This window comes from Malaclemys terrapin, chromosome 7 (assembly GCF_027887155.1).
Source record: "Malaclemys terrapin pileata isolate rMalTer1 chromosome 7, rMalTer1.hap1, whole genome shotgun sequence".
Lineage (NCBI taxonomy): Eukaryota > Metazoa > Chordata > Testudines > Emydidae > Malaclemys > Malaclemys terrapin.
In genome coordinates this window covers 29,857,657-29,994,071 of record NC_071511.1, presented here as the reverse complement: position 1 = coordinate 29,994,071, position 136,415 = coordinate 29,857,657, and the positions used below count along the sequence as shown (strand labels likewise).

General features: G+C 56.7%; 9 protein-coding genes across 20 annotated transcripts in view; 5 read left to right on the top strand and 4 right to left on the bottom strand.

Moving 5' to 3' along the window:
* Window positions 1-40,056, top strand: part of PC (pyruvate carboxylase) — a 261,745-nt gene extending 221,689 nt beyond the window's left edge. For 5 of the 6 annotated variants that reach the window (XM_054033613.1, XM_054033617.1, XM_054033614.1 and 2 more), the window contains 11 exons: window positions 31,544-31,688; window positions 32,250-32,339; window positions 33,305-33,526; window positions 33,935-34,091; window positions 34,361-34,601; window positions 34,967-35,216; window positions 35,520-35,764; window positions 35,939-36,118; window positions 36,318-36,569; window positions 36,982-37,122; window positions 37,747-40,056. In XM_054033613.1, coding sequence (XP_053889588.1) covers window positions 31,544-31,688; window positions 32,250-32,339; window positions 33,305-33,526; window positions 33,935-34,091; window positions 34,361-34,601; window positions 34,967-35,216; window positions 35,520-35,764; window positions 35,939-36,118; window positions 36,318-36,569; window positions 36,982-37,122; window positions 37,747-37,995 — 2,172 coding nt within the window. In that variant the 3' untranslated portion in view covers window positions 37,996-40,056. Of the gene's footprint in view, window positions 1-31,543; window positions 31,689-32,249; window positions 32,340-33,304; window positions 33,527-33,934; window positions 34,092-34,360; window positions 34,602-34,966; window positions 35,217-35,519; window positions 35,765-35,938; window positions 36,119-36,317; window positions 36,570-36,981; window positions 37,134-37,746 lie in introns of all 6 variants that reach the window. The other variant, XM_054033619.1, reaches the window with a different exon arrangement.
* LRFN4 (leucine rich repeat and fibronectin type III domain containing 4) lies at window positions 15,656-26,393 on the bottom strand. The gene is made up of 3 exons (XM_054033620.1): window positions 25,356-26,393; window positions 19,773-21,171; window positions 15,656-17,461 (listed from the first exon to the last, which is right to left on the bottom strand). Exons 2-3 carry the CDS (start codon window positions 21,149-21,151, stop codon window positions 16,759-16,761), a joined length of 2,082 nt encoding a protein of 693 aa, XP_053889595.1. The 5' UTR covers window positions 21,152-21,171; window positions 25,356-26,393; the 3' UTR covers window positions 15,656-16,758.
* A 7,308-nt stretch (window positions 40,057-47,364) lies between the features above and the next one.
* On the bottom strand, window positions 47,365-60,424 carry OVOL1 (ovo like transcriptional repressor 1). Its single transcript, XM_054035417.1, has 4 exons — window positions 59,846-60,424; window positions 50,663-50,838; window positions 50,088-50,274; window positions 47,365-49,529 (listed from the first exon to the last, which is right to left on the bottom strand). Exons 1-4 carry the CDS (start codon window positions 59,943-59,945, stop codon window positions 49,234-49,236), a joined length of 759 nt encoding a protein of 252 aa, XP_053891392.1. The 5' UTR covers window positions 59,946-60,424; the 3' UTR covers window positions 47,365-49,233.
* Window positions 60,425-66,718: 6,294 nt separating this feature from the next.
* Window positions 66,719-71,048, top strand: AP5B1 (adaptor related protein complex 5 subunit beta 1). The gene is made up of 3 exons (XM_054034739.1): window positions 66,719-66,794; window positions 67,633-67,807; window positions 68,209-71,048. The coding sequence occupies exons 2-3, from the start codon at window positions 67,655-67,657 to the stop codon at window positions 70,807-70,809; spliced, it is 2,754 nt and encodes a 917-aa protein (XP_053890714.1). The 5' UTR covers window positions 66,719-66,794; window positions 67,633-67,654; the 3' UTR covers window positions 70,810-71,048.
* A 1,413-nt stretch (window positions 71,049-72,461) lies between these two features.
* Window positions 72,462-75,028, top strand: RNASEH2C (ribonuclease H2 subunit C). The gene is made up of 5 exons (XM_054036043.1): window positions 72,462-72,598; window positions 72,846-73,033; window positions 73,305-73,417; window positions 73,746-73,865; window positions 74,866-75,028. The coding sequence occupies exons 1-5, from the start codon at window positions 72,477-72,479 to the stop codon at window positions 74,896-74,898; spliced, it is 576 nt and encodes a 191-aa protein (XP_053892018.1). The 5' UTR covers window positions 72,462-72,476; the 3' UTR covers window positions 74,899-75,028.
* A 1,237-nt stretch (window positions 75,029-76,265) lies between these two features.
* On the bottom strand, window positions 76,266-88,728 carry KAT5 (lysine acetyltransferase 5). The gene is made up of 14 exons (XM_054036042.1): window positions 88,640-88,728; window positions 88,486-88,552; window positions 84,669-84,737; window positions 83,848-83,984; window positions 83,203-83,382; window positions 82,338-82,418; window positions 81,633-81,707; window positions 80,794-81,042; window positions 80,173-80,262; window positions 78,521-78,661; window positions 77,766-77,859; window positions 77,528-77,687; window positions 77,166-77,247; window positions 76,266-76,824 (listed from the first exon to the last, which is right to left on the bottom strand). The coding sequence occupies exons 1-14, from the start codon at window positions 88,649-88,651 to the stop codon at window positions 76,690-76,692; spliced, it is 1,572 nt and encodes a 523-aa protein (XP_053892017.1). The 5' UTR covers window positions 88,652-88,728; the 3' UTR covers window positions 76,266-76,689.
* Window positions 88,729-88,807: 79 nt separating this feature from the next.
* On the top strand, window positions 88,808-113,118 carry RELA (RELA proto-oncogene, NF-kB subunit). 4 transcript variants are annotated; one of them, XM_054036040.1, is made up of 11 exons: window positions 88,808-89,326; window positions 105,513-105,557; window positions 106,697-106,848; window positions 107,475-107,623; window positions 108,288-108,379; window positions 108,832-108,969; window positions 109,313-109,417; window positions 109,909-110,121; window positions 110,271-110,351; window positions 110,793-110,867; window positions 111,078-113,118. In XM_054036040.1, the coding sequence occupies exons 3-11, from the start codon at window positions 106,756-106,758 to the stop codon at window positions 111,689-111,691; spliced, it is 1,560 nt and encodes a 519-aa protein (XP_053892015.1). In that variant the 5' UTR covers window positions 88,808-89,326; window positions 105,513-105,557; window positions 106,697-106,755; the 3' UTR covers window positions 111,692-113,118. The 4 variants fall into 4 exon arrangements, with proteins under 4 accessions (XP_053892015.1, XP_053892012.1, XP_053892013.1 ...); XM_054036037.1 differs by lacking the exon at window positions 88,808-89,326 and adding an exon at window positions 92,136-92,798; XM_054036038.1 differs by lacking the exon at window positions 88,808-89,326 and adding an exon at window positions 92,138-92,798 and having other exon boundaries at window positions 110,796-110,867.
* A 3,788-nt stretch (window positions 113,119-116,906) lies between these two features.
* Window positions 116,907-119,368, bottom strand: C7H11orf68 (chromosome 7 C11orf68 homolog). Of its 3 annotated transcripts, none has more exons than XM_054033989.1 (3): window positions 119,239-119,368; window positions 118,095-118,713; window positions 116,907-117,780 (listed from the first exon to the last, which is right to left on the bottom strand). In XM_054033989.1, the coding sequence occupies exon 3, from the start codon at window positions 117,750-117,752 to the stop codon at window positions 117,012-117,014; it is 741 nt and encodes a 246-aa protein (XP_053889964.1). In that variant the 5' UTR covers window positions 117,753-117,780; window positions 118,095-118,713; window positions 119,239-119,368; the 3' UTR covers window positions 116,907-117,011. The 3 variants fall into 3 exon arrangements, with proteins under 3 accessions (XP_053889964.1, XP_053889963.1, XP_053889966.1); XM_054033988.1 differs by having other exon boundaries at window positions 118,095-118,285; XM_054033991.1 differs by lacking the exon at window positions 119,239-119,368 and adding an exon at window positions 119,078-119,176 and having other exon boundaries at window positions 118,095-118,285.
* A 1,411-nt stretch (window positions 119,369-120,779) lies between these two features.
* On the top strand, window positions 120,780-130,564 carry DRAP1 (DR1 associated protein 1). Of its 2 annotated transcripts, XM_054035546.1 has the most exons (7): window positions 120,780-120,837; window positions 124,978-125,050; window positions 126,251-126,344; window positions 126,843-126,962; window positions 127,791-127,881; window positions 128,309-128,394; window positions 128,851-130,564. In XM_054035546.1, the coding sequence occupies exons 1-7, from the start codon at window positions 120,796-120,798 to the stop codon at window positions 129,002-129,004; spliced, it is 660 nt and encodes a 219-aa protein (XP_053891521.1). In that variant the 5' UTR covers window positions 120,780-120,795; the 3' UTR covers window positions 129,005-130,564. The 2 variants fall into 2 exon arrangements, with proteins under 2 accessions (XP_053891521.1, XP_053891522.1); XM_054035547.1 differs by lacking the exon at window positions 126,843-126,962.
* The last annotated feature ends 5,851 nt before the right edge of the window (window positions 130,565-136,415 follow it).

The window sequence follows — 136,415 nt, the reverse complement described above, 5'->3', positions numbered from 1 at the left end:
GGGGTGGGAAGTCAGAACTCCTGGATTCTATTCCCAGCACCAGGAGAGTGGTCTAGTGGTTTGAGCTGGGAAGGGCCAGGAATCAGGCCTCCTGGCTATACCACTGACCTGCTGTGTCACCTTGGGCAAGTCCCTTCCCCCATCTGTGCCTCAGTTCCCACCCACCCCCCCCATTTGTCTGTTCAGACTGTGTGTCTGGGCAGTGCCCAGTACAATGAGAGCCCCAATGATGTTGGGGATCCATGCAGCGGCTGATCTCAGGCAGGATCTCTAGATGCTATTAAGATAATCGTCGTAAGAGAGATCATGTTGTCCCATGTGCCTGACCTGCTCAGGGGACTCTGGGGGCTGTTCCGAGCCAGGAAGGTTGTGTTGATGCTTTGTGGCAAGGCGCTGTATTTACACATGCCGCTCTGACAGCTTGTTAATTTCTCCCTCTTGCCTGGTCGCATCTGCTTAGGATTCTAGCATGACTGGGGACACCTCGTGAATATTCAGCGCCCATTTCGGCTTTGGATAAATCCTTAGCTAAAATGATCCCCTGAGAAATCAGCCTTTTCCCTTCCCCCCAGCTAGAGAGGTGCCGTTCTAGGCCCCCCCGCCCCCACCTCCTGCAGCTGACCCTGCTGTTCCAGAGGAAATGGCAGGTGCTTTCTGCTTTTTGGAATACAGTCTTTTTCCCTCTGCAAAGGGCCCAGAGTCCTCCTGGGTTTCTTAGGCTGTGTCAGGCTGTGAGGTGTTGAGGTCCTAGCGTGTAGGGGCCGGACTGGGGCTCAGGACCCCCTGGGTTCTATTCTCAGCTGCAGGAGGAGAGAGAGCCACTAGACTTCACACCCCTCCCAGAGCTAAGAATGGGACCCAGGAGTCCTGACAGTTCTCCCTACTCTAACCCACTAGATCTCCCTCCCCTCCCAGAGCTAGGCTAGAACCCAGATATCTGAACCTCCATTGTGCTCCACCTGTGCTGTAACCATTAGACCCCCCCCCACTCCCCTCCCCAAGAATAGAACCCAGGAGTCCTGACAACGTCCCCCTGCGCTAACGTATCAGAGCTCACATCCCTCCCATACTTGGGAATGGAACCCAGGAGCCCTGGCTCCCAGCCCTCCCCCTGCTCTAACCACTAGCCCCCACTCCCTTCCCAAAGCTGGGAATAGAACCCCCATGTCCTGACTTCTGATCACTAGACCGCACTTCCCCCAAGCTGCCCTGGCGCACCTATCTGACCTTTGAACCCCTGGGGGTCGGTGGGCTCAGTTTGTAACTAGCAGAAGGCAACCTGCAGCCTGGCTCTGGAAAAGGAGGGATCCAGACACTGCGTCAGTTCCCTGGCAAGCTGATAGCACCCGCCTGTGCCCCCAGGCCATGTCGCTATCACGTGGGCAGGGGGATCCGTCACTGGCAGGATAGGATAGGGAGGAAGGGGTTACGCTGCACCCAGGGCTTCTGTGCCTCCAGCCTCAATTACCATGTCCCCTCCCTAAGTCACCAGCTCAGGATTCCCACATCCCCCTCCCCCGTAGGGTTAAGAGGCCTGAGATGCCAGAAGGAACTTGCCCCATCTTCCGCCCACAGCTGGGCAAACTTGGCAGTGCTGCCCGGCTCCCCGCTCCCCCTCCACAAGCCATGGCAGCAGTGGGCTCCTCAGAACAGCCTTCCCCTCCTCCCCTGGGCCTGGTGCCTCCAGAGCATGGCCTCCACTGCTGTGACACACATTTCCCAGGCCCTGGCAGGGGCCCAAATGGCACAGGGGTCAATAGCCTGGCCCAGCTCCCGTGGCTTCCAGGCAAAAGAGTTAGGGGGCGGGAAGGTGCGGGAGAGCATCAGCTGAAATGTGCTCTGCGTGCCAGCCTCTGCTATTGATCTAGACAGCAATAAAGGCAGGAGAGTGGAGCTCAGGGAGCCGGGCACGGCTGGCAGCTTTGCTGAGCCGTGGGCATGGGGACTAGGCTGCCGCAGGTTTCTTCTGGCATCTCAGAGCCCTTAACCCCATGTATCCCGCTCTTTAAGGCAGGACAGGGCCCAAGCAAGCATCCCTGGGTCACCTTGACAATCTTAATTGGGAGGCAGGATTGGCTAATGGATTGGGGGCTGGGCTAGACTGCTGCACACCCCAGGTTCTCTTCCTAGCTCTGGGAGGGGAGTGGGGGCTAGTGGGCTAAACCAGGGGGCCAGGATCAGGATTCCTGGGTTCTCTTCAGCTCTGGGAGAGGATTGTCATCTAGTAATTGGTGGGGGGTTAAGTTATTTAGCCTAGCAGGGCCTCAGTTTCCCAGTCTTTATACTGGGGGTAATACCAACCTCCTAGGGGTGTTGTGACAATAAATACATTGTGGTTACAAGGTGCCCAGATACTGTAATGATGGGGCTGGATAAGGACGATGGATAGATAGATTAGGGTAGGTTGGCTGATTGATTGATTTGGGTGAGAGGGGAAACAGGCACCAAGAGGGACAGAAACTTGCCCAAGGTCAGTGGGAGAGCCCAGAATACCTCCCAGGTGCCCTGAGTCTTGGTGTGCTGCTCTATCTACTAGCCCACACTGCCTGCTTTAAAAGTATGATTGAGAGCCAGGACACCCACCCGGCCCGCCTACCTCAGACACCTTGCTAGAGAACACAGACACACACACCCCCTGGTAGTGAGATCTCTAAGATACGCACATCCACCTTGCTAGAGATTGCTCACACCTCCCCTCCCTCTGCTCCATAACTCACCCTTCTCCTCTCGCCGACAGCCTGTGCCGTTTGTATTGTTTGTTCAGTCCACGCGCTGGCGCGTCCCCCGATCCGTCTTGATCACGGCACGGTTGGCTGGCACCATCTGGCCTGTTAGCACTAAATTACCCCTCCTCGTATACCAATATGTTTAGTTCGGGGCCGTCCCATCCCGTGCGCCCAGTGATTTCTCACTGTCTCACTTTGCAGGCAGTTCGCAATCTCGCCGGGCTGTAGTGACTGCTTTGCCCAGGTGGGTACATAGGCTGGCACTGGCAACTGGGGAAACAGACTCCTCTCTGTACCCATTAAAGCCCACCCCTGGCTTTCTTTGTATCTCCTGAATCTTTCTAGCTTAGGAACTAGACTTCCATAAGGGAACAGGAATCAGGCTTGGGGATGGGTTGAGTGAAAGGTCCTGTGGTCTAGTGGGTAGCATGGTCCAGTGGGAGTCGGGATTCCAAGGTTCCATTCCTGGTGCTGCCTGACCTGTGAGACCTTGGCTAAGTCCCGTCCCCACTCTGTGCCTCAGTTTCCCTTCCTAAACTTTGTTTAGCTATTCAGGACAGGGATTGCCTTTCACTATGTGTCTGTGCAGCACCTAGCACAGCGAGGGCCTCAAGCTCGGTCGAGGTCTGTACAGCACTTGGCCAGAGGCTCATTGCAGATGACCAGAGACACGCAGCCCTTGACCCCCTGTGGTCATAAAAAACATACTGGGGCATTTTTCCCACCACTTGATGATTATAGTAGCTCCTAGGGGCTCCCACTGAGATCAGGAGTCTCAGGTGCTGTACAGACCCTGACTGAGACTGAGGCCCCCATGCTGCACATGGACCCCCATGGACACAGTCACTGTCACTGCCCCCAAGAATGTACATTCTAGACAGACAAGGGGCAGGAGAAGAATCGGAGGCACAAGGTCAATGGCAGAGCTAGGACTAGAACTCAGGTCTATTGCTCAATGCCTAGGGCCCAACCTACTGACTCACTCTGCTCCTTCATAGCCCCTGTTGAGTTTGCAGGCTGGAGTCCTGACAGCTAGTATTCTGAGGCAGTCAGCAGGTGGTGCTGTTGCACATTGTCTCACAAGTTCCCAGCGTGCCAGCGGGGTCCAGTCTTTGAACAAATGCCACGTTGTTGTTAGTTTGATGGTGCTTTTCCTTCTTGTGGGGAGCTACTGCAAGCAGTTGGAGAGTTGCTCCCTGCTTGAATCTCCTTAATGAGATTCAGTCGATCCCTGGGAGTCAGGCACTGGTGTATAGGCAGAGATATCTGAGAGAAGGGATCGTGCATGCCATGTGCAACCACTTCTGTCCCAGGACTGCTGTGTATAGTCTAAATAAACTAGCAACACTAACCGTGTTCCCCCAGACTTCACTGATTGCTCCTTCGATGGGAAACTGACCTGCAGATCCTCTAAATCTGCTACTGCTTGGCCGTGGGGGTGCGAGATGATTGCTGGTATTTCTCTACGTTTTGATGGAAGAAAGGATCAGAGCCCCATTATGCCAGGCACTGCACAGATCTGAGTCCACTCCTGACTAATGGCAGCCCCATGCTGTCTACAAGCTGTTTTACCTCCCCCCAATCAGATGACCATGCAAAGCAAGGTGGAAAATTGGAACATGATGTAACTCAGGGCAAGCATTTATGAGAGAGGTTTGGTGATGGGAAACTGGGCTGAGACCCACATGGAGTGGATGGAATTGATTTTTAGTCACTATATCTCTGAGCCATCTGGTCCCCTGACCTGGATCCAGATAGGAGGGAGCACCCTCTAGAGGGGAGAGGCCCCATGTCTCATTCCCTGCCACCTGAGCCAGCCAGTTCCCCTGCCCTGGGGTTGGAACGGAGCCAATGCCCCCTAGAGGGGGAAGGCCCCCTATCCCATTTCCTATCCCCACTTAACATCACAGCTCTCTTACCCTCTGCCTCTATTTCTGCCTGTCTCCCCCTCTCCTTCAAAGCCAAGGAGTGCTCTGAAGCCATAAGGGGATCTCAGCTATTGAATCTGACAGCTACTGTCAGGCTGCCTACAACCTGCAGTCACTTCCCCTGTAGATATACAACCCATTGCATTGATGGCCTGCGGAGGGGATCCCAGTTCCTGACACCCCATGATCAGCCATGAATTACGTCCACGGGTTGCTGGCGCATCGTGTTTCCAGCCCATAATTCACCTGAGGCACCTGCCAGCAGCGTCAGTTGCAGGGGGATTCCAATCACATGTCAGATCTAGCTGGGATTGCCCTATACAGGGAGTTTATTGTGATCCTGAGGTATTGTTTGTATTGCGGACGTGACACGGACCAGGGCCCCCTTGTGCCAGGCTCTGTACAAACACAGAACAGAAAGACAGCGCCTGCCCTAATGAGCTTCCAATATAAGGCAAAGACAAGAGACGACCGGTGGATACAGACAGACGGGGGAGCCCAAGGAAACAATGGCCCAGCACTGGGCAGCAGGACGGGCAGCGGTCTCTGCATGCCAGCAGCCTAACCACTAATTGTTTGTAGGCTTCACGGCACAGGAGAGTATGAAGGAGGCCAGTGAGGCTGTTTGCAGCTCCTCCCAAGTGTGCAAAGCAGCCTGGGGAAAAGCACAAAGGGGCTTGATTGTAAATCAAGTGGGCGCTGGAGGCCGGCACCTCGGGCTGATCGGAGGTGGGAGCTGACATCTCAGGAGTGAAGGAGAGCTGATGGGTTGGGTGGAGATTGGCCCCTTGAAAGGGAAGAGGAGTGGGTTATGTTTGGTGTGATGGAGAAGGGGGAGCAGTGGAGGGATGCAGGAAGAGGGGGGGACAGGCTCAAAGTGATTGGCTGGGAGGATGATCTTTGCAGCCACCTGCTGAATGGACATGAGCAAGGCAAGTTGGGAACAGCAGGGGTGTTGCAGTAACCGAGATACAAGAGGAGGAGCGTTTACCATGTTCCCTTCAGTCCCCGTCCTCCACCGAGAAAGCAGCTCCACCCCATTCCAGTTCCCTTCTGGGCTCTTTTCCCTGGCACAGGCATGCATGCAAACACACACACACACACACGCTCATTTCAGCCACCTGAGACCACCCCAGGGCCCAGTGTAACTTGGAAAACATTGGAGCTAGAAGCAAATGGGGGTGGAGATCCCAGCAGCATGGAGCTCTAGTAAATGCCTGAGGCATCGTGTATTAAGATCACGTCATTCTGAGTCCCTTCATGTCTCATCTTCCAGTTTAAGAGTCTGCTTGACTCTCGATCCTGACAGTACTTTGGGGATTGTATCTGCTTGTCCTGGAACACTAGGCACACAGCATGCCGCTTGGATGATTATTCCAGTGGCACCTAAAGGCCCCAACCAAGACCGGGCTCCTGTTCTGCCAGGTACCATACAGGTACACAGTGAGAAATAGTCCCTGCTTCAAAGAGCTCGCAGTCTAAACAACTGGTGGGAAAGGAAACTGAGGCACTGATAGGGGAAGTGATTTGCCCAAGGTCGGTGGCAGAGCTGGGAATAGAACCCAGGTGTCCTGACTCCCAGTCTAATGCTCTATCTACTAGATCGCACTCCTTCTCTCATACATAGCCTCTCTGGCTGAGTAATTCTAGATTATATTATTCTAAGAGCAGCTGTGGCTGATCCTGGTGGATTATGTGGTACTTCCTTCCTCCTCTTTATTCTGCAGTTAGTTATCACTAAGGTGTTTCCTTTCTCCCAGGGAGCAAACGGGACAGAGAGATATTCCCCAGGCCGGGGGAGTGAGGGGACTTTAGGGAGTGGGCAGTTTGGCCTCAGATATTATCAGCCACATCAGCTAGGGCTGGGTGTTAATAATTCTTCCTGATTGGTCCTGGGCTGGGCAGCAGAGGGGGAAGGCAAATTGATTGGGCACCTCGGAGTGAATGGCTAGTGAAGTTCTAACCCAGATCCACACAGCTGGGAATTAGTCCTGCAGGGAGGATTTGCCAAGGGAGCAGGGTGTGAACAGATCAGTAGGAGGCGCTCTCCCATCACAGTCAGTGCTATCCCCACTGCCCTAGTGTGGCACCAGGGGGCACTGTGCTGCAGGGAGCAGGGTGGGGGCTCAGTAGGGGGCGCTGTGCTACAGGGAGCAGGGTGGGGGCTCAGTAGGGGGCGCTCTCCCCTTGCAGTGAGTGCTGACCCTGATGCCTCAGGGTAAAGCTAGGGAGCTCTGGGCTGCATGTCAGATAAGATATACATTGAAGTTTTGCCCAGTTGTCGTTATTAATGATCCTTTAGGATTTTTCACAGTGTTTGGGCTGTAAACCCAGGTGCCCAAGCCAAATTCCCACTCTGAAGATCCCACGCTGTCTTCCTAAATCCCCAGGGCATTTTCAACTGGACAAAGGACTCTGCTTCACTTCCTAGGCTAAATTATTGTGCAATGTAACAAGTGTCACAATAAAACAGACTTTCACCCCACCCCAGAGTCAGCTGCATCTCAGACCAGGCAAGGGATCCCTGTATGAACAGCCTCCATGCCCCACCCCAGAGGTGGTGCATCTCAGCTCTGGGCGAGGGATTCTTGGGTAAACAGTTTCTGTGCCCAATCCTAGTTCTATCAGCAGGGAAGTGTGGTCTAGTGGCTAGAGGGGCTGAAGTCAGGGCTCCTGGGTTCTAGCTATGATTCTGGGAGGGGCGTGGGGTCTGATCTTCTGAGTCGGAAGGGACTGGGAGCCAGGACTTCTGGGTTATATCTGTGCTGAGAGTGGTGTCTAGGGGTTAGAGCAAGAAGGGCTGGAAATCAGGATTGCTGGGCTCTGTTCTTGCTTTTGGGAGGGGAGGGGAGGGGGGTCCAGTAGTTAGAGTAGGCAGGGAGAGGTCTGTGAGCAAGGACTCCTGGGTTCTTTCCCCAGCTGTGGGGGGGGAGTGGGGTCTAGTCATTAGAGCAAGGGGCTGGGCATCAGGTCTCCTGGGGTCTGTCCCCAGCTGTGGGAGGGAAGTGGGGCCTGATGGTTGATGTACACATTGTCCCAGCTGTCTAAGCACTATAGGCAGCTTTTCTCCCCCTTTCAATATCCATCCCTTATTCCTGAGGAGCCGCCTTACAAACCCAAACTGGCAGTGAATCAAATCCAACCCTCCTTGACCCCCAAGAGCAACCTCTTCCCCGGGGGCAGTGGAGGAGGGGCTGAACTGTCCGGCAGCGGAGTTAATTAAAACCCAGCCTTTCCCAAAGACCACCTCATTAAACCATGCCATGGGGAGGAGGGCTTAGCCACGGTGCTTCATTAGAGTGGGCTAATTGGGCCTGGAGGGACAGCTAGCCGAGGCACTGCAGAGCTGGGGGTGAAGAAGGGGGTAGGGCTGGCGCCTCCAGCCCCAAAGGATTCTGGGATCAGCTCCTAGGCATGGCCAATTTGGGGTTCCCAGCCCCGCCACCCGAGGGGTGAACTGAGGCGCCGTGCTGTTCTTGGAGTTGAAAGAGTTGATATAAGCAAAAGTCACTGAGTGACATGGAGGAATGGCTGGGGGTGAGTCTCAGGGCTAGGATATCCCAGAGGTTGAGCTGGCTGGATGATCAGAATCCTCAAATCCTACTCTAACCACTAGACACCACTCCCCTCTTAGAGCTGCGGGTAGAACCCAGGAGTCCTGGCTTCCAGCCTCCCTGCTGTAATCACTAGTCACCACTCTCCTTCCAGAGCCACAGAACGGTCCTTTCTGGCCTTGAAATCAATGACTCAAGCTGGAGAGGCAGTGTGGGTAGAGCAGAGGGAGCTGAGATTCAGGACTCCTGGGTTCTATCCTAGCTCAGAGAGAGGAGTGAGGCTAGTGGTTAGAGATGGTGGGTTGTAGGGCGCTGGGAGTCAAGACTCGTGTGTTCTATCCCCAGATCTGGCCTGGTGGGTGATCTTGGTCAAGTCCCACCCCAGCTGTGTGCCTCAGTTTCCCCTCTGCATTAGAGCTCAGAGAGGCGCAGAGCAGACTACTGTCATTCATGGGACCCGCCCACGGTGCTGACAGGCTGGAGAGGGAGCAAAAAGGTGGGAGTGCCCCCTGCAGGGCGCCATGCTGCAGGCCCTCCCACTGGGATTGCAGAGTGAGGGGAGGGGGATAGCTGAGCCCACAGTATCAATGGGCTGGCTGGGATCCCATCCCCCCACACCCTGCAAAGCACAGCCGGCTCTCCCGCCTATCCTGTCCTGGTGCCAGTGGAGTCAGACAGCAGGAGCCTGTCATGGGGAATGGGCCCAGGGAATCGTAACTACATCTCACACGTCACAACCACCTGGGGAAACTGAGGCACAGATGAGAACCCAGGAATCCAGGCTCCCAGCTCCCCCTGTACCAACCACTAGACCCCACTCCTGAGTACCCCCTCCCCGAGGAGGCTGGCTGTGTATTTTGTGGACAGAAGCTCAGGTGAGGATCTGTGTAGTGTCTTGACAGATGAGGCTATTTTTAAACATGTGGGGGGAGCCCCGGGCTTGAATAGCCAGGGGCTGCGGATCAGGATTGAGGGACACCGGCAGAGCTGTGGAGTGGGCCAAGGAAGCCCAGGCTGGGATAGCAGGGACTGCAGGCTTAGCTTGAGGGGCATTGGCAAATCGGGGAGGGGGGACAGAGTTTGAGTGGCAGGGGGGTGCGGGTTGGGATTGAGGGACCTGTAGTTTGTTTAGGCCTGGCACAGTTCTCCCCATGTGACCCCAGCACAACTCACTCCAGATGCTGCCACACGCAGCTGCAATTCCTCTGAGTTTATCCACAGCCCACGGGGCTCCGAGACCTTGTTCCCTGCTGATGATCTGTGCTAGTGATGCATGAGCCAAAGCGAGTGTGTACACGTAGCAGAAAACCGCTCCAGTGGAGCTGAGCTAGCTGGGGGCTGTGGGTCGGGACTGAGGGGCACCAGCAGAGCTGCAGGGGGGATCCCAGGGCTGGGATAGCAGGGGACTGCAGGTCAAGATTGAGGGGCATCAGTGGGACTGAGCAGGGAGCCCAGGCTGGGATAACAGGAGGCTGTGGGTTGGGATTAAGAGGCACTGGCAGAGCTGGGGGGTGGGAGCCCAGGGCTGGGACAGCATGTCACGCCCATATTACAAACTTATGTGGGTTAAAATGCAATTGTCCAGGAGCCCTCCCCTGTCTGTGTGTGGTGATGGCTTACAATGCTCCCCTTGCTGTTGCCCCAAAGAGTTGCCATTGGCTAATCAAAGGGCGGGTGGGGAACAGAGACCCAAAGAAGGGAAGCGACTTGCCCAGGGTCACCCAGCAGGTCTGGGCACTGAACCTGCCCCTGCTTGCCAGGAATAGAACCCAGGAATCCTGACTCCTAACACCCCCATCCTTACCATTAGGCCTCTGTTCCCCTTCTCCTCCCATAGCCAGGAACAGAACCCAGGAGTCCTGACTCTAACCCCTCTCCCCACTGCTCTAACCACTAGATCCCACTCTCCCCTCCCTGAGCCAGGAATAGAATCCAGGATTCCCCCTCCAGCGCCGTTTCCAGCATTCCCTCTTGCTGGGCACCACAGCTAGGCATGGCACATGCCCCTTCTTCGCCATTCCCACAAGTGGGGGCATCTTGACGTCCTCAATGTGCAGAGCCCTGTTCACCTCTGTGCCACCCCAACCCCCCCGAGCCTGCCTGCCAGTCAGGGACTTTGCACCCCCAGTGACCCCGAATGGATTTTGATGTGACTGGCATCTGTGCCAACCAGGGCTTGTCCCCACGCTGCTGTGGTGCTGCATTATTGATCCATGCTGCAGCCTGTTAGAGAGTCTCAGGGGGACATCAGTCCTTTCCACGCAGCCTTCGGTTGAGAGAGATCCATTGGCATCTGGCTTATCCCTGCAGGGCTGGGAAGGGAGAGGACTGGCGTGTGGGGGCTGATTTGTAAGGACGCTGAGCGTCTGGCGACTCCAGATTCTGCTGGAACCTGTTCTCTGCCCCATGCTGTTCAATGACTTTATCGGCAATCTGGAGGTCAGCATAAAACTGCTGCTGATCAGATTGGCGGGTGGCACATCGCTGCAATAAATAACGCAGAGGACAGGGCAGTTCTCCAGGGGTCTCTGGGCTGCTGGGCCATTCGAAACACCATGCGCTTTAATGCCGCCAAAGGCAACAAGGTCAGACATCGAAGGGACGCAAGCTGTGCTGTAGAACGGGGACTGTATCCCAGAGAGCCGTGTCTCCAGGCAGGGTTCAGGGGTCATAGAGGACAAGCTACTGACCGTGAGCTCCCCGTGCGACCCTTGGCTGAGTAGACAGAGGAGTAGGGAGTAGGAGCAGGGAGGGGATTTTACCTCTGCATATGGCACGGGGGAGACCTGTCCTAGGATGGTGCGGCCACTTCTGGGGGCCGGGTGTTAGAAAGGGTGTTGAACAATAGGAGAGGGGGCAGAAAAGAGCCACAAAAATGATTCGAGAGCTGGAAAAAAGCCTGCCAGTGAGAGACAGAGGCCGTTGCCGAGTCGATACTGGCAGAGCCCCCTAGTGCAGACACAGCGTCCGTCGACAGAAGGAGCCCCGCATCCCTGAAGCACTTTTCCATGGCCCCCGCTGCGTCTGCCCTGGAGGTTTTGTCACCACCGCTGTGGGTCAGAGGCGTGGTTTTTTCCCACCCGGCCAACGTAGCTAGACTGATCTAACTTGGAGTTGGCCTACACTTAAATCTGTTTAACTTCCTGTAATAAAGCTCAAGAGGCAGCTTGATTATGGTGTCTAAACACTTAACACTCTTTAATCTAACGGACAGAGGCCGAACATGAACCAGTGGCTAGAGGATAAAGCCAGAGACCTTCCACTGAGGAATAACGCCCCCGTGTTTCAGTGTGGGTGAAGATCCATTGGAACAAAATCCCCAGGGAAGGGGTGGATTCTCCATCTTGATGGCTTCAAACCCCAAGTGGGAGATGCTTTAGTCAAACCCAAGTTATGGGGCTCCATGCAGGGATAACTGGGTGACAATCTCTGGTCTGGGCCATGCAGGACTTCAGCTTAGATGGTCTGAGGGGCCCTTCTGGACTTAAAGTCTGTGAATCTCTGAAATGGATGGGCTGAATGCAAACTCCAAGGAGGGGACTATGTAGCAGGGTGCGCAGTGGGAGTGGAGAAAGGGATGACATGAACAATGGGGAACCTGGCTGGGGAGCATCTCCACCTTGAGACCTGTCCCTGTGGGAAACCAGCTTGTGGGCTGTCTGACGAAAGGGCAGGGTTTTGAAACACCTTGAGATCTCCACACAAGGTCTGATACCCCTGTAAATTGCCATGCAGGACGGGGGGCTGGGGTGGAGTCTGTGGTACAAATGTGGGGCTGTTTGCTCACGGAGTTTCCAGTTTACAGCCCCTCACCAATGATGTGATGTTCAAGTTTGCTGACTTATTTTGCACAGAGCTAGGGTGTTAAATAGAAGCCGGTAGCTACATTTACCCATCTCCTTGGACAGACCTAGAAATCATCTAGTGTCCCAAAGCAGGAAGTAGCCCTGAAACAGACATGATCACAATGGCAAATGGACTGTGGTTTTTGATTGCTGGCTGAGTGGTTTCAGCCACCAGTTTTCCATCTCCGGAAGGGTCCATGTTGCTAATCAGCATCCTCTAGTCCCTTTTAATTCATTTTTTTTATTTATATACTGAAGTATTAGGCCAGGCATAACGCTAATAACTAGGGGACCGTCTCCCACTAGAAGCTAAGAAGCCCAGAATGTAAACAGAACCTGGATGGGTTTTTAATAATGTCACGTGTTTGGTAAGACAATCTTGCGATTTCTCTCAGCCTGATGATTTTTGGAGCATCTGGGACAAGGAAACTGATGATGGCAGCACTGCCTTGCGGTCACTCTAGTGGACTGAGACTCAGGAGACCTGAGTTCTAGTCCTGACTCAACCACTGGCCTGCTGGGTGGCACTGAGCAAGTCACATTCCCTCTCCGTGCCTCAGTTTTCCCACCTGTTCAATGGGAATGATGATTCTGACCTCCTTTGTAAAGCGCTTGGCGATCTAGGGATGAAAAGAGCGAGGGATTGTTATACTAGTAGCTGAAAGCCCAGGCCATCACACAGATATGGTAGCTGGGCCAAGTAATTCACCAGCTGGGCAATCTCCCTCCTTCAATTAGTGAAATTGTTGCATGCAAATTAGCTGTAGAGCAAGGGTGGTGATTGGTTGAGTTACCTCTGATCTCACAATGGTCTAGAACTCTTAGTATGGCGTGGATACATGCCTTATTGTGGCTGTTACACCACATTTGTCACGTCAGAATGGCTGAGAACTTAAAAACTGGATGGTAGCAGGCTGCAAAGCCCGGTGATCATTGAACCTGGTGATATTCTGAAGCAGAAGAGCTCTCAGCCATGCTTGTAGCTGCTTCCATCCCTTCACACTGACTCCACAGACAGTCTAGGCCTCCGACTGACACTCAGACAGGTGACAATCCTGGAATCTTATTGTACAGGAGCACACTTTGTCTAGCTTGGTGTTTGTAGCTCTGTCTTCCCTTGTCTAGAGAAAACCACAATCATTCGTGTCTGGGACAAAGACTCGATTCCCGTGCACATTCTCCCTCACTGGAGTCTCTGTATCAAGATCGGACGTTCCAAAGCTGTGCTGTAGCTCAACCAGCAGATTTGGGCTGGAGGCAGGAATGGCTGTGGGAGATCCTGGGTTATATAGACCAGACAAGATGGGCAAAGGGCACTTCTGGCCTTGAAACCTATGAATTCTGCAGGGAACGCCCATTGGCTTTTTGGGAATCTGCCCATCAGCTTCAGGCTGGGATGTGCAGACCCTTAATGCCTCAAACCCACTGATCTGGGCACCTGCATTCCTGAGCCTTCTTTGACAGCCCAGTCTGAGTCTCTCCCCTAGCCCTGCAGCTTTGCAATCTAACCCCCACCCGTCTGCCAGGCTCCTTCCCCTCCCTCCCCCCGGCCTGGCCGAGCTCACTTGGGCCAAGGCCACAGAATTGGGTTTCATTAAGGACCCCACACCGGCTGGGGAAAGTCAGCACCACACCTGTGAGTCATCCCCAAACACAGCCCTCCATGTCTATGACCCATCCATCCATCCCTCTCCACCTCCCTGCCTTCCATCCATCCATCTCCCTCCCCCTCCTTCCTTTCAACACCCTTCCAGCCAGCCATCCACTTCCGTACCCCCGCACCCCTCGATCCATCCATCCCCCTCCACCTCCCTACCCCTCGATCCAGCCAGCCATCCCCCTCCACCTCCCTGTCCTCCATCCATCTCTCTCTCCCCTCCCTCCTTTCAACACCCCTCCAGCCAGCCATCCTCCTTCACCTCCTTACCTCCCACCCCCAATCCATCCATCCCCCACCTCCCTACCCCCCACACCCCTCAATCCATCCATCCCCCTCCACCTCCCTGCCCTCCATCCATCTCCCTCCCCCTCCCTCCTTTCAACACCCCTCCAGCCAGCCATCCCCCTCCACCTCCTTACTCCCCACCCCTAATTCATCCATCCCCCACCTCCCTACCCCCCACACCCCTCAATCCATCCATCCCCCTCCACCTCCCTGCCCTCCATCCATCTCCCTCCCCCTCCCTCCTTTCAACACCCCTCCAGCAAGCCATCCCCCTCCACCTCCCCACCCCCCACCCCTCAATCCATCCATCCCTCTCCCTCCTTTTAACACCCCTCCAGCCAGCCATCCACCTCCTTACCTCCCCACCCCTCGATCCATCCATCCCCCTCCACCTCCCTACCCCTCACACCCCTCAATCCACCCCTCTATCCATCCATCCTCCCACCTCCCTACACCCCTCTATCTATCCATGCCCATACCTCCCCTACCCCAATTTCTTTACTCCTTCCCTGACCAGCCGTCTCATCCCCAGCTCCCCTTCCATTCTGCTTCCTGCTCCCAATTTCTTACTCAGTCAGATTCCACCCCCTGGCGGAGCCCATTTAACCCTGCTCCCCGCCCCTCCCCTGTTATCATCAGTGCCTGGCTTTTATCTTCCCTTGTGCTCCAAAGAGCACCTGGAAGGTGGGAGAGCCAACGCAGAGGCCTGGCACCCTGGGGATAGGGGTGCTCTGAGTGTGGCGGGTTTCTGAGTGCAGGTGACTGCTATAGGGTCTGAGGGTGTCCCATGCCGGGCACCGCTCCTATGCTGGGCAATGGCACCGGTGCTACAGGCCCAGACCCAAGGCCCGAGCTCCTGGAGTCAGGTGATTGTGGTAGGATCACCGCTCCCAGGCGTTGTTGAGGAGAAGAGGTGACCCAGGTGTGACCAGTGCCTGCCTGAGTCTGCTGAGAGCCTGAGCCAATTGCTCTGAGAGGGGGAGCTACCCCGAGTGTAACCACCACAATGACACCAGCCTGAGTCTGCCGAGAGCCTGAGCTGATCGCTCTGAGGGGAGGGGCACTGTCCCAAGTGCACGTGCACCTTTGGGATCTCACGGGGGAGGGAGGAGTTAATGATCTCTCTAGGGAGGAGGGTGCATCTCTTCCACAGCAAGACGCTCTCACCTTGCCATCCCCAGCTACGCTGCGCCCAGTAAATCTTTCACTTTCAAGGCTACAGGCTCTTTAATGTGGCTGTTGTTGCCGTGGTAATTCTTGTTGTGTAGAAATGTCAAGGTCTGGAGCTGCAGCTCTCAGTCCAGCTCCCCACAGCCCCTCCCCCCATCCCAGCTCCCCACAATCTCATGCCCTTGCCAGGCACCCAGTGCGGGTTGGCGACCCATAACATCACACCACACACACACATGCTCAGGGCAGCTCTCCCTTCTCAGGGCATGGGCTCGGGCTCCTGGCACATCGCCACGTCAGTTACACATGGTTACAGGCAGAGTTGCTGCAGCGGGCTGTTAATCCAGGGATCCCCCACCGGGTGCAGAGATGCAGCAGCCTCTGGAGTGGGGCACAGGGGCTGTTTATACCGGGCTCCCTCGCCCAGTGCTCACAAACCTATCTCGGCTGCTCTCCGTCCATTGCCAGACCTCGACCCCTCAATGACTCAGGTTTACTTATTTATTTAGGCAAATGATTTTAAAAACAAAACCAAAACATAAAATACTTGGTACCGATTCCCCGTCCAGTCTGGCACTGATTTCCTGTCCAGCCCCCAGCCCAGTACCAATTCCCCATCCAGGTGCACACTCTGTGATCCACTTTTTATTCTCCTTCGGGCCCCCTCTCCAATCCAAGGCCCATCCCCCTCTCTGATTCAGGGCCCATCCCCCATCCAGGCCCCTCTCCAATCCAGCGCTCATTCCCCATCCAGGCCCCTCTCCTATCCAGGGCCCATCCCCCTCTTCAATCCAGAGCCCATCCCCCATCCAGGCCCTTCTCCTATCCAGGACCCCTGGCCCATCCCCCATCCAGGCCCCTCTCTCATCCAGGGCCCATCCCCCATCCGGGCCCCTCTTCAATCCAGAGCCTACTCCTTGTCCAGGCACCCCGTCTCGGATCTGGGGCCCATTCCCTGTAAAGGACCCCCCTTCTCCGTTCTAGTAACAGTCTCCCATCCAAGCCCACCCCCTCTCTGATCTGGTACTGATAGCCTGTCCAGGCCCCCCTTCTCTGATCCAGTACCGATTCCCCCCCTAACTCTCCTTTTCCAGTCTGTGTGTCTCACACCATATGCATCAAGGTGGGGGTGCCAGCAGGAAGAGCCAGGGGTTTCCAGACATTCCCTGCCCCTGATGTCGAGTCAAACCAAGTCCAATGGCAAAACCCAAACCCACGCTCAGCCATGTGGGGTTCTGTGTCTCGCCAACTGGGCACTCTCTCTGGGGAAAATCCAGCGTCAGAGAAGGTGCTGCTATGCTGGCCCTGGCCTGGTGGTGTCAGACCTGGGGTCACTGCGTCAGATCAGGGGTCACCGCACTGGCTCAAGTGTTGCCGGGTCGGATGTGAGTTTGCCACATTGGCTGGAGTGTCACCGGCTCAGAGAGGTGGCTGCCGGGGTGGTTTGCGCATTGCCATGTCCAGTCAGCTGTCACCACATCCAGTGGAGTGTCACCGTGTCAGCTCTGAGGCCCTCCTCGCCCGGCTCAGCTGTCCCCTCCCCGGCGTTCAGCCGGCTGCTCCAGTGCGGTGAGCTCCCGCCCACCAGGGTCATACCACGCTCTCCTCCAGCTCCTCCGCGCTGGCGAAAGCCCCGCCCCTCTTGCCCTCCCCCTCAGCCGCGCAGCTGGCCAGCATCCCGTGCACTGACTGGCTGCGCTTAGTCCACATGATGCTCAGGCGCTTGGCATAACCATAGCAGGCGCTGGCGGAGATCTCCCCCATGTCCAACGAGCAGCTCCGCTTGGCTTTGGAGGTCCCCAGGTCCGGCGGGTCCCCCTGGCACGCCACCACCCCCTCTGCCGTCCTGCGCTCTGGTGCCTCCTGCCGGGCGGGCTTGCCCCTCGCCCTCCGGCGCTGCGCCTTCGGCCCACGCCCCCTCTGCAGCAGCATCCCGTTGGGCACCCCCGGCTGCCCGCCGTTGGTCTGTGAGTACATGTTGGAGACTTTGGGCATGCCAGAGTGGACGCTGCCACAGATCTTATACTTCACCATCATGACCACAGTGAAAACCAGCAGGGTCACCACGATAATGCCCCCCACAATGACCGTCAGAGTGCCCCCCAGGAAGTGGGCGTGGAGCGAGTGGCAGTCTGGGTACGCCTCCTGCGTGGAGAACTGGGCACAGCCCAGCAGGCGCGTTGCAGCCAGAGAGGTGGCCACGTCGTCGAAGATGGCCAGGACACACAGATTGTAGTCCACGCCTTGGACCAGGTGCTTCAGCACGAAGTGGTGGCTGCTGGCCGGGATGATCCTGAAAGAGAGAGATATTAGGGAGCAGAAAAGACCACTCTGAGCAGCCCCACTGATCCCCCCAGGCTGGGGAATGTCCCAGCCGTGCCTGCATCCAGCCCCAGATCTGCGGCTCATAAGACCCAGGACTGGAAGGAGCCTCCTGGGTCTCTGAGTCCGGTCTCTGCTATCGCAGCCAACCCAACCCTGCATGGAATCCCAGTCAGAAACATATCCAGCCCCATCTTCAAACGAGTGGGGTGTTTCCCCCCCCCCCCCCACTGCTCCTCCTGGGAGGCTGTTCCAGACCCTCTCTTCTCTGTTGGGCACAAATCTTCTCAGCTCCAGTCTCAGTTGATTCCTGGCCAGTTTGTCCCCATTTGTTCTTTTGCCAACACTGTCTTTTAGCTTCAGTAGCTCTTCTGCCTCCCTGAGGTTAACCCCTCTGGTGTATTTACAGAGAGCAGATCCCCTCTCAGCCTTCGCCTGGCCAGGCTAAACAGGCCCAGCTCTTTCCGTCTCCTCTCCCCTGATCAGCCTGGGAGCCCTTCTCTGCACCGGGCCAGTTTGATTCATCTTTCTAGAACACAGGTGACCAGCACTGCACATGGTGTTCCCACTGAGCTCTTCCCAGTGCCTTGTCCAATGGCATTAATGCGTCCCTACCTCAACTGAAATCACTCGCCTGACCCAGCCTAGGACCGCTTTGGTTTTCATGGTGGCTCACAGTCATCCTGTGATGGACCAACACATTCAGCTCTTTCTCCTGCTCTGTCGTTTCTGGCCAAGCGAGGGTGTCAGGGGCCCTCACCCATGCAGCTTCAACAACAGGCCTCAAGTGACTTGTGATTTGGGGGGGTGCACACTGAGACCCCCAAAAGGGTTTCCAAACATTGCTCAGTACCTACCACTCAGGACCCTTTAAGGTGTTTCAAGATGGGCCCCCCAGAATCATTCATAAGAACACCTAATTCTTATCCAGCACTTTTCATCCCTGGAGCTCAAACACTTTGCAAAGGACTGAGGTGCTGGGGGTGGTCATTGGCCAGGGTCAGTCAGTGGCCAAGCCAAGAATACAATACAGGAGTTCTGGGTCCCAAGTCCAGTGATGTAACCAACAGGCCACACTGCCTCTGGGGTGCAGACCCCACCTCACTTTTGAAGAGGGGACTTAAATTCCTACGGCATGTAGATGTTTTGGAAAAGCTTTCAGGTGCTGGGGAATCCACCCATCTCTGCTGTTCCAGTCATTAATCCCCCTCCTTGTTACAAATTTGGCCTCATTTCTAGCCTCAGTTTGTCAAGATTCAGCTCCCAGCCATTGGGTCTTGATCTGCCTTTGCTGGCTGGTTTAAGAGCCCTCTGCCCTCCAAAGTCTCCTCCCCCATAGGGGCTTCCAGACCTGGTTTGAGTCACCTCTACATACAAAATAGAGGAAGGGCTTACTGTCTAAATAGGCAATGATTGAGAGGGGGAAACTGAAGCACAGAGAAGGGTGCTGTGGTAGAATCCAGGAGTCCTGGCTCCCAGTCCCCTGTCCTAACTACTAGACCACCCCCCCCCCCAGCAGTTCTGAACCCAGGTTCCCTACATCTGGCCCCACCCCCGGCATTGCTGCCCTTTTTTTGCCCCCACCCCCATATGTCTAGCCCCTACTCGCATCTCTAGCCTGAACTTTAATAGTCTCAGCCTAAACCACTGGGATGGCATGGCCTTCTCCACCCCCGACCCCCATCGTCTAGCTCCCAATGGACTTGCCGTTGCCACTCCAACAAGCTCCTGGTGCTGATTTAGATCTCCTCTGGGTTGGGGCGTGGGGGCTGTTTATACAGGGATCCCTCGCCCAACACTGAGATGCAGCCACCTCTGGATTGGGGCACAGAGCTATTTGTACAGGAGTCCCTGGCAGCTGCCTCTGGGCTTGGACACAGCACTCAGAACCCGGCAGGATTAGCAGCTGTGTGCCACACGAGCAGAGAGACTAATTCCCAGCTAAGCCCTCTCTGCTTCCCCGAAGTAGTCAGAACAACCCATAATGCAGTGTGGCCCAGCCATGCCCCCTACACTGCAGAATACCCATAATGCCATGTACTGTGGCCACTCCCCATGTTAGAGAAAATCCATAATGCCATATGTTCCAGGCACACCCTCTTCCCTGGAGAATGCCCATAATGCAATGCACTGCAGCCACACACCCCTACTCAAGACTCTCAGTGGTCCGGTGGTGTGGCTGGGGCATGACCAAGCATGCTCTCTCTTCCTGGAGCCTCCTGTGCCATGGCATCCATCCCCACCCACTCCCCCAATCTCATCCATGCTGCGGCGCCCCCTACCTGTAGATCAGAGTGTCATCCACGGTGCAGTTGTACTGGATCTGGTACATCCAGGCAGTGTGGGCCGACTTGTCTACAGCCCAGCGCACCAAGGCCGAGTCAGCTGTCACATCGGATACCTCCACGCTCCTCTCCTCCACCCCCAAGTCACTGGTGTTGGCCGCTGTCTTGGTGGCAATGTCAGAGGAGCCCGGGTCGTGGTGTGGCACCGGGCCACTGCTCCCATTGCCCCGATGGGGCAAAGGGATAATCTTGAGGTCCACCAGGGCTGTGGACTCACCCGCTGCATTGATGGCGATGCAGGTGTAGGAGCCGTCATCCCGGACTGTGGTTACCAGCACATCTAAGGTGCCATTGCGGAAGGAGATGGTCCGGGAGGAATTGGAGATGATCTTGTCATCCGGTGACACCCAGTGGATCACTGGCTCGGGGTCCCCGATGGCGCGGCACTTCAGGGTGGCCCGCTGGCCCTCCAGCACCCACAGCTTGTGCGTGTGGCGGGTGATGAGGGGCGGCTCGCAGGTGAACTCCTCCTCAGGCACCGACCAGAAGTAGCGGCCGGCCACATGGGGCGGCGAGGCACATGTCTCCATGTCGTCCTCCCGGGCCAGCCGCCGCAGCCACAGCAGCTCACAGTTGCAATGTAGGGGGTTGCCCCCAAAGCTCAGCACAATGGTGGCAGTGTAGGGGGTGGGACTGATGACGCCCATCTGGGAGCGGGCGAAGAGCGGGTCCGGGGGCAGGGTGTACAACCGGTTGGAGGTCATGTCCAAGCGGGACAGCTTGTAGAGCTCGGAGAATGTGCCTTCCATGATGGAGTCGATGAGGTTGTGGTCCAGGTTGAGGGTGTGCAGGTAGATCATGCCTTGGATGCCCTCCCAGGGGACGTGGCGCAGGTTGTTGTAGGACAGGTCCAGGTCCTCCAGCGTCAGCAGGAAGTCATCAAAGGCGGCGGCCGAGATGCTCACCAGCTGGTTGTTGTTGAGGATGAGGTGCTGCAGGTTGAGCATCCCGCGCAGGGCCTCCTCGCCGATCTCCATCAGCCGGTTGCTGTCCAGGTGCAGGGAACGCAGGCTCTCCAGGTCACCAAAGGCGAAGGGCCGGATGCTGTCGATGGTGTTGCGGGAGAGGGTCAAGTCCACCAGGCCGCTCATGTTGAGGAAGTCCTGGGGCTCCAGCACGCGGATGTAGTTGTCGGCCAGGCGCAGCTCCACTGTGCGCCGGTCAATGTTGGCTGGGATGAAGAGCAGGCCCTTGTTGGCACACAGGGTGCTCAGTGACTCAGAGAGGTTCTGGCACACACAGTGGAAGGGGCAGGAGGCAGCCCAGGACATCAGGGTCCCTACCATCAGAAGCAGCACCAGCAGCAGGCAAGCCATGGTTGGTGGGTGGGCAGTGCCTGGCAGGAAAGAGGGGATCAGAGAATGGAGTGAGCCAAGAGCAGGGACATGGGGAAAGGGTGGTCTAGGGGTATAGACAGCTTGGGGCATGGGGCTACACCACTGCCCAGTGCCTCATACCATAGCCCCATCCTGTATGGGAGCCCCACCTCCATGCCATAGCCACACCCCTGCACTGTAGCCCCAACTCCATACCACAGCCATGCCCCGGCATCAGGGCTCCACACCAGGGCGGTACCCTCAGCATCAGATACCTGCCTGCCACACTGTGGCCACACCCCTCTGCTATAGCACCCCCCACATCATAGCCACATCCCTTCACCAGGGCTGTATCCCCTGCACCATAATCCTGCTCCAAACACTGTCTATAGCCCAACCCCCACATACCATGGCCCTCTCCTGCACTGCAGCCCCACCCCCTATGGCCCCCAATCCTGCACTGTAGCTCCTCTCACAAACAGTGGGCCCAACCCTGCAGTGTGGCCTGGCCCCATTTATAGTGACAGCTACACAGAGAGGATGGGTTGTCAGCAGACCCCCTAGTAACTGGGGTGTGGCTGCTTAGGGTGGGCGGAACTGATAGGACTCCCAGAGCAGTGGGGATGGGAGCGAACACCCCACTGAGATCAGGTCTGCTCCCTTGTCTTGGAGACATCGGCTCAGGCTATCTGCAGACTCAGGCAGGTATGGCTGGATCAGCTACACCTGGGTTTTGTTTTCCAATTTTTCTCCCCAACCACAAGGATGAGAAATGGAAGCTTCAATTCTAGTACAGTCCCATGACTCCAGGAGCTGGGGCAATAAGAAGTGCTTAGGAACTAATCCAGGGCCTATGGTCTCTGTTGTGGCCTATAGAGCTCTGTGGTTCTGTTCTCTGCACTCGGAAGGGAGTGAGGTCTGGTGGCTTAGAGCAGGAGGAGCTGGGAGTCATCAGCGCTGAGTTCTATCCCAGACCCGGGAGTGGAGGGGGTCTCCCCCACTGCTGGGAACTCTTCCCCACCTCTAGCCTGCACTCCCCATGCCAGCCGTCTCCCCCACGACTTGGATCCCTCCCAGATTCCCCCCTCCAGCTGTGCTCCCCACGTCACCTCCTTCCCTCGCTGGCAGGGTCCCTCCCCAGTCCCTCCGGGCCTGTGTTCTCTATGCCACTCACCTTCCCCCCCATAATCCTGCTGCCTTCACCACCGCCCAGTGCCGCAGACAGGGAACCAGCCAGGTCGATAGTTCAGCCACTGAATTTTTAAAGAGTTACCTGGTTCCTACATCCGTCCCAGAGCCCAGCATCCTCCCCACTGGACACACTGCTGCATTAGCTCCCCCCCCTCCCCCCCCCGCCTCCGGGCAAGGCAATTGGGAGGGGTGAAGCGAGATGAGGGCTGAAGGGGATGAACTGGTTTTCTGGACAGCAGATATGGCTGCTATTCCTGAAGGGAGCCAGAAATCCTGTCTCCCAGCATTCTCCCCACCCCCTCTAGCCACTAGACAGACACTTCTCCCCTCCCAGATCTGGGGATAGAAGCCAGGAGTCCTAACAGGCCGTGGCCCAAAGAACTTACATTCTACATACAGTGGTTAGATCGGGGGGCTGGGAATCAGCTTTAGGAGGGGCAGTGGGGCATAGGGGGGTAACGCGGAGGTGATTGGGAGCCCGCCAGCACTCCATTTCCTGTGCAACACCCTGCAGGGTAGTGCCAAGGGAAGTTATTGATTTAATAAGCGCCAGCATTCAGGTTGCCCTGATAACGCCAGTGACACGGGCACATGATTGGCAGGGGAGGGGGAGGGGAGTCAGGCAGGATCATCTTTCTCCAGGGCCCTGGTGCATGGATGGAGTCGCTCCAGGCTGCTTGGCTAACTATGGCTGGGGGGGTCTAGGATGCAGCAGTGTGCAGGGAGAACAATCTCCGAGCTGCCTTAGAGGGACATGAAGAGCTCTGTGTAGCTTGAGAGCTTCTCTCTCCCCAACAGAGCTGGCCTAATAAAAGATGTTACCTCACCCACCTTGTCTTTTTAGAGGGATCATGTCAGGGCTTCAGATAACCACTAGGTAAAACAGAAATAGCCATTTTCCCTCCCCTCCCCCTTTCTCTGAGCACCCCTCCCATCACCCCACTTTCTGCCAACTCCACATGCCCCCCCATACCCCTGCATATGCCCCCAGAAACAGATCTCTCAGATAATCAAAGTGGAGTTCCTACCACAGATGCTGGGAAAGGAGGGGCTTGGGGGTCAGGACTCCTGGGCTCCCTCCCCAGCTCTGCGAGGGAGTGTGGTGTAGCTCTAAGAACAGGAGACTGGGAGTCAGGACTCCTGGGTCCCTCCATTTCACTCAGCTCCAACAATGGAAGAGACTAGTCAGTTTCTCTTTGCATTTCTAGTCAATTTCGCTCTCGCCTATGGCCCTGGCTGGATCATAGAGGCTGCAAGGGGAAGGGCTGGATAAACATATTCATAATCCTGTTTCCAATGCATTTGAAGAAAGGCAGGGAAGAGATTTCTGGCACTGTTTGTATTGTGTTTAAGGGGAAATCTGTGGCAAAAGAGACCTGAAAGCGTGTCTAAGGGGCACCCCCATGAAGAGAATTATTGGTGTCAAAGCAGCCACACAAGTGTCACTCCAGAATTTGCTGGGCCGGCAGATCCCTGAGTAATTCCCAAAGCAGGAGTGAGAATTACTCTCCCCATTTTGCAAAGGGGAAACTGAGGCACAGAGAGACAAAGGGACTTGCCCAAGGTCAGTGGCAGAGCCAGGAATAGAACCCAGGAGTCCCGAATCCTAACCTGATTTTGTTCCAAGCGCTATTCCCAGCTCTGGGAGGGGAGTAAGTTCTAGTGGTTAGAGCAGGGAGGGCTGGGAGCCCGGACTCCTCGATTCTATTTGCCCCAGAACCCTCATGGCCCTTCCAAAGGGAGGCACAGTTGTCACCGTCTTTGCTCTCCTGCTGGTACATAGGCTCAGGCAGAGCCAGCAGAAGCATAAGGGGTGGGGAGCTGTACCTGCACCCAGGTCAGAGGGCTCAAAGACCGACTGGAGGCCTGGCTGGGAGAATATACCCAGGGAGCAGGCTTCCGATGGAGGCTAGTGGGTTCCAGTTTGGCAACCAGGACTCCTGAGTTCTATTCCTGGCTCTGGGAATGAGGGAAGGCGAGAAACACTTGCTCTGTCGGTGCCTATTTATTTCTGGGGGTCCTGTGTGTGTGGAGGAGCTGGGGTTTTGGTGTGTGCTCACGACTCTGCACGTGTTGCCAGGTGCACCCTTCTGAGTGTCTGCATGCTTATCTGGGTGCACTTATGCATGTGCGTAGGCGTGGGCACAATTGTGTGTGTGTGTGTGCAAGCCATTGGGGGAGAGTGGTATGTCTGCCCATGTCTCCCCCAGGCACCCACGGCTCTGTGCCGAACTGCTCCTCCCGGTGACGGGTGGGTGAGGGGAGCTGTGCCCAGCTCTGCTATGGGTGGGATGTTGTTCTTTGGAAGGATGGGGTCACTACAACCAGCTGCCCCCTTCCCTGGTGGCCTCTGACTGGGACGGGCGGCAGGAAAATGGCAGGTCACTGCTTCCTTCCACCCCCCTCAGAACTCCTCCCCCATACCCAGCCCACCCACAGGCTCTGTCCTTAGCCAGGAAGGGGCCAGCAGCCCAGAGATTGGGAGTGGATCTCTGCTATTCCTCCCCTCCCCTGCACACACCCCTCTGGTGCCCTTCAACCAGAGCTTTGACAGTTAATGAGACACATTCAGCACCCCAGCTCCTGCCTTGCTCCCCCAGCGCCCCAGCCCCCACCCCCTCCAGCCCCCCAGCTCCTGCCTAGCTCCCCCATCGCCTCCTCCAGCCCCCCAGCTCCTGCCTAGCTCCCGCACAGACCCAGTCCAGCCCCCTATCCCCTGCCTAGCTTCCCTCCTGCTCCCTCGCAGCCTCTCTGCAGACCCCCAGGTTCCCCTCCAGCTCGGATGCAGCCCCTCCAGGTTCCTCCAGTCCAGCCCGCAGCCACTCATCCTCCAGGCCTTTCAGCTCCCCTCTGGCCCCCACGTCCCTGATCCACCCCTCCCTCAGCCCCGTTTCAGGCCCCCACACGCCCTCCCCAAGCCCTGATCCAGACCCCCCCTGCCCCCCATCTCCGATCCAGACCCCCCTCATCAGACGCCTCCGCCCGCCCCATGCGCAGCGGCCGATGCTTTTACCTTGCGCTCTGTCTCTAGGGGGGGCCACGTCTCCCGTCTCCGGGCCCCCCACCCGCGCCCTGGCTCATCCCCGGGACTGCGATTCCCCCCACGCCGCCTCCGCGCGTCCTTGCGGGGCTGCTCACGCCCGGGGACCGGGGTCACCCCGGCCGAAGGGGCCCCCCATCCCAGCCGTCCCCCTGCCCCGGGGGGCCAGCAGGCCCCTCTCTCCCCCGGCGGCTCCTTTCCGCTGCGGCGCGGCTTAACTTGTGCCTGGCTGGCGGTGGCATGAACGGGATACGCGTGTGCGGCTAGATCCGAGCGCCCTCCACGGCTAGCAGCCCCCTGCAGCACCAGCACAGACACCCCCCACCCCCCGCATCGCCGGACGCCTGGGTTCTCTCCGCCGGCGGCGTGGGGGATGCAATCGATATTGTCCAATCCGGTTATATATCGGGGGGGGCGGGCATGTACACTCTGGGGGCACCTCCTGTGCCCCCCGCCCGGACGCCTGGGTTCTATCCACCTGGGGTGCAATCCGTGTTGTCCAGTCCAGTTATCGCTCCAGGCAGGAGGTTACATACACTCCCTAGGGCACCCCCTCCGCTCCCCGGACGCCTGGGTTCTGTTCCCCGTCAAAGGGTGCGGGGGTGCAATCCGTTTTCAATCCAGTATCCGGGCGAGAGCTAGATCCACTCTGGAGGACTCGCCGGATGCCTGGGTTCTATCCGCCGGGGGTTGGGTGCAGTCCGTGCTGTCTAATCAAGTTATACATCCGGGAAGGGGGGATGGTCACCCCCAACACTGAGCCTCCGGTCGCCTGGGTTATCCACGGGGGGTCATCTGACATCTCCAGGCAGTGGGTATGCAGCCTCACGGATGCCTGGGTCCCATCCGCTGTAACATTCAGGGGTGCGATCCCTTTATAGCTCGGTCCCAGGCAGGGGACAGCACCCCCCCTCCCGCGTCTCTGTCTCCCGGACTCCTGGGTTCTATCCCCTGGCCCATCCCCTCCCCACACCTGCGTTCCCTGCCCGCCTTGGGTCCGATTCTGGGGCGCACGGGTCCGCTGGGAGTGGAGGGATATCGGCTGCCCCCCCCCCCGCCCGCCGCTTTCTGGCGCCGAGCCCCAAACCCCAGCGCCGAGGCCCTCCCCCCCGCAGACGGCGGCGGGAGGTGGGAACCGCGCGCGCCCCCCGTCCCTGCCCGGGCGCCGGAGCTGTGCCGCGGGGTGGGGGATGGGAGAGCTGCGCGGAGCCCGCGGCCGCGAAGATCCTGCCTCCCTTCCCCGCGCGGCGCCGGCTCTGCCCTTTCCCGGGTGGGGGGAGAGTGTCGTGCATGGTCCCTCTGCACCGTGCGGGGGGGGGGGTGTCTGGCAGCTGAGGGGGGAGGGGGGATGGTGCCTGGTTCTTTTCCAGCAGGATTGGGGGGGAATCAGCAGGTGGGGAAAAGGGGCTGGGAGCTGGTGGGATAGGGCAGGTAGGGGTGAGCTGGCTCATGCGTGAGCCACATACACCAGGATGGGGAAGGTGGCAGCTGGGGGGGCAAGAGTGGGGGGGGTGGCAGCTGGAGCTAAAGGGGAGGAGGGTGGTGCAAGTTCCCCTTTCACTGGGGAGGTGTCAGGGGATGATGCACGGTCACCGTATACCAGGAGGGGGTCAGAAGGGAGAGGGGGGTGCAAGGCTGGCAGCTGGAGCTGCGGGAAGAGGGGGATGGGGGAGTGGAGGCTGGTGCAGGTTCCCATATATCAGGATGGGGGGGGGTTTCAGCTGGACTTGGGGGGGGGAGATGGTGGTGCATGGTCCTTTTTCGCCAGGTGGGGGGATTAGGGGGCTGGTGCTGGGTCCCAGCTGCAGGTAGGGAGTGGAGTCTAATGGTTAGAGCAGGGACAAAGGGAATCAGAATCACACTTCCAATCACAAAAACAGAACCCAGGAGTCCTGGCTCCCAGCCCCTTCTACTCTAACTATTAGACCCCCCTCCCCTCTCAGAGCTGGCAATGGATGCCTGATTCCTAGCCGTGCAGTGCTCTTACCACTAGACCTTACTGCCCCCCCCCTTCCAATGCCCTGTAATGCCCGGCTGTTTGCAGCCGCCTCAATCCCCAGTACAGGGAGCTGGGATTTCCCTCAAGGTCTGTAGCTTCCTGACTCCTGTCACAATTCACATTTCCAAGGCTGGAGTTTATGCGCTGCAGAGCCCAGGGGACCAGAGAGCCCAGCAGTTCTGTGCTCTGGACAAACTTCACAACTGCCCCCTGCAGACCTTGGGGCTGGGGTGGCAGGTGGTTAGGGGTCAGCACTGAGGGGCATTGGCAGAGCCGGGGGGGTACAAGCCCAGGGCAGGGCATTGCAGTTCAGGACTGAGGGACAACTGTAGAGCTGTGCAGGGGAAGGCACTCTCTGCCAGCCCCCCCGGTGAGCGCTGGCTTATGCCAGCTGGGGCGCTGAGTCTTTCTCCTCTCTGCCAGATGCTGAACAGATGTTCACTTAGGCGAATGGGGGCAAGGTTAAGCCTGGGTGTGATGGGATTTACAGCGGGGGGGCGATGAGGGGGTTTCTGTTTAAGAGGTTTAGGATTGGGTTAGATGATACTGTGGGGGGAGGGGACACACCACTGCTCCCTACTGAGCAGAAGTGCAATCGCTCAAACTTACAGGAGTTGGAGCTAATGCTTAGAGCAGTAGTGACACGGAGTTAAAATTCCCAGGTTTTAGCCCCAGCTCGGGGAGAGGAGGGGAGTCTAATGATTAGAGGGTGGAGCCTTGGAGCTAGGACTCCTGGGTTCCATCCCCAGCTCTGGGGGCTGGTAGTCAGTATCTGCAAGAGGAGGGCTCAGAGCCCCATCGCTGAGGGACATTCACCCCTAGAGCTCTGGGGACCTGATTGAAGGGTACAGCCCTACTATGGGGTGAGGAATTAGATGGGAACTGAGGGGGTAGCTCCCTCTCTGAAACCTCCTTCACCCAAGAGCCTTCTGCTCCAAGGCCCTTCTCCCTGCACCTAGCTTATGTTCTTCCTTCATTAGCTGTTGAGTGCCCTGATTGATTAATTAATGAGGAAATGCAGCAAGAGTAGAGAGTGGGAAGGAACTTAGACTGCTCCTACTGCGGGACTGGCTGGGTAAGGGGCGGGGGGGTGTTAGGAAATTGGGGATGGGCCTTTCCCCTCTAGGGAGTGCTGGCTATGATGCAGCCCCAGAGTGGAGGGATAGGCTGGCTGGGAGGGCAGGGAATGGGGACGGATCCCTGTATAAAGAGCCCCCACATCCTCTGCTTTGGTCCCTTTTGCCCTTCTAACCCAGCTTCACCCCTCTAAGCCCCCCTGTCCTTCCATGAGGCACAGCCTCCTGCTACCCCCCACCAAGAGCTCAGGGGAAGGGAACCGTAGTAAAGCTAATATAGGGCTAGGATTACATTTGCCGAGCTGGGCCCACTCTGGGACTGCTAATGAGCCATTAGCGGGATACAGAATCTCACCCAGGAGCCCTGGGTTTGGCACCTCCTTAACTGACTGGCCGGGGAGGTTATTAACCAGAATCGTGGAAGGGAATGATGTCTGTCCTATCACCGTCTCTGGGAGAGGAGTGGGGTCTAGTGGGTTGGAGGGAGCGGGGGCTGAGAATCCAGGTCTTCTGGGGTCTATCCCCCTGCTCTAGGAGGGAAATGGGTCTCTAGCAGGTTAGAGCGGGGGGGGGGGGGGGGGGGCAGGGCTGGGAGTTTGGACTCCTGGGTTCTATCCCTACTTCCCAGCAGCTCCTAGTGCAGCAGGCATTATTTGAAGTGTGTATTAGCTGTCCTGCTGCCCTCTGCTGGAGTGAATCAGCCCTGCTCTGTGTATGTGACAGAACCCAGCTCTGCTTTTTCGCCTTGGGTTTCTTTTGAGTTCATGGTTTTTCCATCTCCCCGTTGAAAAACTACAGCAAGGTTGCCCTGAGGTAGTGAGTCAGGGAGAGAGTGGGGAACAGAGCCCAGGAGGCTGGTCTCCTGGAAATCAGGTGCTGGGTACAGGTAAGATAGCAGCAGTGGGGGAGCCCAGCTGCAGACAGCATCATTTGGGCCTTAACACACGAGTGAACAGAAGAAGTGCAGCATCTCTCGATGCAGGCAGAGGAGCGGGCATGTGGGTACTGAGAGGAGGGCACAGCGCCCATATCCCCATCCCTGGGTGATGGCACTGAGCAGGGCGATCAGTTCTCAGCAGGATAATTATCCCTGATGAAGGCCTTTCCCCTGGGATCAGGAGCCCTTTAGCTTCTCAACGTACAGTGCCAGGCGCCAGGATTGCTGGCCAAGGCCAGAGGGGGCTGTTTCAGGGCCTCAGCAGCACATTAAATGATGGAGTTGTTAGGGGAGGAGGGGTTTGCTCACAGAGGGCTCGGCGTGGTTTTCGCAGGTCAGGTCAGAGTCGCCATGGCAGAGTGGGAAATGGGAGGTGCAGGGAGAGGACAAGGTGGGCTCAGGGTCATGCAGCAGAGATGGGGATGGAACCCAGGAGTCCTAGTTCCCACCCCCACCCCCTGCTCAACCATTAGACCCTTCTTCTCTTGCAGAGCCAGCGAACCCAGGTGCCCTGATCCCATTCCCTAACCGCATCCCCTGAACTAACCCACTAGACCTCCCCTCCCTTCCAAGAGCTGGGAATAGGACCTCAGTTTCCCCTTCTGTGTAAGGGTGTGTGTGAGAGAGGCACTGCCCTCTTCTGGCTAGATTCGGTCCTGCATCTTTTACTGTTTCCAGCCTATGCTGTGGTTGTGTGCCTGTGAGAGCCAGAGCGCTTTCACCTTGACCTCAAGGCTAGGCTCCTGGGGAGTCTAGCATGCCCTGCCCCAGTGTTTATGGGGTTGGAGAGCCCAGTGTAGCTGCTGACCCCTGAGCCCCACTCTGCAATACCCAGATCCCCCATTGCACCCCTGTACTCTGCCCTTCCCCAAGCAGCAACTGTTCCGTCCAGCCCATGAGACACAGTCCAGCTCCCCAGAGTCTAATCCCTCTTGACAGCTCTGACAACGCTCAGGGGGGCTTAGCTTACTCCAGCCTTTCCCATCCAGCAGCCAGTCCTCATTCTCCCCTTCAATGCACAAGCTGCCTCTCCCCATCCCTTGGACACAAGCAGCTGGACAGCTGTACTGCTGGGAATAGAACCCAGGCATCCTGACTTCCATCACCTATGACCCCCCACCGATCTAACCATTACACACAACTCCTCTCCCAGGGTCAGGGATAGAACCGAGGAGTCCTGGTTCCCTTCCTCCTCTCCCCCCATATTTCTAACCATTAACCTCCCAGAGCAGAGGACAGAACCCAGGAGTCCCGACTCTCAGCACCCTCTGCTCTAACCCACCAGACCATGCTACCATTGTCACATCTTGTACTAGATGGGCCTTGATCTGTCATTCGATTTGTTAGCAGTATTTGCAGCGCGATGAGAGCTGATTGGCTGGGAGCAGAGAGAACTGAATTAAATCATAGGACTGGAAGGGACCTTGAGACGTCATCTAGTCCAGTCCCCTGCACTCAAGGCAGGACTAAGTATTATCTAGACCATCCTTGACAGGTGTTTGTCCAACCTGCTCGTAAAAATCCCCAATGATGGAGATTCCACAACCTCCCTAGGTAGTTTATTCCAATGTTTAACCACCCTGACAGTTAGGAAGTTTTTCCTAATGTCCAACCTAGACCTCCCTTGCTGCAGTTTAAGCCCATTGCTTCTTGTCCTATCTCAGAGGTTAAGGAGAACAATTTTTCTCCCCCCTCCTTGTAACATATTTGATTCAAAGAGAGTAAGAGGCTCTACTAATCAGCTACTTCTCCTCGGAGCGCCTCTCCCGGGGTCCATCACCCTGGCAGCAGGCCAGGACATAATCCCTTGGGGAAGGAAGGCGGCTGACTCGGTAACACTTGGGGCAGCTGTCAGCAATCAACTCAGGCTCCCTGCAGACTCAGGCAGCATCATTATGTCAGTAACAATCGGGGCAAGGAAAACGTAGCTCAACCTAACTCCGTCACTCGCTGGGGGGAGGGGTGACAACATTCACACCCTGGGGCCAACCAAAGCCCCAGCATAGACAGTGCTAGGTCTCATCTTCTCCATCTTAGCATCCAGCTCTGGGCCCGGGCTTGCTGGGGCCAGGAGGGGAAGGGTTAATGCCTGGATTTAACCCACGGGATGCCAGAGCCGTGCTGATAGCCTGTTACTGTTTGTTCCCAGACCAACATCCCCTTCCTGCAAAACGTGCTGAGCAATGACCAGTTCCTGCGGGGCACGGTGGACACACAGTTCATCGACGAGAACCCTGAGCTCTTCAATCTGCGCCCGGTCCAGAACAGGGCCCAGAAGCTGCTACATTATCTGGGTACGGGCCCCGAGCTGGGACCACAGGCTCAGACCAATGGGTGGGCTCCCCAGCCAGACCCGAGCAGGGTCCCTTTCCAGTACTGCGGGGTCAGGCCCAAGGTATGGGGTCCCCATCTTGTACCACAGGGCCATGGGCTAGATCTGTGGGGTCAGAGCCATGGGTGGGATCCCAGGCTGGTACCATGAGGTCTGGCCCCAGGGGCAGGATCCCCAACCAGCACTGCGGGGTAGGCCCAGAAGGCAGAAGCCCCCCAGAAGGCAGGATCCTCAGCTGGTGCTGTGGGTTGGGGCCATCTGTGGGTTGCCAGGGGGCGGAATCCCCATCCAGTACCACGGGTCAGGGCCATGGGTATGATGTCCATCCCGTATCGCAGCATCAGGCTCAGGACAGGGATCACCAGCTGGTTCTGTAGCAGAAGGGCCATGGGTGGGCTCCCTGGCTGGTACGGTGGGGTGGGCCCCGGGTCAGGATCCCCAGCTGGTACAGCGGGAGGCGGGATGCCTGGCCCAGGCTGTGTTCCATGCGCTGTGCCCTCTAACTCTGACATTCTCTCTCCAGGCCACGTGATGGTCAACGGCCCCATCACGCCCATCCCTGTCAAGGCCCGCCCATCTCCCATTGATCCAGTCGTGCCCACTGTGCCTTTGGGTGAGTCCCCTCCTCTCCTGCCCCTCCCACACACTGGGTCTGCTGCCCACGGGCCCCTCCCCCGCACGATGGCCCCATTCCGTTCCCCATGGATGGAGTAAGGGGGAGCAGGATGCCTGGGTTCCCAGTGCCACGTGCCCTCCCTTCCGCCCTTGTGGCTGGACTCCACTTCCTCCCCCGCTCCCAGGAGTCAGGGCCTTTCTCTGCCCTGTTCTTCCCTTCGGAGGGCAGTGGGGCCTAGTCGGTTGGCGGGGGGAGGGCTGGGAGTCAGCGCTCCCAGTTCGGTGACTGCTGTGCTGTATTCTCCAGGCTGCTCCCTGGCCCGGGGAGGGAGCACTTAGGGGTCTATCAGCTCAAAACGGATTTAACAGGCTGCTCGGGAGAACCTTAATGAGATGTAAGCCACCGTTGTTCATTCTCTTAATGCCTGGTTCAGGCTGAGGATTAGCGGCTGACAAAGAAATAAACTGCGCTAATAACCCGACGGGGCTGCCATCCTGGCTAATTAAAGCCAGCCCTGCGCATCGGTCACACACGCGCTGGGAACCTCAGGCCCACAGCTCAGCTGTCCGATCCATTTCATGGAGCTGGTCCCAGGCAAGCTGGAGACAGAAAAGATTTACCAGGCGTCAGCCTCACAGAGCACGTCATATACAGGGATCCCCGTCCCGGTGCTGAGATGCAGCCGCCTCTGGGGTGGGGTGCAAGGGCTGTTTATATAGGGACCCCTCTCCTGGCGCCCTCTAGCATTACGCTGGGGTCAGTCACTGACAGTGAGTAAGGGAGAGCGCCCCCTATTGCGTCCCCACCCCACTGCTTGCAGCACAGCACCCCCTAGTGCCAGCAGTGCTGAGTATAAGTGACTCCTCCCAGGCTAAGTAACGACACCCTGGGGGGCTGCAGGGAGCGGTGTAGGGGGTCTCTCTGGAACCCTACAGCAGTGGAATCTGCCCCCCACTTTTCAGGTGACCCCCCTACTGGCTTCCGAGATATCCTGCTCCGGGAGGGTCCCCAGGGCTTTGCCAAGGCTGTGCGGCAGCACCCGGGGCTGCTGCTCATGGACACGACCTTCCGGGATGCTCACCAGTCCCTGCTAGCCACCCGCGTCCGCACACATGACCTCAAGAAGATCTCGCCCTTCGTGGCCCACAACTTCAACAATCTCTTCAGCATTGAGAACTGGGGCGGTAAGAGCAGGACATGGGGCCTTTCCCCTCTAGGGGCTGCTGGCTCTGATCCGGCCCTAGGGCAGGGGGACTGGTTGGCTCAAGGGCCCAGCAGGGAATTAACATGGGGCCTTTCCCCTCTAGGGGGCGCTGGCTCTGATTGAGCCCTAGGGCAAGGGGACTGGTTGGCTCAAGGGCCCAGCAGGGAATGGACCTGGGACTTTTCCACTCTAGGGGGCACTGGTTCTGATCCAGCCCCAGGGTGGGGAACTGGCTGTCCCCGGGGGGGGAATGGGACACATGCCTTTCCCCTCTAGGGAACACCCACCATGGGATTGGGGTGGGGGGCAGGGCAGAGGGGAGAACTTGTGGGTAACACCGGGGGTGGGGGCAAGTCACACCTACTCACCTCTCTGCCCCGCCCCCTAGGTGCCACATTTGACGTCGCCATGCGCTTCCTGTATGAGTGCCCGTGGCAGCGGCTGCAGGAACTCCGTGAGCTCATCCCCAACATCCCCTTCCAGATGCTGCTGCGGGGGGCCAACGCCGTGGGGTACACCAACTACCCCGACAACTCCGTCTTCAAGTGAGCCGGCGGGGCAGGCTGACAGGGCATCAGCCAGGCTGGGCGGGGGAGCTCAAGCCTGGGATAGGATTGAGGGTCAGGGCTTCAGACCCCCCAGGGGAGGGGGTGAGAAAAGGGGGTGGGATTCCAGAGTCACCTGGCTGACTCACCCTGAGGCCAGACCTGTGGGGTGGGTCAGCAGGGATAACTTTACATGGGGGGGGCCTGGCACCCAGTCCCCATGGGGATCCTTCTCCCCCAGGACTCACCGGGTGACCCTGGTCCCCCAGGTTCTGTGAAGTGGCAAAGGAGAATGGCATGGACATCTTCCGTGTCTTCGACTCCCTCAATTACCTGCCCAACATGCTGCTGGGGATGGAGGCGGCGGGGCAAGCCGGGGGGGTGGTGGAGGCCGCAATCTCCTACACGGGAGACGTGGCCGACCCAACCCGCACCAAATACACGCTGGAATACTACGTCCAGCTGGCCGAGGAGCTGGTGAAAGCGGGGACGCACATCCTTTGCATCAAGGTACCTAGGGGAGCCCAGGACTGGGGTAGCTGGGGGCTGCGGGGTGGGGGCACTGGCAGAACTGGGGAGCAAAGCCTGGGGGGACCCATAGCCCAGGATATCATGGACTGAGATGCCACTCTTTGGGGGGCATCATGGCACGGGGGAGGGTGTCCGGAGCTCACTCACCCTGCCTTACTTGCCTCCTCATCCCCTCCTGCCCCAGCCTTCCCCCCTCCACTCCCACAGCCTCTGCCCACGTCTCTGCCCCCCACACACACCTAGTTCCCCCTGCACCTTCCCTGCTCCCTACCCTGTTCACCCCTCCCCACCCTCCCCCTGTTCCTGCCCCCCACGCCTACACTCAGCCCTCTCCTCCCTTGCAGGACATGGCTGGGCTGCTGAAGCCGCGCGCCTCGGAGCTGCTGGTGGGGGCGCTGCGCCAGCGCTTCCCCGAGGTACCCATCCACATCCACACCCACGACACCTCCGGGGCGGGCGTGGCCTCCATGCTCGCCTGCGCCGCCGGCGGCGCTGACATCGTCGATGTGGCCGTGGACGCCATGTCCGGCATGACCTCGCAGCCCAGCATGGGCGCCTTGGTGGCCTGCACCCGGGGCACCCGCCAGGACACAGGTACTAGTCGCAGGAGCCAGGGCCCCTGGGCTCTACGCCTGGCTCTGGGAGGGGAAGGGGATCTAGTGCTTAGAGCAGGGAGGGCGCAGAGTCAGACAAGGCATCTGTCCCGATCCAGTCTAAGAACAGCATGAGATGGGCTAGGGCAAAGAGCCAGGGCGATGCGTGGCCCAGCTCTGCCCCCATGCTCTGTGGAGCCGTGGATAGTCCCAGAGCCCCGCCTCTGTCCTACCCACCAGGGTGGGCCAAGTCCGACCTCTGCAGCCCGGACGAGCCCCATTTCCTCCCTTTCCCCTGCCTCAGGCATCCAGATGGAGAAGGTGTTTGACTACAGCGAGTACTGGGAGATGGCGCGGGGCCTGTACGCCGCCTTCGACTGCACGGCCACCATGAAGTCGGGCAACGCCGACGTGTACGAGAACGAGATCCCGGGCGGCCAGTACACCAACCTGCACTTCCAGGCCCACAGCATGGGGCTGGGCAACAAGTTCAAGCAGGTCAAGAAGGCCTACGTCGAAGCCAACAAGCTGCTGGGGGATCTCATCAAGGTCAGAGCCGCCCACAGTCCTCTAGAGCCGCCAGCTCTGATCCCACCCAGGGGGCCTGGCTGGCTCGGGAGGATGGGGAATGGGACATGGGGCTTTTCCCCTCTAGGGGGCGCCAGTTCCGACTAGCCCCAGGACAGGGGCCTGCCCGCACTGACCCGTCTCCCGCCCGTGCAGGTGACGCCGTCATCGAAGATCGTGGGGGACCTGGCGCAGTTCATGGTGCAGAACAACCTGTCGCGGCAGGAGGTGGAGGCCATGGCAGACGAGCTCTCCTTCCCGCTCTCCGTGGTGGAGTTCCTGCAGGGCTACATCGGGATCCCCTACGGGGGCTTCCCTGAGCCCTTCCGCTCCAAGGTGGGGCTGGGCAATGGGTGGAGTGGGGCTGCAGGGGAATCCTGGGCACGTAGGGGGCAGGGCTAGATCAGGTTCCTCTCCCTGAGCCCTTTCACTACAAGGTGAGCCATGGGGACCATGAGACTGGGTGGGGTATCCCCTTCCCTGGGCTCCCATTGCTCCAGCCCCCCAGCATGGAATCCCGACGCTCTCCCCCCAGGTGCTGAAGGACCTGCCCCGCATCGAGGGGCGCCCGGGGGCCTCGCTGCCTGCCCTGGACTTCCAGCAGCTGGAGAAGGAACTGCGCATGCGGCACCAGGAGGAGGAGATCACCCCCGAGGACGTGCTCTCGGCCGCCATGTACCCCAAGGTGTTCGACGAGTTCAAGGAGTTCACGGCCACCTTTGGCCCCGTCGAGTGCCTCAACACCCGCCTCTTCCTGGAGGGGCCCAAGATCGCCGAGGAGTTTGAGGTGTGCGAGTCAGGGTGGGAGGGACCAGACCGGGGTGGGGAGACCTGCACCATGGGCTCTATGGTGGGACATAAGGCTCTGAGGGAGCTGGTTGGACCTGGGAGTAGGGGCCAAGGGAGCCTGAGGAGAAGTTTGAAGTGGGAGGGTTGGGGATTGTGGGGTGTAGGGTTAAAGGAGACTATCAAGCCCTATGTTTGGGGGGCCTTTGGGATCAGTGGGACACTGGGAGGAGTTCCAGGTGGGGTGGCTCCCCATTCTTGGAGTGATCAGCTCAGGCTCTCTGCAGACTCAGGAAACATCACCATGTCAGTTACACTCAAGGCAGCGCCCCTCCCCGAGAGTGATTGACTCCCAACTCTGTGCAGGTTCAGGAAGCCCTGTGGGCCTCACCACTCTCTGTCTCCCCCTGCAGGTGGAGCTGGAACGTGGAAAGACCCTGCACATCAAAGCCCTCGCTCTGGGAGACCTGAACCGGGCTGGCCAACGTGAGGTCTTCTTCGAACTCAATGGGCAGCTGCGCTCCATCCTGGTCAAGGACACACAAGCCATGAAGGTGCCAACAGGGTAGATACTGGGCTGGAAGAGCCTCTGGGTCTGATGTTGCAGGCTGAACACACGGGTCTGGCCCGATCTAAGGCCTTGTTGCATGAGATGTGTTCAGAGGTGAAAGTAAGCCAGTACGCCCCGGTATGACATACCAGCAAGAGCCGGTGCGCTGTACCAGGGCGGCCCAGCTTCCCCAGGCGGCAATTTAAAGGGCCTGGGGCGGTAGAAGCAGGGGGGTCCTGGGCCCTTTAAATAGCCCCCAGAGCCCTGGAGTAGCGGCGGAGCTCTGGGGGCTATTCAAAGGACCCGGGGCAGTAGAGGTAGGGGAGCCCCTGGCCCTTTAAATAGCCCCTGGAGCCCTGCTGCTGGAGCCCTGGGGTAGTAGTGGCAGCCGGGGGCTCCGGCAGCAGTTTAAAAGGCCCAGGGCGGTAGCACCGGAGGGGGCGGTAACACTGGGAGAGGGGAGGCACTTACCAGTACAGGGTAGGCTGGGGCTGGCTCTGACCTCCCTATCCCCGCCCCTTCCAGGGTCCAGAGCTGGCCCCAACACAGCCCAGTACCGGTAAGTCCCTATTTCTACTTTTACCCCTGGATGTGTTGACTAACCTTGTCTCTCTGCCTCGCCCCCCAGGAGATGCATTTCCACCCCAAGGCGCTGAAGGACATCAAGGGCCAGATTGGGGCCCCCATGCCTGGCAAGGTCATCGACATCAAGGTGGAGGAGGGGGCAAAGGTCAGCAAGGGTCAGCCCCTCTGTGTGCTCAGCGCCATGAAGATGGAGACCGTAGTCAACTCCCCCGTGGCCGGCACAGTCAAAAAGATCTACGTCAAACCAGACATGAACCTAGAGGGGGATGACCTCATCCTGGAAATCGAATAGGCCCCGCCTCCTCCCCCCCCTGCATTCTGCTTCCCCTCCCCCATTCCGGACAGAGACCTGCCCCCCAATGTGTCGGATGCAGCCGGCACACTGTCACTTTAAGGGCATGCCATGCCCACTTTTAACCCTTTGCTTGCAGGAGACGCACCAGCTTTTTTCTCTCCCCCAACCCAGTCCTGCAATCCCCATTGGAGTCCTGCTTAGCCTCAGAGTCACGCACCTTATGGGGGAAGTGCAGTTCCTTCCACCACCATCAGGGGAGCCTGTGGATCATGCAGCCTGGTGTGCAATTCCTTCTGTCGCCACCAGGGGGATGTATGTGCACCTGTCATGGATTGACAGGGCTGTGTTACGCCCCAGTCTTTACACAGTCTTTTGGCTGAGACCCTGGTGGTGTGCCAGACCCACACTTTCCCCAGGCACCCATGCGGCCTCAGCAACTCCAGGACTGGGCCTTTGGGTGCCAACCCCCCTACTCCCCCCGTGAGCTCCAGACAGTCCAGCTGCCATCAAACTGCTGTAGAGACTCTCCCTTCTCCGGGAGCGACGATGATCTGCAGCGAGGCCGGGCAGCCTGGCCAGGCCGATGGAGCATTGATTAGTCACCTGGGGTCCAGCGTCGCAGGGTCCTCAGGCCAGAGCCTGTGTTGGTGGGAGCCAGGACCCCAGCGTGTCCTGCTGCCCTGAGACCCTGTTTTACTCTCTGTCCCTGCTGCTTACCCCTGTTCTCCCTTTGTTTCCGGCTCCAGGTCTTTGCCCTCTGCCTCCCTGCGGAGTGCTGGAGAGAGTCCCTGCTCTCAGCTGCACTGGCCTTGCAGGGTCCTGTGGGCCCATTGGCAGGCCCTTGCCAATGCAAGGCCTTCCATTTGTGTGTCTATTGCAGTCCGGTCCGGTTCCAGCCCAGGCAGCAGGCATGTCAGACCCCGTCCTTTAGCTCCTGAGCTCATGGACACAATCAGCTCTTCCTTTCCCCCCCGCCCCCCCTCAGAGGGCAGCGATGCAAAGTGGCCAGTCTGGAGTCACCCAGATAGTTCATAACTGTACAAAGAAGTCCCACGTGTATGTCAGCATCATGCCGCCTGGGGTGCAGTTCCCTCTGCCTCCACCAGGGGGTATCTGATCTCAGAGGCTAAGCATTGCCGGGGAGGTGCTGTCCCCTCCCATCCCACTTACTCTGCTGCCAATTGCATTATACCCATCAACTGCCGGGAGGTGCTGCCCCATCCAGCCCAGTTACCCCCCTGCACCATGTGGGGTGCTGTCCCCCTACGCCTCCAGCCCAGGTACCCCCAACTCTGCGGGGCACCTTCCTCACAGGCTGCCACTGCTTTCTATGCCCCCCAATAGCTGCTGCCCCCCACTCCCGGCTCAACCATGACTCCTTTCTCCCTTGGGGCAGAACAGTGCCCCACCTGAGCTCCTGGGTCCTGCCCCCGGCTGCAGGGGGGGAGGGGCTCCTTTCCCCTGCCATGCTGTCTCAGGGGACCCCTCAGCTGAGGGGGCTCCTCTTGCTGCTTGAACCCTGGGTTAGTCTAATGCGTAATCAGGTTTCTTTTCTATTGTCTTAATTGCCAATCCCTGCCCCCAAATACGTACGCCCCTCCCCCCTTCAGAGCGGGGGGGGAATCAGGGGTATCACCAGCCATGGATTGCCCCCATCCCTGCTCCCGGCGACCCCCATCCTCGTGTGGATCTGGATGGGGCACTCCGTGGGGGCACCGCATGGAGAGGTGGTGAGAGGGGGCACCCAGTGGGTAGCGACCAAAGCAATCATGCTGGGTTTTAGGGGGGAGGGGTGTCAGATGTTTACAGGGTTGTTTGCCCAGAGCTGGGGGAGGAGGTGAGATCCCTTCCCCCCTGCCTGAGGGCATGGGAACAAACCTCACATCCGTGAGGACAGTCTGCGGTGCAGGAGCTGCCAAGCGGGATTCCGTTAGGGCCCCTCCCCAGCGCCCCGTTGGGCTGGAAGGGTCAAGGCCGTTTTGGGAAGGACTCAGTGACTCGGGGTCCCTGAGGGTCCGGCCCCAGCTGGCCAATAAAACTCATCTCACTAACCGCTCACTGCTGGCCTGGCTGAGTTTGTGACAAGACCAGAGAATTGGGGGCAGCCTGCCCCCTGCTGGAGAGACTCCGAACTGCCGGTGGTGTGGCTGCCTGTTTGTGGGGTGAACCCAGCTCAACCGAAGCCCATCAGTTCCAACCAGCAGCCTTTTGTTGGGCAGGGCTAAGGGGCACCAGCAGAGCTGGGCGGGGGGTCCAGGGCTGGGATAGCAGGGGCAGCGGGTGCAGATGGCGCAGCATCGCTCTCACTTTGGCTCCAGGCTCCACGTTCAACATTCCCACCCTCCCGGCTGAAAGGCAAATCGTGGCTTACAAGTAGCTGCTATGCAAATCGAACATGCTGCTGTCAGCTCAGGCAGCGCAGCGAGCTAGGGTGAGATTCCATGGAATCGGAATCGGTGGGAATGAGTCATGGGGTCTTTCCCCTCTGGGGGGGCTGGCTCGCCCGGGCTGGCTGACTTAGGGAGGGCAGGGGATTGAATACAGGGCACCATCTCCCAGACAGATCCTGTGGGTACCTGCAGACCAACTGGTACCTGCATCCCCAGGCAGCACTGCTGACACTGACCAGACGGGGGCTCCCTTCACCCGCACACCAACCGACTGGCACTAAGGCTTGTCCCCAGGACCAGGGCGCCTGGCTGCTGCATGAGGTGCCAGGTCTCAGCTCAGCCCTGAGGCAGCTGGCTCCAAACCCAGAGCGGAGCAGTTGCCTGGCGCTGGGCGGAGATGCTTAGTGAAGTGCTGCCCGGGTGTTACTAGCTGGGACGTTCCACAGCAGGCCCCCGGAATAAACAGCCCCCCCCTCCGCACCCCACCCCACAGGAGGCTGTGTCCCAGCACCAGGCAAGAGATCCCTGTGTAAACAGCCCCTGCCCCCCACTCCAGAAGCAGCCACATCTCAGCACCAGGGGAGATGTGTGTTAACGGGCAGAGCGCGGCAGGAGCCCCTGGCTGGGGAGCAGGGGTTGGCGCTAATGTTTGAAGGACATTGCAATCTGGCACGGCAGCTCCTTGAGCCGCTCCCACCAGCTCGTGACGCTGCCGGGGCCGTTAATAATTCAGCTCCCTCTGTGCGGTAAGAGAATTAATACAATACTCTGCAGCTGTGCCTGCCGCATGACTCTCGGCCCTGTCACCCTGGCCTAGGACTAACCCACCCCTGCCTAGGGCCTAGGGGACGGTCTTTGGGCTGGGAGATCATGGGTCTGGTCTCCCCTTTTCAACTCTCTGCGGATAATAGTTCTCTGCGCTTCCGAACCCATGTTAGTGGGAGGCCACTAAACACACACACGTTGTTACCATGTCAGTCACTCCACTCTGCCGCGCTGCCGCTCTCAAGGGCTGTCCCCTATTGACAGGGCGTGTGCTACCCTGGCCTCTCCACCGGCTCGCAGCAGGATCCCCACGCCTCTGCCAAGCCCACCACTTAGGTGCCCACAAGGGTGAGCTCTGCAGCTCTTCAGCTCCACAACCTGGCCTGCTGGCTCCAGCCATGCGCTCGCCACAGCACGCTTCAGGGAGCCACGCACTCCGGGAGGCTTTGCCAGGACACGGCGCAGCCCACTCAGAGCAAGCTGAGGTGTATTAGTCCCTTGGCAAAGCTCCTCAGGGAGCTCTTAGGGCAGCGTGGCGAAGCCAAGCTCAAGTGAGAGGTGAGAGCCCAGGCTGCCAACGGCCCCAGTATGTGTCCAGCTGAGGCTGCAGCGGGGTCAGGGGGGCAGAGGATGTGTCAGACCCCTGAGCAACACAGCTCTGGCAACCTACACTTGAAGGGTCGCCCAGGCTGGCTTGCAGTGCCTGGGTACATCTGCACTTGGAGCTGGGGTGACGTCCCGACTCCTACAGTGGCCACGCACGGTCCTGGAACATGTTGGACCCTGCATCCCACTAACCTGGGGCTGCTCTAACTGCATCCGTCCTGTCCCCCACCCCTGCATGTACATGTTGCTGGAATGGCCTGGACCCACGCACGGGAGGCCACGCCGCAGGAGGAGCGGCGCACTGGTAAAGACAGCGTCCCCCTGGCTGATACCGGACAAAACCACGGCCGGGTTTGGCCCAGTATCAGCTAGGGAGCAACACCCCCCCCCCGACCAGACTGCGGGGAGAGGGGAGCTCGGGGCTTCTGCCCTGTGGCGGGTGGTGGGGGTAGGGGCTTCTGCCAGAGACAACTGCTACCTGCTGAGAGTGGGGGGCACAATTTAAAGGTTCCCCCAACAGCTTGAGTCACATCCCCCCCACACACACTTGCCCTCAGCCCCTCCCTGCAGCTCCCAGGTGTTTGCCGCGGCCACTCCCCATGGCTGCAGTTCCCAGCTTGGTGGCTCCAGTAACTGCCGTGCAGGGAGGGGGCCCAACGGCACCATGTGAGGCCAGCAAATCCTGGCAAAAATTGTGTGTGTGCGCGGGGGGGCACATGACTACACCCCACACACACACAGCGCCTCTGGCTTCAGCCCAGCAGGGAGGGGTTCAGCAGGAGTAGGGCTGGAGCCCCGGCAGGCCCCTCTCGGCTGGCCAAAGCCCCAGCAGGCGCGCCCCAGCTCGGACAGCTGACGATTGTCATACACAGCTCGAAGCCCCCCCCCCCCAATCTAACTCATGGAGCCAGTGCGTGAGACTAGCTGGGGTGGCACGGGCCGTGGCATGGGGCAGCCATGCTGGGTCTGTGGGTGGGGGGAGATGGGTTTGCACGCGGCGCTGCTAGCCCATGCTGCTGCCTGTGCTACCCCGGCTAGCCCACGAGCTCAAGGAGAGCTAGTGCCAGCACGTCTCTGCAAGGTGGAGTGTCACCAGGGCCTGTGTCCCTGGGCGTCCCAGGAGCAACCTTGACAACCACCCTGTTCAACCCACGAGCCTGCCCCTCGCGCCCGCACTGGGCCTTAGTGCTCCAGCCTAGGCTCTTCCAGTCATGGGCGCTGATGGCTGATCAATGCCTGATGGCACATTCAGCCCCAGCCCCTACCCCCTGCACCAGGCCAAGCAATGTAACCCCTAGAGCCAGCCACTCAAAGAGAAACTGAGTCACAAAACCCCTCATGCACCACAGCTGTGCACAAGCCACGCACCTGGCTGTGTGATGTGTAATCACTAGACCCCACAAGTCCTCACTGCCAGTCCGTCCCCTACCCCACTAGACCCACGCCCCTCCTTGAGAAGGAGAGCCCCCAAAAGCCGTGACTCACAGCCCCCCTCCTGCTCTACCCCACTAGACCCCCCACACCCTGAGCTGAGGATAGAAGCCAGGAGTCCAAATGCCCAACCTTGTAGCAAATAGGCGGGTGGGTGAGAGTGAGCTGCCCTCCTTGGGCAGTCTGCGCTATACAGAGGATAACAACCTACTTCTGCGAGTCCTTTAGCTCAAGAGGCCAAGGTCTGGGCTGTGGCTGTGAAGATTTTAGTTCAGTGCCCAGTGATGACCCGGTTGGATAGGAGATCATGGAAAGGACAACTGCCAGGGTCAATATTACAGGTACCCTTTAGCCTGGCATTTCCTCCACCGGGCATGCTTGACGCATTGATTAGCTCACCTCTCCATCCCCATACAGCCTGCTCTTTCTATCCCCATACACACCCTTCTCTATAGCTATCTGCTCCACCCACCCTCTATCCCTACATATACACACCCATCTAGCCTCCCCCATCACCCTCCCCCATATGCCTAGCCCCGTCCCACCCCCGCTGCTCTGCCCCACCCAACATAGGCTCATAGACTTCAAGGCCAGAAGGGACCATCACGCTCATCTGGTCTGATCTGCACATCGCAGGCCACAGAACAGCACCCACCCACTTCCGCAATGGACCCAGCACCTCTGGCTGAGATACTGAAGGCCTCAAATCAGGATTTAAAGCCTTACCCATCCCTCCCATACACAGCCATCCCCGTACACCCCCCACACACACCCGTCCAAGAGCCTTGCCAGCCCTTTGCACTGTTCTGAATGCCACCCGCTGCTCCAGTGGGCTGGTAAATTAAACTCCACTCAAGGGGCCCCCAGCTCTTCATGGGCGGCTGGGCGCCCCTCAGGCTCATGTACGGGGAGGCTGCCAGCCCCCGGGAGCAGCCATCTGTAGAGAGCTCCTGCCTGCCATCGCTACTAGCAACAGAAATTATTCCAGTTGGGAGATGGAGCCTTTCCCCTCTGCGCCAGCCCCAGGGCAGGGTGGACTGCCTGGTTGGCTCAGGGGGGTGGGCACTGGGACAGGAGGGCCTGTCCCCTCTAGAGGGCGCCAGCCCCAGGCCCTGTGCGCAGTTCGCTGGCCCCTAGAATGGCAGCGGGCATAGAGGGGATCGCACAGGCACCGAGCTCTAGTAACGGGGCAGCAGAGCAGGCAGGTTCCCTTGCCGCTCACGCAGGGTTGTGGCTTTGTGGGGGCAGATTCTCTGTCGGTGCTGCCAGCCTGGAGGGTGCCCTGGGTCCGATGGGCACGTGTCCCGCTGGGATTGGCGACCCAGCGAGCTCTCTGCCCGCAGGCCAGCGGGCGAGCTGGATTTCAGGCTGAGAAGCTGCCTTTGCTGAGGATCGCTCAGTACATTGCTGCCCCTCTGGGGAACCGGGCCGGGATGGGCTGTTTGCAGTGACATGGAGCTGAGGCGAGCCTTAGTGCAGTTTGCTTACTCAGCTCCCATCCACCTCAGCACAGGGTGAGTCACCATCGGAACATGCCCCTAAGGGACACGGGAGAGCCTCCAGCTCCTGATGGCTCCAGGCCCAGCCTGGCTGCCCTTCTGGTAGATGCTTTCGTCCATCTCAAGTGCTTGGGCTCCAACAGGGGGAACTGGGTGACAAGCTCTGGCCTGTGCCATCCAGGAGGTCAGCCTTGATGAGCCCAATGGCCCTAAACTGCTACGACTCCATGTGGCCTTGGAAAGCCACCCGTGGGGGCTGTTATCTCAGGCCGAGTGCGGGCCACGGAGCGGGTGGGAGACGCGCAGGGCCTCGCTGTGGTGGGGCAGTCGACAGGTGCACATCCCCGCTCTGTGCCCCCCCCCACCTTGCCCGCTATAACCCTGTGGTCTCTGTGGATCTGACCGCCAAGGTGGGCACGTCGCCAGCGTAGCGAGTCAGAGAAGTTCACAATCCCCAGACTGTTCGATGCCCTGGGCTGGATGATGTGCCCAGCCCAGCCCATCCAACTGGCACCAAGGGGGTCTCTGTGCCCGTCGTTATTCCTTGCTGGCCCTTTGCTTGCCTGGCTCATGAAGCCAGACACTGTTGAGTTGGACAGAAGCAACTCAGGGATTAACTCCCACCTGAGCGAGTGCAGGGTGCTGGGGAGCAGCCTTGGGTGATCAAAGGCTGAGAGGAGGGGCCGCTTGCCAGTCTCAGGGAGGCAAATAGCCAACAGCTGGGGCTTGCTGGGCACTGCAGAATTCCCCGCCCCGACCTGGCTTCGTGCAGCGCCCGGTGCCAGCTCGGTCCCTTCCCGACCAGCGAGTGCCACAGAACGGTGATGCCAGGAAACACGGAGTGCATGGAAACGGCCCTGCAACTTCAACTCGGCCCTTTCTGACCAACGCACCCAGAGACCCCCTCTGTGCTTCTGGCCATCGCGCTGCACTCAGCCCGCGCCTGCTTCCCAGCCTGACCCACCTCCCCCTTCACCCTGAGCCGACTGCTAAAGGCCGGGCCGCCACTCGCCCTTCAGCAGCCGCCCAGAGCAGGCCCAGCACTCACCTGGCCGCTGACAATCCCCGTGCTACGAGACCCCTGGGCCCGGCTAGCAACACCCACAAAACGCAGAGCTGGAGCCGGCCCGCTGGGGCTCCCAAGGGGTGTTGTCACAGACTCGCCAGCCTAGGGCGCCTCCTCCTGGGGAGACCCAGCATCGCAGTCCTTTTGCCTCACTCTCCTCTGGGCTTTGGCCAGCTGGGCCGTGACTCGGCGTCCGGCCAGGCCACATGGAGAGTCCAGACCCATGGCCCAGCTCAATTACTCCCACCCTTCCCACCGCAGACACTGGGCTCTAGCCAGCACACTACTTCCTGGGGCTTGCTCCCTGGCCTCCCTTCAGGGACAGGGCCCAAGCACTGCCTGCAGGCCCCTCTGCGGTGCCTTTCGCAGAGAGGAAACGCCCAGGTGCCCCAGAATGGGCTAATTGGCCTCTCTGGCGCCCCTTAACCCTATCACTGCCATGGTGCGATACACACCCCAGCACAGTGCACGTGCGCCGCTAGCCTTTGATCATACACAAGGGAGGGGAGGCAGAGGCACTCACCCCCTCCCCACGCAGAGCAGCTCATGGGCCAAGTACAGCACTGCCAAGCTGTGCCAACTAACCCCTGCACTGCTCAGTACAGCTCCACCTGGCCCAGGGCCTGCAGCTGGCATGCGTGCAGAGACTCCACAGCGGCGATTGCCCCCTCCACAGCAGGCAGAGTTAAGGCTGAGTGGGCGCTCCCCTCTAATATCCATCAGCGTGGTAGGGGGAGACCCCACTGCTGGAGGGAGGGGTGTGTGGGCACAGGCGTCTGCTGCACTCAAACAACTGGCTAATACAGCCAGTGCCAGAGCTGGGCAGGCTCAGGACACTTTACATTGCCAGTGGGCAGCGGCTCCATCTCTTTGCACACCAGCCAGGCTCTGCAGGGGGCACGCTGGCACAGAGCTGGGATGGGGGGAGCTAAGGGCAATGCTGGGTGTGATGGCACAAAGCCCCTGCTTGCCAGAGCCTGACACAGACGTCCCAGGCCAGCAGGGCCCCCTGCCTCCTTTCTTGTAGGATGGCAGCACGGCTGGCGCTAGGCATTGCTCTGGGAAGGGCGCAGCCCTTGGTTTGCAAACCTGGCCGGGTCCCTGAAAAACCCAGCGTTCCTTGGACTAACCAGCCAGCTGGACAATCAGCAACTGGCCACAATGCGGGCGGCCTTGGAGGGGGAGGGGCTGCCAGGCTGAAGGAGTCCGTGATGGGACCCAACCTGGATGGGCTCATGCAGCTAATCCAGGGAGAGGGGGGCAATACCAGGCTGGCGGGGCCCATGGGTCTGATTCGAATGGGGGGGGGCTGATACCAGTGGGATAGCTGCTATCTCTGCTCTGGCTCCATTACTGCCCCCTAGCCAAGCCATGGTCCTGGCTGCCCCCCTTTCTGTGGGTTCTGGTAGTATCCCCTCCCCCCCAGCTGGGCTATGGGAACACGTAGTTTGTGGCAAGTGGGCAGAGGGGGGGGGGGGGCAGCCATACTCTGCATGTACAGCTAGACAAGCCTTAGCCAGAGGGGACACGCCGTGGGGTGCTCGGAGAGCTGCAGGCAGGGATAGCCAGGGGCCGCTGGACAGGAGTGAGGAGCACTGCTCAGAACTCGTTCAATTCCCTGATTTTACTAGACTCACAAACAGACACAGATACAAACTCACAATTACTAACAAACTGTCTGGCTCGTTTCCCACAGCCAAACTGTAAACACGATCCGGGCCCTGGCACCCCGACACCTCCTACTACACCCCTGCCAGGACCCACTCCCCCACCGCTTACATGCAGGGGGTGGGGGACAGGACGGATGCAGTTAGAGCAATCCCAGCTTAGTGGGATGCAGGGTCCCCTCTGAGGGAAGCTCCCCGCTAAGCTGGGAACAGGTCCCTCTACCCAACCTCTTGGCACTGGGGATTGGCAGAGTCCCCCAATATCTACCCAAGGAGGAGAGGCAGCCACCCCCCACCCCCAGATTTAAAGAGATTGCAGTTAGTATGTGGGGGGGGGATGGGTCTTTGGCATCACCCTGCTGCAGTCACGGTGAGGGTAGGTGAGGGGCGGGGGTAACACAGCCCAGCTGATCATATGTGGGGTGCAGACCATGGCGTGGCCCTACCCCATTCCCCCTGACCTAGGGGCTCTGCTACGACACCTCCCTCGGTGAATGGATGCTCTGGGGCTGGCAATGCAGGTGGAGGGCTGGAATTGCCCTGATCCTGGGGACCCCAATGCCCAGGTGTTCTGTGGTGTGTAAAGGTGGTGTTGGAGGGGAGCAGGCAGGGGGAGGGGGACCTGGTGGATGTGGGGGCGGGGGTCTACCGGTCAGTTGAGCCACAGAAAGGAGGGCAGGGGGAAGATGCAGCCTCCCCCATTAAAGCATTTGTACCTCAGCCCCCCGCCTCAGGACAGCAGCACAAATAAGGCAGAGGATGGGGGGGGGGGTGGAATTCAGATAAATCCTAATTCCTTGATCAACATTCTCCAGTCACCACGATCCCCGTAGTTGTCCAGGTCAGTGACAGCTCTGCAAGTGGGGGGAGGGGAAACGGTGGCATGGAGGGGCCTGGGGAATTGGCGCTATATGGAAGATTCCCCTCCCACCCCGCACTCCTAGATATGTCCGAGGAGGTGTCTCCACCCTGAATCAAAGCCGGTGCCCAGATTTTATGTCATGGATATTTCTCCCGAGTGTGGTTGGGGCCCTGGAGTTGAATGAGCCTTGCCCCCTTCCCAGGCATTCTCAGGCCCCCCAGCACAGGTCTCCTGTCAGCCCCGGAGACTCCCAGAGTGGGGACAGCTGGGATTTGTAATGTAAACACCTTCCCCAAAGCAGCAGCAACAGCCCAGGAGCAAACCTCACTTCATGCAGGAACAGCAGGGGATGGGGCCAAGGGGGACTGGGAAATCCAGAGCAGAATGGTCCTGATGGGATTGGTGGGGGCAGGGAATGGAGCCACCCCTGGCTTCTTCCTGAGTGTGTGTGGCGGGGGGGATGGAGGGGGATGGCACCGAGGTTGAGATGGTGGGGGGGCACATGACTCCTGCTGCCCAGCCCCCTCAGAAAAGCACAATGGTAAAAAATCCTGTCTGCCCAGCCTGTGGGCAGAGCCTACGGGGGACTGGACACGGCCCACAGATGCCCGCATCTCCCCCAAGGCTTCGGGAAAGGAGCAGTGCAAAGTCAGTGCCCTGTGGATAGCTGTCTGCCCCTCGAGGGGGGAGCAGCATTGGGGACTTCTCCACAGGGGGTGGGGGCTTCTTTGGAGCATTTGCCACGTGCTGCCCACGTCCCAGGGCACTGCTGGGAGGGAGCAGGCAGTGTCCAGTCTCCAGGCAGCAGGGCTCAGTCACTGGTCCTGCCCCAGTGTCGGGTGCCCACCAGGGGCACTGTCTCCCAGGGGCTCAGTGCTGGATAGGGCCCTGCCCAGCCCCCAGGGGGCGCTGTCTCCCAGGCACTGGGTGCCCTGCAGGGTGCGACGTCTCACAGACGCGGGCTGCTTTGCAGCAGCGTGGGGAGGGCACTGTGCAGGGAGGCAGCCGTCTTGCGCGAGGCCTTGCGCAGCAAGGGGCTGTCGGGGTGCTGCTCCCGCAGATGGAGCAGGTGGCCCTCCTGGCTGTCGGCCGTGCAGCCGCACTCCTCGCACACGTAGAGCTTGGCCCGCCGCTCCTTGTAGGCGTAGCGCTGCTGCACCCCGTGGATCTTCTTCAGGTGCGACTCCAGCGAGCAGCGCTGCGTGAAGGCCTTGTCGCACAGGTGGCACTTGTACGGGCGCACGCCTGCAGCAGGGGGAGGGGGACAAAGGGTTAGCACTCCCTGTGCACATTCACCCCTCACGTCTCCCTTCGTCCCCGGGGACCTAGCCCCCCTGACTCCCGCCTGCACAGATCCAGCCCCACAAGAGCCCCCACTGCCCAGAAACCCAGTAACCCCCCAGGTGTGTGCACACAGACAGACACAGCAACCCCCAATCCCAGCCCCAGGGGCCCGTTCGTTCTACCAGTGCAGAGAGTGGAGAGGGTTTAAGAAATCCCCCAGAATCCTACATGTAGGGCTAAGGGGTGAGGCCTGTAGCCAGGGCTCACCTGTGCAGGTGCTGGGGCAGGGCTGGGGGGGAGCGTGTCCCAGCAGGGGAGCTCTCACCTGTGCAGGTGCTGGGGCAGGGCTGGGGGGGGTGTCCCAGCAGGGGGGCTCTCACCTGTGCAGGTGCTGGGGCAGGGTGTGTGTGTCCCAGCAGGGGGAATCTCACCTGTGCAGGTGCTTGGGCAGGGCTGGGGGGGGCAGGGCTCTCACCTGTGTGGGCGCGGGGGTGGGGCTGGCGGAGGCAGGGCTCTCACCTGTGTGGGTGCGGACGTGGCGTTTGAGGTCGAAGGTGTCGTTGAAGCCCTTCCCGCAGTAGGGGCACAGGTGGCGCTTGACCTCGCTGTGGCACTTGAGGTGCCGGTTGAGCATGCGCTGGTAGCTGAAGCCCTTCTGGCACACGGGGCAGGAGAACAGCTCGCCCGGCCCCGCGCCCAACGTCACCTGCCGGGGGCGGGGATGGAGCTGTCAGACATGGAACCCAAGGAGGGCGGTGCCCAGTGGTGGGGCTCTGTCTCCTCCCCCAGGCTCAGAGACACCCCACCACCGCCTGCAGCCCTAGGGAGCCATCCTAAGCACCAGATCCTCCAGTCTCCTCCCCAACCCCCCCCCCACAGTCTCTGCCCCCCAGCACCGTGGGACAGGAGGGGAGCTGGGTGTCAGGATTGAGGGGCATCGGCAAAGCTGTGTGGGCGAGGAGCTCAGGACTGGGACAGAAGGAAGCTGAGGTTCCCCTGGGCAACCAACCTGCACAGCCCAGATGGGCCACACGGGGTCCCTATTTACCCTTAGCCTGGAAGAGCCCCCGACTCCCCTGGTCCCCAGTCCATACCTTCATTTTGGGCCGCGGGAACCCATTGTGCTGCCCAGCTGGGGGCACCTCCCCAGGGAGCTGGACAGCCGTGTAGCTTGGATCTCGCAGGGTCAGGTCCAGGGGCATCGGATACGAGGGGGCTTCAGCCACCGAGGGCTCCAAGTCCTTGCCCAGGGCACAGCCCCCCAGGCAGACTAGGAGAAAGCAGAGGGGAGGGTTATGGGGGGACTTTGCTCCCTAAGATCTATGTTGGGGGGTACAGGCAATGGAGGGTGGGAATCAGGTCCGCCCCTCCAGGGCCATATGGGAGATGAGCCACCTGGGCTCCACACGGCCCCATGAGCTTGCAAGCCCCCCAGCGGGCCTCACCCATCATCCACCTGACCCACACTGCATGCAACAGGGGGGTGATGCCCTAGCAGTGGGGAGTTTCCAGGGGATCCCCCTTCCCTGGCAGGCTCGCCACCACCCCCTCACCCCCAGTGTTCACTGTCTTCCCTCTCCCCTCCCCCCACCGATCAGAATGGAACCAGGTGAAAGAGGCGCCAAGTGGAGTCACCCCCTTGGGACAGCCATTGGCTTGTTCACACTCCCCCGCCACCCCGCCACCAGAAACGGAGCAGCCATGGACTGGGGAGGGGTGCACCCTGGCAGCCTGGAGAGAGGGGGAACCGGGCCAGGGCCATGGCAACACAGGAGGAACCCCCCACAGATACCCAGTGCCCACCCCCCAAGCCAGCCAGTCCCCCAGCTCTGTGATGGATCAAAGCCAGCACCCCCCAGAGGAGAAGGGCTCCCATATCCTTTTCCCCACCCAGACTGGAGGCAATGCCCCCCAAAGGGGAACCTCCCTGTACCCCATTGCCTAGCGCTGCAGTAAACAAGCCCCTGGAACCGGTTCCCCGAGATGTTATTGGAAAGTCCGGCCCAGCCCAGGCGGTTAATTGAGCGTTTCCACCTGGGTGTCACCTGCCCCTGGGCCAGCTGGGGAGGCGGGGGGGGGGGGGTAGAACTAGTCCATCTAGCCAGTCACCCCAGCACTCCCCTCCACAGCAGAACAGCCTCAATACCTCTCCCCTGCCTCACAGGGTCCAGCCCCCCACCTGTCCAAGGCTTTTATCTGCAGCCCATCACCATAGCATCCCGGCACCCTCCACAGGAAACCAATAGCAACACAAAGGTCCCTAGTGGACTCCATGGAGTCTCTGGCCCTTCTCCCTTTACAGGGTCAGAACCCTGCATGGGGAAAGGGGTGATCAAATTGTGAGTGTCACTGAGAGCAGAAAGGCTCCATCAAAGAGCCTAGGCTGGATCCGGTGAGGGATTTCCAGTGGCGATAGGGAAGCATTAATGCCCCTGGCCGAGCCAATGGGAAGAGTTCAGTGGGAACACCATGCGCAGTTCTGGTCAAGGAACAAGGGATCCAAACTAGCCCGGTGCAGAGAAGGGCTCCCAGGCTGATCAGGGGAGAGGACACTGAAAGGCTGGGCCTGTTAAGCCTGGCCAGGCAAAGGCTGAGCAGGGATCTGGTTGTGTCTATAAATATGGGGGGAGGGAGAAGGTCTACTGAAGCTAAAGGACAGTGTTGGCACAAGAGCAAATGAGGATAAACTGGGCAGGAATCAGTTGAGGCTGGAGATAAGAAGAAGGTTTCTACCCATCAGAGGCGAGATGTTCTGGAACAGCCTCCCCGTAGGAAGAGTGGAGGCAAAATAAATAACACAAGAATGAGCCACACTGGGTCAGATCATTGGTCCATCTAGCCCTGTATCCTGTCTCTGATAGTGGACCATTCCAGATGCTTCCGTGGGAATGAACAAAACAGGGCAATTTCGAGTGATCCATCCCCTGTCATCCAGTTCCAGCTTCTGGCTGTCAGAGACTAGGGACACCAAGAGCATAGGGCTGCGTCCCTGACCATCTTGGCTGATAGCCATTGATGGACCTGTCCTCCAGGAATTTACCTAATTCTTTTTTGAACCCAGTTATACTTTTGGCCTTCACAACATCCCCTGGCAATGAGTTCCATAGGCTGACTGTACATTGTGTAAAGAAATATGGTCTATTTTTATTTTAAACCTGCTGCCTGATACTTTCATTGGGTGATCCCTGGTCCTTGTGTTATGGGAAGGAGTAAATAATTCATGATTTTATAGACCTCTATCACATCCCCCCTTAGTTATCTCTTTTCTAAAGTGAACAAACACCATCTTTTTAATCTCTCCTCATAGGAAAGCTGCTCTATCCCCCTCATCAGTTTCATTGCCCTTCACTGTACCTTTTTCAATTCCAACATCTCTTTTTTGAGTTGGGGGTGAGCAGAACGGCATACAGGATTCAAGGGGAAGGCGTCCCATGGCTTTCTATAGTGGGATTATGATATTTTCTGTCTTATTACCTCGCCCTTTTCTAATGGGTCCTAACATTCTCTGAGCATTTTTGACTCCCGCTGTCCCTTGAGCAGATGTTTTCAGGGAACTACCCGCAGTGACACCAAGATCTCTTGCCCTGAGTGGTAGCAGCTAATTTAGACCTCATCATTTTGTGTGGATAGTTGGGATTATGTTTTCCAGTGTGCATTGCTTTGCACTTACCAACACTGAGAGCCCAACCCAGCTGAGGATGGAGCTGGATGCATGTCTGTCAAGGGGGTGGGTGGCTGTGATAGCAGGGCCTGGACACAATGGCGCAGGAGGTCCCTTTTATCTGGTGCTGGAGAGGAAGGCTTTACAGGGTTTCCTAGAGCTGGTCAGACTCTGGGCTAGCCTGGTCTCTGAAGGACCGTTGCATGGCTGGGTCCTCTCCCTAGAGAACACTTTGTCCCTAGCTCATCTTCACGCTGGGTGGTGGGATCTGCACATCCCCAAGGAGTGCAGCGCTCACTGCGGTTTATAGATCAAATATGGGCTTTGATGCAGCTGGGGCATGATCCCCTAATTGCTTTGAAAATTAGGACCAAGGCTTTAAACTGACACCAGGAGTGAGCCGGGAGCCGGTGGAGAGACTCAAGCACAGACCTGAGCTATGGAAAAGGGAGGCAGCTGCTTTCTGTACTGGCTGGAGCCTGTGCATCATCTTCACATGCAGCTTCAGTGAATTAATAGATACCAAGGCCAGGAAAGCCCAGTGTGATCATCTAGTCTGACTTACTGTAGTACCCAGGCCATAGAGCTTCCCTGTATTAATTCCTGGCTGAATGAAAGCAGATCTGGTGCTGCTATGGGAGAGAGAGGGGGATTATCTGGACCTCTGCCATGGGAAGTTCTGCATTTTCTCAAGTCGTTCTGCAGTGTTTCCCCACCAGCTCGCAACACAACGGCTTGAAATTCTGACCCCCTCCTCTAAAGTTGCTAGAGCCGGGGGCCGTTCCTGGAGACTTTTGCAGGGGGGTCATATATAAAGCCAGAGGTCTTCCTTCTACGTTTGTCTGCCACTGAACAATTACATCCTACTACGTATGCCCCTGGGGGCAATGACTGTACCGGGTTGTACAGCACCAAGCGCAACAAGGTCCAAATAGCCATCAGAGGACAGCGAAGCACACAAGAAATGTGGGGCTGACCTTGAGGCATCACCTAGTCCATCAGCCCCTGCTGAGGCAGGACCAAGGAAACCCCAACCATCCCAGACAGGTGTTTGTCCAAGCCGGTCTTAAACCCCCCAAGGACAGGGCTGCTCCAACCTCCCTTGGGAGCCTGTTTGCAGGATCAGGGCCTGTGTGTGTAAATAGATTCCAAGGCCCCAAGGAACCACTGGGATCACCTAGTCTGACCTCCTGTGTAGTGTAAGGAAGCCCTAGGACCTGTGTGAAAGCCAGGCTGAACTTGAGCAGATCTAGAAAGCCAGCCAGTCTTGATTTAAAAATGGCCAGTGACGGAGAATCCACCCCAGCCTTTGGTCTGTTGTTCCAACGGTTAATTACCCTCATGGGTACCAATTTGCTCCTTATTTCCCGTCTGAATCTTTCCAGCCTCAATTTCCAGCCATTGGATCTTGTTAGACGATTGCTAGATTGAGGAGACCCTTATTAAATATTTTCTCTTCCCCCGTAGGTAGTTATATACTGGGATCAAGTCATTCCTTAACCTTTACTGTGTTGAGCTAAATAGACTGAGCTCCTTGAGTCTCTCACTACGAGGCATGTTTTCCAATTCGTTAATCATTCTGGTGGCTCTTCTCTGAGCCCTCTCCAATTTATCAACATCCTTCTTGCATTGTGGCCACCAGAACGGGGCACAGGATTCCAGCAGTGGTCACACCAGTGCCACATAGAGAGGTAACAGAACCTGCCTAATCCTATGTGAGCTTCCCTTGTTTATACAGCCAGGGGTTGCATTAGCCCTTTTAGCCCCAGCGTTGCACTGAGAGCTCATGTTCAGCTGATTATCCACCAGGACACCCTTCTCCCAAACCTTTTTCAGAGTCACTGGTCCCCAGCATAGAGTCCCCTCTCCTGTAAGTATGGCTGCAGTCTTGGTTCCTAGCTGTATACGTTTATATTTGGCTCTGTTGAAATGTATATTGTTTACGGGTGCCAGCTTACGAAGTGATCCAGATTGCTCTGTAGCAGTGACTTGTCCTCTTCATTATTCCCCGCTCCCCCTCTCCGTCTGTCATGCGCAAGCATCATTAAGGAATGGTTTTTTGTTTTCTTTGAGGTCCTTGATAAATGTTAAAAAGCACAACACCAAGAACCAATCTTAGTGGGAAACTAGAAACACCTGCTCACTGCTGAGTCCCTCTTTACTGTTACACTTTGGGTCCTATCACTTAACCCATTGTCAATCCATTTCATTGGCCGTATTGATCTGGTATCATTCTAGTTTTTTTTACTCACACTATCATGACACCCAATCAAATGCTTTACAGAAATCTACATCTATTACATCACCACTATGGCCTTTGTCAACCAAACTTTCAATCCCACCAAAAGAGATATCAAGTTCATTTGACAGGATCTATTCTCCATAAACCCAGGTTAATTGGCATTCATTATCTCACCCTCCTTTCATTCTTTATTAATAGAGCACTGTATCAGTCACTCCCTTATCTTGCCCAGGATTGACATCAGGCTGACAGGCCTATAACTGCCTGGGTTGTCCCATTTACCCTTGCAGAATATTAACACAATATTCTACCACTGACTCTGGGAGAGCAGTGGTCACAGAACATCAGAGCTAGAAAGGACCTCGGGAGGTCATCTAGTCCAACCCCCTACTCAAAGCAGGACTAATCCCCAGACAAATTTTTGCCCCAGATCCCTAAATAGCCCCCTCAAGAATTGAACTCACAACCCTGGGTTTAGGAGGCCAACACTCAAACCACTGAGCTATCCCCTGATAGCTAGGCTAGGAGTCAGCAAGGACTCCTGGGTCTCATGTGCTATTTCTGCCTTGGGGTGGGGTGGGATGAGAATCTAGTGCTGTTCACACAGTAACAGTGAGGAGAGGGGACCAGCCCCCTCCCTTGCTGTGACTTGGAAAGCCGTGGCCAGGGCTTAAGACAAGGAGAAGGCCAGAAATATAGGCGGCAGACAACACTGCTCCCCCCAGGAAATTCCCCAGGAACTGATGCTGGGATCCACCTCCCCTGCCCCATAGGAGCATGGACCAAGAGCACCAGGTCAGATATGGGATGCACTTGGCCCCCAGAGCCAGTGACATGCAGGGGCCTCCATGGCCCTGGCTGCCATCTGATCGCTCCCACAGATAGTGAGAGACAGTCCCTGCTCCCAAGAGCTCACAGTGTAAAGAGTCAAAGGGTGGGAGGGAAACTGAGGCCCAGAGAGGGAAAGGCCCATGCTCAGGGTCCGTGACAGAGCTGGGAATAGAACCCAGGTGTCCTTAGTCCCAATGCCAGATCAGCTGGTCCCACACAGCTGCTTTGCTGAGCACATAGGAGATGGGAGGAGTTTCGCATGCAGAGACAGCTTCCAGGAGCAGCACTTCCCCCTACACCTGCTGTGCTAACGGAGTCACTGGGACCCACATTTCTAATGCCCTTCCTTGAGCCTCCCAATCGTATCACAGCCTGATTTAGCCATGCCAGAATTCACAGAGGCAAAGGTAGGACCAGGATTCAGCCCTCCCTCCACTCCCAGAGCTGGGATAGAACCCAGGAGTCCCAGCTCCCAGCCCCCTCTGCAAGTGTCTAACCTGCACTGGTGGATATTTAAGCCATTGGCTCCAAGGGATGGTGCCAATTTGAAGGGAGATCCCAAAGTAGGGCTGGGAGGCTTATCTGATCAGATGGGGCAGCAAAGCTTGACCCATCAGGGGGAGGAGACAGGGTTAAAGGGAACCAGGACCAGCCAATCAGTGAGTTAGTAATCTGTCAGGGGAGAAGTGAACAATACTGAGAGGGAGTAGTGGATAGAGCTGGGACTCAGGACTCCTGGGTTCTATGCCAGCTCTGGAAGAAAGGGTTAATTTATTTCCCCTCATTGGCTCTCCGTTTTCCCTCTGACATGCGACAAAGATCTCACACTGGCCCTGAGGACGGGGCGGGGGGCATCTAACTGAAATCAGGCCTCTTTGGATTAGTTAATGACCCAGACGGACGCCAGGTTCTGCCAGGAATCAGCAGGTTGGAATCCACAGACAGCTACTCATACAGCATCCGGGTATTAATTACCAGCTAATTACAGACTCTAGGGCCAGGCACTCCCAGGCAGGGTGCTAATACACACTCCCTGCGTGCTGCAGGGTGGGTCATGAGCCAGGTACTCAGCGTCCCGTTGATTTCATTGGGGGTCCTTGCTCAGCAGCCCTGATTCCCCTCCCACCATCAGATTTACAGGTCCTCTTACTCTGATCATCTCCAGCAGCCCTCGGGACCTCTATGCCCAGCTCTGGGGAGGGATAGCTCAATGGTTTGAGCATTGGCCTGCTAAAGCTAGGGTTATGAGCTCAATCCTTAAGGGGGACATTTAGAGATCTGGGGCAAAAATCTGTCTGGGGATTGGTCCTGCTTTGAGCAGGGGGCTGAACTAGATGACCTCCTGAGGTCCCGTTGGACCCTGATATTCTATGATTCTACCCTGTGCCTCAGTCCTCTGTCTGTAAAATTGGGATAACCTCAACAGCCATAGATTTAAAGGGACCTTTAGACCATCTAGTCCCCCTGCACTGAGCTCAGTCACTTGTGTTTGACTAAAGCATGTTCCCAAAAGGCATCTAGGCTTCTCCAAGAGATGGAGATGCCACCTCTTACCTTGGCCATTTGTTCCAATGTTAATCACCCTCACACTTAAACAGCTGGGGCCTCCTTTCTCACTTGAATGTGTCTGGCTTTACCCACCCACTGGTTCTTGTTCTGCCTCTTGCAGCTAGATTAAAGGCTCTTCAATACACTATTTGCTCTGTTACCAAGTCACCTCTCAACTTTCTTTTTGAGAAGTTAAACCAGATTACCTTCCAGCCAGAGGCTTGAGCTCATGTTCTCCAGCCTTTGAGTTTAAGGTCTGTCTGGATCCTAGACAGGTTGAACAGTTAGAACAGGCCCAACCTAGGATTTCTTTGCTTGCATAAGATTTTTTTTTTTAAACTCCATTCAGTCAAACTTTGAGACCATTCAATTAAAAAAACATTAAATTAAACTGGTTTCTAAAGCTCCGCTCACTGGCGCATTCGGCCAGTACCCTGCACTCACAGCTCAAAGCTATTTCAATAGCCTCCAGAAGAAAAATGCTCTCCCAGTACCAGTCTGCCCACCAGCACTGAGGTACCTGGGTACCACACTGTCTAGAATCTCCCCCACATGCACCTTAAGTGCTATCGTCCCCATTTTACAGATGGGGAAACAGAGGCACGGGGAATCTAAGTGACTTGCCCAATATCTCAGGGGGAGTCTGGGGCAGAGCAAGGAATTGAATCCACATCTCCCAAGTCCTATTCTAATACCCTAATCACAGCACCAGCCTCGTGCTTTACAATGTAATAGCTGGCAAAACATCCCTTAGAATTAACGCTATGGCAGGGATTGCTAGTGACTTGAGCAGAGTAAACCCAGGAGTCCTGACTTCTAGTCTCATTCCCAGCTCTGTGAAGGAAGTAGGGTCTAGTGTGTGTGTGTGTGGGGGGGGGGGGGGGGGGGGGGGGAGTCCGGACCCCTGGATTCTGTTCTCAGCTCAAAGAGGGGAGTGAGGTCTAGTGGTTAGATGGAGCCCGGACTCAGGATAGGAACACCAGAACTAATTATATCCCAGACTCGCCAGTTTGCAGCACCGCCAGGCCCTCCCCCCTCACCGCTGGGAGCCAGCATCGCCACGCACCTCCCAGCCCCTCCGCTAACAAACAAGCTAATCCCAAGAGGGAGTTTAAACATTAAAAGCCACTTCCCTAGCATGGCCGCTGGAGTTCTGCAGAACTGCGCTTCCCCCACTGCCTGAGCAGCCACCCGGCTGGGGTCCCCCGACTGAATGGCCAGGGAAGAAAATGAAGAAGCTGGAGGCTGGCCTGGCAAAGATTCCCAGGGGAAGAGCAGTGTCCAAAAAACGCTGATTGGAAACCCTGGTGGGTCCCTGTGGGGATCCTGGCTCCGGTCCCTAGACACACACACGGGCTCTCATCCGCAGATCAGTTAAGGAAATGAGCTGAGTCCAAAGGTCACCCTCCTGGAATCCGACTCCCGCCACCAAGAAACCGTTGCAGACCCTTCCGTGCAGAGAGGGAGCACGGACTCCTTGCCCCCCTCCCCCCCCCCCATTCCAGCCGGCCTGGAGCTGTATGTCAGGGCAGTGCCATTGCTTTGTGTGGCGAGCCCCACTCCCTCCAGCCCAAGCCACTTCCCCTCTTTCCCCAGCGCTGCTGTCCCCCAGCCTCCTGTGCGGAGTTTGGAACAGGTGACTTGCCACCCCAGCAGCAGGCACGATTCGGAAATAGGGACCGTGTGCCATCCACAAGCATTAATGGCAATATTTCTAAGAGCTCTAATCTCCAGCAAGGAAGGCTGGTCTAGTGGTTCGGGCTCTTGCCTAGAACTTGGCAGACTTGAGTTAAATTCCCTCTCTGCCACAGACACCCCCCGGTGGGACCATGGGGAGTCACTTAGCCTCTGGGTGCTTCAGTTTCCCTTTCTGAGCAATGGGAATGATTGCCTTGTCCTGTCTCCCTTGAGGGTTGTGAGGTGCTCAGATAGCAGGTGTTGGGGGGCAGATAAGTATCTGCACAGATCTAGCACCCTTCCTTCAGTCAGACTCACCTGGTACATAAATCTCTCCTCTCTCTTCATCAGGCAATTCACTCCAGTTCCTCTTGCCCACAGACACACAGGATTTTTTCACTAAGAAAGCCCGAGGCATCTCTGAGATCAATTAAATTGCCTGGGATTCTTAAACAGATCAATAAATAAATACAAGACTTCTCTCTCTTAGCATAAAAACAGGGGAAAACTTTCCCCCAACTTTTCCTTTCAAATAAAATAAAAATAAAACAATAAATCAGCAGCGAGAGGGATTTCCAGGGAGTATGTGAAGTTGCAAGAAGAGCAGCGAACAAAGTTTCCTCCACGTTCTAAGGATGGAACGTTGCAACAAGCCAGGCCCGCAGCGTTCTGGGGATGGACCGTTGGGTCCTGGTCGGTTTCACCCAGCGCCGTTCGTTCGCGCGCAGACTGCGCTCTGGTCAGTTTCAGCCTCCCAGCAGGTACAGCCGCGGAAGTGGCGGGGGAAGCAACCGGGGCGGGCTAAGGAGCAGGCAGGCTCCCTGGCTTCTCCGATAACTGCCTCCCTGCCGAGAGAGCCAGGACTTTTGCGGGCTCCGATCCGGAGGGACAGATCGGATCGGGAAGGGGAAAGAACTGTACCTGCGCTGAGCTCATTAGCGAGTTTGTTTTTGAAGGAGGGGGTGGGGATGGCGCATGCGTTTGGAAATAACGGTGTCACCCACCTGTGCGCTACCTGCCCAACCGGTTCCCTGCCAGGAGGAGATTGTGTGACACCCACAGCTGGGGGCGCCCCCCCTTGTTTTCTTGAAGGTTCAGCGTTTCCGAAGAGGGAGCCGCTTGGGGCGGCGGGTTGAACAGGGGCGTGAACACACACTCCTGCGGGAGTGCAGCGGTGGGGCGCAGGGGGTGCAGTGAACACGCTGTGCTCCTGAGTGCCGATCCGTCCAACCCAGGTTGACCCAAACTGCTGGATCTTGGCGCCATTGAATTTAACACCAGGAAAGGTATTTTCTTGGTTCAGGTCAGTGATTGGCCATAAGGACTTGGACACACTTCAGTTGTTTTAAACCACTGTCGCTCCTCCCCCACCTGCCCCACTGTATCACCCCCCAATGAACACAACACTGGACTGGTGTGAACAGCAACTTACACTGCATTGGCCTGGTGATGGAGGTACTGCACTAGTGCAACCCTCTAGTGTGCATGTGCCAAGGTGGTTTGCATGAGTGTGGTCTGGTGTAAAAAACACCTGCACTGGTAGGGCTGCATTAATGCACCCACGTAGGTGCAAGGACCCACTGCCCCACTCTGAGATTTTCCATCAACTACCAGGCCCACATCTCGCTGGGTGGTCCCCAGGACCCCAAGCCTATCTCTCAGCGGCTGGCACAGCCCATGCATAGGAGCTGGCAGAATCAAGGAGGAGTCCTGGCTTCATGGCTGCCCGACTGGGGACACCTTGCACCTGTTCACTAGCAGCACCGAGCTCCCATAACTCCACCTTGCTCCCCTCTCCTTTAGGCATGGAACTAAGCTGCTGAGATCTTTCCACAGGGCTCGGCGCCCCCATCTCTTATGACAATCCCCCCAAAATTAGACCTCACGGTGCTATGGATCCCTGTGCAAAATCCACCCCCTCCATTGTGGGGCATTGAGGCCCTGGGAATCAGGCCTCAGCTGTCTCATGATGGGCTCCTGCAGCCAACCGTAGATGTTAGTCCCAAGAGCCCCAGGGGAAGGGGTGGGAAGGAGAAGCTGTGCTGTTTATTCCGGGGTGCAGCTCAGCTCCATCTGGAGGCGTCTGCTCCTGTTTCAAGGGACAAGTCAGCGGGGTGGTACTGGTTGCGTTAGAAGGGAATGTCAGCACGGCGTGGGTTCGCGGGATGGAGGTTAGCCAGGCTGCACTTAGCCAGGCCGGAAAAGCAACTTGGCAGGAATCATAGACTCGTAGGACTGGAAGAGAGGTCATCTAGGCCAGGCCCTGGCACTCACAGCAGGACTAAGTATGAATGAATTCCTTCACTGAGACACACGCATAGCGAGGGCATCTGCAAAGGTCCATGGAGCAAATTTTAACACGCAGGATGTTCAGAGTTCAGATCCCGCACTCGCACCCCCAGCAGTTCTCCCCCTCCCGCGTGGAAATAGAAGCACAGACCCCAGAAACAGGTGCAGCCCAGGTCTCCAAAGCACTGAGTTTGAATGTGTTGGAGGGGGGATTTTGAGGGAAGGGTGTGAGGGGAGGGGTGTTTTGCGGGGGAATATATGGGACTGGGGGATGAGATGCTCTGAGGTGAGTGGTTGTGGTGAGCAAGGGATTGTGGGGGAATTTGGGGTGGCATTTTGAGAGACTTTGGGGGAGAGTTAGAACGGGGAAGGCTGGGAGTCAGGGCTCCTGGGCTCTATCCCTAGCTCTGGGAAGAGAGTGGGGCCCTGTGGTAGAACAGAGGGGGCTGAGGCTCAGGACTCCTGGGTTCTATTCCTTGCCCTAGGAGGGAGTGGGGTTAATTGGGCTAGAACAGGGAGGCTGGGAGCCAGTACCCCTGGGTTCTGATCCCAGCTCTGGGAGGAGAGTGGGAGAAGCAGGGGGTAGTGAGGAGGTTTAGCCATGACCCACCCATCACAGCACTTAATCCCATATAGGCCCTTCTAACCATGTGTCCCCTGCCTCCCCAAGCGGCTGCTTCGTGCAGCCCAGCAGATTCCCCAGCCTGGGAGGGGGAAGGAACTGTTTGTGATTCACCTGCTGCTCAGGAGAGCCGGAGCGTCGGGCGGATGCTGGAAGCCAACGCCTGGCGGGTGCGGGGGGAGCGGGGACGAGAGCCACGGGCCCCGCTAGGCCCAGCTCCAAAGAACCTTAATTGCAGCCGGCTTGGCACCTGTCGGCCAAGATGCTCCTGTCCTGGCACACGCAGCACATTCCTGGGGCCAGGAGTCCCGCAAGCCAGGCCTTGACACACATAAACCTGGGAGCGGAACACAGGAACTTCTTCAAGGGCTGCTGGCTCAAATCCAGGTCCAGGATGTGGGGACTGGTTGGCTCAGAGGGGTGGGGGATGGGACACGGCCTCTCCCTTACCAACTTGGAGCTGGATGGGAACTGGTGTCCCCTAGAGGGGAAAGACCCCATTCTCTCCTCCTCCCAACCTGGATTGGAGCAACAGGCCCAGAATATGTGCCCCTTATCTGGGCGGGGAAGGTATGGACCCATTAATTATCTGTCCAGCCCCGCTCATGACTAGTACCAAGGAAAAACTTGAGGCCTGAAACATATAATTATCCTGCCTATGTTTCCTCTAGTGGCCCTGTCCCATAACACGCCAGAGAGGGGCAGAGATCACCTCACCCACAGCTGCAATGCGGCCAGCCCTGGGGTGGAACGCACTGGAGTGATGGAGTGTAACAGCACACAGCAACGCTACACAGCACTGGCAGCTGGGGGCGGGTCGGGGGAGAGAGGTGGTCCAGGTTCAGTCTGAAATTGGGGCACGGAGAGGCAGAACCAAATCAACAGAGCAGGGGTTTGGCCAGGACACTGGAGTTCACACCCCAGCATGTAGGGAAAATGCCAGGAGTTGATAATTTAACAACCATAAATGGGGCAGGGTCATGGTTTTACATCTCACTCGAATCAGTGAATCACAGTGATAGGAACAGCACAGCAGCCGCCCCCCCCCCATGAAGTGGAGAGCACCCCCTCTACTGAGCTCGCCCCTGGTGCTGCACTGGGGCATTGGGGTCATCACTGGCTGTGAGAGGAGGGTACCCCTAATGAGCCCTCCACCACACTCCCTGCAGCACAGCGCCCCTTCGCACTGCAGTTGACTGAGAAGGGAGAGCACCCGCTACCCACTCCCTGCAGCTCCTTAGTGGTCTCCCCTCCCTTCCCAACTGAAACCAGTCCTGCTTAGCCTGCCATCTCCAGGCATCCCAGCATAGGCAGGGCTCCCGCTGCCTCCTGAGCCCCAGCCCACAGGCAAAGCGGATGTCAGCATGTCTTGGATGTGGGAAACACCCAGGGCCAGGCAGGTGGTGCCAGCCCAACGGGTTCAACCAAATACCCGGGTGAATAACCTCAGGGAGGAGAAGATGACAAACAGGAATTCTGGGATGGCAGCGTATCTAGTGGTTACAGGGGGAGCGAGGCCTCCTGGGGGTTAGCCCTGCTCCTGGCGGGGAGTGAGGTCAGAACAAAGGGGGCGGGGCTGTGAGGCAGAACCCCTGAATTCCATGCCTTGGTTTCCCCTCACTCCATTGAGGGGATTCTCCTGGCTGGGCGGTTTCATTGGCAAATGTGGGCACCTAGCTGTGAGGCTGGTGATGATGAGCTGGGCTGGGCACTGCCCAGGCTCGTGGCACGGGCAGCCCGTGCACTGCAGCACATAGCCTGCGTCTATAACATGCCTTCAAAGAACTTGGCTAATTAATGCACAGGTGAAGCAGCGTCAAAACCACTCACACAGGGAAACTGAGGCACCACCACTTCCTTGGAGCCAGCACTTGGGATACAACCCAGTTCTCACTCCCAGCCCCCATAACCACTAGGCTCCCCTCCCCTCCCACAGCTGCAAATAAAAGAACCCAGGTGTCCTGGCTCCCAGACCACTAGACTTTACTCCCAGAACCAGGGATAGAACCCAGGTGTCCTGGCTCCCAGCCAGGCTCTCTGGGTTGGGGTGCTCCCAAAATCCCAGCTGGAGTTTCGACCTGGCTAGTTCCTGGTTTTGGGACGCGTCCCAGCCTCAGCCCCAGGGGGGAATGAGTCTCGTGGCAGGGATGGGGCAGACGCGGGGGAACCAGTCTGGATGTGGACGGGAGGGGTGCGGCCGGAGCCTGTGGGGGGGGGGGAGGGCTGTCCCTAGCTCTACCACTGACTCACTGGTGATTCTTCCCGCTCCTTGCCTCAATTTCCCCATCTCCTCATGAGAGGCTACCCAGAGACACCGAATAGCACCATGTTTAATATATACCACTAGTGCTTTTCATCCCCTGCCCAGTGCTGAGATGCAGCCACCTCGGGGGTGGGGCACAGGGGCTGTTTAACAAGTCACAGTAACACCACATAACAGTTTTGGACAGGAAGTGAAAAATAATTTTGTATGCGATTGAAACTGCAGGGTTTATTGAGACAAGCTATAAACAGCAGAGGTGGAATTTGTCTGGGCACTGGGGTGAAGTACCCTGCGCTAGCCACTAGCCCCCACTGCCTTCCCAGAGCCATAAAGAGAAACCAGGATTTTTGACTCTGGCCCCCTTCACCCCAGGCCTTGCTGCTCCTCCTGCCGCTGGGTTCCTCCCTTCTCGCCCCCGCGCCTGGCTAGGGGAGCAGGAAGCTCCCGGCTCCACGTGGGGGCCTCTCCCTGTGCCCCAGGCAGGCCCCGTTCCCGCTGCCATACAGTTAAGTTTCGCCGCCCGCCTACACTCCAACCTATCCCAGCCTTCCCGAGCAAGTAACTCCCTCTCCTCATCCCCAAATCCCAGTGTTGGGGGATCTGGACCTGCCCAAGGCTCTGATTACTGGCAGTGCCTGAGCCCCAGGCCAAGAGGGTATCTCCAACCCAGCAGTGCCATGGCTCCTGGCTGAGGGGGGAGGCAGAGGGTAGGAGTTGTATCAGGGCAAGTGCGTGAAATAATGAGGGGGATGGAGGAGTGGGGAGAAGAACAGAAGATACGAGCTGCCCTGTGCCTCTTTGCCCCATCAGCCCAACCCATGTCATGCCCTAGGGTCAGCGGGGCACAATCTGCCTCCATGTGTGTCTTCTTTGGCCCCACAGAGCTATGCATGGGGTCAAGGGGTCCCAGGGACAGTAGGGGGCTTCAGGCCAGGATTTTGGGGCCTTGGCAGAGCTGGGGGGGGGGGGGGGAATCCAGAGCTGGGATAGCAAGAGGCTGTGGGTTGGGATTGAGTGGCATTAGCAGAGATTAGGGGGGCCAGGCTGTGATAGCAGGTTAGGGAGCACCACTCAGCCCCTAGGTACCTGCAACCCTGTTAGCTGAGGTCTCTGGTGTGGCTCAGGTGGGGGTGGTTTAATGAGACTGTTACTCAGAGGTTACACAACGAAACTGAAGCAAGTCAGCACCTGCTTCTGCCCCCTCATCCCAGACCTCCAGGGCAATAGAGCCAGGACTCAGCCATCGCCTCCTCCGTTAGATGCTCTGGAGACAGAGCCCTGCCACTCCTCCCTGCTCCATCCCATAGGCCAGCCCTGCCTGTCACCCTCAACCCCAACCTCCTGCTAACTCAGCCCTGGGCTCCCCAACAGTTCTGCCAGGGCCCTTCAATCCTGACCCCCAGCCCCCTGCTAATCCAGTCCTGGGCTTCCCACCGACCAGCTCTGCCACTGCCAGTGCCCCCCAGCTTGGATTTGCAGCCCCCTGATATCCCTCCACCCAGTGCCCTGAAACTGACGAGGATCCTGAGCGGATGGGGTGATGTGGAGTGATAGTCCTTGAGGGTGAGAGGAATCCCTGGCTGGATGGGCCCATTGGTCGGGGAGGGGGGGCGGAGCAGGCAGCGACAGAGAGGAGAGGGGTTGCTCCGGCTGGGGGACGGCAATGTTGCGGGGCGAAGGGGTATACCCAGAGCAGCGAGGCAGGGGGAGGGGCCGGGCAGTGACTCGGGGGAGGAGGATAAGGGGGTAGTGACGCGGGGGGGGGGGGCAGTAAGGCAGGGGGGATACCCCGGGGGGAGGGGCCAGGCCGTGACGCGGGGAGGGGGATACCCGGGGGAGGGGCCGGACAGTGACTCGGGGGAGGAGGATACAAGGGCTAGTGACGCGGGGGGGGGGGGGGCAGTAAGGCAGGGGGGATACCCCGGGGGGAGGGGCCAGACCGTGACGCGGGGAGGGGGATAGCCGGGGGAGGGGCCGGGCAGTGACGAGAGGACATGCTGGGGAATACCGCCCAGCCGAGCGGTTCTGGCCCTATCTAGCGGCTGACTGGGAAGCAGGAAGGGCGGGGCCCGAGGCGGCTGCTGCGTCGGGCGGTGAGCGGGCCGGGCTGGGACTCAGGGGATGCCCGGGGTTCCCCCGTGGAGGGGGCCGAGTAGGGGGTGCGTCCCGTCCTTCCTTCGGGGCGGGGATTCCCTGGGCCCTCTTGGGGCCATCTCGGGCTGCCGCATTGAGGACCCCCACACACACCATAGCCCGCCAGGAAGTCCCACCCCACCGCCCCCGTTACCCACAACCCCTCCACCCACCTATTGCCCCAACACTCCCCACTCGTATCACCCACAATCCCGTGGGGCTCCGACCCAGCACCGCCATATTCTCTGTTACCCATACTCCCCTGCGTGGGGCCATCATGGACCCCTCCCCCATTGCCCACACTCCCCTGCGTGGGGCCATGGACCCCCCCCCCCATTACCTACACTCCCGTGCGTGGGCCCGTTCCCCAGCCGTAGTCTGTTCTCCAGGACTCTAAATCTTCTGAACACGCTGCCCGCCCCCAGCCCCCGCTCGCTCTTACCGAAACCCCAAGGTCCCCACTCGTCCCTGGCCTCAATCGGTGTTCCACAGGGCCCCTCCAGCCCCTTTTCCTGGGATTGCTACTTGCCCCATTTTCTTGCTGCCTTAATTTCCCCAGGATTAAAACTGGGCTAGTAGCAGCCTGGCCCACAGAGATAGTCCTGATTCTCTATTCAATAATCCCATTACATACAGGCACTGAGATGTCGCCACCACTGAGGTGGGGTGTGGAGGCTGCTTATACAAAGATCCCTGTCCAGTGTTGCCACCTCGGGGGCAGGGCTTGAGCGAGACTAGCAGCTTGTGGCTCTCGTGTGGGACACTCTTTTGCTCTAACAGCTTCTCTCTCCCACCCAGGCGGTCCCTCCCAGGGGTTGCCATGAGTGTGCGGAGTGGGGAGAGCTGGACCCAGCTTATAACAACCTTCCGAGCAGGCCCCACAGCCTTCATTCTGGCCCGCGGGAGTGATGATACCTTCCTGGCTGAGTTGCTGCAGGATCTGAGTAGCGAGAGGATCAGTGAGCAAACCAAGGTACTTGGGGTAGGGCAGGACGCCTGGGTTCTATTCTTGGCTCGGGGAGAGGTGTAATGGGCTAAAGCAAATTTATACAGGAACTCCTGGGTTTTATCTTCAGCTTTGAAGGAGGAATGGAGTGGGGTTTAGTGGTTAAAGCTGTGGGGGACTCCTGGGTTGTCTCTTTGGCTTTGGGAGGTGAGTAGGGTCTAGTACTTAGAGCAGTGGGGCTGGGAGTCAGGACACCTAGCTTCTATCCCTGGCTCTGGCAAGGACTAGAGCAGGGGCATGAGATTTAAGACTCCTGGGTTCTGTCAGTGGCTTTCCTGTTCTATCTCGTGGTGGTGTCTCTGTGCATCGCAGCCCATAGTGGCAGCCCCCTGACTGCACTCCTCTCTCTTTCTCTCTCTCTGTTGCAGGTCTCCATGCTGACCCTTCTGCTGGAGTTCCCCACCCTGCTGTGCCCAGACCCCGAGGTGGGTGAGCAGGTGGCTGGCTCTCTCCTGGCTAACTTTGCCCAGCTGCCCCACTCACCCAAGCTGTCCTGGCTGCGGCGCCACTTGCTGGTGGTGGTGGGGACTGTGTTGATCTCCACTGAGGCCTTTGGGGAGGGCTCCCAGGCCTCCCGTGACTACCTCTCTCTGCTGCTGCACCTGGCCTCGGACCTCAATGACCAGCGGCAGGGGCCGGGTGACCGCGGGGTGCGGGCGGCCGCCTGCGAGAGTCTGAGGGAGCTGGAGTGCTGCTACCCCGGCCTGTTCTCCCGGCGGTTGGACTCGCTGCGCTCCATGCAGCAGCAGGAGCTCACGCCTGTCCACCAGGGCTATACGCTGCTATACAGCCTGGCCCTGCGCAATGCCGTGCTGCTGCTGGCCCGCCGGGGCGAGGGGACTCTCAGTGAATTGCTGGCTGGCAACGAGGGGCTGGCTTGGGAGGCGGTGGGGAATGCCGGGGCAGTCTCTCCAGCCTCCATTGACCGCCTGCTGCTGCTGCCCACCCCGGCCGAGACCAAGGAGCTGAAGTCGGTGCTGTCCCAGCTGCTGGATGACTCCTATCTGCTGACACCACCTGCCCAGGGCCAGCTTCTGTGGCATCTGGCCCAGGTGTTGTGCGTGATCCGCACCCAGTCACCTGCCATCTTCAAGGCGCAGCTGGTGCGGTTGTTTGGCACAGCCCACGTGGCACTGCTGCACGCCAGCCTGCAGCTCAAGGGGCTTTTCACCGATAGCCTCTTCACAGCCGAGGACGAGGCCTTCCTCCTGCGCCGCCTGGTGGGCATGGCCCAGCATCCCTCACTGCCCTCGCCCCTCAAACTCTTCTACCTCGACTGCCTGCTGCACTTCCCCGAGAACCGCCCGCTGGGCTCGGGCTCTGAAGAGGGGCTGCCCGTCCTGCTCACACCCCGCCTGGCCTCCTGCCTCTTCCCCTCACTCTTCAACGACCCGGGCACCATGCTGGCACGCCTCAACCTGCTGAGTCTGGTGTGCCTGGAAAACCAGGGCCCCGAGGCTGAGCGGGGTGTTGGGTATATCTTTGAGCATGTCCTGGCACTGGCAGACACCGTGGCAGGCAAAGGTGGATGTGAGGCCACTGGGCTCTTCTTCCGAGCCGCCTACCTCTTTGCCCGCTACTTTGGCTCAAGGCCACAGCTTATGGCAGAGCTGACGGGCACCCTGGTGGGGCTGTATCGCCAGCGCTGCTCCCTGGCCCCCAACCTCATAAACCTGCTCAATGAGACCCAGGCAGTGCTGGATGACCCAGCCTGGCCCGCATCCTTGAGCAAGGCCCTGCAGGAGCTGACTGTGGGCATGCCGCTGCTGCCACCCTGGGAGCAGGAGCTGGGCTGGCACCTCAAGCTGTTGGCCCGGGTAGCAAAGGAGAGTGGGGTCCCGCAGGGCAGCACACTTGGGTTCCTGCAGCGCCTGGTGCGGCTGGCAGGTGCTGGACAGCTGGGAGATTGGCACATTGGCCAGGCTTTGCTGAGCGTCTGCCGCAACCTGCTGCAGCACCAGCCTCCACCTGCCATGGGGTGCCAGCTGGCTGAGCTGCTCCAAGACGTCTCACTGAGCTACCCGGATGTGGATGTGCAGGATCGGGCTCGCTTCTACTACACACTCCTGTCGTGCCTGTCCGGGGACAAGCTGGGGGCAGTGCTGGCACCTGGGGGGCGCCTCAAAGCCCGGACTCTCTCCTCCTCCATCATGGCAGATAGCGAGAACTTCGCTGCCGCACTAACCGTGCACCCAGCCCCACAACCCCTGCTGCAGCTGCAGCGCGAGGCCCCAGCCAAGCCCACCCTGGTACCAGTGCCAGCCTTCCAGCCATGCCCTGCTGATGCTCAGGAGGTGAAGGACTGCTGCCGACAGCTCCTGGAGCTGCATTCTCCAGCCCGGCTCAGCCTGACGTACCGGCTGCTCCACACAGGGTACTCACCTGAGCGACTCTTCTGCCTCCTGCTGCGCTTCGAGCGCTCTGACAACTTCTATGAGCCAGTGCCTGACGTGTGCGTGCCCTGCCTCTCCACCACCCGCCCATCACCCATCCTCACACTCCACCTGCAGCCCCGCTGCCCCTACCCCACCGAGCTGGCAGTGAGCGCCTTGTACACCACGCAAACCGGCCTCACCTATTGCAGCCAGCTAGAACCACTGCAGGTGGCCTTTCCGGACATCTTCCTGCCTCTGGCACTGCCTGTGAATTGGGATTGTGAGAGCCGGAGCCACCTCTTTGACACCCTCTGGTCCTCCCTGTGCCCAGATGGGTCAGGTGACTGCGCTGAGAGCCTCTTTTGCTGGCCCACCACCCAACAGCCCCTGGGTATCCTGGTGCAGGCTCACTTTGCCAGCTACGTAGTGGCAGAGGAGCCGGGCACCTACAAGATTGCCATAGCCCTGCCACCCCACTACCATGTGCTGCTGCAGGCACAGGAGATCCAGGGGGCAGCACGTGTCACCATTCGCACTGACAACTGGAAGGTGCTCCCCCACCTGAGTGCCTATCTGCGGAAGGTTGTGGAGTGACAAAGCCTCAAATAGGGATTGAGAGGTATCTGTGAGTTGGGCACCCCCCAGGAAGGGGGATCTGTGAGTGGGAGTAAAGGGGACATGTCTCCAGCCACCTGGGGGGGGATCTGAGAGTGCACATAGCGGGACACATCTCCAGTCTCCTGTGGGGCCAATCTCTGAGTGGGGCTGGGAGCCCAAAATGTAAATTTCTGAAGCTCTGTACAAATGCCTTTTGCAAGTAAAATTTGCAGTGAAATGAACAAATTAGTGCATTTGGGGAGGAGTGCATTGGGGTGGGGATTGGGTTGGTGCATTGGGAGCTGTGGGGAAAGATGCAATGGGGTGGAGCTGAAGGAGTGTGGAGGTGGTGCTATGCATTTGTGGGGAGTGCAATGAGGTGGTGCTATGTGCCTGAGCTCCTGTACTGCTCCCAGGTAATGGGGAGGCTCCAGCACTGGTGTTGCTTGGAGCAGCTGAGCTGTAGTGCTGAAAGGACAGTTGGGATGCATTCTCCCCCTCACAAGCTGGAGGACTCCATGCCTGCCCTGTGGGGCCAATGCTGAAAGGAGGGTTTGGTTTCTGAGGCCTATTCGGTCCCTGGCTACTCTGCTGGTATAGGGGTTGGTGAGCAAGGGCTGGCCCTAGGTGTTTTGTCACCCAGGTTGGAAAAGGTTTTTGGTGCCCCATGCCAGGGCTCTGGTGCCCCCAAATGAGGGAAGTTGGTGTCCCTGAATGTTGGGTCCGAGGCTGGCCCCCCTGCTCTCCGGCCCCCCGAAGCCTGGCTCTGCTGGGTCGTGCCTGTGGGGGATGTGCAGGGAGGGGGACCCTGCTTTATTGGGAACACAGCTCGCAATGCAATCAGCCGTCTCCATGGCAACTGCTGAGCAGGGTCTGAATTAGGGTTTTCATAGATTCTAGGACTGGAAGGGACCTCGAGAGATCATCGAGTCCAGTCCCCTGCCCGCATGGCAGGACCAAATACTGTCTAGACCATCCCTGATAGACATTTATCTAACCTACTCTTAAATATCTCCAGAGATGGAGATTCCACAACCTCCCTAGGCAATTTATTCCAGTGTTTAACCACCCTGACAGTTAGGAACTTTTTCCTAATGTCCAACCTAAACCTCCCTTGCTGCAGTTTAAGCCCATTGCTTCTGGTTCTATCCTTAGAGACTAAGGTGAACAAGTTTTCTCCCTCCTCCTTATGACACCCTTTTAAATACCTGAAAACTGCTATTCTGTCCCCTCTCAGTCTTCTCTTTTCCAAACTAAACAAACCCAATTCTTTCAGCCTTCCTTCATCGGTCATGTTCTCAAGACCTTTAATCATTCTTGTTGCTCTTCTCTGGACCCTCTCCAATTTCTCCACATCTTTCTTGAAATGCGGTGCCCAGGTTGATCCCTCTGGTACAAAAACACATGCCAGCCGGCAGCTCCCCCTGCACGGCTCTCTCCAGCGGGCAACCCCGCTCTGAATGCAACCCAGTGTCCTATCCCTGCCCCGAGGATGTGGGTCAGCGCGGGGAAGGGAGGCGCTCGTTCCAGAGACTGCTTCTCCATCTTCCCGCATGATCGGAGGGAGGGGTTTCACTTAGGGTGGAAACTACCGCGCCCATCATGCATCGGGGCGGGACTACCACTCCCATCATGCATCGGGGGCGAGGTTTGCCTCCTGCGGCATGCACTGGCCTCAGGACTACACCCCCCAGCATGCACTGGGAGAGGCGTGCGGCGCGAAGGGATTCCCGTCGGTGTCTTCCTGTTCCCCTGTTGTGCGCGGGACTCTCGGTGAGGGCAGCAGGTGAGCGGGGCTCCAGGCTGGGAGAGCCGGCGGAAGTGGACGCGCCCAGCACGAACCGGGCCCGGAGACCCCCACCCCTTACTACTGCCCCATCCCGGGCAGGGTCCTGCCCACGTGGGGATGCGGATTCCTGACAAGGCTCCTCCCCTGGCGCCCCAGAAACTGCCCCCCCCCCCCGTAAGGGATGAGGCGCCCTGGTCAGGAACTGCCCCCACAACCCTCCCCCTCTCAGTGTCTCTCTCGCCAGGCCCCAGCTGAGCAGTGCCTGCCTCTGGAGCAAGATGTCTGAGAGCAGCAGCCCCATTCGGCTGGACCTGAGCTCCCTGCGGGAGGCGCCCCAAGATGTCTTACACCTGCTGCCCTGCGAGGTGGAGCACAACGGCAGCGCCCCTGTGGCCAGATACTTCACCCCGGCCATCCGCCAAGGCTCGCAGGGTTGGTGACTCCCTCCATACTTGCCAGGGGATGATGTGCTGCAGGGAGCAGGATGGGGGCTCCCACCCCTTAGGCAGTGCTGACCTTAGGAGGCGCTGTGCTGCGGCAGGGATGGGATGGGGCCGCCGTAAGGGGTGCTCTCCCCTCAGTCAGCATAGACCCCAGTACCCCTGCATGGAACTTGGGTTGCTGTGCCCATTTCTCAGTCGAGTGCATCCCCTGGCCAGGTTCCTCTGTCTCCCCAGCTCAGTGTCGGTCTCTCTCCCCACAGAGAAATCTGTATCCTTCCGTGGCAGGAGCCTCAAGGGGCAGGAGGTGATAGTGCCCCAAGGTTATGTAGGGCTGGTTCTGAAGGAGGATCAAAGGCCCTGCACAGAGGAGGAGGTGAGCCCTGTGGCGGTGGAGTGGATAGGGGAGAAGCAGCCCTGTGATGCTAGCACCTGCCTGGGGGAAGGCTGTGGGGCTGGCCCCATGGTCTTGCCTTGGGTTGGGATCCAGCAGGAGGGGGCACTGGTAGCTTCCGGGGATACATGCCCTCTTTGGGGCTGGGTGGGAGGGGTGGTGTTACCCCTTTGGGGACAAGGCCATCAGAGCTGGGAACAGCGTAGTGTTAACCCTCACGCTAAAGGGAGGTGTGCCTTGGAGCTGGCTGGGGGCTCCCTCAGTCCCACTGCCTGTCCCCCTCCCTGACGCCCAGCCTCCCGTGCTGCAGGAGCGGACCGTGCGGCTGAAATCAACCTTTGGGACGCTGACAGTTTGGAACCTGGAGCGGGCTCCAAGTGCGGATGATGGGCTGCTCCTGGCTCTGAGCTGGCCAGAGATCGCCGAGGCCGTAAGTACTGGTGTGCTGCTCTCCTCTCCGTTACCCCCACCCCAGAACGGTGAGGGGGGCTGGTGGTGCGTGTTAGGGCCTGGTCTTGCTGCCACAGCAACTTCAAAGGGATGGGGGGCAAGATCCCCCCCCATTCCACAAAGACTCTTACACTAGCTCTGTGTTTGGTCCATTATAGCAATGAACAGCTATGTTCTCAGCCCTGCCCCATCCAATTATCAGGCTGCTTCTGTGGTTCGCCCAGTATCCCTTGAGTTGCTAGTGGTGAGGCAATCATTACATGCTACAATACCCCTGCATTCACCTACACACTCTGTTAGTGAAGGGGGGCTGGCTGTGTGGATGGGGCCTGGTAAATGCCATAATGATTGGTCCCCTCAGAGTGAGTCAAATACTCTGGGATGAAATAACTATAGCCCATAATATATACCCTCCGTGGACACCCAGCCATGCCCCTGCCCCATAATATATCCCTGGTACCTCAGCAGCTGTGAATAGGGGGAATGCCTCCAGGCCTGGCAGAGTGCTGAGGCTGTCTTGGCCTGCAAGGGGTGGCTGTTTTCGTGGGCCTTGACGTGGGCAAATGGAAAATGCTGTCCAAAACATTTTGCCCAGCCTGGCGGGCACTACGCCGTTGTGGGGAAAGTGGAAAAGGCAAAGTAATTGCCATGCAGGACTGGGGCTCAGAACTCCTGCCCTTGGCCCCATCTGTGCCTCAGTTTCCCCTCCACTCTGTTGATTATGACAGAGCTTCATAAAGCAATGAGTCTCATGGGGTGTTTGTGCAATGCTTGGCCCAACAGGAGCCCCAGTCTCAGTGGGGGGGAGCAGTGTAGTGCCTGGTACAATGGCAGACCTCCCCACTTTGTCAGGGCCTCTAGGCCGTACTGTGCTACACCTAACCGCAGCAGCTGTTCCTGCACTGCTATCCCTTCAGGGCTGGAATCCTATGGGTGCAGGGGGGCAGGTGACTTTTGACAGGTCACCTCTCTCATTGCAGATCCATGCACCAGTGTCGAGGAAGGAACAGTGAGTCCATGGTGGAGGCAGCGGTCCCAGGACTGCTAGCCACTGGCTGCCTCTCGGGTCTGCGCTGGGGGTTTTTTTGGCCCCACCACCCTGCGTGGTAGCTCCATGCTGAGAATACATGGATCTCACAGAGATGCCTGCTTGGTCTGAGTCCTGATTCCAGAGTTCACTGAGCCAGCACCTGGAAACAGGTGGGACAGCATCTCCCCTGGTCCACGGCTGGCTGGCTGCCCTCTGCGCTGGAGATCGGGGATGGGAAGGCTGAGGGCTATGGACCTTATGCTGCAAACACTGATCCCTCAGGTCCCTGGGCCAGGCAGCTTCAACATCCGGCACAGGGCAAAACTGAGGCTTGTTGAAGTCTGGCCTAAGTCCCAGCAGCTGAGTGGGATAGAACCCAGGTGTCCTGACTCCCAACCACTCTTCAAACTACTTGGCCATGATTCTCCCTAGATGTCTCATGCTACCCAGGAAGGACTCTAATGCAGGAGCCAGGGCTCCTGGGTTCTTTTCCCCCTCCTCCCTGCTGTGCCTCCATTTCCTCCTCTGAATAAGGCAGGGAAGAGTGCTAGCACCTTCAAGAGACCCTGACAGGACTGACCACCTAGAGGCAGGACAGGGCAGCAGGGTTGTGCTTGCAGCTTCTTCTCTCTTCCCCTCTCTCCAGGCTGCCACACGCTTTGGCACGAGGCGGGTCCCTGCCCAGAACCATTCTTGCCAAGGGAATATTCAGTATTGTTACTTTGGGGGGGGGGGGAGCACCCTGTTAGCAGGGCCTAACTCCGCTGTGTAGCTGCTGTTTGCAGGTGGGCCTGTGGCCAGACCTGGAGGGGAGTGGAGGGCAGGGCTAGTCAGGCCCAGAGGCTTGGCCGAAGTAGCGGGACAGGGATCAGCACCATGAGTCTGCCAGAGAAGTGTTTAGTGCTTAGCCCTAAGTGTCTTGGCCCAATGGCAATCAGCCCATCACCTGTCCATTGCTCAGTGCTGCCCCGGGCAGTGGGGGACATCTGGTTCCAGATCCTGCTGGAACTGCTGCTCCCAGGGGGAGAGAGATGTGCTGCCGGGGCAGGGGGAGCATAGCAGCTTTGAGGTCCTAAACTTGTGTTTGGCCACAGCTTCGGGCAGCCTGCACCCTTCCAGGGTTCGGGTGTGTTCATTGCACAGGGAGTGCTGCAGCTGGCTCTGGGGTGACACATAGCAGCTGCTGTTGGCAGGGACACTGCTCACTAGTGGAAGAAGTGGCTGCCCCCCAGAATCCCTGGGAGTCGAGGCCTGATGCTGCTCAGGGTATTGCACAGCCCTGGGGAGGATAATGCAGCCTGAGCACCCCTCATCCTTCTCTAGCTGATTAAAAAGGTCCAGGATCAATCATTTTAGTTCCAGGATCTTTATCAAAAACTCAGATCGAGTGACAGAGAAATGCAAATGCTGGCCAGCTGCTGTGGGCCCAGGGCCACCTATTCTCAGCCTTTGGGCTCCTCGGTCACAGCCCCCACTGTACAAGGTGGCCTGGCAAGATGCAAGTCCTACACACAAATGGGGCCCTCACCCTGGCGCTGAGACAAGGAGAGCAGCATGGGGGCCTCTGCCCCTTCCCATGGAGCTCGAGCCATGGCCGGAGAACGATGCAGCCCCAGACTAGCCCTGTGGCAGAGCACATGATCATCCTTGGAGATGCTGTTGCCCAGTCTGTCCCGGCCCTGGGATAAACTCCCAGGAGCTGCACGTTAGCTGGATGTCTGTGAGGCCCCATGCCAGGGCCATGGGGGAGTGGGTGGCAGACAGGCCCTGCCTCTCACCACTTGCCCCTCTTGCTCCAGTCCTTGGGTGTGAAGTGCAGACACTTGGAGTCAATGCGCAGGATCCGCTTCAGCATCGCCCGTTCGTGCCCGTCCACTATGTCCTCTGAGAGCGTCAGAATGTACTGGCCCTTTAAGGGAGACAGCAGGGGCCCAAGTCAGCGATGGGGTTCAAGAGAAATGTCTTGTCAGGGTCCCTGAGAAAATTAGTGAAGGGACCTGAGCCAACCTAGCTGCTAGACTCCATTGATGTGTTTCGGTCCTATGTGGCAGCCCAATCAGCATCCCCTGTCTCCCAGAGCCAGGGACAGACCTCAGGAGTCCTGCCTCCCACCCCCCCTTAATTCAGCTACCCCAATGCCTTGGTATCTCTCCATGCTAGTGACATATACAAGGAAGCCACTTGCCCCTCTTGGGTACCACTAGGAATCTCACTCCAGAGCCTCCAGAGCATTCCCCCCAGGGTGGCTACCTTGTAGTAATTGATGAGGTTCAGGTACTGCAGCGTGGAGATCACATCCTCCTTCTTGATGCTGGTGATCTCACTGATTTCACTGAAAGGGAATGGAAGACATGAAGGGGTAGAAGGCAGTGACCTGGGGGTGGGAGTGCACAGCAGCCAACGGCACCTTCCCCATGTGCTCTGAGGCCATTCTGTCTGCGACCAGCCCTGGAATCACAGTCGAGGGAATGATTTTGAAGCAGCCCTCCATAAAGTGTTAACTCTGACTCCTAATGACAACTGGGTCTGTGTTCCCTGTCACTGATTATTGGTGCAGAATCCTCTGCTCTGGGATTGAGGGTGGAGTTTGGGATTGTGGGCGGGGCACTCACTTGATGGTGATCTGTGGGCGCTCCCCGTTCTCAGACTTCAGGTTCATGAGGATCTCCAAGATGGTCTGGGACCAGTAGCTGCGGTAGGAGAGGAGCCCGAGGTCTGAGAGTGGCTTCTCTGGCGTCCCCGTCTTCCCTTCCACCTTGGAGAGCTCGTAGCCTGCCAGGGGAGTGGGAGGAGATGGGGTGAGGGAGATGGAGATCGGGGAGGGAGCTGGGGTGGGAAGGTGCCACTTACTGAATTCAATGAGCAGCTTGCCATAGCCTCGCCTCTGGTATGGGGGCAGGGTCAAGATGCAGGCCACATTGTAGTCTTCTGTTGACTCCTTCTCCTACGGCAAACAGCAAAGGATTCACACCTCAGCCAGTGGCTGCAGATTGCTTTGATGCTGGGTGTTCCAGTGACTCCCCTACCATCAAGACTGCCACAGATCCCCATGCCTGGTACCATGAGTTCTGGCCTCATCCACTGCAGCCCCTACATGAATTCCCGCTCATGCCCCCTTCCACAAATCCTGACCCTGGCCACAGATTCCTGCTCTCACACACCCTCCCATGGATCCTCTCACAGGCCACGATAGCCCCCTGCCACAGATTGGGGCCATAACCACATTATCTGGGCCTTCAATCCCCACCTATAGCCACAGCCACACCAGTCCCCTCCCTCACCCCAACCACAAGTTCCCATGCATGGTCACAGCAGCCCCTTCCCCCTCATCCCAGATAGCCACAGACAAAGCCTGGTCAATGGGGGAGTGGTTCCCTGACCAACAGCTAGTGTCTCAGATGCTCCCTAGCTTCAATGACCCTTCAGGCATCTCCATGGGGAGGCTCGCATTTCATCAGGCACTGGGGCCAGCCCATGGAATTCCTATTATACCACAGTGACCTGCTCTGGCTGGCCAGAGAATAGTGGGAGAGCAAGGGCCGTGACAGGAGCAGGGATGGAGGGTCCCATCCAGGGAGCGGGGAGCACAGGGCAGTACCCCTCACCTTGGAGAAATAGCCCACGATGTGGAAGCCCTTGCAGTCATACTCTGTCATGACGTAGAAGAGGAAGGGGTCAGTGTCATAGTACAGGGTCTTGTGGTCCAGGAAGCACTTCGCCAGCAGGCAGAGGTTCTGTGAGTAGCTCTGCAGGGACAGCATAAGCTGGAACCGTTAACATCCTCACTCTACTGCCAGGATGTGTGTGTGTGTGTGTGTGTCAGCTAGCTTCAGGGGGCTGCTGGGGAGGGCCCCAGCTCTAGTTACCAGCCCCTGGCCCAACGGGGATCTGCACTCAGACCTTCTCCAGCCCGCTTCATCAGACTGGCTCAGGCCACAGTACTAAAGTCCCACGTTGCCCAGGACGCTGTCATAATCAAACTAGAGAAATGTGACGAGGAGTCCGGTGGCACCTTAAAGACCAACAGATTTATTTAGGCATAAGCTTTCGTGGGTAAAACCCCACACAAAATCTGAAGAAGTGGGGTTTTTTATGCCCAGATAAATCTGTTAGTCTTTAACACAGTTACCCCTCTGATACTAGAGAAATGTGGTCTCAGTGTTTCTCAACCTTTTTGATACCAGGGACCAGCTTGCAGCCTTCCTAACCTGTGTCAGGGAGATCTCAAGGACTGGCTCTGGTCTAGATAAAGTTACTATATGGTGGGTGCACAACTAGTTAAAAGACCGTACTCAAGGGGTAGTTATCAATTGTTCACTGTCAAACTGGGAGGGCGAAGCTAGTAGGATGCCATAGGCATCAGTCCTGGGTCCAGTACTATTCAATATTGTCATTTATGACTTTAGATATTGGAGTGGAGACTAAGCTTATAAAATTTGCAGGTGACAACAAGCTGGGAGAGGTTGCAAGCACTTTGGAGGATAGGTTTAGAATTCAGAATGATCTTGATACATTGGGAGAATTGGTCTGAAATCAACAAAATGAATTTCAATAAAGACAAGTGCAAAGTACCTCACTTAGTGGTAGTCCTGCTGAAAAGAATCGGGGGGTTAGTATGAGTCAACAATGTGATGCAGTTGCAGAAAAGGCTAATGTCATTTTGGGGTGTATTAACCGGAGTGTCGTATGTGAGATGTGGGAGGTCCCGTTCTACTCAGCACTGGTGAGGTCTCAGCTGGAGAACTGTGTCCAGATTTGGATGCCACACTTCTAGTTAAATATTAGAATAGGTTTCCAAGGGAGGTTGTAAAATCCCAGTCACTGGAAGTTTTTAAGACAGGTTGTTAGACAAACACCTGTCAGGGATGATCTAGGTTTATTGGTCCTGCCTTAGCAAAGGGACTGCACTAGATGACCTCTTGAGGCCTCTTTCAGCCCTACATTTCTGATTCTATGGAGGAGGAGAGTGTGACAGAATCCCTTACAGGGGAAACCGATGCACAGGGATGGGAAGGAACTTCCCCAGGTTACCCAGAGAGGCATCAGTTGGGCTGGGAATGAACCCAGGAGTCCTGACTCCCAGCCCCTCTCTATTGTAGCCACTTAAACCCATTCCCATAGCCAGACATCCCTGTCACACACCCAGGCTCCCAGACCCTGGAATCAGGCAGTCTCCTAAGGGTTAAAGGTGGAACAGAGAGCCCCACCCCAGCCGTTCCCTAGTGAGGGGACCTGCTGCCCCAGGTCTGCCCCTTGCCTTGTTCTTGCGCCCATCGATCTCAAAGAAGGAGATGGTGCCTTTGCGGTAGATTTCATTCCCAGGCGGGTGCCGCAGGTCGCACTTAGTCTGTGGGAGAGAGAATCCCATGCAAGCAGTCAGACACTGCACCTTGCACATGGGGCACCTCGATTGCAGAATGACACCAATGATTGAGGGCCAGAGGGGCTGAGTTCCAAGGGGAGAGGGAAAGAACTGGATGCATCTAGCAGAGTTCAGGGGAGTGGCTAACAGGCTACTTGGAGCCGAAGAGTAAACCCCCCCAGAGATCGAGTCTGCCTCTCCCTCTCCTTCCAGCTGGTAGAACTAGGATTAGAGAATTATACAGCTACAGGGACTCCTCACCCCGCACTGAGATGCAACATCCTCTGGGGTGGGGCAAAGGGGGCTGTTTATACAGGTATCCCTTGCCTGGTGCCAAGGTCAGCACCAACTTGGAGGGAAATGCAGCCCCTACTGAGTCACCCATCCTGCTCCCTGCAGGCCAGAGTCCCTAGTGCCACGCTAGGGAACACACTCAGGGGCAGAAGCCCTGGGATCATGGAGTCAAGGCTGTGCCTGCCGGGGGCCATGCAGGGGCACGGGGAGGGTGATACGTACTAGGTGCCTCTGCAGGCACTTGAGGCTCTTGACGTATTTGAGGCAGAACTCGCAGAGGTACAGCACGGGCAGGGTGGTGAGCTCCTGCGGGTAGGGTGAGAAGTACCAGGGCTTCAGGCGGTGCCGGCCCAGCTCGATGCATTCTATGTTCTTCATGCGTGTGATGATGTCGTCGTGGCTGCGGTCCGACACGAGGCTGCCCGTCATGCGCGGGGCCGAGGGGATGCCATCAGAGCTGTCCTGAGAGTCCTGCAGGCGGCACAGAGGCAGGGTCAGGAGCTGCTGGACATGCCCTCCTAACCCCTCCTCTCTGGGCCCCGCCCCCAACTCGGTCTCAAATCAGGCCTCCCTGTGCCCTTCCCAAGGGCCTCCAGAACCCAAGGGCTGGCTGCTGATGATGTGTGCATGGTGGCACAGAAAGGAATCCTGGCTCCTCTCCCAGATCCTGCAGGGCTTCCAGGTCCGAGAGAATGGGCCTGGGAGATCCCCCACCCCAATTCTCCCCACCCAGCACACCCAACCCTGATGGTGCTGCAACCTCGGCCTTGGGCAGGCTATGACTTCACCTGTACTGGGGCTCAGGGCTGCTCCTTGCGCCAGCAGTATCTCCCCCAGGGAAAGGGGCAGGGGCTAGCAGAGAGCTGGGGAGATAAAGTTCCGGTCAGCGGCTGCTCCAGGCCAAATCCTGGAGGGACCCCACTGATCACTCATGGAGTGGATCCCTGCCTGCTGCCCTGGGAACCTGAGAGAGCTCCTCCACTGCTGGCTATGGCTGGTGGTTTCCCTGGCTGGGGGCAGCTAACACCCCATCCCTCCATTCAAGCCAGGGCAGAGTTTACCTCATCTGTGCCCAGGCAGTTGGATTTCCTCTTCCTGCCAGGCTGGGCAGCCACTGCTCTCCTGGCTGAGCCGTTCTGGAAGAGAAGGTGAGAGGGGTGTTATGTACAGGCCATGGGTGGGAGGAGGGATCAGCCATTTCCTGGCAGCAGCACAGGGAGGGGCTCCGCCTCCATCATCACCTGACCAGTGGGATGAAGCTAGGAACAAGGCAGTTTTAAGGCAATCTGACACCACAAGGCAGGCCCTGGCCCCACCGGCAGCCAAGGAGTCAGGGCTGGAAGCATGAGGACCCATCAGAACTTCCCCCAGCAGGCAGGCGGGTGTCATCTCCACTGGGGCTGAACCCTTTGTTCCACACAGAGCACCTTGCTGAGTCCACTAAGCAGTGGGGCTGGGGGTTAACACCCTTTGGAGATGCCCAGAGCAGCTCTATCTTGGAGGGATTGGCTCAGGCTCTCTGCAGACTCAGGCATTGCTGTATTGGTTGCATTTGGGTTACATTTTCTCCCCAAGCATGAGGGTGAGAAGCTGTGATTTTGCCCTGATCACAGAACTCCAGGAGCTCAGGCACTGGTCTCAGAGTAATTGTGCCTGGGCCTACACCCAGCCCTGGGCAGGAAGGAGCAAGGAACAGTGCCCAGAGCTCTCCCTGTGATGGAAATACCCCTCACCCCTGTACATCCCATCAACCCCTCTGCTCTTACCTGGGGGAAAACAGAGGCTTGAGTGGTCTCTGTGGAAGCAGGGACGGGGGTTGCTGGGGAAACCACCTCCACCTTCCGCTTCTGAAACAGACCCAAAAAATGGTTCATCCACATGGGATGTTGCAAAGCTTCACAGTCGTCCGCCCCTGCACAGCATCCCCCGCGGGGGCAGCTTCTCATCTGCAGATGTACGGGCATCACAGTATCTTGTAATCTCAAAAAAAACTTTCTAGGCTGTTTATATGGGGATCCCTCACCCAGCACTGACTTGCAGCTGCCTCTGGGGTGGGGCACAGGGTTGTTTATACAGAGATCCCTGGCCTGGTGCTAAGAGACTTCCCCCCCTCTGGGGTGGGGTGTGAGGGCTGTTTAACAGTGCATGACAGTGTAGAGCAGGAGGATAAAAATCTCTTTTCCAGCTAAAACTGCATGAAGTTCTAGGGAGGCAGAAAGTAACCGTCCAAGCTCTGATTTGGCTAGGACACCGTGGTTCACACCAAGACTCTGAGGGAAGGGCCGAGAGATCTTTAATGACCAAGAGTGGTTCCTTATCTGCATCGTTTGACTGAGGTCTCACAGCACCCTCTAGCTTCACACTGTGAGGGAAAAGTGCCTCTATTGGACCCCCACTGCCAGCAGCGCACTGCCCTCTAGCATCATGATATGAAGGACAGTGAGCTCTGGATGGGGGGAGAATACCCCCTAGTGAATCCCCAGCACCATGCCTTGGGGTTCTCCCATGCAAGTCCAGACCCAGCCCGACCCCGGCCAGCTTGTATGACCTGGCGCGATCCCAGCCTGTGGCCATGCCCAGACCATGCTGAGGACACGAGGTGGGGGAGGTATCCCCGGCGCCGGTGCGTACCGTTGTCCGATGGTTCGGCTGGACACAGGAGCTGGAGGAGAGGGGTTGGTCAGGCTCCCCGGGAACAGCCTCCCTCTCCTTGGGTAGGTTAAAGCGGAGCGTTATCTGCACTGGGATGGGGAGGGTTTTACCGCTGGCTGGAGTTGAGGCAGGTTGTAGAGACAGATCCAAGGTCTTCCTCTGAGTAGGGATGAAGATGGAGGTGGGGGGGGGGGAGTTACCAACACACCCAGTGGGGGAGAGGATGCAATGTTGGTCAGGTGAGGGGGGCATGGCACCACTGTCCCAGCTCACCGCGGGCCAGGCAGCGAGAGGAGTACGTGGGTCCAGAGAGATACGATGCCTTAGTGCTAGGGCCAATGCTGGGCCCTGCTCTTAGGATAAGTGGTACTCTAGCATCCCTGCCTTGTAGACCTGTATGTTTGCAACCCCTGGGTCGGGATCAGGTGGAGGGAGCCGGTCTGGGCCATCAGGGAGAACACTGTTCTGGGTAAGCGTCCACATCTCCCCATCCCCCGACCCTCCAACCATCCCTGATGTCCTCCTCCTGATCCCCAGGCCAGCACTCTCATCCCAGCCCGCTCCCTATAGCATCCCCCAGAGCAGCACTAGCATCCTCCCTGGCCTATGGCCAGCTCCTCTTACCACTTCCCGCTCTGGGGAGCTGGGCCGGGAGCCAGGCAGCCCATTCTTGGTGGGAGTCTTGGCTTCCTTCTTGGGGAACTGGATCTTCTTCAGGTCCAGCCGGTCATGGGTCACCCATTCGTCCAGACGCTTGTTAACTGCGGCGGTGGGGAGACCAGGTTAGTGGTGCTCTCTGTTAGGGTGATGGGAAAGGAGGAAAGAGGCCCCTGCGGACAGCCAGTCCCAGGCAGAAAAGTGGTGCTAAGACTGCCCAAGGCTGGAGAGGGGAAAGCAATGCCTCACACTGGTGAACAGCACCACCCTCTGGCCATTTGGACAGTTGAACCCAAAACATTTGGCTCCATCAGAGTCTCGGCTCCAGAAGCAGGAGTCCTGGTTTCCTTGTATGAGTGAGGTTTATAATGAGAGGGGAAAGGTCTTCAGGAGGGAAAGTACAAGCCCAAGAACTCAGGACATTCATAACTATGCCACTATACGCAACACCCTCACCTGTGTGTGCGCGCAACAGGAGACCCCCAAACAGGACAGTGTCCTGCTGGGCAGTGAGGTCAGCTCTGATTCTGAAGTAAGCGCACCACCTACTGGGTCCCCGACCCCACTTGCCATGGTACTCTGATGGGAAACCTCAAAGGATCTAGAGTTCCTTGAGCTGGATCAGAGCCAACACCCCCTAGAGGGGAAAGGCCCAGTGTTCCACTCTCTCCCCCCATCCCCGAGCCAGCTAGTCCCCACGGTATAAGGCCAGATTGGAGGAAAACCCCATAGCTTATTTCCCAGAATCCAGAGGAACTCCCTATTCGAGGGCCAACCAGTTTACTCACAGTCAATGTAATGCACATAGAAAAGCTTCCGGCCACTGATGTCCTTAACACTGAGGATTTCAGCCAGAGCTGCAGGGGGAGAAGGAAATAGCATTTCAGAGGAAATTTACACTCAGAGCAGATGCAAGAAACCATCCCTTGTAATGTTTATACACCACAGGGATCCAGAGTTAGGAACAGAATGCACAGGGTGGCTGCTTGACACCAGGAATTGGCAGGGGGGAACACAGTTACAACAGGCTGCATGAAGTTAGGTGCTGTGATGGGAGGGTCATGCCCAAATCTCTTCCCCCCCATACCCCTGCTTCTCCCTCTCCCCTCCCAGAGCGGAGAATAGAACACAGGTGGCCTGGCCCCTAGTGTTCTAGTTTCCAATCCTGGATGCGGAAGGGGAGTAGAAATCCTGACTCCCAGCCCTCAGCTCTAACCACTAGACCGAACTGCCTCCATATAAACACCACCCCAACAATGAGTAGTGAAGGCAGTATATTTTAGACAGAAACTGACAATTTTTCAAAATTGCCATATTTTGAAAAGATCTCAGTTTGTGACACTGTTTCCCAGGAAACACTCCAGCCCTGATGCTGCACTCTATAACATGCTAGAGGACTCAATGGGAAGTGCTGGGCATGGCGGGATCAGGGGCAATCTCCCAGCTATTGTTTATATTCCATTCAAAACACTTTTAGAAGGGTTTTTCTTCTTAACCCCATGTTGATGCTTATCAGGGATTTTTTTCAGCAGTGAAGAAATTGACTATGGAGAGTTAAGAGTGAAACTGCATTGAGCTGTCAAATGCACACAGTGAACAATCTGGGAACAAAAGAAAAAAATATGTATATTAGTTTGATTCAATTCCTTCAGTTCTAGTCATCTTGGGCATTACTTTTAACTACTATAGGTCCAAAAGGCGCAAGGTCACACAGCTAAGAGAGCAGGTGAACTGTTTAAGATGGGTACTGTACTGTGGAAAGCAGCAACTCTGAAAAGGACATAGGGTTCATGGTAGATAACCAGTTGAACATGAGCTTCCAGTGTGACGCTGTAGCTAAAAGGGTGAATGTAATTCTTGGATGGATAAGCAGGAGTATCTCAAGCAGGAGCTGGGATGGGCCATATACAGAGGTAATAGCATTACTGGATACTGTGTCCCATTCAGATGGCCACACTTCAAAAGGAAGCTGAAAAATTGGAAAGAGAGCTACAAGAATGATTTGAGGTCTGGAAGACTTGCCTGACAGTGAGTGCAATCTATGTCGCTTATACAGGAGAAGGTTAAAAGGTCACTGGACCATGCTACATGAGGAGAAGATTCTTGACAGCAGAGGGCTCATTAATGTAGCAGATAAAGCTAGAAGGTGATCCAGCAGCCGGAAGCTGGATATTCAGGCTAGAAATGAGTCTTTAAATCAAGATTAGACATCTCTTTCTAAAAGCTGCACTCTAGCTCAACCACCAGATCTGGGCTGGATGCAGGAATGGCTGTGACAGATTCTCAGGCTTGGGTGATGCTGGAGGTCAGAATGGATGGCCAAGCCTTGGAATCCAGATCACTGCATTCAGTTTTGGTCACCCCAGCTCAACAAGGATGTACCGGAATTTGAGGGGGGGGGGGTTCAGAGATAGGTTAGCAATAGGCACCCGGGGGGGGGGGGGGGGAACCTCTCCTGGGAAGAGATGAAATGACTGGGATTGTTTGTCTTACAGAGGAGATGAAGAAAATGTTACACGATAAAAGTATATACAAGAATGACTGGGATAGAGAATGGGGATGGGAACCTCTGTTCTCCATGTCTCGTAGCACAAGAGCAATGGGAATTTCAGAGAAACTTCAAAACAGATCAAAGGACATTCTTTTTCATGTAATACACCATCAGCCTCTGGAAGTCATTGACACTTGACACAGCTGAGTGCAGGATCCCAAAAGAGACTGGGGGTTTATAAGGATAATGACACTGTCCAGGGTCAACAGAAAAAAGAACAGGAGTTTTGGAATCCTCCCATCCTCTAAATATTGGGGGAATCCACCCCGTATCAGGTTATTCCACTGCAAAGTAAGAGATTTTACACCTCTGCTCGTGGAATTTTTCCTATGCTTGTGGAATTGTTTAAATGGGAAGGCTGTGAAGAGTATAAAATAAAAATACCCTCTGCAAGATAGTTACAGATTTAGGGCAATGCCCCACATGATTCTACTGGATCTGGCAGGAAATATCTTCGCAGAACTTGGGAGGGTGACAATATAGACATATGAGAGGTTATCATGTTAATACAGGAGTGTGTCTGGAAAAACACATGCTGTTTGGATTTCACTGGAATAAGACATTTTTCATGCTAGAGCTTGGTTTTGTCCCAACTCTGGCAGCATTTCACTACAGCCAACATTTTCTGTGTATCTATGTCATTCATTATAAATCATAATTAATACACAAATAGTGTGATTAATTATATATTGATAAAAGAGGGTCCTGGGAGTCAGAAATCCTGAGTTCTATTCCTGGCTCTGGGAGGGGAGTGAAAAGTAATCTTTAGAGGAGAAGGGGCTTTGTACTGCCGTCCATAACTGTAGCATTGGAGGCATGGAATCAGGACTTGTTGGTTCTCTTGCCAGTTCTGACAGGGGAGTATGGCCTTCAAAAATCTCTGAACCTACTGGAAAGATCAGAGGAGTAGGAGTCAAGACTCGAAGATTCTGTCCCTAGTTCTGCCATTTGACATGTGACTATGGACAAGTTTATTTCCCTCCCTGTGCCTCAATTTCTCCATCTATAAAATGAGAATAATACTAGTGACCTGCCTGGGATTGAGGCTTCATGGAGCTTTGAGATCCCTGAATGGGATGTACAAGGCATTACTATCTACATCTTTTTTATTATTCACTATTTGTATCATGATAGGGCCTAGACTGATCACAGATCAGGGGTCCATTGTGCCAGACAACAGACAGACCCATACCAGGATCAGGGGGGTCTCCCCACTGTGCCAGGCACTGCACGATGAGAGACAATCCCTGCTCAAAAGAGCTCACAGTCCAAGTATATGATGAGAGATAATAAGTGAGTAGGAAAAACGGTGCACAAGGAATCATCTGTGTTTATAGGTACCAAGGACCACTCAGAGGCTAGTGCATCCCTGCAGCACACATTCTCACCCGGGCCAACTCTGGTTCTCAATACAGTTCTACAGTTACATGAGATCATTCTGATTCTGGGGCAGTGCCCTGGGTATTACCCAGTGTCTCCTCCGCCCAGTGTGTGACTAGCCCCTGCATTCAAATGCTGCCCTGGGGTCCTCGCTCATAACCTAAAGTGGGGTGGTTATCCTACACACTTGGGGCACCCCATGTGATCAGGAGATAGGCAGGCAGCTCCAAAATGACAGGCCAACATTTCCTTCCCTAGGGAGCCTAAAACTCAAACCTGGAGTATGCCAAGGTCTCAAGATGACCAACCACCCCCACAATCTGGGTTCAAGGCCTCTACAAGGAAAGAAGGGCGCAGCTCTACATAGTTACTGCCCCATCACACTCCCCATTCCATCTTCCATAAATATCCCAACCTTATCCCTCTTCCAACTAGGGCCCCCTATTGGCCCGTCCTCCAATCCTCCTCATTGGGCCCATCTCTCCCTCCACCCCATCTCTTCATTGGCCCCAACCCTATAGCCTCCTTAGGGCCCCCTCCCTCGCCACAGGAAGCACCATAACCCCACATGTCCCACCCCCTCTTCTCCAGCTATCCCCCATCGTACTCATATACCCTCTAGCCCCGCCCCTTTAAGCCACACCCTCTTCCAGTTAGCCCCACCCCTCACTTACGCCATTCATCTTCGTTGTCCTGGTTGCGACGCAACACGGGCAGGCGGCAGCCCTCGGTTACCTCCCCCTGCGGGCAGGATGCAAAGCGGTTAGCGGCGATTCCCGGGAATCCCGCCCCCACCCTGCCGGACACCACCCTCCAGACCCCACTCACCACCTCCGCCATCTTGGATGCTCGCCGGGGAGCGCGGCCTTCTCTTCCGTTCCCCGCGCCGGGACACTTCCGGGATCGCGTAGGGTCCCTTCCGGTCTGTCATAGTTACTTCCGGCCCACTCAACATCAGCTTCGGTAGCGTCTGGCTCTGGCCCTGTTCAGAATTACTTCCGGGAGTATGAGTGACTCCTTCCGGTCTCGGCTAGGCCCCAGTGCGGGGCTGTTCACGGCGCTCGCCTGGCTCGGAAAGGGAATCTGAGGAGCCAGCGGGGCCAGTGTTAGGGAGCGAGGCGTAAATGGCGGCGGCGGGGGATTGACCCAGGCATCTGGGCAGCTAGCTGGACTCATGGGAGGAAGTCATGTGACACCACGAGGCCAGTCGAGGGCCCGGCAGCGTGTGTCGAGGGATCCTCGAGGTTCGGCTCCTCACCCTCCCCTGCTTCTAAAACCTCAACCCCGGGAGAGGGGGAGCCGCGTGAAACGTGTCCCTGGAGCCCCTGAGCCCGACACCGCAGCCAGCCAGCCTGGGCCCACAGCGACCGGACTTGGAGCCACAGAGACTCGTCTCAGGGGCTGGGAACCAGGGATCAGGAGTACAAGATTCGTCCATTGTTTGCTGCTAATATTTCCATCCGCTTCCCAGCCCTCTAGCTAGGGGAGGTGACTAGCATCCTTTCTGTTGTACAGGTAGGAAGTTAGGGGCACTTAAAGCGAAGCTGGGAATAGAGCCCATCTCTCTAAGGTGGTGTGGCACCGTCGGCCTCCGTAGCACTTACGGTGGCACCGCTTGCCTTGCCTCAGTTTCCCCAGGGTTCTTTAATCCCCTTTTTTGGAGCTTTCCAGGTCTGTCTTTTAATCACCCTTCTATTAGGAGTTCAGCCTCAGAGAGGCTGTTGACAGGCAATCTTTTATCTCAGCATGCCCAGGACCAGAGCCCCATTATGCAAGGTACTGTACAAACACAAAACCTACCTCACGATCTATAAATCAAGAAATGACAGATAGATACAGCCAGACAGGAACAATGAGACAATCCTGGTCTGCATGCTGGGCACTGGGTTCATAACACCAACAGCCTAAACATCATGCTTTTTGTAGGCATTGTGACATAGTGGGGATTTTCCCTTGTTATGTTGTATGTGAGCCTATGTGACTCTTACTGTTTTGCATGAATGCTGTGTGTGCTTCAGTTTCCCTGTATATTGCACCAATGTCTACATTGCGGGAATAAGGGTGTGTGACTTTTGTGGGAGTTGCTCCAGCTGTCTGCACGGATGCTATGGCCGCCCCTTTGTAACTTGAGAACCAGAAGGGGGATGTGATCAGGTGACTCTTGGCCCAGGAAGTGAGACAAAGGCTAGAGGAGGAACAACGGGCAGGGGCCAGGCAGCTGGAAGGGAGTCAGTCTCCGCTGGCTTAGGGCACAGAGGGAGGACCTGAGCCCTGGCTCTGGGCTCCCCTCCTCCCAAGATGGACTTCGCTGAAAGTCACTGATTTCTGTGCTAACAAGTTCTGTCCCACGCTGTGTTCCTGTTGACTAATAAACCTTCTGTTTTACCGGCTGGCCGAGAGTCACATCTGACTGCGGAGTTGGGGGGCAGGGCCCTCTGGCTTCCCCAGGAATCCTGTTCAGGTGGACTCACTGCGGGAAGCACACGGTGTGGAAGGGGATGCTGAATGCTCTGAGGTCAGACCCAGGAAGGTCGAAGCTGTGTAAGCTTCTTGCCCTGGTGACAATATGCTCAGAGAGAGGAGGCTCCCCCAGAGTCCTGGCTGACTTCATACGGAGTAGTTCCAGAGTATCGCCCCGGTGACTCCGTGACAGGCATCCCAACAAAGGATAGTTTGAAGGAGGACAATGAGATGGCTCTGCGGGTATTTACAGCGAGCTCCTCACAAACATAAGTGATAGCATGGGAGAAAGGATGAAGGGGCTGTTGACAAATGTAACAAGTGAGCAGTGGATGCTGCCAGTACAGGCTGATTGGGGATGGGAATCGGCTTCTTTATATTAAATGAGAGATCACAAGTGCTGGAACTAGGGGTGCTGCTGCATCCCCTGACTTGAAGTGGCTTCCATTATGTACAGGGTTTACAATTTGGTTCAATGGCTCTCAGCACCTCTACTATACAAATTGTTCCAGCACCCCTGAGAGAGATTATAGGTCAGGTGGGGATTGGCCATGGAGGGCCTTGAAAGGGAAGAGAAGCAGCTTATGACTGATCTAGGAGAGAAGGGAAGACCAATGAAGGGAAGCACAGAGAGGGGTGACACAGTCAAAGTAATGGCCTAGGAGAATGATCTTAGCACCAGCAAAGGAACTTACAACAAAGAGTGATCTCCCTGAGAGACTTCTGGGGGAAGAGGTAAGGTGATGTGGCTGTGTCCTCCTTAAGGGAGGTTGGTGTGAGTGAGTTTATTTGCTAGAGACAGGGAACAGAACAATATCCCTGCCAGAACCAGCCTTGAGGGTTCACCTCTGAGGTCTGAAGCCCCAAGAGGCGACTGTAGGGCCATCAAACATTGACTCAGCCATTTACTGCTGTGGGCATCTGGCCTAAAAACCCACTGGGGAGGCCACAGCAGCTGTGATAAGACTCTTATCCTTCCTGGTTCCTTTGTGGCCTTGTCACATCCTATATGGCATGTGCAGCCCCCTATATAATTTTGTAACACCCCATAGTGGTCCCTGTATAATGCAGTGGTGCCCCACCCTAGTCCCAATCACATTTCATGAACTGGTCCCTATATGGCCCCATAATGATCCACTGTAGTTCCTAAATAACCCCAGAGCACTCATAGGCCAGGCCCTTATATTAGCCCATAGAATCCCAGTCCCTATGTGGCCCTGTAATGCTTCTCCCTCTACCCTATGTGGTTTGTAACACCCTGCCCTGGTGCCCATATGGACCCATTGTGCCCAATGTGTGGGTCCTATATAACAGGGGCTCTCAACCTTTTTCTTTTGGAGCCCCCCCATGCTATATAAACTCCATGGCCCAGCTGTGCCATCACAACTGGTTTTCTGCCTATAAAAGCCAGAGTGACATTAGTGGGTAGAAAGCTGGGCAAGTGCCTGGAGCCCCACACAGCTAAGTTGTTCAGGCTTCAACTTTAGCCCCAGGGGCCGGGCTCAGGGCCCCGGGCTTCAGGTCTGCACAGCAGGGCTTGGGCTTGGGCTTGGGCTTTCTGCCTGGGATCTAGTGAGTCTAACGCTGACCCCTGATTGAAAACTGCTGCTATATAATGTCCCAGCCTCAGTGCTGCACGCTAGTGCCTATATAGCCTAATAGTGTCCCACACGCAAGTCCGTATGGTCACATGACACCCAGCGTATGGGTCCCATGTGGCCCTATGACGCCTTGCCTGGTACTTGCCGCCTCTCTCTGTTTTGCGTTCTCTCCCTCGCTGGTGTGGAATTCGCCCCTGCTCCATCCCTCGCTTCCGCGCCTGCGTAGAATCCCCCGCTCATTTGCATAGTGGGCGGGGCTTTCCCAGCAGCGGGGCGGGTCACGTGCCGTGGTCATTTCCGCGTGCGGCGTAGTTTGCGAACGGATACAGCGGCGGCACCTGGACCCGATCCCGCCGGAGGCCCCCGCCTGGACCACGCCCCCGGCCCCGCCCCTGCCTCGGACCCCCGATTGGAGCCGGAACCCCCTTCCGCCTCGGAGCCCTTCGAGGGGCTGGACCCGCCCTAGCTGGGCTCCCTCTCGGACAGACTCCCCAGGGCATACCCACCTGCACCCCTCTCCCGATTGGGGCTGGGACCCGCCATAGGGGTCGGGATCCCCCGCAGGAGTCAGAATCCCCCCCGTTCCCTATCAGAATCCTCCCCAGTGGGGGCCCCACCCCAAAGAGGCCCCCATCCCCTTGGCGCCTACATCCCCCCTCTCTGGGTGGGACCAGCTGTTGTACTGAGACACCCCCGACCTTGCACACGCTCTTATTGTGGACTGGAGTCCATCTCCTGAGCCCCCACGCCGGGGCCAGTCCTAGCCTGCGGAGTCCCCCCCGACCCAAGCTTAGTATCCCCTGGATTCTTCTGGTTCCCAAACTGGGAGCCCCCCTCCTTGACTCCCTCCAGCTAGGGAGCCCCTACCCCCGTACCTCCTTGATTCCCAGCCTGGGACCTAGCCTGACTTCTGGCAGAAATGGATGGTAAGTGTGTACCCCCAATCCAGCAATATGAACTTTTCCCCAAATCCAGAACCCCCATTTATCTCTGGGGTGTCTCTACTCCCTTCACCCCCGTCTCTGGAGTGGTGTGTGTAAAATGGGAGTCACTGGGACAGGTGGGTGTGTGGAAGCAGCTGAGTTCATAGAGATGTGTGGGGGGAAGCCCCCTATTATTGGAGTGCTGGTTATGAATATGGGGGGCTTGGAGAGCAGCTGGGATTCCCCAGGAGTTTGGGTTTCCCCTGCTTTGTCCCATCCCCCACCGCCCATTATTTCCCCAGCGGCTGCATTTCTGGGTCCCTGCCTTGTTTTGAAAAAGTTTTGTGGTGATGTCTGGTGAGACCTGCTTCCGGGGCCTTGGTTGGCAGCGATTTCCCTGTTTGCTTTGGGGGTCAGGCAGGCCCAGTGGATTTGGGGGCTGAAATGTGGGGCAGGGGGAACAGAGAGGATTTGTGTCTCTTAAAAAAAGCCAACACGTTGGGAAAAACACAGATAGTGGAATCCTTTGGCATAGAGGAAGGGCCGGGCTGGAGTTGACTGGACACTGTAGAGCAGGGAAACGACAGCTCTAATATGATGTATTGGGCCTGTAACCCATCATATATTAACACCTAGTTCTTATATAGTATGGCACTTCCCATATTATCCCATAAGGCAGAGCGCTTCTCTCCCGCCAACCAGGGCAGAAATACAGTGACAGAGTAAATGAAATCCTTCAAACCGGAAGTGTTTTGTTGTTATGTGCTTGAGACTTGAGGAACTCAATCTGTTTAGCCTAACAAAGAGAAGGGCTGATTTGATCGGTCTGTGAGCACTACATGGGGAACAGAAATTTGATAATGGGCTGTTCAGTCTAGCAGACAAAGGTCTCACAACTTTTAAAGCTACACAAATTCAGACTAGAAATAAAGTGTTTCTGTTTTAACAGCTAGGGGAATTAATACAGTGGGACGACTTCCCGAGCTGGAGGGAGTCAAGGAGGGGGGCTCCCAGTTTGGGAACCAGAAGAATCCAGGGGATACTAGACTTGGGGGGGGAGGGGGCTCCGCAGGCTATGGTGGATTCTCCATCACAGGCAACTTTTAAACTAAATTGGATCTTTTTTTCTAAGAGATCTGCTCTAGTTCAGTTGGGAATTAATTCGGGGCTGGCCTTTGGCCTGTTATACCAGAGTTCAGACTAGATGATCACAGTGGTCGTTTCTGGCATTAGAATCAGCAAATCTTTGTATTGCAGTAGCATGTAGGAGCCCCAGTCATGGCCCAGGACCCCTTGTGCTGGGTGCTGTACAGACCCAGAACAGAAAGATGGTCCCTGCCCCAACAAGCTGACAATTCCTACTGAATTAACCCCGTGAGTGGCTCATGTGCTGGGTGCATCCCCCAGATGTGTAGCTCACTAGAACTGTACCACCTACAGACTCCAGTCAAGATTATCTTCTGCCTAGGTAGTTTTCATGTAGACGTACTCGGTGTTGCTTTCCTTAGAAATTCCGGGGTGGCGGAGCGGGGAGGTTTGGGCAGCTGGGCCTGTAGGCTCTGGAGAAGGGTTTGCGGCTGAGCCAGCCACCCATTTTGGCTGAATGGCTCAACATGAAACAGCTGATTGTGTGGCTGTTTTGGGACAGTCATCATTAGGTTTCAAAGTTAACGTGGTGATTGTGTGCGGGGACGGCAAGAGCATGTTGGTGACAGTCTGTTTTTAAAGGGCTATTTTTTCACAACCCAGAGAGCTAGAAAGGATGGATATATCTGTATAACAAACTCAGTTTTCCACACCCCCATCAATTCAGGCTATCCCCACCCCAGTTCTCTGCTCCTCTCCGGCCCTTGTAGGCTCAGAAGTGGGGAACTACAACAAGCTCTAGAGGTCACCAGTCCTCATGTGAGGGGTTGGGAAGGAATTTCTCTCCACCCCACACAGACGCCTTAAGGAGGTGGGGTACTGGGCTGATGGAGCCCACTGGTTTGACCTGGTACAGCTAAGCCTAACACTTCCAAGTGCCTTAAATAGCCAGACCCTGCCACCAAAACCAGAAGCCCAAATACCACTGGGGCTAATGTGCCTCAGCGGCAACTGAGACAAGACCTTAGGGAGGGAGGGATAGCTCAGTGGTTTGAGCATTGGCCTGCTAAACTCAGGGTTGTGAGTTCAATCCTTGAGGGGGCCACTTAGGGATCTGGGGAAAATCAGTACTTGGTCCTGCTAGTGAAGGCAGGGGGCTGGTCTCGATGACCTCTCGGGGTCCCTTCCAGCTCTATGAGATAGGTATAGGTATAAAACAAAGAACACCACCTTTTCCTGCTGCTAATAGTTATTCATTAGGTGTATTGCGGTAGCACCTAGACTCTTTTCCCCCTCCCCACCCCACTGACTGAGGTCAGGGGATGGTGCTGCCTAGACCTCTAGCTGAGACACAGCGCCCCCAGTTGTGCTGGGCATGGCTCAGACACACAGCAAGGGACAGGCCCTGCACGAAGAGCTTCCAAACCTTGTCTAAGGTAAAAGGTTTTGCCAGATATGTTGGCAGAACCCACAACGTGGCCAACGCAGTGGAGACATCTTTGCTGGTATACCCTGCCTAGCGTTGACAGGGTGTTGAAAGACACGGGGTGAAAGGGAAACTGAGGCACGGAGAGGGAAAGGGACTTGCCTAAAGTTGGTGGCAGACCTAGAAATAGAACCCAGGTGTCCTGAGTCCCAGTCCAGTGCCCTAGCCACTCACCCTGGTGCAGGGCAGGGATTGTCTTTCAGCGTGTGTCTGTGCAGCACCAGACATGGTGGGGAGCTGTATGGCTCCTGGCATCACAAGGTGTTCCCAGCCTTGGCCAGGGCCTCTAGACATTTCTGTAATACGAGTAATAATAATGGAACAGGTTATTCTGTTCCTGCTCTCTGTTATACACCCAGTCCTAGGCTCTGATTCAGCAGGGTGCTTGTGTGTAATTCTACCCAGCATGAGAATTAGTATTGCTGTGTATTTCATATGTGCTGGTAGCACCAGGAGCCCCAGTCCCACAGGAGAACTCCATTGCGCTAGGCGCTGTACAAAGAGAACAAAGATATTCCCTGCCCCAGTGAGCTGGCTGGGAGTTACTGCAATGACTTACTTTGAACTCAGGCTACTTGCAAGGCTGGATCAGGCCTGAAGTCCTTCTAGCCCCGTCGCTGACCATGGCTGTGAAACCAGCTGCTTCAGAGGCAGGCACAAGACGCCCCCATGGGAGCAGCTGAGGGGGAATAATCTGGCCCCCTTCAGTAGTCTCCTCCCAACTCTGTCCTCCCAACTTTGACTGGACAGAGAGCATCTTCATCTCTCTGGCAGGAGGTTTGATGTCCCGTCCAAAGCTCTGTCTGATTTTACAGCCTCCGCCCTTCCAACTCCATGTAGTCTTGTTCTCCAAAGAAATGGCCAGTCCCTTCTGGATTCCTGCTCGGCCCCCAGCCTCAGTCGCAGCCTGTGGCAATGGGTTCTGCAGGTGAACGGTGCCGTGTGTGGAAATCCTTTCTTCTGATCAGTTCTGAATTTGTTGCCTTCTGATCTCAGCCAGGACTCGATTCAGGGCATGCCTATGGCCTGTGTGAGACAGGAGGTCAGCCTATCGCAGGGGGCCCTTCCGGCCTTAGAATCTATGACTGTCCTAGTGCTGCCAGAAAGCAAGGGATGCTCCCAATCTCCTCTTTACCATCCTCAGCTCAGATCCAAGGTGAGCAGTCCCCACTGCTCTCGGCCTACTAGGAGCCCCCTGCGATTTTGGGCCCTGTGAGAGGCGGCGTGCCCTGTGTGACTGCACCATTGGTTTATATGCTGGCATTGGAAGACCCTTCATCCCACTCTTAGGGAGTTGTGTAATGTGTTTGCTTTTTGACTGCTGCTTTTAATCAATTTGTCCCATCAGACACCTCAACCCTTGATCTAATGCACTTATTCAATATTATTCGTATTATGGTTGTAACTCAAGGTTCCAACTGAGATCACGGTCCCCCCATGTGCACAGCTGAGGGGGGGTGAGAGGGGCCATCCCGTTGTGCCAGGCACAGAGGCACAGTGAGACGGTCCCTGCCCTGGAGGAGCTCACAGTCTGAATAGACGAAGGGTGGATGGGGAGTCCGAGGCACCAAGAGGGGAAAAGACTTGCCCAAGGTCATGCAGCAGCTCAGTCGCAGATCTGGGAATAGAACTCAGGAGTCCTGACGCTCAGGCCAGTGCCCCTATCCACTGGACCACGCTGCCTCTTAATTCTTGTCAGTCATGGATCATAGTAGATTTCAAGGCCAGAAGGGACATCGTTGTGATCATCCAGTCTGACCACCTGCATAACCCAGGCCAGAGAACTGTTCCCAGCCATTCCTGCCTCCTGCCCAGATCTGGTGGTTGAGCTAGAACATTGGTTTTAGAGTGACGTGTGAGCTGGATTGAAAGACCCCAAGTAATAGACACTCCACCCAGTCCTGGAGTCAGCTGTTCTATTGGTTAATCCCGCTTCCTGTTTAAAAATTTGCAACTTATTTCTTGTCTGAATTTTTCAAGCTTCAGCTCCAGGACATTGGGTCTTGTTCTGTCTTTGGTCTGCTGACTTAATGAGTCCTCTGCTCTTTGAAATCTCCTCCACATAGAGCTGCTTAAAGCCCAGGTTCGAATCACTTCTTATACTTTGCTTGGAGAAGCTAAACAGACGGTGCTCTCAAGTCCTTTGCTGTGGGGCGCTTTCTAGGCTCAGCCTGATCTATCTCTGTAGTTTCATACTGAGTGGATAACATTCAATGATTTTATTTAAAAAAAAAAACAGTTTTTTTAATTTTAATTTTTATTTAAATTATATGTTTTCTTTTTCAAAATAAACCTGGTTAAATGAAATCTGAATTTAATACAAAATATGTAAAACCTATACATTTATTATAATCTTTTAAAATGTTATTAAATAAAAATATGCTGAATCCATGAGATTCTATTAAAAAAAACCCTTTGAGTTCAAGGCTGCCTTTCTGTATAAAGAAAGAATGAGGGGGAAACATCTAACTTTTGAATTCAGGCTTTAGAAATATGGCACAATACGTCAGCCTAAGTAATATGGGAGCCTGTCTCATTTTAAAGAGACTTAGGTGAGACTAGGAATTTAAACCCCAGTCTCTTTCACTTAGGCATGTTTGAAAATGTTCCCAGGCTGACCTGAAACAATCAGTTTAATTCACTGACTACAGTTAATCCCTCTGTTTCTTTAATTTAGTTGTAAGTGTGAAACATGTTTTGATAAGAGAAGTTTATGGATCCAAAACATTTAAGGTTTTGTTTAATAAAAATGCATTTTAGATGCTGTTGTGTATTTAATTAAATTCCAGTTACCCTCCTAATGCGTCTTGACACGAATAATGAGCAAAAAGTTAATTATCTAGTAAATAAGCTATATATCTTTTACTATTTTCTAACATGCTGAAGATGTTCAGTTAATAAGAATCTGAAAATATTAAGCTAGATAATTGCTTACATAAATGCATATTGTTATAGTGTATTCTCTTAGGCAGCAAAAAGATGTACCAAATCTAGCGTAAAGGCTCTGTTTAGTTGTAACTCAGCTTGTTTTAATGAGAGGGCACCTTTCTTTAGAAAATTACTGAAGTACAAATGGAAAAGTTTATGAAAATGGATGATTGAAATTGAGGCTTTCCACTTCGTAATTTAAATTACCTTGATTTTAAATCAGTCCACTCTGGTTTCCTAGAGTTTAAGGACACAAGAGACCATCAGATTGTCCAGGCTGACTCTCTGTAGAACACGGGTTCATTATCACCCAATTCTGCTCGTATTGAGCCCAATGCGTTTGAGTCCTCAGGATACTAAATTGTTGTGAGCCACAGGCAGAGAACAGGGAAGACCAAGGAGCCCACAGTGCCTGAGGGCCCTGTGCTGGCAGGGAATTGCTGAGGTGAGCCATGCCCAGCTGATCCTAGGAGGCGACCTGCACCCCAAGCTGCAGAGGGAGGTGAAAACCCCCAAGGTGCCTGCCAATCTGTCCTGGGAGAAAATCCTTCACAACCCCCAATCTGGTGATGTACTGAACCCTGAGCATCTGGGCAAGGTCCACCAGCCAGGCAGCTAGAGAGGGGATTTGATACCACCTCAGAGCACTGGCTCACCCCATCCAGTGTCCCAACTGGGCTTATCTCTGGTGCTTCAGAGGAAGTCAGAAAAAAAATCCCCAACCCAGACATAAGAACGGCCATACTGGGTCAGCCCAATGGTCCATCTAGCCCAGAATCCTGTCTTCCGACAATGGCCAATGCTAGGTGCTTCAAAGGGAACGAACAGAACAGGTAATCATCAAGTGATCCATCCCCTGTTGCCCATTCCCAGCTTCTGGCAAACAGAGGCTAGGGACACCATCCCTGCCCATCCTGGCTAATAGCCATTGATGGACCTCTCCCCCATGAACTTATCTAGTTCTTTTTTGAACCCTGTTATAGTCTTGGCCTTCACAACATCCTCTGGCAAAGAGTTCCACAGGTTGACTGTGCATTGTGTGAAGAAATACTTCCTTTTGTTTGTTTTAAACCTGCTGCCTATTAATTTCATTTGGTGACCCCTAGTTCTTGTGTTATGAGAAATAAACAACACTTCCTTATTTACTTTCTCCACGCCAATCTATAATATCCCTCCTTCGTTGTAATATATGGAGATATCCCATCTCCTAGAACTGGAAGGGACCGCAAAAGGTCATTGAGTCCAGCCCCCCTGCCTTCACTAGCAGGACCAAGTACTGAGTTATGCCCCAGATCCCTAAGTGGCCCCTCGAGGATTGAGCTCACAACCCTGGGTTTAGCAGGCCAATGCTCAAACCACTGAGCTATCCCTCCCCCCTAAAGTTGTTTCGTTTCCAAGCTGAAAAGTCCCAGTCTTAACTAACTAAACACATCTAGTTAGCTGTGCATTGGGAGGAAAAATCCCTTCCTGACCCCAGAAAGTGACTAGCTAAAGCCATGAAGCACGAGATTTGATTACAGTCATCTTAAGGCAGACAAACTCTGTCTTTTTGCAGTCATGGAAACGAAATCAGTTTAGAAACCGCTGAGGCACAGGGAGGGACGACTTACCCAATCACCCAGTAGCTGGTGGCGGAGCCAGGAATAGAACCCTGGCATTCGGAGCCCCAGTGCCATGTTCTACCCACTCGCCACACTGCCAGGTCCATATGTAATATTCACCTCCCTCGGTGATGATCCACAGAGGATGGGAATCTCGCAGCTCCCAGCTACCCAGCCTAGCTCTGTAGCTCAAACTGTAATGACACTGTCCTAATCTAAACTAGAAAGGATTTGTCAGTATTGCTATACCAGTACAGTCACGCCGGCAAACCTTCCTAGTGGAGACTCTGCTTATACCAGCAAAATGCTCCTTATACCAGTTCGCTGAGCAAAATAAGTCACTGACAAGAGGACCGTTTTATCATTATTCTCATCAGTGCTCTGAGTCCGTTTGCTGCTATAACCGTGTCTGCATTGGAGCTGTTGCTAGTATAAAATGTTGTTAACAAATCTCACCCGCGAGTGACATTGCATTACCAGCAAACGTTTCGAGTGTCAATCTGGCCTCAGCCTTTTAGCTCGGGAAGTCCCCTCTTCAGTCCCCGGGGCTCAGCCAGGATTGGGGCTGTCCTGCATGTGTGTATTTTACATACACCGTCCCCTGTATGCACCTCTTGGGCATATACACAGGGAACAGAAAGTGACATGGGGACAGAAATTGGATAACATGAGGGCTCTTCAGTTCGGCAGTCAGAGGTGTAACGTGATCCAGCAGCTGGAAATAGAAGCTTGTGGAATGCAGATCGGAAATAAGGCAACATTTTTTTACCAGTGAGGGGAATTCACCATTGGACCAACCGCGGGCTGTGGTGGATTCTCCATCACTGGCAATCTTTAAATCAAGATTGGATGGTTTTCTAGAAGATCTGCTCTGTCCTGGATGCATTAATTCTGGGCCGGCCTATGGCTTATGTTAGATATAGGACCCTACCAAATTCACGTTCCATTTTGGTCAATTTCACGGGCACGGGATTTTAAAAATCATTCATTTAATGATTTCAGCTATTTACAGCTGAAATTTCACGGTGCTGTAATTGTAGGGATCCTGACCCAAAAAGGAGTTGTGGGGGGGTCGCAAGGTTATTGTAGGGGGGGGGTTGCGACACTGCTACCCTTCTGCGCAGGTGCTGGCGGCGCTGCCTTCAGAACTGGGCAGCTGGAGAGCGGTGGCTGCTGGCCGGGAGCCCAGCTCTGAAGGCAGAGCCGCCGTCAGCAGCAGCGCAGAAGTAAGGGTGGCATGGTATGGTATTGCCACCCTTACTTCTGCAGTGCTACCCTCTGTCAGCAGCCGCCACTCTCCGGCTGCCCAGGTCTGAAGGCAGCAATGCAGAGGTAAGGATGGCCTGGTATGGTATTGCCACCCTTGCTTTTGCACTGCTGCTGGTGGGGTGCTGCCTTCAGGACTGAGCACCTGGCCAACAGCTGCTGCTCTCCGGCTGCCCAGCTCTGAAGGCAGCGCAGAAGTGAGGGGTGGCAATTCCGCAATCCTCATACCATAACCTTGTGACCTCCCCCTCCCCCCCGCAACTCCCTTTTGGGTCAGGACCTCCAATTTGAGAAACGCTGGTCTCCTCTGTGAAATCTGCATAGTATAGGGTAAAAGCACATGAGACCGGATTTCACAGGGGGAGACCAGATTTCATGATCTGTGATGTGTTTTTCATGGCTGTGAATTTGGTAGGCTCTAGCTATACATGACATCAGACTAGATGATCGCAGTGGGCCCATCTGGCCTTACAGATGAAGGACACTCTCTCCATCTCCCCTGTATGTGTTTGCGTGCTTGTCAACCACATTGCAGACACGCAGGACACAAAGGTGGTTCCTGCTGGCATCCCAACGTTGATGGCTTTTGCAGAAAGATTTGGGAGGGAGGGGGTACCGGCCCCAGGGGTCAGTGGGGAGGCATAGCTTGGTTGTCTCTGGAAGGAGGCAGGAAGAAAACCTTGCTGCCTCCCAGAATCCTAGTCCCCACTCCCCTCCCAGAGCTGCAGCTAGAACCCAGGAGACTGACACATCACCAAATGTTCCCTGAAACTTGACTGGACCTGCATGTGGAGGCAGCCCAGTGCATAAAGCACAGGACTCCTGGGTTCTTTTTGTCACCTTGGGCAGGTCCCTCCCCCTCTCTGTACTTCAGTTTCCCCTCCCACCCTTTCTCTGTGTAGGTATTAGATCTCCAGAGCAGGGCCTGTCTCTCACTGTGTGTCTGTGCAGCAGCCCTGATCTCAGCCAGGGTCTGTGCAGCGCCCGCCATGACGGGGCCCTGATCTCAGCCAGGGTCTGTGCAGCGCCCGCCATGACGGGGCCCTGATCTCAGCCAGGGTCTGTGCAGCGCCCGCCATGACGGGGCCCTGATCTCAGCCAGGGTCTGTGCAGCGCCCGCCATGACGGGGCCCTGATCTCAGCCAGGGTCTGTGCAGCGCCCGCCATGACGGGGCCCTGATCTCAGCCGGGGTCTGTGCAGCGCCCGCCATGACGGGGCCCTGATCTCAGACGGGGTCTGTGCAGCGCCCGCCATGATGGGGCCCTGAGTTCAGCTGGGGTTTGTGCCGGGCCCGGCACTACTGTAATGCCCGTAATTCATAGAGATGAGAAGTCCCCATCTAGTTCCGTTCTGTCCCCCCCACTTCAGCACCCAGGGCAGGATTGTCCCCCAGGGCTCCAGTTCTCTGTCCTCCCTGTGCTGGGCTCCTGCCACTCCCCTGGCTGAGGGACTGTCGTCCCAGCCTCTGGCCACAAGATTCCTGCACAAAACAGATGACGTCAAGGGAAAAGAATTGTGTTCCCTCTGCCCCTCCCCCTGCATCCCAGCAGCTGCAGCATGCTGGGAGGGGGCATGGATCCTAGGGGACCAGGGCTCCCCATTCCTGGAGCTGGCAGGCCTGGGATCAGTGGGTACGTATGGGGCAGTGGTTAGAATATTGCCCCCACCCCTCATTATTTCCACTTTAAAAACTTAGTGCTGAAACAGGCAGAAAACTCCCTTCAGGAGCCCCTCACTCCTGCCCCGCAGCCCACTGCTAGGCCAGTCCTGGGCTCCCCAAACAGCTCTGCTAGGGCCCCTCACTCCTGCCCTGCAGCCCCCTGCTAGGCCAGTCCTGGGCTCCCCAAACAGCTCTGCTAGAGCCCCTCACTCCTACCCCGCAGCCCCTGCTAGGCCAGTCCTGGGTTACGCCTCCCCTCTCCCACCACCTGTGGGTTTTGAGTTGAAATACAGTTTCTGTTGTTCTTCCTCTTCCTAAATTGCTGCCTCCCTTGGTCCCTGTACAGGCCCCATAAATCACCTCCCACTAGCAGTGCTGCTGGGACAATGGGACCTGGTTAATGAGTGAGCTGGGCCCCTTGGGAACCAGGGTGCAGCTCCCAGCTCTGCAAACAGAAACTAAGGGCACTAATTGCTGGTCTGAGCCAAGCTGGGAGCCCTGGGCTGGGCAGAATCAGGCTGCAGTCCTAGAGGCTTCAGTGGGTGCTGGGGGAGCTCAGTAGGGGGCGCTCTCCCCTCACAGTCAGTGTTGGCCCCAGTGCCCCTGCCTGGTGCTAGGGGGCACAGTGCTGCAGATGCGGCCAAGGCTGTGATGTCTTCGCCCAGCAGAGGAGTGGGGAACGAGGGCAGCATTGGCTGCTTGTACGTATCAGGGCAGTGCCGGTCTAGGTCCACTTCTGGTTCTCAGCAGCTCAGTCTTCCCAGGAATTCCCTGTTGGAGCCTTTGCTCTATGGAGGTGCTCTGTGGAGATGGGGGGCTCAGGGCTCTGCCTGAGAGGTGATTGGGGCACCCAAAACCACAGCTGCCCTCCCAGAGCCAGGAATGAGACCCAGGAGTCCTAACTCCCAGTCTGCTGCTCTAACCACTAGTCACTATTCCCCTCTTAGAGCTGGGACTAGAACCCAGGAGTCCTAGTACTCAATGCTGACCTGCCTGCATCTCCGCTGGGTTGATGCTCCGGACTTACATTGATATAACTATATTGCTCAGAGGTGTGGGAAATCCACCCCCGACCTAACTCCCAGGGCAGACAGTGCTGAGTCAACAGGAGAGCTTCTCCCACCGACCACTCCTGCCTCTTGGGGATGTTGAGTACCTATGGCGGGAGACGCTGCAGCCCTGGAAGCATGGACGAGCCCTATGTGAAAATGCCCCACTCCCTCCCCACTTGGAAGGATTTGGGTGTGTCACTGGGCAGGGTCCTTCACAAACCAGGCCCTGATCACGCCATGCCTGAAATCCACACATCACCTGGCTGGGGCAACGAGCACCAGGGAGAAAGCATGGGATTGTCTTCCCAAAGGAAGCATCCAGATGCCTGGGGTGTTCAATGGGAAAACCCTGTGCCGTATAATTTATAAACAACCCCCCATGACCTGCCCCAGAAGTGGCTGCATCTCAATGCCAGGGAAGGGATCCCTTGGGTGTGTTTCTGAAAGATGTGTGCTCGGGAGGGGAAGCTCTCTGTAACAAGGTTTGTCTGTTGCTTGCTGTTACCCAGAGTTGGAGGCCTCTCTGGTCCTGTAGGAATGACATGTCTAGTGTGCAGAACATTCTATAGCTGCTATAGAAACCATGCTTCATTTCATCTGCCAACAAAATGCAGCCACTTCTAGGGTGGAGCATGGCAGTGTACAACAGCCACACAGCAATACCGCACATGCGTGTCTGGGGTGAGTAAGAACAGCTGGAACTGCTGGAGCATCTAGGGAGAGCAATGAAATTGCCTGAGCTGGACATTCCCAGGACAGTGGGGTTGAGAGGTCAGGATCAGCACAGTGTCCCCTAGTGCTGCACTGGGGCATCTGTGCTAGCCCTGACAGTGATGGGAGAGAACCTGTTCCCTTCAGCACTCAGTATTTCTCTTGGAGGTGTACCAACTGCAGTCTGACCTGGCGGTGCCTGCAGTCTGGGTGCCCTGTGACAACTGGGAGTGGTGCCAGGCTAGCACAGGCCCCATGTGAGTTACGGGAAAGAGCAGCAGGGTGTGGGAGCTGGGACTTTCCTGTCTCTGGGGCAGGATCTGAGATCAGGAGCTGTTAACTCCCCGCCACGGGCCCCCTGCGCTGCCTGCCCAATTCCCCAAATCCTCGTGCTGCCTGGACATCAAGGGGTGAAATAGCCCCGAGTACAGGTGCACGTCACTTGGCATGTGAACCCTGTGTCCAGGCCACCTCCCACCCCAGCAGATTCCGTTCTTCCTCCCTGAATAACCCCCTTCTGTTTTAACCCCATTCACCATTATCTTTTATTTCTAATTCCAAATGACTATGCAGCTGCTAGCCAGCCCTGTGCCTACCCCAGAGGCAGTTGCATCTCACCCCCACTCTTTCCCCTGGGGCAACATGAGCCCCATTGCTTGTGGGCAAGTCAGGATTCTGGGCAGCATGGAGGACTGGTCTCATAGACGCATGTAATAGGCATGGGGAGTGAGAGTGGAGAGGGGATGAGGTGCAATGCCAGGTATGGACACTAGGTGGAGCTGATTGATTACAAGAAATCTGTTTTCCCAGTTGGGACCATACAAGGGCCCTATCTGCCTCCTGTACCTCTGGAACTCCCTGCTGCAGGAGGTTGCTAAAACCCTGGCTCTATCATGCCAATAATACCTCCCATTGTTGCCTTTCAGACCTGCTGCCACTTGTCCTCCTCCATCAGGACTGGGGCCTCCAGGGTGAGTCATGATTCAACTTGCATATTTAAATTGAATGTAATTAACAAAATTATGATTGTTAATAATGTATTTCACTAGCAACTGCTCTCCAAGGCTGTTAGAGCTGTCGAAGCACTAGTCCCTTGCAAAACCATCTCGTGCACTAGAGATTATCCCCGTAGAACCCAGGAGTCCTGGCTCCCAGCACCTCCTGCTCTAACCCACTTGATCCCACTCTCGTCCCAGAGCCAGGAATAGAATGCAGGAGGCCGCTGTGCTGCAGTGAGTGTGGCAGGGGCTCAGTAGGGAGCACTCTCTCCTCAGAGTAAGTGCTACCCCAGTACCGCAGCATGTCTCTAGGGTGTGCCGTGGTGCTAGAAATGCCATGAATTGCATGAGGCACAAGTGTGACACTACATCTCAGCACCAGGTGAGGGATCGGTGTATAAACAGCCCCCTTACCTCTCCCCAGAGGCGGCTGCATCTCAGCACTCCGGGATCCTGGTGCCAGGGGTTCCCCTGCCTGGCGGGGTGGGAGTTGGGATGACTCATCACGGACTCTGAATTAGTCACATTGTGAGGTGGATTCCTGCAGCAGAAGCTGCAGTCAGTGGTTGTGCCCTGTGTGACAAGGTTCAAGACTAGCTCTGGCTGGAGATCTCCTGGGGACTCCCATCTCCTCCCTGCAGGGCTGCTGGCCTAATGCCAGCAAAGTGTGATGTAAGGGGCTGTACATTCCACTGTTAGATTAAAGCTCCAGTCAGGGGAAATCCCCAAGAGGGAGTAGCTGCCCCAGACTTGACAGGGCTGTGCTGAGATGTGGGGTGTGGGGGCTGTTTATACGGGGATCCCTTGCCCCATGCTGAGCTGCAGCCACCTGGGGGGGGGGGGGCATAGGGGCTGTTCAAAAGGACTCCTGGGTTCTGTCCAGTTCTGAAAGAAGAGTGGGATCTAGTGGATAGGGCAGGAGGGGCTGGGAGTCAGGACTCCTGGGTTTTATTCCTAGTTCGGCCACTGACCCCAATCCATGTGACTCGGTTTCCCTCCATGCTCCATGGGATTTATGTCCTTCACGCTAAAACCACTGGTGATTGCAGAGGTGTGGGTGATGCCGAGGGTTGGTCTGTCCGTCGCTCACGTCTGTCTCTCTGTGCCCCCAGAGCCCACCCCCAGCAGCACCCCCTACGTGGAGATCATCGAACAGCCCAAGCAGCGCGGCATGCGCTTCCGCTACAAGTGCGAGGGGCGCTCGGCTGGCAGCATCCCTGGGGAGCGCAGCACCGACACTACCAAGACCCACCCCACCATCAAGGTCAGCCCCCCACCCCAGTGCACCTCTCCCCCACACTTCACCCTCAAGATCAGCCCCTCCCCGCACTCACCGACAAGGTCTTTGCACCTCCAGTGCTCCCTCCTCTGCCCCTATGCATTCCCAATCCCTCACCTCTGGGTGGGTGGCCTGGACCCCCTAATGAAATCCTGGAGAATTGAGCACTGCCTAGTGGATAGAGCTGGGAGCCAGAACTCCTGGGTTCTATCCCTAGCTCTGGGTAGGGAGTGGAGTCTCGTGGGACAGAGTAGGCGGGGTGAGGGTGAGCTGGGAGCTAGGTTCTTTTTCTGGCTCTCTGGATTTGCTGCATGACCCCAGGGTATGCTGCTCCCCCACTCTGTGACTCACTCCTCCCCCCTCCCATGAGATTGGAGGAGGGGCTCTGAGTGTTAACACTCCCGTGCTCCCACGTGGAGTGGGACCTCAACAATGCCTGATGCCAAAGGGGCCAGACCCCTGCAGCTGCTGCCCCCTGGAGGCTCATGGATGCAGTGAATTTGGAAGATCTCAGCCTGATTTCCAGTGGGGAATGGCAGGGAGGGGCTCCTTTCTAGCCCTGCTGAGGATCCTTGGAGCCCCTAACCTTTGCCCCCATCTCCCACCCCCAGATCAATAATTATACAGGCCCCGGGAAGGTTCGTATCTCTCTGGTGACCAAGGACGCCCCCCACCGACCCCACCCCCACGAGCTGGTGGGCAAAGATTGCAAGGATGGCTACTATGAGGCTGAGCTATCACCTGAGCGCAACATCCACAGGTGAGCCCATACGTCTGGGTTCAATCCCCACCTTTGGTAGGGGCGTGGGGTCAGCTGCAGTAGAGGTGGGAGGCTGGAGTCAGGACTCCTGGATTCTGTCCCTGGAATTCGGGGGAGGGTGGGCGTCGAGTGGGTTAAAGCCATGTAGCAGGGTGGGGAGCCAGGCATCAGGACTCCTGGGTTCTATTTCAGGCCTGGTCTACACTGGCGGGGGGATCGACCTAAGATATGCAAGTTCAGCTACGAGAATAGCATAGCTGAAGTTGACGTATCTTAGGTCGACTTACCTCATGTCCTCACGGCGTGGGGTCAACTGCCGTTGCTCTCCCGTCGACTCCGCTTCCGCCTCGGTGGAGTACAGGAGTCGACAGCAGAGCGATCGGGGATCGATTTATTGCATCTACACTCGACGCGATTAATCGATCCCTGATAGATTGATCACTACCAGCTGATCCGTCGGGTAGTGTAGACGTACCCTCAGCTTTGCAGATGATTCGCTTTGTGGGAAACTGTGGCACCGCGAGGGGAGGGGACTTGCCCAGGATCTCGTAGCAAGTTGGGTAGAGCTGTGGACGGAACCCAGGGGTCCAGCCCCCCACCCTCCCCGGGGCTGGGCTGGCACCATGCAGGGAGGGACTGTGGGTAACCCCTGCCTGCATCTCAGCTTCCAGAATCTGGGCATCCAGTGTGTGAAGAAACGGGAGCTGGACGAGGCTGTGGCACAGCGCATCCGCACCAACAACAACCCCTTCAATGGTGAGTGAGGGACTGCCTGGGCCTGGGGCAGAACCAACCACAGCCCCTTCCATGGGGGGAGGACTGCCTGGGGGTGGGGCAGAACCAACCACAGCCCCTTCGATGTGGGGGAGGACTGCCTGGGGGTGGGGCAGAACCAACCACAGCCCCTTCGATGTGGGGGAGGACTGCCTGGGGGTGGGGCAGAACCAACCACAGCCCCTTCGATGCGCGGGGAGGACTGCCTGGGGGTGGGACAGAACCAACCACAGCCCTTTCGATGTGAGGGGGGACAAACAGGAGCCCTTCGATATGGAGGAGTCAGAGCCAGTAACAGCCCCTTCAGTCAATGTGGGAGGGGGAGAAATTGCCCCAGGCAGGGTTGGAGCCAAGGGTCCCAGGAGAGGGGAGGTGGGGACCGGGATCTCAGCCACCCTGTGTGAGTCTCATTCCCCCCCATCTCGCCCCCACAGTGCCTTTGGACAACCAGAAGGGGGACTATGACCTGAATGCCGTGCGGCTCTGCTTCCAGGTGTGGGTGCAGGACCCTGTGGGCACTGGGCACCTCGTCCAGCTGCCCCTCGTGGTGTCACAGCCGATCTACGACAACCGTGAGCCCTGGAGGGAGGGGGCCGGGCCCAGCTGGGGAGGACAGAGGGATTGGAAGTGGGGGCCTGGCCCAGCTGCAGGGGTGGGGGGTCACAAGCACAGCGGTGGGGGGAGAGGGTATGTGGGGGAGGGTCCTTGGCCCAGAGATTGGAGGAGTTGGTGGGGGTCCCTGGAGCAGCAGTGGGGGGTGGTACAGGAGGATGGAGGGGCTGAGGGTTGCTGTGGGGAGGGGGTCCCTAGCACATGGATATGGGGGTGCCCAGTGAGAGCCCCAGGGGAAGAGACCCACCCATGCCCCCATGTTGGTTTGTCCTGGGGTCCCTGACTCCCACTTTCCCTCCCCAGGAGCCCCCAACACGGCTGAGCTGAAGATCTGCCGGGTCAATCGCAACTCGGGGAGCTGCCTGGGGGGGGACGAGATCTTCCTGCTCTGTGACAAGGTGCAGAAGGGTAAGTGCGTGGGGGGAGCCCTGAGGCTGGAGGGGGCTCCCTGGGAGTGTGGGTGCAGGCCTGGGGCTCCTAGCGTGTGTGTGTGTGGGGGGGGGGGATGAATGGGCATGCTGGGTCTCTCCAGAGGGGGTGAGTACAGGGGTCCTCTTCTTCCATCAGGGCACAGTTGGCTTTATCCCCAAAAGCTGGATCTCCAGCCTGGCTCCCTCCACAGGGATGGTGACTCCAACCCCCCCCCCCCCCCCCCCCCCCACCACCACCACCACCATACACTCCCACCTCCCAAGCAGCTGGTTCCATTGCTCTCTGATGAGGAAACCAGAGGTTAGAGTGGGGCGGCCTGGGGTCAGGACTCTTTGGGGCTATCCACAGCTCTGAGAGGGCAGTAAGGTTTAGTGGTTGGGGGGCTGGGAGCCCAGACTCCTGGGTCCTATCTCCAGCTCTCCCATTGGTGCCTGCAGCCCCCTCATCCCCCCCTTTGCCTCCCCCAGAGGACATTGAGGTCCGGTTCTTCAAGGACTCGTGGGAGGCCAAGGGCTCCTTCTCGCAGGCAGATGTGCACCGGCAGGTCGCCATCGTGTTCAAAACCCCCCCATACCAGGACCAGGCACTCAGGGAGCCGGTGACGGTGCAGATGCAGCTCCGGCGCCCATCTGACAAGGAGGTCAGCGAGGCCATGGAGTTCCGCTACCTGCCAGACGAAGGTATCAGCGGGCCTTTCCTCTAGGGGGCGCCAGCTCCACTCTGGCCTGAGGGCAGGGGGACTGGCTGGCTCCAGGAGTGGGGAATGGGACCCCACCCCGGGGCAGGGGGGAATCAGCCCCCAGGGCTAAAGGGTCATGCTCTCCCCTAGGTGACTTCCACCGCATCGAGGAGAAGCGCAAGCGAACGCGGGACACCTTCAAGAACTTTGTGCAGAAAGCGCCTTTCACAGGTGAGGCTGGGGGTGGCCGACAGTTCGTAACAGGGCAGGGGGGCAGAGTATCTGGGCGGATGGGGAGGAGATTGTGGGGGGTCTCTTTGCTGAAGGGGTGGTCTCTTAGCTGGGGGGGGGGCTGGGAAGGGGGGGCTCTTTGAGGGAGGGCAGCTCAGGAGGGTGGGTGGCTCTTGAGGGACAGGGGGGGGGTGAGCCTTATAGTTGGGCTTCAGGCACCTAAGCCAAGGGGGATTGGGAGAAAGGAGACTGAACTTGGTTGCCTCTAGTACCGGTGGGGTGGAGGGGCAGGCGGGTGGTGGGATGACATGTCTGTGGTTTTGGGAGGTGAAGCTCATTAGCCTCCTACATGGAGGGGCATCTGAGGGTGGCTTAGCTGCGGTGGGGGGGGTTCTCTGCTGTGTCATCCCCCCATGTCACTGACCCTGTCTCTCCTCCCAGCAGTGGTGGTTCCGGAGTCACGTTCCCCGCGTCGGATTGCTGTCCCTGTCCGCACAGCCGTGCCCAAACCCAGTGGTAAGGGGGCTCCAGCCACATTGCGCCAGGGTGGGGAATGGGCCTTTCCCCTCTAGAGGGCACCAGCTCCAATCCAGCCCCAGTGTGGGGGGACTGCACAATCCCCCATAATGCTTCTCTGTACCATGCTGCCCTGGGGGGGAGGCACTGGGGTCCCTGCCCATGAGGTTGGCCCCCCCATCTCTCAGCACTAACCTCTCCCTTCTCTAGGTCTCACTGGAATGGCAGGCACCATGGGGCAGCTGCCACCCCTCCAGAAGCCACAGGCCACGGCCCAGCACCCCTCCTTACCCTTCACTGGGCCCAGCCGAGCTCCTCCTCCTCCCGCCCCCCAGATGGGCTTCAGTACAGTCAATCTGGAGGAGTTCTCCAGCCTGGGCATCACAAGCCGGGCCCAGCCCCCACCCCCTGCTCCCGAGGCCGAGCCCAACTTTGACCCCTTCTTCCACCTGCCGTTTGAGGGCGGGGGCGACCCAACCGCCATGGAGCTGGGGGCCTTGCTGGAGGACACCACCTACACCAGCCTGGAGTCCATCAACACTACTGAGTTCCGGCAGTTGCTGAACCAGGGGTCATCCACCGAGGGTGCTGACGGGCACAGCATGCTCCTGACCTATCCCGAGTCGATCACCCGCCTAATGAGCAGCCAACGTGGTGTGGTGGGCGTGACAGGGGAGGAGCCTCAGGGCAACGGTGGGGGTGGGGGGGGCAGCAGTACCAACAGCTTCCTCAATGGGGTCCTGGGCAACCTCCCGGAAGAGAGCCTCACCTCCATGGGGGATCTGGACTTCAGCGCTCTGCTCAGCCAGTTCAGCTCCTCCTAGTGGGGACGTTGGGAAAGACAGACTGACGGTGACAACGCCCACCTGGCTCTGCGCAAGGGGACTCAGGGGTGAGTAACTGCTCATCCACCGAGAATCCCGGCGGGGGACTCTGCCCTGGACTCAGTCAGCCCAGGTCCCCCATCTGGGCTGCCTGGGCCTTGTATTACTGGCTTCATTTGGCTATAGATCTCACTGTCCGCCCACCCCATGCCTCCCCAGAGCCCTGCTCTATATCCCCCCATTCAATCCCCTGCACTACAGGATGTTTCCCACCTGTCAGGCTGAGGGGGCAGCGCCAGGGGTTAGTTCCTCCCCCATTGCAGGGAGGCAGGGGGAGGAGCAAAGAGCCCCACCCTCTTCACAGGAATGGAGGGGGGAGGAGCAGACAATGGACTGATTTATTGTCAGGACGGGTAGGGGACGGGCTTGACCCATTATTCACAGGAGGGAGGAGGGGAGTGAAGCTGCCCTGAGCTTCTGAGTTCCTTCCGCTCTGTCCTCCCTTACCTGAAAACTGTTGGCTGGGGTGGGGGAGCTCTACCTTAGCTCCTGCAGCAGCTCTGATTGGCTGCCTATCCCCATTCCCAGCCTCCTGGGGATGGGCAGCCAATCAGAAAGGGTTTCCTCAGGGCCGGGCTGGGGTTCTGGCATCCAGACCAGACTGGCTCTGTATTGTGGGTGTACTGCGGGGGGGAATTCTCCTTCCCACCCTCAGGAGGTGCCTTAGCAGAAGCAGCATTAACTCCCACCTCCCTTTGCAGCTGGGGAGTGTGAACAGGACCCCTCCCACCCAGCAGAGGGCCTGTTGCACGTTTGGCTTTGGGAGCTCTACAAGCTGTGTAAGGGGGGTGGGGGTTGTTGCTGCACCCTGTTTTGGGGCATTCTCCCATTCTTGTATTATAATGTGTCTTGCCATGCGGTAGGAAGTGGTGGCACTGCCCCTCCCTGCCTAGTGCCCCAGGATCTCCCCATCCCTGCTCCATGACTCAGATGGGCCTGCAGTGGGGGTGGGGTGCTCAGAACAGCCAGGAGTAGGTGCCCTGTTGCACAAAGCACTCTCCCAGGTCTGTAAAATAAAGCTGGCTCTGCTAGGTGTCCTAAGAGAGGCTATGAACCTATCAGAGGATCTGGGCCACTCCTCCAGCTGGCCCTGGCCTGCAGCAGGAAGGCCCAGAGAGCACCTGGGCCCATCATGGCCTCCTGGCCCCTCTCTGCATTCGCCATTGCAGGGTTTGTATAGCATTCCTGACCCTATATTTTGGCTTCCACTGTCCTTTGTCTTACTATTGGCTAAATGTAGAGGGATGGTTTTAACCATGAGTGACGCGTATTATTAATGTATTTGCTATCTCTGGGGCACAGGGACTCGCTTCCGTGCCCAGTTTTTCCACTGACTTATGTTCCTAATAAAACTGAGTCAAAGCGCAGTCCCCGGCTTCTTATTGGCAAATAGGGATGGTGCCACCTACTGGATCCCCTCTGAGACCAGTCCATGGTGGGCCTTGACCTCCTCAGTCATGCAGTCCCATGCTATTGCAGGCAACCCCTTCAGCATTCAGCTGTTTCCCATTCCCTCAGCATCGCTTCCACAGCTGCAAGATAGAATCCAGCTGGTACTACTGTAGTTCCAGCACCCCCTGCAGGGGCCGCCTGGGAGTGTCATGGGTGTATAAGTGAAGCCAGTTGACGCATGGGGGAGTGGGCCAGGTCAGAATTGTTATCTTGACTGTGGACTGGATCTTGCTCTTTGAATCTGGAGTGACTCCAGGTATGGGGGTGAAATTAAGGCCAGATCTTGCTCACTAAACTCAGAGCACCCCTAGGAGTGTGGGTGAAGTTAGGCCAGAGCAAAAGATTTGAGGCCTTTCTCTGAGACATTCTCTCTGAGAATCCAACATGCCCACCATTGCAGTCAATGGCCTTGCTCCAGATCTGGCTAACAACTCATACACCCTGTGGGGCGGGAAGCAAAGAGGCTTCACCCTGTTCTTGCTGTTCTAGGAAGTGGCCAGAAAATGGTTTAAAACAAAAAGCCTTGCTTAATTTTTAGCCTTGAAATTATGGTTGTAGAAAATGCCAGATCAGCCCCATCTAGTCCTAGGTGTGGTCTCTGACAGCAGCCAGCACCAGGTGCAAGAACCTGCCAGTAGCAACTGTGGCATAATCTGCCCCTATGAAGGTCTCATCCTGCCCCCTAATTGTTGAGAGCAATTTAAGATGAAGCATCAGTTTAATATCCCATAGTGACTAGTGGCTGGCTGTTCTTATCCAGATAAATGGCCACTTGCTCTTTCAGTCATAAATTTGCAGCCTCAATGTGGCCCTCTGATAGAGTTCCCCAGGCTAACTAGACCTAGAGCTTTGCTGTTCATCAGTTAGGTCTTTGGGCCACAAGGCAGAGCAAACCAAAGTGCCCACACTGCCACCTCTCCCATAATTTTATATCCTTTTCTCCCCTCTTGAAGATGAACGCTCCCAACCTTCCTTCCACAGAGTGTTTTTCCACCAGGCCTTAGATTGTTCTCCACCCCCTTCAATTCTGCAGTAAAATTCAGTGGGAGTTCCCATATTCCAGGGGCATCCAACCAGGCATTCAAAAGCAAAGCTGCCTGGGTGGTGGGTCTTGCCCAGATGTGCAGGGTCCAGCTGATCACCAGATTGAGGGCTGGGAAGGAATTTTCCCCAGGTCAGATTGGCAGGGACCTTGGGGTTTTCACCTTCCTCTGTGGCATGGATCACCTGCTAGGATCATCTGGGCATCTGTCACATCAATTCCCTGCCATCGCAAGGGCCTTGGGGACCGTTCTCTGCCCAGGGCTCACAACAGATTAGTCTCCTGAGGACTGACATGCTTTGGTCTAACTCAAATCACTGGAGTCAATACAGAGGTAAGAGGGTGGAACTGAATGGCTTGTGATAGTCAAGAGCATCAGCCTGGATGATCTATTGGTCCCTTCTGGCCTTGAACTCTATGAATCATCAAGTAGAAATCCGCCACTCCAGCTTTCTTTTTCTCATCAACTAGCCAAAGAGCGAGCAGAGGACAAGGCAGCAGGAATATGTCCCAGGTCCACTGTGGGTTATAAGGAACGTAAGGGAATGGATCCACTGGTGGCTCAGGGGGAGGAGATGCTGGGTTGTCTGTTTTTGGGGTGGGGGGGTCTCTTCCCCAGCTTCTAGACCCCAAGAATTCAGAGATGGCTCTTGGCCCAGTGTTGAGCTTAAAGCTGAAGTCCCAGTAAGAAACTACAGGGATCCCTGTTTCCTCTCCCTGCTTCAATTGGGCCATCTTAGACGTGCCATTACCTGTTCAGAGGATGGGGTGGGATTGGGAATCAAGGCTCCTGGGTTCTAGTCCCAGCTGTAGCTGGGGCCAGAAGTGAGGACTGCTGGGGAGCAGGGATGCAAACACACCATCCAGGGTTGCAGCTAAAGGGAGTTCCCAGCCACTAGTGTCAGCTTATGCTCCTCCCTCTTCCAGCCCATGATTTTGGGTGCCGGTGGTGCCCCCTGCTGGCTAATCCACAGCCTGTATATTACACTCCATGCCCTCTCCCACCCCACATGCACCCTCTATTTGTTTCCCCTCCCTCACCCCCCATTATCCTGCAGAGGCATCTCTGCTCCAGGCTGCCTTAACTCCAGTCATCAAGCAAGAGGCCAGGATTGTGTGAGAAGAGCTTTCATGTGTCCCACAGCAAGGCCCTCCTCCCCCCAATCTCTCCCCAGCAGGAGGGCAGCTACTTGCAAGGACACAGGACATGCCCCTCCCTTTGCACAGAAGGGGGGATGTTAACAGCGCTTGGGCCACCCAGCTGGCATTGGACCTGCCCCACCAGGGTGTTGTGGCCTCCTCCCCCCAAGAAATAGAACCCCATTCACTGGAGAGGAGTTGTTTTTATTAATCCTGTTTACATCTCAAACACCCATTGAACAGCTGGCAGAAACACCCTGCAGGAAAGATACAACCCCCTTGCTCCACTGTCATCCCCAGGAGCCCTGAGGTTCCTTCCTGCTTTCCCTTCCCCACCAGTGAGGGTCAGGATTCAACATGCTCAAGCCCCAGGAGAGGCATTTTAAAGACAACCTTCGCACAGAGCAGGCCTCTGGGCAAGGAGACAACAGCTATTCATGGTTCCTAAAGCAGGCAGAGGGGCTCCAGTGCTGTATCTACAACCCCTTTGACTGTTAAATGTCCCCAAAAGGGGGGTTAAACAATCTGCGCCATTCAGAGGACTTGACATACAGCCTTTTTCCAGGGCGGGAAGAGCCAGAGATGTGTGTGCACAGACCCTATGTTCTGAGAGCTGTATGGGGAACAGGCTCAGTGAAGGATCTACAGTACTTCGTGGGGGTGGCAGTGGACACCTACTACTTCCTCCTGTTTTCCAAGAGCCATGGCCCTGCTCCTGTTACCCTTAGACACCTTAATGGGCCCTGCAGAGATCTGTGACTTCTTTCATGTGGCACCCTTTCCCCCACCAATGAGGGGCTGCAATGGCTAGAGAGAGAACTAGTTACTGAGAAGGCTGTTGGAAACATCACCCAGCTGCTGCTGCATGAGCAGTAGAGGAGGCAATTCTGAGCGCTAAGTGAGCTCTGTGTCTCAGGGAAAAGGGCTTTCCTAAAGGACAGGCTGCTGGGAGCTGTGGCACTTTCAACATACAAATATCACTGGAAGGTGGTAGTGGTGAGTTGAACCCACAGCCCTAGCCCTCGGCTATATATTAACACACAGACCATGAAGGAGTTAATAAGCATGCAGAGTGGCACCAGCTTTGGGAATTTAAAGAGACAGTGCCAGCTGGTCGCAAGGACCTCCTGAGTCTTCTATGAAAGTGACTGCAGCCCAGGGGAGCAGAGGTGGCTTTCCAGGGAAACAGGGAGAACCTCATTAATATAGAGCCAGCTAGCGGCATGGCCAGTGCTGCATCATGCAGGAGTGTGGCAAACGTGGCTGAGAATCCTGCAAGATAGTCCACTGTCATCTTTAACAGAGGTGTGACCAGCAGAGACTACATCTCCCAGCAGCCAATGCTCCTCCCTGCTGACCGAAGGATCACAGCTAGTAGCAGTTACTAGCAGAGCACCTGTCCTTTGAAAGAGGGAGCCTGTTACAGAAACGTGGAGCATTGCATGCTGGGATTTGTAGTCTGTGTGGGGCCTCCAATCCACTCTAGGTTCTATATACATTAAGTGCAGGCCACACCAAACAGACCAATCAAAATGTAATTAGTTTCAGAGCACAGTTGGGAGGCATTGGTGCCAGCTGTTGGAGAGGGGAAAGGAGGAACTGCCAAGCTGGGGAGCGGGGCCCAGTCTAAGTCACCTCAGTGTTGCTGACTTTGTTGATGATACGGGAGCGACGGGGGATGCACTCTAGGTCGAACTTGCTCTCGTAGATGGTGGGGCAGAGATGCCAGCGATTGTCCCGGTAGATGCCTAGGTAGGTGTAGACATCGGGCTTGTAGGAGAGCAGGCACTTGACGCCAGTGCCCCGGATGGCAGCGTCCGCATCCATCACCTTCTCCTCGTCGGTGAAGTCATCTGTGTAGATGCAGATGACATGCTTGCGGTCCGAGTTGGGGTAGCAGGGGCTGACTTTGGCCACCCCAAAGTGCCCCTCCAACACGGAGCGGGCGATGCCACTCCAGGCATGGTCCACCTTGAAGCCGGTGTCCAGGTGCATCAGCCACTTGCCGGTAAGGACGCAGTGGTTGAGTGCCAGCTCGCGGATAGTGTCGAAGGTGACATGGCGCCCACTGATCTGGAGCCGCTCCCAGGCCTCCTGCAGCCCCACCACATCACCTGACTCTGGACAGTAGTTTGGACCATAGATGGCAATCCAGCCCACAGGCTCAGTGCGGCGCTCAGGGTCCCCAAAACGAGACACCCGCGAGGGCTGGTAGGTCTGCAGCCACTCCTCGAACTCGGCCCGTGGGGTCTTTCGTGCATCAAACACCACCCAGGGGTCCATGTCGGCTGCCATGGACTCAGCGGCCAGGTGCTCGGCCGAGAAGGCCCCTCCCTTCCCCATATCACCATCGTCCTGGTCTGACATCGCTCACTGGCTGGTGGAAGGATGGAACCTAGGATGGAAGGGTCAGGGAGATTGGAAGCAACACGATGATGTACCATCTAGCCCAATCTCCACAGCAGGACCTTGACCAGAATCAACTGCTAGAGTACACCCCCCAGGACCCTGCCCAGTATGAATAGAGATTCCCCCACTCCCATTAGTATCCCTGATCTCCTTCAGGACTCTGCCCACTATGGATGGAGACCCCCATTAGCTCCCATCCCCACACAGCAGGACTGTCCCCTATAGCCCATCCCAGAGGCTCTTGCCCACTGTTGATTGAGACACCCCATTAGTTCCCACCCATGAACCAGAATAATTTACCTGTGTTCGTGGGCTGCTGGGGAAGTGAACACAATGCAGGATGGGTATCCAAATGCAGGATGAGCAATCAAGGGCTTGGAACGAGCAACACTAATGTAAAGGCCACCTGGAAACGCAACTGAGGACCTGTGTGGCAGTGCTTGGCAGGCTGCCTGCTGTACATACCCCACAAAGATGCTGCTTCAACTTTCCTATTAAAGAAAAATCATGGCTCACCGTGGAGGACAGAGAGCAGAGCACACTACATGATCTGTACAGCTCAGTTAGAAACACTACCATGCCAACAGGGTATAAGCTCCAGATCCCCCACTGTGTCTTTTAAACTTGTCCTAGATCAGCCGCACTCAGCCATTTCCCCACTGGGACCCTTCCCCACATAGCACAGTGGGAAAGGCAGGGGGCATGACACAAACACTTCATGTACTGAGGCCAGCAAAATCCATTCCTTTGTCAGGCCAAGACCGCTTGAATTGGCTTGTCCCGTACCACTTAGCGATTCTTGCCCACCCTGAAGATCCCTAGATTGTCATAGCACAGTGTCAACTTGAGGATTATGACTCTTCTCCTCTCAAGAGATGCTGCTGGTGGTACAGAATGAGATATGTCCCACCTCAAGGGGCTTTAAGGAGAGACAGTGGGAGTTAGTATCATTAACCTCTTTATTACAGATGGGATAAACTGAAATGCTGAAAGGGATTCACCCACCCAGCAGCTCTGAAGCAGAGCTGGGAAGAGAACCCAGGAGTCCTGCTTCCCTCCCCCCCATTCTAACCCACCAGAGCCCACTCCCTCCCCCCAAAAGCTGGGAAGGGAACCCAGGAGTCCTACCCCCCCATTCTAACCCACCAGAGCCCACTTCCCCCACCCCCCCCAAAAAAGCTGCAAAGAACCCAGGAGTCCTGCCCCCCCCATTCTAACCCACGAGAGCCCACTCTCTCCCCCCAAAAGCTAGGAAGAACCCAGGAGTCCTGCCCCCCTCTCACTCTGAGCGAACGCGGAGCAAAGCCCGCGGGCACCTCCAGGGCTGCACACGGCGGCAGGGGACACCCCTCCGGCGCGCCCGCCAGGCCCCCTCCTCCCCACGCAGCGCCGCTGGGCCCCTCCCGAGACAGCTCCGCAAGCGCCCGCCAGGGCTAAGCCTCACCGGCCCCTTCCCACGCTCAGCTCCCGACCGCCCCCATACTGCAGCCCCCCCGCTCCGCCTCACACGGGGGTAACGGCCACGGGGGCGGGGCCTCGGCCTAACCCGGATGGGGAAACGCGGAGCCAGGAGGGATGAAGTGAGAGACCCGGATGTGGTACGGTGGTGTAGGAGGGGCTAATCAGAGAGTGGGCGGGGGCTATCGTACGGAAGAGGATTCTCTGGGGCTGGGGGCGGGGCTAAAACAACCAATCCGCTCCAGCCTGAGCCCCTCCCCCCGCCCAGCAGTTTGTGGCTGTGACTCCAGCGCGCTCTGCGGTCCCTGTGCGTGCGCAGGCTCGTGGGGCTGGACTGCGGCCAAGACACCGCAGCTGGGTTTAGTGGCCCATGGCGGAAAGGCGAGCAAGGCATCGCAGAGGGCCCCAAGCCAGTGGCAGGCTCATAGCCTGACCCTGAGCGGTGTTCGGTGGGAGTAATGGGTGTTAAACCCCCGCTGGGGCCATTATACAGAGACTCCTCACCCGGTGCAACCACCTCTGGGATGGGACACAGGCTGTTTATACAGGGCTCCCTTGCCCAGCACTGAGATGTAGCGGGGTAGGGCACGTGGCTGAGAGGGGGAAAGAGTCAAAGACATTCCCTCTGGGGCATCTGGCGTTGGCCACTGTTGGAAGACAAGATACCTTTAGTCTGACCCAGTGTGGCCGTTCTTACATACATCAGTGCAAAAGCAAAGTCCCTCTGCCATCCTTAGTGTTCCAGGAGAACCTCAGATCCATGGATAGCGATCTGTGGAACTCAATCTACCTGCTCAGGGAAAGGGAGCTTGCCTCAGACCCGCCATAGGAAGGTGGGGAGGGCACAGGGACTTCATAGCCCCCCCATCTCTGGTGGTGGGGGCCAACCTGGGACACCATGGATCCTCCATCTTCCAGGGATGGGGAGCAAGCAATCCCAGGGAGCCCATGTCTCAGGAACTGGGTGGCTCTTGGAGGGCCTCCATAGCCTGGTGATGGGGGACCCCAGGACCCTTTGGCATGGAGGAGGGGCTGTAAGATCTGCTTTCTCTGGGATGGCTGGAAGAGGGAGAAGAGAGGAGGCAGAATAGCAGATGGAGGATACCAGTCCTGGTGGCTGGTAGAGAGAGTAGAGTTGTGGGCCCCTAGGTCCTGGTACTGCGGGAAGGGGGACCCTGAGGCAGGGGGGAGACACTGGAGGTGGCATTGGAGGACCCCGTCCTGTGAGAACGGAGAAATGCGGTGGGAGGGGGAGATTGGGGGCGGGGGACGGAAAGTCACAGGGGGGCACCTGTGCTAAGGGCGAGGGGGGCCCCAGCGCGCGCGGGGGGGGGGGGAGGGCTGGAAAAGGGAGGAGTCCGGGGGGAAGGGCAATGGATGGAGTCAGCCCGGCGCTGGCCTGTTCCGGTGGCGCTAGGCGCTAGGACCCAGGCGGCCGGTGTGGCGGCGGGCGACTCCGGGAGCCGGCGGGGCGGAGCGCGGCGGGGCGGGCTGGGGTCGCTGCTGCCGCTGCTGGAGACTGAGCCTGAGCCCGAGCCCCGCGATGCCGAGCAAAAAAAAGAAATACAACGCGCGCTTCCCGCCGGTGAGTGCGGGTCCGAGCCCCCGGCTGGCACCCCCAGCCCCCGGGCCGGCCTAGCCCCCCCCGGCACCCCCAGCCCCCGGGCCGGCCTAGCCCCCCCCCCGGCACTCCCACCCCCCCGGGCCGGCCTAGCGCCCCCCGGCACCCCCAACCCCACCCCCCCGGGCCGGCCTAGCGCCCCAGCACAGCCAACCCCCGGGCCGGCCTAGCGCCCCCCCCGGCACCCCCAACCCCACCCCCCCGGGCCGGCCTAGCACCCCCGGCACTCCCACCCCCCCGGGCCGGCCTAGCGCCCCCCCCCCGGCACCCCCAACCCCCCCCCCCCCGGGCCGGCCTAACGTCCCCCCCCGGCACCCCCAACCCCACCCCCCCGGGCCTAGCCCCCCGGTACCCCCAACCTCACCCCCCCGGGCCTAGCGCTCCCCCCCCAGCACCCTAACCCCAACCCCCGGGACGGCCTAGCTCCCCGGCATCCCTAACCCAACCCCCGGGGCTGGCCTAACCTACCCACAGGCACCCCTTAACACCGTCTCCCTGGGCTGGCCTAGTGCCCCCTGGTACCTCCAGCCCTCGGACTGGCCAAGCTCCCCAACCCCCCCAACCCGACTCCCCCCCCCCCCCCCCCCCGGGCCAGCCTAGCTCTCCCTGGCACCCCCAACCACAGCCCTTGGGCCAGCTTAGTTCTCCCTGGCACCCGCAACAACACCCCCTGGTCTGTCCTAGCGCCCCCCCCCCCCAGCACCCCTAACCCAACCTGCTCCCGACCTAGTGCACCCCCCCCCCCACAGCACCCCTAATCTGACACACACACCCTGGCACCCCTAACCTGACCCTCCCCCTGGGCCGGCCTAGCCCACCCACAGGCACCCCTTAACCCCGTCTCCCCAGGCTGGCCTAGCACCCCCTGGCACCCTTAATCCAACCTCTCTGGTCCAGCATGTCACCCCTGGGCCGGTCTAGCCCACTCGTGGGCAATCCTCATACTCATGCCCCTGTTCCAATCCTTCTGGGCCCAGCCTAGCCCCCAACACCCCATAAGCCGCTCTCCCCACACCGCTGGGTCAGCCTGAGCCCCTGTGAACCCCGCATCCTCCCCCACACCAGGTCTGGCCTAGCTCACTCCTTTCCCAGCAAGTCCAGCCCACCAGCCTCTTTTTTCCAAAGCCTGGACCTATCCCCCCAGGCCCAGTTTTCCTCTTCCTCCCTTTACTGGCCCCAGTCCAACATTGTCTCCTTCCCCCATAGGGATGCTTCTGCTGCCTCCTCTTTTATAGGGTCCCCTGTGCACTTCAGAGACATACTTGGACTCTCCACTTCTCCCTATAGTGTGTGCCTCCTATATAGGACTCCCCTGCTGACCCATAAGGATGTTCCTGCTACCCTCTTCCCCCTACAGGGATCCCCACAGCCCCATATAGGGATTCCTCCCCATACCACCCACTGCTAATCCCCACAAGGATGCCCCTTCCCTCTGAAGTCCCTTCCCCCTATGATCTGGCCTCATTATGTTGATCTCCCACCTCTTCAGGGATCCTCTGGCAACCCCCTCCCTGATGAAGTCTCATCTCCCCTCCCATGACCTCTCTGGTCAGTGCACCCAATCCATATAGGGGTCTGGCTCTTCATGAACACCCCCTAACTATAATGAACTGCCTCCCTCACCCAAAGGCTCTCTTTTCCCACTCCCCCAAAGGATGATGAATTCCCCACACCTATCCTTTGGGACACCATCTCTGGTGGGCCAATGGGGGAATGTGTTCAGACTATCTTGTCCAGTGAGACTGTGGTCTGCCTTAGGATTCCTGGGTTCTATCCCTGGTTCTGGGTGGCGAGTAGGGTCTAGTGGGTTACAGCATGGCCAGAGGGGTCGGGGGGAAGGCGGGTTGCACGGGAGCCAGGACTCCTGGGTTCTAACCCAAGCACTGCCATGTGTGCTGTCCTAGTAAGGGTGGAAGGGACACTTCCCTCTGCTCCCCTTTCCATAAAATGGGTTCATTCCGGACTCGCCTCCCCGGGGACTCTACTGTAGGATGGAGGACCTCAGTCAAAAGTGGGAAAGGTTCTTATTGGAATGGCAGGAGGGGGCTGCTACTGTGGAAGAAGTGGATAGATTTACTGTTTATAGGCCTCCTTTTTCCCTGGGATTCAGTGGGGCCTACTCACACCACAAAGCACTCCTTTTCTATCTCGGTCACATATTCAGCACTGGGGTAGGATGGGAGCTGAAAGCAGCCTGGTCAGTTTCACCTTCTCTTCCCTGTCAGTTTCATTTCCTCCTTTCCTGGGTTGGGGTCCCTGATGCCTCCCCCGCATCAAATGACTGAAATCTGCTTTGCCATCCTCAAATGATTAAAAATCTGGGATCAGGCCCTTAAAAAACATGATTAAGAAAAAATCAATGGGGGGGTGTATTTTGTTTGCCTTTTGCTCTGGGGAGGAGCTTTTAAGGGTCAAGATGATAAGCTTCAAATAAAAGCTGTGATTCTCCCTGAATCTCTTGAGTCAACAAGCTGGGGATTTATACTGTGAAATTGATGGTAAGATCATGAGAGTTGGCAGCACTGAATCTAGCCCCCATCCCCCTTCAGTTCCCAAAGCTACGGTTCAGACTTTGTGGTTAAGACTGGGGCTGGATGGGCTGGAGATCTGTGTTCAGTGCCTGGCTGTGCTATATATTCCCTCTGTGACTTTGGGCAAGACATGTCTCTTGAAAAAAGCAACAGAGGGTCCTGTGGCACCTTTGAGACTAACAGAAGTATTGGGAGCATAAGCTTTCGTGGGTAAGAACCTCACTTCTTCAGATGCAAGTAATGGAAATCTCCAGAGGCAGGTATAAATCAGTATGGAGATAAGGAGGTTAGTTCAATCAGGGAGGGTGAGGTGCTCTGCTAGCAGTTGAGGTGTGAACACCAAGGGAAGAGAAACTGCTTCTGTAGTTGGATAGCCATTCACAGTCTTTGTTTAATCCTGATCTGATGGTGTCAAATTTGCAAATGAACTGGAGCTCAGCAGTTTCTTTTTGGAGTCTGGTCCTGAAGTTTTTTTGCTGTAAGATGGCTACTTTTACATCTGCTATTGTGTGGCCAGGGAGGTTGAAGTGTTCTCCTACAGGTTTTTGTATATTGCCATTCCTGATATCTGACTTGTGTCCATTTATCCTCTTGCGTAGTGACTGTCCAGTTTGGCCAATGTACATAGCAGAGGGGCATTGCTGGCACATGATGGCATATATAACATTGGTGGACATACAGGTGAATGAGCTGGTGATGCTGTAGCTGACCTGGTTAGGTCCTGTGATGGTGTTGCTGGTGTAGATATGTGGGCAGAGTTGGCATCAAGGTTTGTTGCATGGGTTGGTTCCTGAGTTAGAGTTGTTATGGTGCGGTGTGTGGTTGCTGGTGAGAATATGCTTAAGGTTGGCGGGTTGTCTGTGGGCGAGGACTGGCCTACCTCTCAAGGTCTGTGAAAGTGAGGGATCATTGTCCAGGATGGGTTGTAGATCACTGATGATGCGTTGGAGAGGTTTAAGCTGAGGACTGTAGGTGATGGCCAGTGGAGTTCTGTTGGTTTCTTTTTTGGGCCTGTCTTGTAGCAGGAGGTTTCTGGGTACACGTCTGGCTCTGTTGATTTGTTTCTTTATTTCCTTGTGTGGGTATCGTAGTTTTGAGAATGCTTGGTGAAGATCTTGTAGGTATTGGTCTCTGTCTGAGGGGTTGGAGCAGATGCGGTTGTACCTCAGCGCTTGGCTGTAGACGATGGATCGTGTGGTGTGTCCGGGGTGGAAGCTGCCCGCCAACCTTAAGCATATTCTCACCAGCAACCACACACCGCACCATAACAACTCTAACTCAGGAACCAACCCATGCAACAAACCTCGATCCAGCCCTAGGTCGGGGACTGGCTGGTTCCAGGGGGCATGGAATGGGATCTGGGGCCTTTTGCTGTTAGGGCAGGAGACTGGCTGGTTCAGGGGAAAGGGGAATGGGGAATGAGTTAAGGTGCCTTTCCCCCTCTAGGGGGCGCTCTCTCTGGTCCACATAGCCATGTTCCTGGCTCTGACTTTTGATAGGAGGGTGGGGCCCTGGGGACAGTTCATAACACCCCACCCCTGATATTAACTAATTCCTCTCGTCTCCCCTCCAGGCCCGGATCAAGAAGATCATGCAGACGGATGAGGAGATTGGGAAGGTGGCCGCTGCCGTCCCTGTCATTATATGTATCCTTGGGAGTGCTGTGGTGCCCAGCTCCCACTCCTGAAACCCCAATTGCCGCCTTGTGCTCCGGCCAATCCTAGGGGATCTCCCTCCCAGACAGGCTTGGTTCATCATCCTGTAGGTTTCATTGCCCTGGCTGGTGGCTAATTACAACAACAGGTTAGACAGAGAATCAGAGGCAGCTCATCTAGTGGTTCAAGTGGCGGGAGGAGGATGGGAGTCAGAACTCCTGGGTTCTGTCCGAGCTCTGGGAGGGAGTGGTCTTAGACTGGGGCGATGGGAGGGACTGGGAGCCAGGTCTCCTGGTTCTATCCCCACGTCTGGGAGGGGAGGAGGGCTAGTGGGTCAGAGCAGGATGGGGGATGGCTGGAAGCCAGGACTCTTGGGTTCTATCCGCATGAACTATGATCCGAGTACAGAGGTGGGCAAACTACGACCTGCAGGCCACATCCAGCCCGTGGGACCGTCCTGCCCAAGCTCCTGGCCCGGGAGGCTAGCCCCGGCCCCTCCTCCACTGTTCCCCCTCCCCCGCAGCCTCAGCTCGCTCGTTCTGCCATCAGCGTAATGCTCTGGGCGGTGGGCTGTGAGCTCCTGGGGCAGTGCAGCTGCAGAGCCCGGCCTGACCCGGTCTCTGTGCTGCGTGGTGGCAGTGGTGGCGTGGCCCAGTTCCGGGTGAGGGGGGTTGGATAGAGGGCAGGGGAGTTCGGGGTGGTGGGCAGGGGGCGGGGATGTGGATAGGGGTCGGGGGGGAACTGGGGTTGAATGGGGGCAGGGGTCCCGGGGGGGCAGTCAGGAAGGAGTGGGGGTTGGATGGGATGGCAGGGGCGGTCAGGGGTTTTGGGGCAGTCAGGGGACTAGGAGAAGGGGTGGTTGGATGGGGCAGGGATCCCAGGGGGCTGTCAGGAAAGAAAGGAGGGGTTGGATGGGGCGGCGGAGCTCCGGGGGTGGTCAGGGGACAGGGAGTGGGGGTATGTGGATGGGGAAGGGGTCCCGAGGGGGCTGTCAGGGAACGGGGGGTTGGATGGGGCAGAAGTCCCGGGGGGGGGGGGGGGCACGACCCCCTTCCCTAACTGTCCCTCCATACAATTTATGAAACCCAATGTGGCACTCAGGCCAAAAAGTTTGCCCACCCCTGTCCTAGTACAAGCGGTGTTCTGTTCTGATCCCAGTGCTGAGTTCCCTTAACCCTTGGCTTGCCCTAGCCCGGGCGCTGGAGCTCTTCCTGGAGTCGCTCCTCAGGAAGGCCTGTCAGGTGACACAGTCCAGAAATGCCAAGACCATGACCACCTCCCACCTGTAAGTACCCTACTTCCACCTGCATTCCCCCCTCTTCTGCCCAGCTGGGGACTTTTTGACCTAATCCCTGCAGTACTGGAGCAAGGAAATGCCAGATCTACTCCACAAGCAGACCTGCCCCGCTACGGACAGACTTCTCTCACTTTTCTTGGAGCAGGGGGCTGGGAGCCAGGACTCCTGGGTTCTGTTCCCCGCTTTGCCACCAACTCACTGTGGCACTTCTGGACAGTCCCTTCCTCTGTGCCTCAGTTTCCCCCCTTTTCAACTGGGGGGAGGCAGGGGTGAAGCTCATGGAGGTAATGGTGATTAGTGTTGTTATGGAGGGGTAAGGGGTGGCTTTAAACCCTGCATCCCCAGCTGGGATGGATACACAATGGGGGGTCTCTAGTAGCCCTCAGGAAGCCAATAGGGGCTGGGGGTCAGGTCCCCAGGATTTCTGGGGTTGGGGGTGCTACAGTCCCCTCCCCCAGAGTCTGAGCTGCTCTCCGCTCCCTGCAGGAAGCAGTGCATAGAGCTGGAGCAGCAGTTCGACTTCCTCAAGGATCTGGTGGCCTCGGTGCCTGACATGCAGGGAGATGTGGAGGATAACCACGCTGAGGGCGAGAAGGTCTCCAGGAGGTGGGCAGTAGGAGGCGCTGTGCTACAGGGAGAGGGGCAAGGGCTCAGTAGGGGGTGCTCTTCCCTTGCACCCTGTGCTGGCCGATGTCCCAATGTGCCACCATGGGCACTGTGCTACAGGGAATGAGGCAGGGGCTCAGTAGGGGGCACTCTCCCCTCACAGCCAGGGCTGGCCTTGATGCCCCATTGTGCTGCAGGGAGCGGGTGGGACTCAGTACCGGATGTGCCCCCTTTCAGTCACTGCTGGCCCCAGCACAGCACTAGGGGGCACTGTGCTGCAGAGAGACACCGACAGATGGTGGTCACTACAGATGCGATCACACTTCACTAAGAATCTGGAAACGAACTCCAGTGTCCTAGCTCAATTCCCATTCTGCTGATTCCATTCTGCCTCCCAAAACCCCTGCTCTGCCATCAGAACTCAGTGTGGGGCTTCTCTTTGCTTCCTACCCCGAACCCATGCCGTGTTGCTGTGTGCTGTTACCCAGCCACCATGCCACACACCAGAGATGTCTACACTCCAGTAATGTGGCAAAGCGATTCCTAAATACCTCTTCCCCGTTGCATCCCACGGGGGATTGGGACATGTCGTAGGTGACTGTCCCAGTAGGGAGTGCTGTGGCTGGATTGGGAGCTGGGAGGTGGAACCCCAAAGCGTTGCTGTAGATCATTGGGGTGGTATGTGGCCAGGGAGCCCTGGTGTGGAGTCAGGGGACTGGGTGGGTGACCCTTGGGTGCGGTCAAGAGATTCCTTCTGCACCAATCTCTGCTGGAGCCCCCATCCGTTGGCAGTGCCCCAATGACTCCTTGGTCTCTCTCCGGATGCAGGGGCCGGAAGCCGGGCAGTGGGCGGAAGAACGGCGGCACTGGCAGCAAAGGAAAGGACCCAAAGCAGTCAGGCACGGACTCCGAGCAGGAGGTGAATCTGGCAGGAGGTGTCTCCCAGCCCGCAGGCTCCGTCCTGCATGCAGCAGTGCCCCGTCCTGGCTGAGCCTTGCTGAGGTGCATGGGGAGCTGAGTGAAGGGGGTAGTCCCCCATGGGGCACAGATGGTGAAGGGTCTGGAATGCCCATCCCCTCCCCCTGTCTTAGGAGGTTCCTCTCCTGGCTGCCTCCCTGTATGATCTATGGGCTGAGTATCCCAGGAGGGGTGTAGGGTCTGGTGGTTACAGCAGGGGGCGATGCTGAGAGCCAGGACTCTTGAGTTCTATTTCGACCCGGGGTGAGTCCCTTTCCCCTCTCTCTGCTTCAGTTACCCATGAGGCCAGCTCTGGGGAGCATCAGTCACTGTGTCCCTCAGGTGGTGCCATCTCCATGCTGAGTTCTCTGCTTACCCTGCCCCCACAGGAGGATTCTGAGGACAGCGAGAGTGATGGGGAGGAGGAGACGTCCCAGTCCACGCCCCCCAGCCGCCCCACCACCCACTTCCCCAGGTACGAATCGGGGCCTGTCCAGTCAGGATCCAGAGGGCCTCCCATGCTCAGTAGTGCTGACAGGCTGGGCAGTGGCTGCCTGGTGCTTAGATCTTGGGCTGGGGGGACAAGACTTCTGGGTTCTATCCCTGATTCAGGGATGGGAGTGGGATCTAGTGGTTAGAGCAGAGCACTAGCTACTTAAGGGTAGTGATAACTAGAAACCTAATAGCAGTAAGTATGATCCAGATGGAGCCTGATCCCTGTTACAGGGGTGGGGGCATACCTGGTTGGATGGGCCTCTCGCCCCGATGGAGGGGGTGGCTACCAGACTGTATGGGACTATGGGTCTAATCCAGGGTGGGGATACTGGAAGGGCCCATGGATCTGATTGGGCCAAGGGTTGGGATGAGGAAGGTGGGGTAGATCTCCCCTCCCCCACAATAACCTTCTTCCTTCTCCCCTCCCTGGCTCCAGCTCTCCGGCGCCATATTTGCACTTCACCTGCCCCCCACAGTCCACCATGGCCATGCCCGTCTCCGTGCCCCCGGCCCTGCCTGCCATGATGCCCTCTGCGCCAGCACCCCCCGCCCCAGCGCAGGACGAGGAGGAGGAAGATTATGACTCGTAGCCCCGTTTCCTTTTAGTTTGTTTTAGTTGCTGCATTCGGGGGGGAGGGGGTGGTTCTTAAATTTATTAAAAAAAGAGAGAAAAGCATTTTACCTCCACGTGGTTTGTTTTTATTGTGTCCCTGGGTTGGGCTCGAACCCCTGATTCTCAGAGCCCAGATCGCCTCATCCCTCCCCACTGTGTCATCCCTCTCTGTGGCGCCTTCCCCAACAGACAGAGCATGACTGAGCCAACCCAGTGATTAGCTGCAGGTGTCTCCAGAGATGGGAAATGGGGACAAAACAGCCACCCCAGCTTGTGAAACCTCCCCCCCTTTCATTGTGGCTTGATTTCTCCCTCCTCAGCCCCAAGGAATCAGGGGAGGTCTTTCCCAGAGAGTGTAGGGCTAGCGCTTACATTGGTGTTACGGGTGTGATCCAGGCTTTGTCTAGGACGTTCAGTTCCATTCCAGGCCTCCGTGTTGTCAGTCTGTCAGATCACGGGGTTCTTTGGTGTTGGGTAAGATTTTTTTCAGTGGTGCCCTCAGCTCTGCCCCCACCCAGCAACCATGGTTCTTGGTGGGGGGGCTGAGCTCTATTTTTCTTAGAAGCAGGATATTTGGTTCCACCCCAGCCCTGGTTCGGTGTCCCCCTTTTCTCTGCCCCCAGCACTACTCTCTCAGATCCTGGGGTGGGGGCCTCTTTGTACTGGCTGGTCCTACATCTATTGGAGGAGGGAGGGATACAATGAATCTCACAAGCAGCTTCTCCCCCTGCCCCCCATCACTGCATGTGAAATTCACTTGGCTCTGATGATTGGTTTGGGATGACTCTGAAGTAGGAGGATGTAATTAGAGCGGGAGAAGGAGTCCCCCCCACATGAAAGGACTCAGTGTCTCTGGGCATGTCTATCCTGGGCTTAACTGTATCTGCCACTGGAAGATGGTCCTGTGGTTTCACCCATCAGAATCCCCAACACACACCCAGCTGCCTCAATTTCACCCCCAGGATGGGGGCGAGGAATCTGTGAGCTACCGGGCTTTTAAGCACTCTTTTTAAAAATGAATGTCCCAGGCGCTGTATGTTCTCAATCCTTCATGCCATTTGCATGTCCCCCTCCAAGTGGGACTGGAAGCCAGCACTCTTGGGAAGGGAGTGGGATCTAATAATTAAAGCAGGGAAGTGCTGGGAGCCAGGACTCCTGGGTTCTTTCTCCCTCTCCCTCCCTGTCCTTTCTCTCCCTGGATATTGAGTGGATTCAATCTCCATTCTTTTCTTGCGGATAAACCCCAGGGCTCCATCACCTCACCCATGTGCAGTGTAGTCCTAAGAGGCAGGAATTTCCACAGCGCCTTTTCACACCTATCTGTCCTGTTGGGAATGGGTTGTTTCCATGTGGGCGGTGGGTCCTGGCATCCCTTCAGGACAGGGGTGCTTTAAGCTATCTTGGGGTGGGAGAAATGGGGATGAGGGGTTAAACGCTATGTGGCTTGTGGCCACCTTGAGAGCTGGGATGCTGCGACTTTTAACGCGTTTGTTTGATTTTTTTGTATTGACTCAATAAAGTTCTGATTTCACTAGAATCTGTCCGTGTTTAGGATGAAATTTACAATGGGGTAGTTCTTATTGGAGAAGGGCAACAGAACTGGCCAGGACTCCTGGGTTCTATCCCCAGCTCTGGGAGGGGAATGGGGTCTAGAGGGCTGGGAGCCGGGACTCCTGGATTCTATCCCTAGCTTTGCTACTGATTCAATGTGGCAGGGGAGAGCTTTGTCAGGGTGTTTGGAATGAGCTGTGGGATCCTTGGCAGCTGCAGGGACTGGCTGAGCATCCCTGCTCCCAAACACCAGCCCCATTGGCCTGGACTACATCCCCCAACATTCCCCTCCTGCTTTGGCCTGGGCTATGGCAGTCTCCCTCCCTCCCCCCCCCAACCAGGTGAGATCCCACCCCTCCCCACAATGACATAGGCTGGTAGTTTGTCCCCCTACCCCTGCAGACTGCCCCTTCCCCATCCCCTGCGGCCTGGGCTGAGTCGTCCCCTCTGTACCTCCCCAGATGTGGGAGGCTTAGGGATACCTAGTGCCCATGCCTGCAACCCCACCTTAATCTTGGGTGCCTCTCCCACTCCCCTACAGAGAAGTCATCAAGAGACTAGCTTCTAACCCCCTTCCATCTAACAGTCCCCACACTCCACTGCAGCTCCAGTCTCTTCCCAATCCCCTGGTGCAAGTGCATCCTCCTCTGCAGCACCTGCCTCTCTGTCCCCCAGCTGGGCTGGTGCCCCATCCTCTCTCTCCCAGGGGGAGCAGGGAGGTGGCTGCATCCCTGGGGGGGGGGGTTCGCTCCTTGTTCTAAGTGCCTTGGAAAAAGCTTTCACAAGCAAATTCCTATTCTTCTCTGGGAGGATCAGCCCCTAGAGGGGGAGACCATTCACCTTATCACTGTGCCCACAACTATGTAGGAACTGGTGCTAGAATCAGGTATGTCAGGATTCCTGGGTTCTCTCCCTGGCTCCTCCCCCTGGCTCTGAGGGGGAGAGGACAGGCTAGAGCAGGGCTGGCAACCTATGGCATGCGTGCCGAAGGCGGCACGCGAGCTGATTTTCAGTGGCACTCACACTGCCCGGGTCCTGGCCGCCGGTCTGGGGGGCTCTGCATTTTAATTTAATTTTAAATTAAGCTTCTTAAACATTTTCAAAAATGTATTTATTTTACATACAACAATAGTTTTGTTATATATTATAGACTTATAGAAAGAGACCTTCTAAAATCATTAAAATGTACTACTAGCACGTGAAACCTTAAATTAGAGTGAATAAATGAAGACTTGGCGCACAGCACTTCTGAAAGGTTGCCGACCCCTGGGCTAGAGCCCAGCCAAGTGTAGTCTTCAAATTAAGGCTGGAGATCTTTCCCGAAGAACCAACCACAGGTTGCTGGGCCCAGTAGAGGGCGACCCTGGGCTGTGAGAGACAGGAGCGCAGACTGTTCCCTTTGTCCTAGTTGTCTGCAGGGCTGTAGCCCTCCTGGTCCCAGTATATTAGAGAGACATGGGGATGGTCCCATAGCCGATATTACCTTACTCCCTTGTGTTTCTTTGCACTACTGACCATCCTGATCCTGGTGTTCAGCTATAGGACATCTGTGCTGGCTGACACCAGGTCAGAAAAGGCACTGGCAACATGACCAGATGGCAGGAGAGGAACCATGGGAGTTTTCATTTGACCCCTCCCACTCCCAAAATTCCTGGAGTTTCTGGTAGGCCTCTCATAATGCATGGATGCATAAACGGAAATCTCAAGTAGGAGAAGGGAGGTTCTATTACCTCTCTATTTGGCACTGGTGCAGCCGCTGCTGGAATCCTGTGTCCGGTTCTGGTGCCCACAGTTTAGAACAGGGGTCTCAAACACGCGGCCCACGAGCCCCTCACAGCCCCCCGCCCTCCCCCAGTGTTTACCAGAGCGGCCGGACGAGCACCGGGAGCAGGACAGGCTCCGTGCCTACCCTGCCCTGCGCAGCTCCGGGAAGAGGCTGGAACGTGGGGAAGGGGGGCGGAGGGGCTGTGTGTGGCTGTTACTTTAGGCAGCGCCCCCAGCAGCTCCCATTGGCCGGGAACGGGAACCGCGGCCAATGGGAGCTGCTGGAGGCGGTGCTTCAAGCAACAGAAATCCACAGCCCCTCCCCACGTTCCAGCCTCTTGCGGGGGCAGGGCAGGCAGGCAGGGATCCTGCCCTGCCCCCGGTACGAGCCGGGCCAGATCCTGCCCCCTGAAGCCCTCCTGCAGCCGAACCCCTTGTCCTGAGCCCCCTGCCGCACCCTGCACCCTGACCCCCTGCCATACCCTGCACCCCTCCTACACCCCTACTCCCTGCCTCACCCCACACCCCTCCTGCATCCCAACCCACTGCCCTGAGCCCCCTGCCACACCCTGCACCCCGACCCCCTGCCTCACCCCTCACCCTTCCTGCATCCCAACCCACTGCCCTGAGCCCCCTGCCGCACTCTGCACCCCGACCCCCTGCCATACCCTGCACTAGGGTTACCATATTTCAACAATCAAAAAAGAGGACTGGAGGAGCCCCGCCCTAGCCCCCGCCCCCGTCCTGCCCTAGCCCCGCCCCTGCCCCTTCCACTCCCTCCCACTTCCTGCCCCCTCAGAACCCCCAACCCTCCCCCCACGCCTTGTCCCCTGACTGCCCCCTCCTGGGACCCCTGCCCCTAACTGCCCCCCAGGACTCCACCCCCTACCTAAGCCTCCCTGCTCCTTGTCCCCTGACTGCCCCCTCCTGAGACCTTCCCCACATCCTAACTGGTCCCCTAGGACTCTACCCCCTACCTGTCCCCTGACTGCCCCAACCCTTATCCACACCACCACCCCCAGACAGACCCCTGCGACTCCCACGCCCCATCCAACCCCTCCCCCCCCCGACAGCCCTCCCCCCCGAAACTCCCGACCCATCTAAACCCCTCTGCTCCCTGTCTCATAGACTCATAGACTCATAGACTTTAAGGTCAGAAGGGACCATTATGATCATCTGGTCTGACCCCCTGCATGCTGCAGGCCATAAAACCGTCCCTACCCCTTCCCTGGACTCTGCTGTTGAAGTCCCCAATCCTGTTTTAGGTGACTTCAATTGGCAGAGACCCTCCTGCTAGAGATCCCTGCCCCATGCTGCGGAGGAAGGCGAAAAACCTCCAGAGGCTCAGCCAATCTGCCCTGGAGGAAAATTCCTTCCCGACCCCAAATATGGCGATCAGTAAGACCCCGAGCATATAGGCAAGAGTCTCCAGCCTGACCCCTGTCAGCCATTATACTATTTACCTACCATTGCTTGGTTTTCCTTGACTACTATGCTTTACCATTAAACCATTCCCTCCATAAACTTATCTAACTTAATCTTAAAACCAGACAGGTCCGTCGCCCCCACCGTTTCCCTCGGAAGGCCGTTCCAATATTTCACCCCTCTGACGGTCAGAAACCTTCGTCTAATTTCAAGCCTGAACTTCCCCACGGCCAGTTTATATCCATTCGTTCTCGTATCCACATTAGTACTAAGCTGGAATAATTCTTCTCCCTCCCTTGTATTAATCCCTCTAATATATTTAAAGATAGCAATCATATCCCCCCTCAGCCTTCGCTTTGTCAGACTAAACAACCCAAGCTCCTCTAGTCTCTTTTCATACGACAGGTTTTCCATTCCTCTGATCATCCTAGTGGCCCTTCTCTGCACCCGTTCCAGTTTGAGTTCATCTTTTTTAAACATGGGAGACCAGAACTGCACACAGTACTCCAAATGAGGTCTCACCAGCGCCTTGTACAACGGAAGCAGGACCTCCTTATCCCTACTAGATATACCTCGCCTAATGCATCCCAAGACAGCATTGGCTTTTTTCACCGCCACATCGCATTGTCGACTCATAGTCATCCTGCGGTCTACGAGGACCCCTAGGTCCTTCTCCTCTTCCGTTACTTCTAATGCGTCCCCATCTTGTAACTAAAATTGTTATTAGTCATCCCCAAATGCATCACCCTACACTTTTTACTATTAAATTTCATCCTATTTCTGATACTCCAATTCACAAGCTCATTCAAGTCTCCCTGCAGGATATCCCTATCCTCCTCCGAATTTACAACGCCTCCCACCTTCGTATCATCCGCAAACTTTATCAGCCCACTCCTGCAATCGGTTCCGATTATATATAGATATAAATAGATTAAATAAAATGGGTCCCAAAACTGAACCTTGAGGCACTCCACTAGTAACCTCCCTCCAACCTGACAGTTCACCCTTTAATTCGACCCGCTGCATTCTCCCCATTAACCAATTCCTTATCCACCTCTGGATTTTCATATCGATCCCCATGTTTTTCAGTTTAACCAATAATTCCTCATGGGGTACAGTATCAAATGCTTTACTGAAATCCAGGTATATTAGGTCCACCGCATTTCCCTTATCTAATAAGTCCGTTACTTTCTCAAAGAAGGAGATCAGATTCGTTTGGCACGATCTGCCCTTCGTAAAACCATGTTGTAATTTATCGCAATTGCCACTAACCTCCAGGTCCTCCACTAGTTTCTCTTTCAGAATTTTCTCTAACACCTTGCACACTACAGATGTTAAACTAACAGGCCTGTAGTTACCCGGATCACTTTTTTTCCCTTTCTTGAAAATAGGAACCACGTTGGCTATTCTCCAGTCTAACGGGACCACCCCCGAGTTTACAGATTCATTAAATATTATCGCTAATGGGCCTGCTATTTCCCGCGCCAATTCCTTCAATATTCTCGGATGAAGATCGTCCGGTCCTCCCGACTTAGCCCCATTAAGGCATTCAAGTTTTGTTTCTACCTCGGATACGGTAATCCCCCATCCTGAATGCCCCTCTGTAGTGGTGCTAGTATCCCTAATACCTTCATTGGCCTCATTAAACACCGATGCAAAATATTCATTGAGATATTGCGCCATGCCTAGATTGTCTTTAATCTCCTCTCCGGCAATAGTCTTCAGCGGTCCCACTTCTTCTTTCTTTGCTTTCTTCCTATTTATGTGGCTGTAAAACCTCTTACTATTGCTTTTAATTCCCCTCGCTAGGTCCAACTCTACACGGCCTTTGGCCTTTCTCACTCTATGTCTACATTCTCTGACTTCACTAAGGTAAGTTTCCTTGCTGATCACTCCCCTCTTCCACTCTTTGTAAGCTTTCTGTTTTTTCCTAATCGCCCCTTTGAGTCGGTCGCTCATCCAGCTCGGTCTAAATCTCCTGCTTAGTAATCTTTTTCCCTTTTTTGGAATGCAGGCCTCCGACAGCTCATGCATCTTCAACTTGAAGTAATCCCAGGCTTCTTCAGCCTTTAGATCCATTAATACGTTTGCCCAATCCACTTCCCTTACCAGTCCCCTTAATTTGTTAAAATTGGCCTTTTAAAAATTATAAACCCTAGTCTTTGACTTAATTCTGTTACTCCTCCCATGTATTTTAAACCGAATTAGCTCATGATCACTGGAGCCCAAATTGTCCCCCACTACCACTTCCTCAACGAGGTCCTCACTACTTACCAGAATCAAATCTAAAATGGCCTCCCCCCTCGTCGGTTCAGCTACCACTTGATGAAGGAATTGATCAGCAAGCACATCTAGGAACATCTGAGCCCTATTATTGCTACTAGCGTTTGTTCCCCAATCTATATCTGGGAAGTTAAAGTCCCCCATAATTACACAGTTTCTATTAGTAATTACTTCTCTAAACACATTAAATAGTTCCTTATCCATATCCTGGGTCGATCCCGGCGGTCTATAGCACACCCCAAGCACTATCCCCGGAGAGGCTCTAGTAGTCCTATTACCCAGTGTGAGTATTGCCCAGACGGACTCTGTGTTATCTAATCCATCAACTATTATTTCTTTACAGCTTATTTCACTATTGACATACA

Excerpts from the sequence above, each read along its gene's own strand:
- LRFN4 (XM_054033620.1), bottom strand. The coding sequence starts at position 21,151 with ATGGCTTGCCTGCTGCTGGTGCTGCTTCTGATGGTAGGGACCCTGATG. Across the intron at positions 17,462-19,772 it reads GATGACACTCTGATCTACAG|GATCATCCCGGCCAGCAGCC; the intron begins GTAGGGGGCGCC and ends TCTCTCTTTCAG.
- OVOL1 (XM_054035417.1), bottom strand. The coding sequence starts at position 59,945 with ATGCCTCGGGCTTTCTTAGTGAAAAAATCCTGTGTGTCTGTGGGCAAG. Across the intron at positions 50,839-59,845 it reads AGGAGAGATTTATGTACCAG|TCTGCCTGGGGGGCTGTGCC; the intron begins GTGAGTCTGACT and ends GCTTTCTCCTAG. Across the intron at positions 50,275-50,662 it reads TCCCGCGGCCCAAAATGAAG|GTGACGTTGGGCGCGGGGCC; the intron begins GTATGGACTGGG and ends CGCCCCCGGCAG.
- AP5B1 (XM_054034739.1), top strand. The coding sequence starts at position 67,655 with ATGAGTGTGCGGAGTGGGGAGAGCTGGACCCAGCTTATAACAACCTTC. Across the intron at positions 67,808-68,208 it reads GGATCAGTGAGCAAACCAAG|GTCTCCATGCTGACCCTTCT; the intron begins GTACTTGGGGTA and ends TCTCTGTTGCAG.
- RNASEH2C (XM_054036043.1), top strand. The coding sequence starts at position 72,477 with ATGCACTGGCCTCAGGACTACACCCCCCAGCATGCACTGGGAGAGGCG. Across the intron at positions 73,034-73,304 it reads CATCCGCCAAGGCTCGCAGG|AGAAATCTGTATCCTTCCGT; the intron begins GTTGGTGACTCC and ends CTCTCCCCACAG. Across the intron at positions 73,866-74,865 it reads GGCCAGAGATCGCCGAGGCC|ATCCATGCACCAGTGTCGAG; the intron begins GTAAGTACTGGT and ends CTCTCATTGCAG.
- KAT5 (XM_054036042.1), bottom strand. Across the intron at positions 82,419-83,202 it reads AGCCGAACCATCGGACAACG|AAGCGGAAGGTGGAGGTGGT; the intron begins GTACGCACCGGC and ends GGTCTGTTTCAG. Across the intron at positions 81,043-81,632 it reads ACTGCCTGGGCACAGATGAG|GACTCTCAGGACAGCTCTGA; the intron begins GTAAACTCTGCC and ends TGCCGCCTGCAG.
- RELA (XM_054036037.1), top strand. Across the intron at positions 105,558-106,696 it reads TCAGGACTGGGGCCTCCAGG|AGCCCACCCCCAGCAGCACC; the intron begins GTGAGTCATGAT and ends CTGTGCCCCCAG. Across the intron at positions 106,849-107,474 it reads AGACCCACCCCACCATCAAG|ATCAATAATTATACAGGCCC; the intron begins GTCAGCCCCCCA and ends TCCCACCCCCAG.
- C7H11orf68 (XM_054033989.1), bottom strand. The coding sequence starts at position 117,752 with ATGTCAGACCAGGACGATGGTGATATGGGGAAGGGAGGGGCCTTCTCG.
- DRAP1 (XM_054035546.1), top strand. The coding sequence starts at position 120,796 with ATGCCGAGCAAAAAAAAGAAATACAACGCGCGCTTCCCGCCG. Across the intron at positions 126,345-126,842 it reads ACCATGACCACCTCCCACCT|GAAGCAGTGCATAGAGCTGG; the intron begins GTAAGTACCCTA and ends CGCTCCCTGCAG. Across the intron at positions 128,395-128,850 it reads CCCACCACCCACTTCCCCAG|CTCTCCGGCGCCATATTTGC; the intron begins GTACGAATCGGG and ends CCCTGGCTCCAG.